The 121196-nt window shown below is 34.5% G+C and overlaps 2 protein-coding genes and 1 long non-coding RNA gene across 6 annotated transcripts; 1 reads left to right on the plus strand and 2 right to left on the minus strand.

The window, feature by feature from the left end:
* The first annotated feature begins 15624 nt into the window (after positions 1 to 15624).
* On the plus strand, positions 15625 to 24069 carry LOC138706309 (uncharacterized). Its single transcript, XR_011333955.1, has 3 exons — positions 15625 to 15915; positions 19775 to 20042; positions 23791 to 24069. It is a non-coding gene; the product is annotated as an uncharacterized lncRNA (long non-coding RNA).
* A 7299-nt stretch (positions 24070 to 31368) lies between these two features.
* LOC138706329 (protein D2-like) lies at positions 31369 to 65369 on the minus strand. Its single transcript, XM_069835468.1, has 6 exons — positions 65202 to 65369; positions 50140 to 50210; positions 44058 to 44178; positions 39481 to 39618; positions 33698 to 33773; positions 31369 to 31910 (listed from the first exon to the last, which is right to left on the minus strand). The coding sequence occupies exons 1-6, from the start codon at positions 65266 to 65268 to the stop codon at positions 31769 to 31771; spliced, it is 615 nt and encodes a 204-aa protein (XP_069691569.1). The 5' UTR covers positions 65269 to 65369; the 3' UTR covers positions 31369 to 31768.
* A 30063-nt stretch (positions 65370 to 95432) lies between these two features.
* LOC138706313 (uncharacterized) lies at positions 95433 to 119976 on the minus strand. Of its 4 annotated transcripts, none has more exons than XM_069835449.1 (4): positions 119903 to 119969; positions 119718 to 119802; positions 115049 to 115229; positions 95433 to 100010 (listed from the first exon to the last, which is right to left on the minus strand). In XM_069835449.1, the coding sequence occupies exon 4, from the start codon at positions 99835 to 99837 to the stop codon at positions 96904 to 96906; it is 2934 nt and encodes a 977-aa protein (XP_069691550.1). In that variant the 5' UTR covers positions 99838 to 100010; positions 115049 to 115229; positions 119718 to 119802; positions 119903 to 119969; the 3' UTR covers positions 95433 to 96903. The 4 variants fall into 4 exon arrangements, 2 of the variants coding, with proteins under 2 accessions (XP_069691550.1, XP_069691556.1); XR_011333962.1 differs by lacking the exon at positions 95433 to 100010 and adding an exon at positions 106681 to 109375; XR_011333964.1 differs by lacking the exon at positions 95433 to 100010 and adding an exon at positions 112880 to 114539.
* Positions 119977 to 121196: the final 1220 nt, after the last annotated feature.

Genomic DNA, 121196 nt, shown 5'->3' on the forward strand with positions numbered 1-121196 from the left:
AGATTTATACACATTATTGTGAAGAAAAAAAATTACACCAATTACAAATAATCGCAACTGCCATAAAAATAGGTCTACTCGACTCTGAAACTTATCTTCATGTTCATTTGTAAATAGAGGCGACTTTCACACTTAAGAATACTGCAATGTAGTATACAAAATGGCAAATTCAGGAAGAACGTATGGAGATCATGATTTAAGCAGACGCTGGGCAAAAGAAAATGCTTTCCAAAGGCGACTTCCTCCACTTGAATACGGGGAGAAGTGGCACATTATTGGAAACATTGTGCTTATTAGTATTGCGCTTATGTTAGAGTTAACATCAATAAGTGGTATAACCAATCTACAAAGTTCCATGCACAACACTGTGGGAAAAACTTCGCTGGGATGTATCTACGTAGCATTCATTTTCTCAAACCTCTTTCTGTCTACTCCATTATTAAGGTACGTATATAACATTAAGAATAATAATATTATGGTTCTTCTTTTGAGAAGATTAACTCCATATGTATATGAAATTATTGGGGATCATCAATGTGGTTTTAGGCGTAATAGATCAACTATTGACCAGATTTTTTGTATTCGACAGATAATGGAGAAAAAATGGGAGTATAAGGATACAGTGCATCAGTTATTCATAGATTTCGAAAAGGCATATGACTCGGTTAAGAGAGAAGTTTTATATGATATTTTTATTGAATTCGGTATTCCTAAGAAACTAGTTCGATTAATTAAAATGTGTCTCAGTGAATTGTACAGCAGAGTCCGTATAGGTCAGTTTCTGTCAGATGCGTTTCCAATTCACTGTGGGCTAAAGCAAGGAGATGCACTATCACCTTTACTTTTTAACTTTGCTCTAGAGTATGCCATTAGGAAAGTCCAGGATAACAGAGAGGGTTTGGAATTGAACGGGTTACATCAGCTGTTGTCTATGCGGAAAATCCACAAACGATTAGGGAAAACACGGGAATTTTACTGGAAGCAAGTAAAGAGATAGGTTTGGAAGTAAATCCCGAAAAGACAAAGTATATGATTATGTCTCGTGACCAGAATATTGTGCGAAATGGAAATATAAAAATTGGAAATTTATCTTTTGAAGAGGCGGAGAAGTTCAAATATCTGGGAGCAACAGTAACAAATATAAATGATACTCAGGAGGAAACTAAACACAGAATAAATATGGGAAATGCCTGTTATTATTCGGTTGAGAAATTTTATCATCCAGTCTGCTGTCGAAAAATCTGAAAGTAAGAATTTATAAAACAGTTATATTACCGGTTGTTCTGTATGGTTGTGAAACTTGGACTCTCACTTTGAGAGAGGAACAGAGATTACGGGTGTTTGAGAATAAGATTCTTAGGAAAATATTTGGGGTTAAGAGGGATGAAGTTACAGGAGAATGGAGAAAGTTACACAACACAGAACTACACGCATTGTATTCTTCACCTGACATAATTAGGAACATTAAATCCAGACGTTTGAGATGGGCAGGCATGTAGCACGTATGGGCGAATCCAGAAATGCATATAGAGTGTTAGTTGGGAGGCCGGAGGGAAAAAGACCTTTAGGGAGGCCGAGACGTAGATGGGAAGATAATATTAAAATGGATTTGAGGGAGGTGGGATATGATGATAGAGAATGGATTAATTTTGCTCAGGCTAGGGACCAATGGCGGGCTTATGTGAGGGCGGCAATGAGCCTCCGGGTTCCTTAAAAGCCAGTAAGTAAGTAAGTAATACTGTATTATGGTTCATGATTTTCGCACTATATAGTAGTAGTAGTAGTAGTAGTAGTAGTAGTAGTAGTAGTAGTAGTAGTAGTAGTAGCAGTAGTAGTAGTAGTAGTAGTAGTAGTATTTATTATATCATAGTCATTACTATTATTATTGATTTAGCAGATCCCGGTTCGATTCCCGATAGGACAATTAGGTACAGTACATTTCCTTTTCACAAGAACCGACTATTTGACACTCATCCTGTATTTGTTCTGCATTCCCTTAAAAGGTAGATTTGTGCCATATACTAACTAAAAAGAGGGTACAGATGCGTTATAGGGGCAAATCTCCTTATTGGTTGAATGGTATGAATGTTACTAACGATATGTATTGTTATGCAAATCTAGTCTTTCAGGTAAAGCTCCCTGTAAAGCAGATTTGAATAATTTCAAGGGAAGAATTGTTGCGGGGCCGGGTATCGATCCCGGGACCTCTGGTTGAACGTACCAGCGCTCTACCACTGAGCTACCCGGGAACTCCACCCGACACCGTCTCAACTTTTCCCTTTATATCCACACAACTCGCGTGGGCTGACGAAACGCCAGAGACCCACATCGAGTGCACACAAACTCTGTGTGACTTGGAATAGTGGTTTTCTGTTACCGTACACAGTGACGTATATAGGCCTATTATGCAAATCTAGTCTTTCAGGTAAAGCTTCCTGTAAAGCAGATTTGAATGATTTGAGTTGTGTGGATATAAAGGGAAAAGTTGAGACGGTGTCGGGTGGAGTTCCCGGGTAGCTCAGTTGGCAGAGCGCTGGTACGTTCAACCAGAGGTCCCGGGATCGATACCCGGCCCCGGAACAATGTTTCCCTTGAAATTATTGAGATATGTATTGTTGTTACAATCGATATAAAATATGTTGCCAACTTCTAAATTAACAGTCAGTTTTATATTGTTGACTTGTAGCCTACTTCAAAATGGAAATAACGGTATAACAGTAAAATATATTTTCCCTGGACCAAAAATATAATACAAACTGACTAAAATCACATCTAGTAATAAACTATTTAAATCATTGTTATTAATTTTTTTAATTTGGTAGCATTTAATGCTTATCGAATATCGAATACCAAAAACGATAATCGAACCATTATTTCCGCTGACCTTTTTTTGCGTATAATGTGTGATGGATGGCCCCTATAATGCATTTGTTCCCTAAAGAATCTTCCAGTAAGTGTGTCATAATTTTAAAATGAAACAAATTGTAAAAACAAAAGAGTTTATTTATTTATTATTTATTTATTTATTTATTTACTTATTTACTTACTTACCTATTTATTTATTTACTTACTTATTTACTTATTTGTTTATTTATTTATTTACCTACTTACCTACTTATTTACTTATTTACTTACTTATTTATTTATTTATCTATTTATTTATTTACTTATTTACTTACTTACCTATTTATTTATTTATTTACTTATTTACTTACTTACCTATTTATTTATTTATTTACTTACTTATTTATTTATTTACCTTTCTCTTATGACGTTTTAAACTAAAAATTAAGATACATTTAGTACCATACTATTAAGATATACATAATAATTGTAATACAACGTACAAATCAGATCTCCATACATCTTCTGTTAGACTGAGCTGTTACAAAAACGGAGTTTACTATTCATGTATAGTTTATTATAGTCTTCAATGCACTGTCTAAAGATATTAGGCCTAAAGCGTTGGACGGATATAGAAAATTCAGAACAGAATTAACATTTTCTCCATATTCATACTTCACTCAACTGATGAATTGTTTGTGTTTATAAATTGAATTAATCTACTCACTATGCATTAGATATTTTTGTAAAATTTGTTCCACATCTCAAAGTTATAAATGAAATTAAAATGGAATGAACATTTCAAAAGAATAGGTAACAATTGAAGGGCTCAGAAACATAGTGGGCCAAACGCCATTTACTAAAACGTAGAAAACGAGAGTTAAAATAAACTTATTACCATAATTCAATGGAAACATATAGTAAGTAATATAAAGTATACACATTAAAACTAAATGATATGTCAATCTTCATTAAACTATGGTATTCACTTAACTTTAACCCTTTCTTTCTCCGTTTTTAATAAATGGCACTTGGCCCACTATGGCTCTGAACCCTTCAATTTGAGGAATAATATACTAAAAAATGTGAACTTTGTGGTTATGATAATTCGTACGCTATACATGAAACATTGCAAATTTGTCAGTTTTTATTTATTATTTATTTATTATTTTGCTAATAATTGTAACATAAAATATAATATATACAGAAAAACTTTACTTCGCCCTTGAAAGAGTAGAACACGTGCTCAGGGGCGGATTCCTGAATTGATACAATACAATTTGTCTTGTGTCTACTGTGCAATTATAGTATATAAATTTAAATTTACAATTTTTCAATTTTAATAAAATCCATACATAACTTTTTAAATTTAATACTAGAACTATTAGAATTGACAAGATTAGGATATTTAAATATAAATTTCTTATATATTCTTGGGCCTAAATTACTACTATGATTAAATACTGTAACAGTGTTGCATTTTGATTCAAACAATCTTAAAGAATTCATACCTTTTGTTTCATAACTATGAGAATACAATTCAAAATTATTTCGATTTTTATGTAGGAATTTTATTAATGCAATATAATAAATTTGTCTTACGTTAAGTACATTAAATTCTAGAAACAAATTTTGAGATGGAAAATCAATAGGTTTATGAAGACATATTTCAATTATTTTCTTCTGTAATAAATAAAGTGGATTAAAATTGGATTTAAATGAGCTACCCCATCCTATAATTCCATACATAATTACCGATTGAAATAAAGTTAAATATATTGTACGTAATAATCTTATTGACAAGTAATTCCTCAATAAAACAAAATAATATGCTATTTTACGTAATTTATTACAAAGGTAATTAATGTGTTGGTTCCATTTTAAATGATTATCGAAAATTATGCCTAAATACTTAACTTCAGAGGACTCTTTAATAATCGGACATTTACTGTTAGAAGAGTAGTTATCACTGCTTAGGCCTTATTAGGCCTCTACTTATTATCTAAGCTATTTGAATTAAAAAAACTAAATAACTTGTTAACATATTCATTAGAACGAATGAAGATAGTTTTGCAAATGTTCTATTTCCAGAATTTTATTACAGGATATTTGGATGCAAGTGGACCATGGCACTATCAATCTCGATGACTATGCCATACATATTTACACAGTTCCACGCTTCCTACTACACCATTGTGCCAACTGCCATACTGCTAGGACTCGGCGCAGCACCACTGTTAGTCTCCATGAGCAAGTACCTCACTGTTTTATCTAAAGTCTACAGTGTTGTGACCGGAGACATCTTGCAAACAAGCCTTGTCAAACTCTTTGGAATTTTCTTCTTGATACTCCAAAGCGCACAAATAGTGGGAAATGTTATCTCTTCCAAAGGTAAAATTACCACTACGTTTGTCAGGAAGATTTTTGTGTCCAACCGGATCAGCGACAATCTCTACCCTTCTCACTGCGCATGCGCGGTCTTTTACAGGTTTGTTAGTGGGTTAGTTGAGGGGATATCTAAGTGACGTGAAGCCGAGAATCTTAAATCATTGAAATCTTTTCACACATTCCTCGGCCTCACGTCACTTAGGGCCGTATTCATAAATGAATCTTTGGATGAAGTCTTACCAAAATCGACTTTCGTAGTAAAGTTTAACTTTGTTAAAAGTTCCATTCATAGACAATACTTCTGAAACTTTGACTTCGACTTCGGTAAATCGAGATTTTACGATCTTGTTCTAATGTTGGCAACCACAATCACTGCCTTAAATTAATAGATAATTGAAATAGAGTAGGCATTGCCAAAATCAAAGCCATCTTTTAAGTCGCAAATCAATGAAACAATTGAACATTGGTACATGTTAAGCGATTGTTAGCTTTATACATACTAGGTTCAAAAAGTTCCCGGAATTTGCTAGCATCATAGAAACAACGTACCTTAAACACTATTCTACAGCATTCCCTTCAAAATAGTTGCCTTCCGCAACAACACACTTTTGCCAACGCGTGTAGAGTTCCTGGAAGCAGGCCTGGAAGCCATTTTGTGAAACCCGTCTTAGTGCTCTCGTCGCGTTTGCGATAACCTCTTCAGCATTGAATCTCCGTCCTTTCAGATGACTTTTCAGACGGGGAAACAGAAAGTAATCAGGTGGTGAGAGATCAGGAGAGTATGGTGAGTGATCCAAAGCAGTTATGTTGTGCCTGGCAAGAAAATTCTTTACAATAATTGCGCGATGAGCAGGTGCATTGTCATGCATAAGGAACCAGTTGTTTTCTACCCACTTTTCTGGACGTTTCATTCTCACTGCGTCCCAGAGGCGACGGAGGGTTTCTACGTACAATTCTTTCGTTACAGTACGACCTTCTGGAATGAACTCATGGTGCATGAGACCCTGAGAGTCGAAGAAAACTTCCAAAATAACTTTGCTTTAAGTGTGCTTAAATGCGACAGGCTCATGTCAGTAGATTTACTGGCATATGAAAGAACTCCTGCGTGACAAAATTCCGGCACATCCGGCAATGCTGATATAACCTCTGCAGTTGCGAGCGTCGTTAAATAAAACATAACATTTAAAATAACTTTGCCTTTGGAAGTGTCCCTAGGAAATTTTTGCTTCCGAGGAGATGTTTTCGATTTCCACTCAGATGACTGTCGTTTAGGGACTGGGTCGTACAAGTAGCACCAGTTTCATTTTGTTTAAGAAATCACCATCTTCATCAGCCATACTGATCATGTCCCCAGCAAAACACAGAACTTGATGTTTGTACTTTGCTCTGTGGACATAATTACAAAATGCGACGAACAAACAAAACACTATGATAAACAAATGCCTACAACTCAAAACCAATAATTGCCATTATCAACAAACTTTAAGGAAATGACATCATGAATGTTACCAACAAAACAAATGTATAATATCCCTTGTTATATATTAATACGAAAAATGGTAGTAAAATTCCGGGAACTTTTTGAACCTAGTAGTATAAGAATAATGTTTATTTCATCCTAAATTAATTTTATTCTGAAGGATTGGAAGATAAGAAGATGCCACCAATGACAGACTATGAAAGAGACATATTATCCTGGTGACATTTGGCAGAGTTGCTTCCTGCATGTCTGCAGAAACTACTTAAAACTTATCTGAAATCAATATGCAGAAAACATTATTATGACGACCACAGGATTATAAATTAACTTCATATCCAACTATATAACCTATCCTCCAGTGGCGGCTGGTGGTTTGAAAATATGGTGGTGCACAATGGATATCGGAGAGGAGTTAAACATACTTTACTTTAAAGTTTAAAACTGTGTATACCTGAGGGCTATACATATAAAGCTTATTTATATGCAATTAATAAGTAAAATGACTAACTACAAGCATACTTATTTATACAGAAAGTCCAAAAGTGGACGGGGTCGTGGATGGAGCTCTCTATATTACGATTTAACCTCATGAAAAACATTTGAGCGCAGAATCGTCATCAGAATGCTACCAAGTACCAAGTCCAACGTTTTCATTCATAAAATTCAAATTCAGCTTTCGTAGGCTATCGGGAGGTAGCAGCATTTATTGTCAGAACGACAACTCTTACAACTTTAAAGCAAAATACAAGCTCCTTTATGTATTGTGCCTTTTGTGTGCATGCAGATTGAGAAAGTAATGTGGGAAATATGCGACTGTTCGTTGCACAAGCTGAATGAATACATTTTTCATGCGTATTACTTCGGACAAATGTCTAGTTGAAACAGATACTTTCCCAGTGAATTTAGTTTCTTCTGCACTGACGTTGGTGTCCCATGCCAGGGAGCGCGACAAACCTTTCTCAATGAGAAAACAGTAGACCACGCCTCTAACCCCCTGTCCCCGCATTAGCCGAACATCTCTATAAACTACCTCCCATAGGTTTTCAACACCTTTGCAAACCAAGAGGCTCGAAGGTTCCTGCAGACGTACAAAACAAGACGCCAGCTGCAGATAGTCATGAATGAAAATTGTAAAAAAATATATATATATTTTTTTTTATAGTAACAAAGCCGGGAGATTAGGAACATTACTGGGGGGGTGTACAAACCTGCAACCCCCTTGAGAAGCCGCCACTGCTATCCTCTATAGAATTAAATAGTCAAAATCAATATTAAACTGTCAGTCCTTACTTGTGGCATAAAATCGCGATAAAATAAGAAATTGTATTAGTGGTGGAACAGGTAATTCTTTCTGATTATTATTCATCAATGAATGTTGAAACATGGCGAGGATATGTAATACGGTCTGTTTATCAAATCTGTATCTTCATTTGAATTTATTATCTATATCTAGGCCTAATAATACGCTAAGGAACACGAGCAGCTTTATTAATCTCCTAGATGCCCTCAATATCAACAATTTCCCTAATATCAGCCATTTTCCTTATGTCCACGAACGAAAGTCGAACTCGAAGTATAGATTTTCGGCGAGTTCGAAGTAAAGTCACGATTGAAGTTTACTGTCATCAAAGTGTCGACTGTGAATAGGAAAATGACGACTTTATACTTTCCAAAGTCAACTTTGGTCTAAAGTCTCGTCTATGAATACGACCCTTAGATATCCCCTCAACTAGCCTACTAACCTTGTCACATATCTTGTAAAAGACTGCGCATGCACAGTGAAAAAAACCGAGGGTAAGATATATCCACTCGTATGTCGCTCTTCGATAGGTAGGCTACTTCCGGTTGGACACAAAAGCTTCCTGCAACGTTAGTTCACTTAGTAATAGAGCAAAGATTGGTTAATTCGATATTCGATAAGTCGACCTATTGTGTAATTCGAATAAATGTTTATTCCTCTTGAAATTCCCATTTAAACCAATGTTAAAAATCCATATTTAATTCGAATTTTCGAAGCTTAGTTTTAAAATAATTCGAAGTCAAGGCTTCACTGGTTTTAACGAAAGCAAACCAATCTGGAATTGAGTCGGTTAGAGTCATAACTCACTTGCTCCAAAAATGAAAATTTTCACAAATGAGGGAAAACATATTTGTAATACTTGGAGTCCATTTTCTTCACAATGAAGGTTAATAAATGAAAGAGCAATAATTTAAAAAAAAAAACTATTCAGATTTGTAACCGCATTTATTTATACAGGAGTAACGGTTATTTAGCTTTGAATTATGGATCATACGAGTTTTGACAACGACCTTTGGATCGTGAGTGTTCTGAGAGTGCTCCGTTTGGAACATGTGAGTTTAGAAAGTGACCAGTTGGGATCATGTGGGATTTGACAGTAACAAATTAAAATATTACACAAGAACATTACCTCAAGCATATTTTAAAATTCAACGTAAAAAAATAGGTGTCCAATTAAATTCTTCGGATGAGTTCATTTTACAAAATAATATAATACAATATATATTGAGGAGTCCAGTCAGAAAAAAGGATAAGTCACAAATCCTGGAATAGGGAAATTAGTTATTCTCAGAACACTCGAGAATTTATGGTAGAAATTTAAATTCCAGTGGGCTAAGCTATTGCCAGAGTTATTGCAATTATGACACAACATTATAGAGACGAGAAAAAAACTAAGGTCAATTTTTATTACTCTACTGCCAATTCCAACGGACTCCTAACGAATATTCACACGTTTATCACTGGGATTGTGGCGCTGGAAATCAATTTAGAACACTTTTATCTCAGCCACGAAACATTTCAATTTTTATTGTACAATATAAATGCAATTATCAACAGTAATCTCACTAGACGTTTTGATTTATCTAGAGAAAATCAAAACTCGAGTGGGATTTAATTGACTATTACACGATTAGAAGAAAGTATATAAAGATTAGAAGTAACGAAGTACTCCAATACAATAAAATATTAATCGACTTACGAAAATACAACTGTCTTCAAATGTATTATTGTACCATCACAGTCTACTATATACAGTCGCGAAGCTTGAGGTGTTTTTTTTGCAAATCTCGTGCTAAAGCGCTCCAAGCGGTTAGCAACTAGAAACAATAGAATGTCCATGGTCGACTTTGGACTGTGTCGTATTTCTATCGACTGCTAGCTCGTTGCGTATTTCACATTGATGCTTGTGAAATGTTCGTTATTGGTTGTAATGAAAATGTTAATGGTCATAATTGGAATAATAATAATATGGGACAAGGAGGAGACGTTTGTAATGCTATAAATTGTAGCAACAGTAAGAGAAAGAGGCCAGAGTTATCCTTTTTCCGATTTCCGAAAGATTCAGAAAGGTTCCTGGGTTTCCACAAGAATGCTGTGCAGAAACAAAACTGTTAATTTTGAAGTTCTTTGTGACTGTTAGAATGCATTATATCCTTAAATTTCACAATGAAATGTTTCAGTCTAACCGAAAGGACATTAGATACCGGTTAAAGTTCTGTCACTTAGGCTGCTAAATTTCCAGAGAAATAAAGGTTAGGTCTACTTTTTTTTTCAGAGGATATATTTTTAATTGTAGCTATTAATTTTGTTATCATTTTTATGTGTTATTTTACTAAAGACGTAGAAAAATTAAGTTTGTTTTAATGAAATTTATTGATCACGTTTTATTTTCAATTCTGGTGGGATTATTATTGCTTAGGCCTACTTTTTTGCCAAAGGATATGTTTTTAATTATAGCTGTTAATTTTGTTGTTATTTTTATTTGTTGCTTTACTAGAGACGTAGAAAAAGTCTGTTACAATAAAATTTATTGATCACGTTTTATTTCCAATTCTGGTGTGATTATTATTGCTTAACCTAATCCCACTTTGTTAACTACGTAAGCCTACACTACAAGTACCAGTACACGTAAGTTACTCCATTAATTCATATTTCCATTATTATTGTTGTAAAGGGAAATGCAAATTAATATTTATTGGTTTCATAGTTAATTATCGCTATAATCTTGAATGAGTGAAGCTATTATAGTAAATTTCAGTTTGTTTTGCACAAACAAAAATTATATTAACTTATTTCTTGCAGTTATCTTCGAGTTTATGGTGGAATTTAATATACTTCATTAAAATAATAAATTAACTTTATGCATTTAATATTTCAATAATGGAAGGAAGGTGTTAATTTTTCCAATAGAACACGACAACGAAAGTGTAACATATTTGTCGTCTGCTAGGAGAGAGATCTGCGATGATGAGGCGATAGTAGCGATCCTAGTGGTGGGCAACTTCCCATGTTTGCATTTTTACTATATATTGAGCTTCGCGACTGTATATAGTAGACTGTGGTAATAGAGCAAAGATTGGTTAATTCGATATTCGATAAGTCGAACTATTGTGTAATTCGAATAAATGTTCATTCCTCTTGAAATTCCCATTTAAACCAATGTTAAAAATCCATATTTAATTCGAATTTTCGAAGCTTAGTTTTAAAATGATTCGAAGTCAAGGCTTCACTTGTTTTAACGAAAGCAAACCAATCTGGAATTGAGTCGGTTAGAGTCATAACTCACTTGCTCCAAAAATGAAAATGTTCACAAATGAGAGAAAACATATTTGTAATACTTAGAGTCCATTTTCTTCACAATGAAGGTTAATAAATAAAAGAGCAATGATTAAAAACTACTATTCAGATTTATTTATACAGGAGTAAAAGTTACTTAGCTTTGAATTATGGATCATACGAGTTTTGACAACGACCTTTGGATCGTGAGTGTTCTGAGAGTGCTCCGTTTGGAACATGTGAGTTTAGAAAGTGACCAGTTGGGATCATGTGGGATTTGACAGTAACAAATTAAAATATTACACAATTACATTACCTCAAGCATATTTTTAAATTCAATGTAAAAAAAATGTGTCCAATTAAATTCTTCAGATGAGTACATTTTACAAAATAATATAATACAATATATATTGAGAGGTCCAGTCGGAGAGAAGGATAAGTCACAAATCTCCTGGAATAGGGAAATTAGGTATTCTCAGAACAGTCGAGAATTTATGTAGGCCTACGAAAGAAATACTGATTACAAATTTTATCAAAACTAACATTTTCGTTACAGCGTTCATTTATATCACAAGATTAATGTCTGCTTCTATCAATTCGAACATATGTTCAATATTGTCCGATTGATTATTATTCACGGCACCATCAATGACATGCATATAGAACTTAAATATATTATAATTGCGGTAAAACACTCGGCCCTGCTTAACTTACCAATATATCAGTAGGAGCCAAGCAGAATCAGAAAACAACACTAACCTTTCTAATTTGGCCTGGTTTCTTTTCGTTATTTCTGGAGCTGCTATACATTTCCGTGGTCGTCTTCTCTCTCCAACCGGTGATACGTTCTCTTTCATAATATTACGCTTACAAAACGCTCAATTACAGGCGCTAAATTCACTGATATAAAAATAACACAGCACACGCAAGATATTCATCTACAACCCTATTCTACACAACAAGAAGTGGAGAAGCGGGAAGGAAATGCTGATCGGTGATTGGTCGAGAAGCGTTATACAACAGAACTCACAAGATCATATTGATCATGAGAATTTTTACAGAAACTGGGAAGTTTGTCGCCTGTTTACACAAGCATGAAATGAACTAGGTGTGTCTATATAATATATTTGAACATCCTGTATAATAATGACTCCATTAAAATATTAGCATAATTGATATCGGAGCCTCTTTTTATAAAGTACCTGTGTATTTAAATGCCAGTTTCAGAGCAGTCAATAATAATTGTGAATACTTCATTTCAACATTCCAATATTCTGATCAATCCTGTCTTTTTAGTGTTCTCAGTGAAAGAAAATACTGTACTCCAAAACACGTCTTCCATCTGTGGAAATAATTTCTGCCCTGAATACAGACGGCATGTGGCTGCCAGCTTTGAAGCGCCATCAGCTGATAATGTTTACATGCTGATTGGTACATATCTGACGTGTGTGACAGGATCATTTTTTACTATCACGTGTTTTGTTGATTCACTTTCAAGGTAAATAATTAAGCTTATAATTTTACAACTTCTTAATTAGGATGTGTAACACTTACTTACTTCTGTAGAAGGAACTAATTTCAAAGCTATAATAAAGAAAGAAAGAAAGAAAGAAAGAACATTTTTATCGACAGAACCCAGTAACGCGTTCTCAATACTTTAATGTTCCACATCACCAGTGTTTCTCACACGTTAAAATTTGATTGGTGCGGACAGTAACAGAAGATTTGTAACGTCACAATTTGGACTAGGCTACATTATACATATCGTAATAATAATAATCATGTGATTTATTTAAGAAATTTATTTATAAAAGATAAACAACATATAGCAGTAGTAGCGTAAAATGTCAATCTAGTTTATTACAATCCCTAAAATATAATAACTACACCCACATTGAAATTATCAAATTTGATGTAGTAGGCCTAACTCTGACGGAAACATAAAATGGCCGACCGTATTTTTGTATCAATCCCAAACGGTACAGTTATCAGTATAAACTCCACATGTACATAAAACACAATAATACAATAATTAAAACTAATCATCTTGTGATATGATAAGAACATACCGTACATCCTAATAAAGATTTAGAATTTATTTTTATTAAAAATAGATAGCCTACGTGATAATATTCATATATATGCCAAACAGAATTTTCGTTACGGAATGCGCGTTGGTTCGAGTCCTTAGAGAGGAATAAATTGTATCATGAAATTTTGTCCAGTGTATGGGACCGGTGCCCACCCACTATCGCGATGCACTTGGGGAGCTACTATAGGTAGCAAAATCCGATTACGAAAGCCAGCTGTAGCGGCTTGGAGTATCATAGTGCTAAACACACGATACCTTCATTCTAGTTGGATGATCGTCCACCTCTGCTTCAGCATATGGACGTGAGGCCAGCAGCTGGTTGGTCGGTCTGTATCGCCACGAATTATTATTATTATTATTATTATTATTATTATTATTATTATTATTATTATTATTATTATTATTATTATTATTATTATGCCTTTGCAATTTGAATCTGTATTACTCAGAATTGTATGTTTCTTGAATATATTTTGAGAAAATTATGTAGTCCATGATATGGCTGTTTTCAGATGTCCATTAGGCCTAAGTATGTACACCAATACCCCCTATTGTTAACGACATCTTATAATCGAGTGGGAGACACTAATTTTTAATACTTGTGGAAGAATATTGTAAAATTGAAACAATTATACTGACCAAAACAATAATTTGTAATTTCCATCTATAATAGGGTCTATATGACTAGCGTTATCACTATGTATTCTACTCTACAGGGGTACTATAGAGACAAACTTCAGGAACTGTATTATGGTCCACTGTAAGTTCACCATAAACTCCACTCAAAGCACTGTGGAAGTATGGATTTCTATGGTGGGGGAGGGGGTTCTAAATTTCTCTTGTGAAAGTTTCAATAAATTGATTTACCATAAATCTCGTTCTTCCCATAGAGTCTTCAAAGATATTTCAGATCTTTTTTTTTTATTGGGTTATTTTAGGATGCTGTATCAACATCTTGGTTATTTAGCGTCTGAATGAAATGAAGGTGATAATGCCGGTGAAATGAGTCCGGGGTCTAGCACCGAAATTTACCCAGCATTTGCTCGTATTGGGTTGAGGGAAAACCCCGGAAAAACCTCAACCAGGTAAATTGCCCTGACCGGGATTCGAACCCGGGCCACCTGGTTTCGCGTCCAGACGCACTGACCGTTACTCCACAGGTGTGGACTTTTCAGATCTTACTAAATGCCATTTCATGTATACGTTTTTCTCACTTGTGCCTTTTTTTTTACACTCCATAGAAAGGTACAAATTAATACATCATGATTACACAACTTTTAACACTGTATCACTTCGGGATATGTATGGTAAGACTTTCCTGTGTTAAATTTCAACGTACCTCATTTACATGTTTCGACCTATTTATGAGTCATCTTCAGAACTGGTCGTTGTTGATCTTGGCGCCACTTGTTCTGTTTCCTGTGAGGGTGTGTTCCTGTGGTATAGTGTAGAGTCAAAGAGTGTGTGTGTTTTGGAGTTGTGTGTTGAGAATTTCGTTGGGGTGTGTTTTTGTGTGTCTGTATATTTCATATTGTTCTAGTGTGTTTAGTTTCTGGCTTTTTGGTTGGATGTGTAGTATTTCCATGTTTGAGTTGATGTCTCTGTGGGTGTGGTTAGCATTTGTGATGTGTTCTGCATATGTGGAGGTGTTTTGTAATTTTGTTATGGCTGTGATGTGTTCTTTATAACGTGTTTGAAACGATCTGCCTGTCTGTCCTATGTAGAAGTTGTTGCAGGTGTTACATTTGAGTTTGTATACGCCTGTGTGGTTGTATTTGTTTGTTTGTGTTGTTTGTGTGTTGAGATGTTTTTGTAGAGTGTTATTTGTTCTGTATGCGATGTTGTAATTTAATTTCTTGAATGAGGTTGCAATTTTGTGTGTGTTTTTGTTTTCGTATGTTAGTGTGATGTATTTTTTGTGTTCTTGTGTTTGTGTTGTATTCTTATGTTTTTTGTGATTATGTTTTGTCTTACGTATTATGTTGTCTATTATGTTAGGGTTCATTGGTATGTTGAGTAGTCTGTGTACCAAAAACACACCCCAACGAAATTCTCAACACACAACTCAACTTCAAAACACTCACACTCTTTGACTCTACACTATACCACAGGAACACACCCTCACAGGAAACAGAACAAGTGGCGCCAAGACCAACAACGACCAGTTCTGAAGATGACCCGTAAATAGGTCGAAACATGTAAACGAGGTACGTTGAAATTTAACACAGGAAAGTCTTACCATACATATTCCAAAGTATAAATTAAGTTTTACTAAATATATATTTACATTTTTTTTTCATGAAAATCCCAACAAGTATTCTTGAGAAGCTGTATTTGGTTTTAGTTTTAATATGGATATAATTGGCATGTTCCAGGTACCATCATTATGTACACACTGGAATACATGAATTATCTGTTAAAGATATACTTGCTGCCACAGTGAAACTCTGTTTCAGAAGGAAACAACTTGTGATCATTCCTATAACATTATTCTACGGCTGTGCTCAGGCGTTCATTGTTGCAGACTACACTGAAGTAATAAGGCATGACAATTATGTAAATTAGATACCAGTACCGGTACTTTTATCAATTTGTTCACAAGTAGCGACACTTTCCAAATAATGGGTACCGGTATTGAAATACAGTACTCTGATGAAACAAATATTCTATTCTGTGAATCGGTAGTGGTCAATACTAATCCTTTCTATGATATATAGTAGTGATATTCAATCTTTTTTGCTAGAGTACCACACACAATAATTGAGGACATCGGTTTGAGAGAGTCCACTAGCATAAAAGCCTGACGGCCCCCTTGGTGCTATTCGACAGGAGTGGGCTACGCGCCAGCACCAGGTTTCCCCTTCTCCCATCATCATCATCATCATCATCATCTATACCCTACACTACACTTACACTAGTACACGAAATAACTCTTCACAGATACACATCATGTACAGCATGGCCTGCCAAAGTGGTGTACAAATTGAAAATGGGTCACAGTCCTACCATGTATCCGCAATATGCGGAACCCGAATCATATAAGTGAACTGGGTAGGCATTAGACACACACACATATACTGTATATAATATCTGTCGGTATAATAATAATAATAATTTATTTTTCATACATCAGTCATATTTTTTTTGTGCATTTTGATTGCACAACTTTTAACACTGTATCACTTCGGAATATGTATGGTAAGACTTTCCTGTTCTGAAGATGACCCATAAATAGGTCGAAACATGTAAACGAGGTACGTTGAAATTTAACACAGGAAAGTCTTACCATACATATTCCGAAGCCATATTTTTTTGTTATTTCTTATATAATTGCAATGCAGTTTGAGGGTACAAAGGCAAAAAAATATATGTTTTAGGGTACACTAGCAAAAAAGATTGAATACTACTGCTTTACACAACATTTAGGCAGTGAAAACAAATGACACCCGATGAAGAATCTTCTGCAAACTCTTCTTCTTTTTCTATTTCTGACATGCAACTAACTTAACAGAGATCAATGAAAAAAAAATACATGTAGCAATGAACAGGTCTGGAAAAGAAGAAGTAAAATTTTTGAAGTAAGGCGTTCTTTTTCTATTCAGTTATGGCTGTTTTCAATAAATTCGTTCATACTGTAAAGCAGTTTTTGATTAAAATATTATAAAGAACTTTCTTAAATTTTTGATGTGCAGATTTTTCTTTAAAATAATTTGGTAGGCACATACATAAGAAGATCAGCATGTTTGAAACTATTTTTTTATAGTGTTGTGTTAAAACTTTCAATAAAGATATTATTTTTATTTCTTGTAATGTGCTAGTGTGTGTGTTTGAATTTGTAGAAAAGCTATACAAATTATATTTGATAAAACTTAAGGTTTCATAAATATAAGTTGTTGTTTTCTAATGCCAGGCGTTTGACAATAAAGTCATTTGACCTCTTGCACTCCAATATTTTTCAAATATATTATCATGGCCAGCCACTGAAGCACAGATTTTGAGGTGTTCTGAATCCATTTCTTGGTTTGAGTTGCACAATGGGCAGTTAGGGGACTGATATATTCCAATTCTATGCAGGTGTTTGGCCAAACAATCATGGCCTGTTGCCAATCTAAATGCAGCTACAGACTATTTTCGTGGTAAATCGGGAATTAACTGTGGATTATGATGCAGGGAGTTCCATTTTTTCCCTTGAGACTGTGTTATCAAATTTTGTTTGTTGAAGTCTTAAGTATGTAGATTTAATAAATCTTTTCACAGAGTAATACGTAGATTTAGTAACAGATCTGTAAGTAGCGGTGCTGCCCTTCTTTGCTAGTGCATCTCGTTTCCCAGGATTCCACAATGGGATGGTAGCCATTGGAATACAATTCTTTTATTGAGTGATATTAATATTGAGAGAGCATTTTAGTTATTTCTGCTGTTTGAGATGAAGGTGTGTGTTTAGAAACTATTGATAGAATAGCTGCTTTGGAGTCTGACAATATAACTGCATTCTTAAATTTATTGATGTGGCATAGAAGATTCCTGAGACTTTCACTTACTGCAATGATTTCTCCATCAAAACTTGTTGTTCCATACCCAAGAGATCTATAAAGTGAGAAGAGACAGCACGTAACACCTGCACCGACACCTTGTTCTCTGGAGATCAAGGATCCGTCAGTGTATAAATGAAGCCAGTTTTGTGGAGGGTACCTAATATTAATTGTCTGTAAAGACAATTGTTTTAGTATTTCAGTGTTTACTTCTGATTTTAGTATTTCTTCTGTTAAATTTAGATTATATTCTATATTTAATAGAGTTAAAGGGTTTGGTTTAATTTGTAGGTTTTCTTTTAAATTCGGGATATTGATTTTCTGTTTTAATTCTTGAACAATGGATATGAAACTTTTTTGAGTTTTCAGTCCACAGAGAGGACTGTATGAATGCCAAATGTAAATACAGGGCAATGGCAAGATATGTAATTTTTTAAGAATGACCTACAGCTAGCAGTTTGAAACGCTTTATTTAAGTCAAATAATGAGAAACAACTCTAAATAATTAAATACAATATATATAGTGTAACAACGTACCTGTATGTTGCACAATGATTACACTGAACAACATGAATTTTCTTTCACCAAATTAGGAGTACCAGTACTACCTAATGAAGATTTTAATGCTGATTTTGATGCTGAAATCTACTCTAATACAGAGCATGCAGAAATTCTGCTATTGTTATATACTAAGTTCGAGTTCAGAATAGAGTGACACTGATTACCAGACATAAAGTCCAGGATTATAATGTCCATACGTCAAAATGTCCATGGAATAATGTCCACGTTGAAAATGTCCATGTTAAATTGTCCAGAGTGAAAATGTCCATAGTTCTATAATGTCCACTTCACTCTGATGTCCAGAGTCAAAACGTCCATAGTTCTATAATGTCCACTTCACTCTGACGTCCAGAGTCATAATGCCCATAGCTCTATAATGTACACTATATCCATTGTTCAAGGTAGTTATAGTAATCTATGTAAAAATTTTCAAGTACAGAACTAACCAGAACTGAAATTTTTGAAAATGGAACGAAGTTCTCAGTTAGTGCCATCACAGAAGGGTAAGCCACTTCTTTCTTTTCTTGGGTACCTGTACAAACATCATGATTTTAATAGAGATAGGACAAAAATATATTGGCGATGCAAGGAAAGAAAATTTGTAATGCTGCAATGATAACTAACACCAACCTGCATAACATTCGGGTTTTGCGGGATGGCACAGATAAGCATTTACATAGTGCCGATGAAGCAGGTATAGAAGTAAAGTGCATTTTGAACCATGTTAAGGCAAGAGGAAGAGCGTTGGCTGTACATCATCCATCCATTTGGCGATTTATACAGTGCCTAAAGCGAGAATGAAATGAAATTTGGAGACAAATATTGCAAGAAAAAGGGGGGCATACACAAATTGAAGAGCCGGTGAACAAAACGTATTTGCCGAATCAAAGACAAATTCTCCAGATTGTGAGAAACTACAATAAGTACAAAGAAAATGGAAAAATTCTCATATAGCTATCTTAAAAGTATTGGTTACCATCTTAAAAGTGGGGCTCTGGTTCCCAATGATTAATAATACTTATTTGTACGAGTTATGGGATAAAATTTATTGTGTTCTATTCAAGCAGAATTTTCCTTTGAACTTGGGCATTATGAAATTTTTGACACTATGGACATTTTCACCTTACGAACGTTTTATCATATGGCCTTTCTGTCGTATGGACATTTAGTATATGGACATTTTCACCGTATGGACATTTTGACAATATGGAGGTTTTATCATGTAGTATGGACTATATACGGTGGAAGCGTGACACTAACCATATCAGAAAATATTTCATTTTTGACTCACTTTATTGCAGGGATATGTAGCATGTTCACATGGAATTGAGAACATTGGCTATGTGATGGTAAGCTACGGGCTACTCAAAGGGATCATAGCCTTTGTTTTGGGATGGATACTGAATTCATTAGGAAGCCTTCTTGTGGTGTTAACAGCATTTCTTCTGCACGTATCGTTACTGGTGACACTGCTCGTATGGACACCTGAGCCGAAGGACAAAGTTGTATTCTTCGTTTTATCTGGATGGTGGGGATTCTGCGACGGAATATGGGAAATCAGCATAAGTAGTAAGTTAGTAGGTACTCTTTATTAAGTATAAGATTTTCCTCGATTTCTGTCATAAAAAAAACCTACAGTGGACGCATTTTATAAATAAGATATAATTATAGGAGGAAAAATACGGCGGAAATTACAGATCCTACTGTGAGGTTTGAGGTTTGGTCACATCAACCAACTGAGGTAGTCTCCGAAAAGAAGAAAATGTATGAAACTACCATCTCTTGTTTTAAAAATTCTTACAAAATTCATAATATTGAAATGATTGGCCTCTTTTTGGAAGCAAGTAGTACCATTTCTAAATCCTTTTAGCAGTATTGCTTCATAAAAGCTCCAAGATGATATAATAATAATAATAATAATAATAATAATTGTCCATAGAGTGACATAATTATAACAATACCGTAATTAAGTAGGTACTCTGTCATGACACATTTCGGGATAATTTATATTGGTAACATGAGTAGAAAAGTTATTTTCCATTTACATCAAACATAATACCGGTACTGTATTTATTTAATACTAGCCATACCAGTGTGCTCCTCTACACCTGTTAGAAATAAATATAAAGTAATTACATAATTAAAATAGGACGTTTGATCCTGGGAACATTCGTTTTTGATAGAAGGATAAATTGTTTAATATGTTACTTAATTTAAATTGTATTTAAATAATTAAAATGCGATCATTTGGTCCAGAGAGCACTCATTTGGTGCAATGACAATTCCTTTAACATGTTTCCTTTTTGTTATTACATGCAACCATAGTTAAATGAAGATTGACACATCATTTAGTTTTAATTTGTAAACTTTATATTACTTGCTATATGTTTCCATTGAATTATGGTAATACAGTAACTTAATTTTAACCATTGTTTTCTACGTCTTCAGTAAATGGCGCTTGGCCCACTATGGTTCTGAACCCTTCAAATAACTTAAATAGTGATACAGCATATATAGTGGTATGTAATTATATTTCTTTCTTTCGAAAATGTAAGAATACACGATCTCTTATGTACCGGTACCATTGCCATGGAATGAATAAATGTGTTTTTTTTCCTACTCAAAAATTTTAAATTTTGCACATAGGAGTTACTGCAAGAACAACAACGCTATAATCTGAGGCGGCATGAAAAAAAGTTTGTATTGTTATTTTAAAAGTCTTGTATATCCTTAAATATCAGTCCTATCAAAATTTTGCATACAATAAAAATTATCGGAAATCAATTTTAAAGAAACTTTTGTTATGTAACATTTTCACAAAAAGCAATAATAAGCGAGATATTTCGATTTATCTAATTCAGGCTCCCTTATAACCCCCCCCCCCCTTTTAAATAACGTATTTTGAATGCCATATAGCCTAAAATCTAAGTTACAACGAACTTAATTTATATTCCAATTTTCATCGAAATCCATTTGCCCATTATAGCGTGAAAAGGTAACAAACATACAAACAGACAGACAGACATACAAACAAAAATTTCAAAAAAGCGATTTTCGGTTTCAGGATGGTTAATTATAAATGTTAACACCAATTATTTTTGGAAAATCGAAAATTACCAGAAAAATTTTGCTACAGATTTATTAATGAATTTAAATACTATTATAGTCACAATCATGCCATGGTATGAAAGAAAAATTCCACAACCTCGAGCGGAAATCAATCCTGCGACTTCCTGTTCTCCGGTCAGGTGCTCTACCACTGAGCTATCGAGTTCGTCTCATGCCAAAGGCTCGGAATTATCCTTTCATACTGGCGACTCTGTTATAGAGTACTGTCCATAGCGTCTGATCTAGTCAGCACTGCTTATGGCTGGAAAGAAACTTTACAAATGTAATCTTCATCTTACGATGTTGGATGACGTATATACGTCCGTTGATGTGACATATTAATGAATTAAATACTATTATAGTCACAATCATGCCATGGTATGAAAGAAAAATTTCACAACCTCGAGCGGGAATCGAACCTGCGACTTCCTGTTCTCCGGTCATTAATATGTCATATCAATGGACGTATATACGTCAACCAAACATCGTAAGATGAAGATTACGTCGCCAGTACGAAAGGATAATTCCGAGCCTTTGGCGCGAGACGAACTCGATAGCTCAGTGGTAGAGCGCCTGACTGGAGAATAGGAAGTCGCAGGTTCGATTCCCGCTCGAGGTCATGAAATTTTTCTTTCATACCATGGCATGATTGTGACTATAATAGTATTTAATTCATTAATATGTGTCATCAACGGACGTATATACGTCATCCAAACATCGTAAGATGAAGATTACAGATTTATTATTAGGTCCACATCTATGGAGTAACGGTCAACGCGTCTGGCCGTGAAACCAGGTGGCCCGGGTTCGAATCCCGGTCTGGGCAAGTTACCTGGTTGAGGTTTTTTCCGGGGTTTTCCCTCAACCCAATACGAGCAAATGCTGGGTAACTTTCGGTGCTGGACCCCGGACTCATTTCACCGTCATCACCACCTTCATCTCATTCAGACGCTAAATAACCTTAGATGTTGATACAGCGCCGTAAAATAACCTAATAAAATAAAATAAATTTATTATTAGTATAGATTACCGGTACTTGTAAAATTAATTTTGAACCATTCCATGTCAATTGTCAACGTCATATATGGGGTCAGAGTTGGAATAAATAAATAATCTTATTAATTATTATATACCGTAAAATGGGGTGACTTATATGCTTCCCCCCCCCCCCCCCAGCATATCAAGTCGGGGGGGAGGGGGACTTGATACATTTTGTAGGTTGATGTATGGTTTCATCTGACACACATTGTCAGGTGAAATGTAGGCATACAGCCTAATAATAAATGTATGTATTAGCCAGAACTTCAATAAGATAGGAGACACAAGGTTTCAATCATTTAACTTTTCAAAATTTATGACTTTTCGATAATCAATTTTTTCAGACAAAACACCTCTCACCACGGCGAATAGACTTCACAATTCACATCATATAGCCTTCCAAGGCCAACAATTTTAAAAACTTTTTAAATGATTTTAATCCAATAATTTAAGCACACTTCATGTGCGTTAACATATTATATCACAATTATGATTAATGGAAGATTTTCTACTCTGTATGTTACTTTAAAACCATGTATGTTATTCCACTAATTTATGTAAAGCACACATGGTCAGATTAGTTATGAATGTTTCACTGTATTTAAATATTCACCTAGTCTTCAAATATTGTTTTGCCAAAATATCACCTGAAGATGACTTCCATGAAAGTCGAAAATATTCGTGATTTTTAACAATTGTACCTTTGATGTAACAGAATCTTTTCTGCCATTGATAAATGATAAGTGACTGACTGAAACAAAATAATGATTTATTCGATATAACTTCACAACACTTATCTGATATCCACCATGACTTTTAAATTTATGTACTATGTAATCCAATACTACATACTATGTGGATAATATATATATTATTATTTACATTTCTTCATAAATGAAAAAGTTGAGATGAAGGGAAGGTATCAAATATTGCTATATTCGAATATTTTAGATTATTAATTGTTTCTAAATATTTAAAACCTGAAGTCTACCAATAGTTATTATTACATTCATTCTTTAATGTGATGGGAATGTGTATGAATATTAAATAAAATTCATATCACTTGTCTCTTAGACATTCATAGTGTTTTTAGTGCAAAATCTATTTCTGATCTTACACCAAACGTTATATAGACGTTCGATATATGAGCATTCATTTATTTTCTTTGCAGCTTACTGTGGAACCTTGTTCCCAAACGACCTGACGGCAGCATACAGCAATTACAGACTCTGGGAAGCATGTGGATACATTATAGGATTTCTCTATAGTTCATATATATGTACGAGAACCAAGCTGACTATCCTTATAATAATGTTGGTGGTCGGTATTGCTGGTTATATTGATGCGGATATACTATTACGTAAAGAAAGGAAGGCACATAGAACTAGAGCAAGTCATAATATTCACCAAGACCACGAGCTTCCTGAAATTCAAATAAATCAGTTTTAAATAACATTTAACAAAGCTTTTATTTCAACGAAACATATAACATACCATACATATATAATGTTGTTGTTTTCTAATGCCAGGCATTTGACAATAAAGTCATTTGACTTCTTGTTCGCCAATATTTTTCAAAGATATTATCATGGTCAGCCACTGAAGCACAGATTTTGAGGTGTTCCGAATCCATTTCTTGGTTTGAGTTGCACAATGGGCAGTTAGAGGACTGATATATTCCAATTCTATGCAGGTGTTTGGCCAAACAATCATGGCCTGTTGCCAATCTAAATGCAACTACAGACGATTTTCGTCGTAAATCGGGAATTAACTGTGGATTATGATGCAGAGAGTTCCATTTTTTCCCTTGTGATTGTGCTATCAAATTTTATTTGTCGAAGTCTAAGTATGTAGATTTAATAAATCTTTTCACAGAGTAATATGCAGATTTAGTAACAGGTCTGTAAGTAGCAGTGCTGCCCTTCTTTGCTAGTGTATCCGCATTCTCGTTTCCCAGGATTCCACAATGGGATGGTATCCATTGGAATACAATTCTTTTATTGAGTGATATTAATTGAGAGAGCATTTTAATTATTTCTGCTGTTTGAGATGAAGGTGTGTGTTTAGAGACCATTGTTAGAATAGCTGCTTTGGAGTCTGACAATATAACTGCATTCTTAAATTTAAATTTATATATATATATATATTGTATTCTGATTTTTGCTGCTACCTAGCCGACTCAAACTGGAGTAGATTGTAGAGAAAGCTGCTAGATAGCTCTAGTCATAGTCTTATCTATTACAAAGTGTGAGTTCTGTGGACGAAACAATTTTTTTAGTACCAAAAGTAAATATTTCGTTCATGGTTATATGTTTTCTAACACAAAACCAAATTGTATTTGTAGCTATCAATCAAGTATGGTGTGTTCCCCATCATCTGGTGAGTAAATACATCTGTTAATTTCCATGATTTATTCTCATCTCTAGTTTAGGCAGCCAAATATGTTGTTTAAACGTGCACCCTCTTGTACCTTGGATCACTAAACATCTTGTACAAGGAACATAGTCCAAGGTACATGATGCTATCGGTTTTTGTTTTTCTTTTATTTTAAGATCATGCCATGAAGTAAGTCTGGAGTTAAGAGAACCCCAAGTGATCTGGTTGTCTTGAAGAAAGCTGTTGAAGCAGTTATAGTTCCTACATGAATTAAAATCTCAATTAGAGAAGCCTGCAAATGATGGAAAAAAAAAATTGTTTAATTATTGTGAGTTTTTAGTAGCTATATTTTCACCTATGTTCCCTGTATTGCAATGTTGCAAAGTACAAGAGGGTATAATCCTAGGTACCTACACGAACTTCTTGTACCATGGAACACTTTACATATCCCTTTATTTTATTTGTTTATCCTTAATAGATCTGTAAAACAGGAAAATACCTCTAGGAAGTTGTAAAAGAAACTTCAATAACTATTTCAAACATTTTTTCATTTAAAAAATTTCATTTCCCACAATTAAAAAAAAAATGAAATTTGAAAAGTCATTCAAGGTACTGCAGTCTCCTCTACATTATATATATATATATATATATATATATATATATATATATATGATTCTGTGAGATTCCTCACTTATATTAACAGAATCAAAATGACAATAGAAGAAAAAGCACTGATTCAATATGAAAAACTTATCAGATTACCAGGAAACAATTGGCATTCATACAGTCCTCTCTGTAGATTGAAAACTCAAAAAAGTTTCATATCAATGGTTCAAGAATTAAAACAGAAAATCAATATCCCGAATTTAAAAGAAAACTTACAAATTAAACCAAACCCTTTAACTCTATTAAATATAGAACATAATCTAAATTTAACAGAAGAAATACTGAAATCAGAAGTAAACACTGAAATAATGAAACAATTGTCTTTAGAGACAATTAATATTAGGTACCCTCCACAAAACTGGCTTCATTTATACACCGACGGATCCTTGATCTCCAGAGAACAAGTTGTCGGTGCAGGTGTTACATGCTGTCTCTTCTCACTTTATAGATCTCTTGGATATGGAACAACAAGTTTTGATGGAGAAATTGTTGCAATAAGTGAAAGTCTCAGGAATCTTCTATGCCACATCAATAAATTTAGGAATGCAGTTATATTGTCAGACTCCAAAGCAGCTATTCTATCAATAGTCTCTAAACACACACCTTCATCTCAAACAGCAGAAATAACTAAAATGCTCTCTCAATTAATATCACTCAATAAAAGAATTGTATTCCAATGGATACCATCCCATTGTGGAATCCTGGGAAACGAGAATGCGGATGCTTTAGCAAAGAAGGGCAGCACTGCTACTTACAGACCTGTTACTAAATCTACGTATTACTCTGTGAAAAGATTTATTACATCTACATACTTAGGCTTCAACAAACAAAATTTGATAACACAATCTCAAGGGAAAAAATGGAACTCTCTGCATCATAATCCACAGTTAATTCCCGATTTACCACGAAAATCGTCTGTAGCTGCATTTAGATTGGCAACAGGCCATGATTGTTTGGCCAAATACTTGCATAGAATTGGAATATATCAGTTCTCTAACTGCTCATTGTGCAAGCAACTCGAACCAAGAAATGGATTCGGAACACCTCAAAATCTGTGCTTCAGTGGCTGGTCATGATAATATCTTTGAAAAATATTGGAGTGCAAGAGGTCAAATGACTTATTGTCAAACGTCTGGCATTAGAAAACAACAACAACATTATATATATATATATATATATATATATATATATATATATATACACTCTGATTTTATCCGGCTATAATAATTATTATAACAATACTATGGAATAGAGAATGTTTAGGCATTGTATGGAATAGAGACTCTGTTCATGAAGGTAAAAGCAGTGGCAGACCATTGGTTTCCGAGGAGGTAGTTGAGGCAGTTCTAACTGCCTTCATCTGGTCACCACAGAAGTCAACCAAAAGAGCTTCACTAAAACTTCAAAAGCTAAGGAGTATAACTTACAGTTCACAAGTGGTATACAAAAGTTTTAAATTATTTGTGTATAAAGTCCAAATCAGTGCTGCTCATCGGAGTGACTACTACCGCGGAGGAATCGGAGATTACGAATAAAGCTCTCCACCGGTGATCTCCGGTACTACCGTAGATGGAACAGGGGACATATAGAGTGATGCGGGGGTTCAGAGCGAAGCGACAATTAGCTCAAAGACGACCAGCGCTTACGGACTGATGGTAGTTGTGAGTGGAATAAAATGGCACCAAATCGGATATCGGTCGCATGGAAATTCTTTAATTTAGTTGAAGGTAATAATAAAGTCCCACACTGTAAACTTCGTGGGCGAATTTACTCTAAGGGTGGTGGAACTTCGAATTTGTTACCATTTGAAGCGATCGCACAATCGCGAACTTGATGAAAACAATTATGCAAAACATTTGATACGATTTCTTTTTAAATTATTTTAGTGCTATTGTTCCCAAAGGCTCACAGTCTATGAAAAAGTCTTTAAATTTCTCTAAAACGTAACTTTCGAAGCAATAAAAAACATATGAAATATTTACAAGACAACTTGAGTTATATTTTACCGTTTAGACAACTTGAGTTATATTTTACTGTTTGGATTAAAATATTTCTGAATGAAACTAAAGAAACATCTGGTAATAATATAATTACAATTATCCTTAAGTTGATATCCACTTATATTTTTATTACAGAGCAAGAGTGGCGCGTTTTAGAAGAGGCAGTTCAAATACTGACACCCTTTAACACAATAATCACAATCCTGTCCGGTGAAGAATCTGAATGTTGGACAATAAACTTTATCCCATTGATAGCCCACGTTTCTTTTGTTACATTCTGAAGCTCCCTTAATATATTTTACGTTAACTAAACCGATTAGAATAATAATTGACAAACCCTGTTTGCGATTAAACGAGAGTTTCTAGGAGAATTAAAGTATAAATGTTTACATTAGCTACTGAAAAGCTTTACTTTTGCGTTAGTTTTGCAGTTAGATTGAATGTTATTAATTTGATCAATGACATAAAACTAATACGCCTTTCCACATATACTATGAATTTCAAAACTAGAAAAAAAAATCTGTCAGCTAACGTAGCACTTTAAGCAACACAAAAAAAGAGCCGAAGAAAGAGAGAGAGATTAACATAAAAGAGAGATTAAACAACAACAAATTAGAACTTATTTTAAAAGCTACGCGGACGTCAGCGGACTCGAATTACTACCTGATCCGATTAAAGGAATGCTAAGCGGAAAGTGTATGTATGCGCCACAGCACATATTCAACCTGCGCGGCATCAATCGGAGGTAACCGGAGGTCTCTGATTGAAAGCGTGAAAACAACCGCTCCGGAGAAAACCTAATCATAAGCAGCACTAGTCCAAATTATCCAGGAGATAGAGCCAGATGATCGTCCAAGGCAGTAGCGGCCAGTGATCGAAATCCTCGGTGAGGCCAGATGCAACTAGTTTAAGTGCCTCCAATAGGAAATGTTTATTTATGATATTAATTATTATTGTTATTATATTATTATCGTTATTACTGTATCATTATTATTATTATCATTATCATTATTATTATCATTATTATTATTATTATTATTATTATTATTATTATTCTATTATTATTGCTATTAATGAAAAATAATAATTTCTCTCACCAAATAAACTGTTATGCTTTGAGTTTCAGTCATTGTTTCAGTGTGATGAAGCAACCCATATTATGTGTTGAAATTCCCCTTTCTTTCTTTTCTTTTTATTTCTTTCCTTTGACAGCAACAAACAAGGACAACAGAGAAGTTTATTTTGCACCACATTACCACTTAACCATTTATGTTGCCCATACCAGGATGCAATAGAAACTCGCGTTTTAAGATTATCTGTCAGAAGAATTGTCAGTGACATCAATGTCGTAGGTATCTCGGTAGGCTCTCTCTTTATTTAAAATTTCCTTCCTTTGAATATTATTTCTTCTCAAAAAAGGACACTCTAACAATGAATTAACTACACCAGCATTATTTCTCGTATTTGTTTCTGTTTATATTTTCCTGAAATACATAACAACATTGGCCCAGATTCACTACTGTACTACGAAGCACAATAGTACAACACCCTCGCTTAAGTCATAAACTAAGACATAAGGGGAGAGAATAGTGTGGGTCTCTGCCTGCCAAAGAGCTGAAATTTTTGTTATTTATGGCCTATTTAGGAAGATAAGTCACCACTGCTATTCCCATCCCACTCTACCCTTGAGGCCGCCCATGGATGAGAGAGTGAAACCTGACCTGGCCACGAGGCTGGACGAATTGTGCCTCGGCTACAACAGTTTAAGTGCAAACTCAAAGCCCGCGAAAAGACACGGAATGCAGAAACCAGACCCAGCACAAGCGATCCTGACCTCAGGAACAAATTTTACTGCAAAACAGGTCTATATACAACACAAGCCAGACCCGGCACGAGCGATCCTGGCCTCAGGAACAAATTTTACTGCAAAACAGGTCTATATACATCACAAAGTTTTCTAATTCTTTTACAGCGATATATGCTTCATTCAAACAAGTAATACACTATATAAAAACACAAAATTTGGTTTCAGTTAAGCCAAGTGACTGAGGCCCGGCCTCACTTGCCTCAGTCAATCAGCCGCCATCGGTCCAAGGCATGAAGAATTTGCTAACCTCATTATGAACGGAACCTGTTTCTAAAAACTGTGTTTTCCATGACTTAATGAGCTTTACATCAGTTGGAATGGGCATAAAAACAACAATTGCTTGCAGAGACTAAAAAAATAACTAGTACAACGCTGAGAAATATATTAAGAGATGAGGAATGCAAAAAAATGATGCACACTCAAGCAGAAAGGCAGAGGTGTGGCATTATTTGAGGAATACACGCCAGCTAACCGTTGGATAAAAACAAGTGATGGTCTCTCTGTATCCGAGTGGAAGGAGGCAATTAAAATGATAGGACAAGTGTCTAACATGCGTGCCATGCCAGGTCGGTCTCAGGATGGCTCCCAGTGCAGACATTGCAGTGAGATAGAAACCTTACCCCACATCCTGGGATTCTGCCAACATGGAGCTTTCATCCGCAATACTAGACACCATGCAATACGAGAACTTATTGCTAAAAGTCTTCCTTCCTTCTACGAGGTTCACCAAGAAGTCCACTGCCTTGCAAAAGATGGAAGTTCTCGGCGAGTTGACATCACTGCCATTGATAGAGGAAATGACAGAGCAATTATCATCGATCCCACTGTGCGCTTTGAAACTGTAGTTGAACAACCCATAGCAGTACATGAAGAAAAGAAAACCATCTATGATCCTACGATTGAATACTTTAGGGATTATTATCATAAACAAGGACAGATTGAAGTATTTGGACTATTGTTCGGAGCAAGGGGAACAATTCCAAAATTCTCAGTTGAATGTTTTAAGTCTTTTGGAATTCCTTTAAAAATTTTGAAAGTTATTGCTATAGACGTAATGAAATATTCTGTTCAGATTTTAAGTAATCACCTGTACACCTAAATTTCTTTATATTCTATCTGATTATTATTAAAAATAAATCAAAACGGTAACATTCTCATAATCACCATAATAAAAATAATAATCATAATCATTATGATAATTAGCACACCTGTGGAGTAACAGCGCGTCTGGCCACGAAACCAAGTGGCCCGGGTTCGAATCCCAGTCGGAGCAAGTTACCTGGTTGAGGTTTTCTCCGGGGTTTTCCCTCAACCCAATTTGAGCAAGTGTTGGGCAACTTTCGGTGCTGGACCCCTGACTCATTTCACCGGCATTATCACCTTCATCTCATTCAGACACTAAATAACTTAAGATGTTGATACAGCGTCGTAAAATAACCTACTTAAAAATTATGATACCGGTAATTATAATAATGATATCAGTAATAATAATGACGATGATGATGATGATAATAGTAATAATAAGAAGAATACCTTACTTACTTACTTTGTAGTTTGTGTTTAAACATATTAAACACTATTTAATCTGTATTCACTCTCAATTTTAATGTCATTTTTGTCTGTATTGGAATCCCCTCCTCTCCTGAGCACGATTCTTACTCATTCAGGAGTGGGCTAGTTTATCTTTCATTATTGACTTGTATTCATTTCAAACTTACTAGCAATAAAATTAATTAATTAATTAATTAATAATAATAATAATAATAATAATAATAATAATAATAATAATTAAGCCATTAAGTATCAAGATCAGGTATGGGTTGCAGAAATGGTTGCAGAATTCTTAAAAAATAGTATACTTCTTCAAAGCAGTATAACAACAATGACAATATCATTACTTACAATAGTGCATAACAATATTATTTATTCAGTCCAGCTGCTTATTACATGTGAATAAAAAAATGACAACATGAAAAATATCGTGTGAATACAAGTACTGTTCCCAACAACTAACATTGAATTTACGTGCTTTAAATTCTTTCATGAAGTGAGTGTTCACAGAAATACAGTGTAATTTTGTAATCATCCACAACAAAAATATTCTTTATGGTGCTCAAAAATCTAGTTACTGTCAATAATACCTAAAAGATGTGACCAACAAAGCATAATATTTAATGTAACTCTAGCAATGATCAGAATAAATCAATAGATCTGTATGTGATACAGAGTTATAATATATATCAATTGCCTTTCAACTGAGCATAAAGTTTGGGGACATAATCGTCCCACTGTGCTTGATAGAAGTTACCAGCAACAGGACTTCCAAGGTTGTATTTTTCAGCAAACTTCTTGATTGAAAATTTTTCTCGGTTGTCTGCAGATCTATTAAACAGAAAACATTATTATACATAAGAATTTTTTTAATAATATAGAAACATACAACATTGAGTTCTGACTTCATCTATAAATAATTATATGGCTTAAGTGAAGGACATATGCAATTAATCTCCATACAGTAAAACCTCGTTAATCCAGACTATTTGGGGGGGATAAGTTGACCGGTTTAACGAAAATCCAGGTTAACTGAAATAACCTAAAAGAACAGTAAAAAGTGCATTAAAAGTCGTTTATAGCAACAAAACACGTTTATTATGGTGTATTTAAAGGACACAGGCAAATATTCTTAGCAGTTACGGAGCTGTATGACGAATGTGATTGTTGACTTCTAGCCACATTTAAAACCTTGCATTCTCGTTTTGCCTCTTACTGATACTTTAAACCTTTATTTGTGTAATCGATAATAATATTTTTTTTGTATAGTGTAATTACGTTAAAGCAAACTAGTGTAAGTAAACGTAATAAATTCATCTTTATAAATAAACTAGTGGCTTGTGCAGCAAATGCTGCAAACTAAGTTCATTAGACATTCAAATAAACATTTTTCAGATTTATTTTCAATGAAGAATACCAGACATTCTGAAAGTTATGTGCTTCCATAATAATGAAAGATACTCTCTCTCGAGCCAATACTGAAGAGAACCACGCATATAAATATCTACACCACACCGCCATTAAATATATGAAGAAGACCCAACCCCACTTGATTAATAACTATAAAAATATTTGATTTTTAATAATATTATTATCTTACGTAAGTTTTATAGCTTTCAGTAACATATACTATATATACTATATTATTATTATTTAATTATTATTAAATATCCGTGGAAAAGAACCCTAATTCACCAAGCGGTGCTATATATACTATATAGCCACCACTCAGTAAAATATAGAAATCAAAATCTAATTTAAGTTATTCTCTACATCTACTTACATATCACCAAAACGTTTCACTTTCATATCATAAATATAGCATTAATATGTATAATTAATAAAAAATAATCACATCATGGCATTAACTACAATAAATAATACTACAATAATACAATAACTACAATAATATTTCATTTATAATGGTAATAATGTATGTATGTATGTATGTATGTATGTATGTATGTATGTATGTATGTATGTATGTATGTATGTATGTATGTATGCATGTATGTATTTATTTATTAGCCGTCAGAATACAAGGATTCATGGCATCGTCAGATAACAATTACATCAAACCACCTCAAGTTTTGTAGTTTTTAATATCCAATACACAGCTGTACCCAGAAAATTACACACCACAGAATCGAACCTGTAAATTATTTTTAGTAAGTTAAGTTTTTAATAACCAATTTAATTTGAGCTCTAAATATGTCAGCATTCTTGCAGATCATGGCCTTCGTGTAATATTGTTTACTGTAGTGTGTGTTTTGTTTTATTCTGAAATGCAATTAGCTAGTTCTCAAAACTAATGACAGATGGATTTTGGAAAATAGGAAAATTATGTTGAAAAATTGACATTTCACTGAAAACTACCATTTTTCTGAAAAACGTTGAGTTCCAAGCTTCAAAATGAGGGGTCATTTATTAAAATCCATTCAGCCATTTTCCCGTAATTTCCATTACCAGTTCAAATTATATATATAGATGTGGACATATTATTAATATGTGCGCAACTTTTGGATTACTCTTTGTCTTAAAGTAGAGAAAGTCTTATATGCGAGAGATCAAATAAGCGAGTAAATACGGTAAATTAACTTATCTACACAGAACTTTACCTGTTAGATACACGAGGTTCGTCGAATGTGAGTTTACTTGGTTGTTTGTACACCAAGAAGACATAACGGTGTAGTCCTGAAATATATTTAAAAATCAATATATTATCATTTCATATGACAATAATACAACAGAGAAATATTTTATTAATCATTTCATATTTTATGAATAACTTTTCCCTTGTGTTGATAGCACCTATACCATTAAAATTCACTTCTTAAATTGCAACTTCTTTACCATGTTAATATTTAGTACTTACCTTGCTAGACTAGTTTCGAAGTCTTGTGCTTCACAGACTAGGCTTTGGACAATGAAGCACAAGACTTCGAAACTAGTCAAGCAAGGTAAATACTAAATAAATATTTATTTATTTACTTACTTACTTATTTACTTATTTACTTATTTACTTACTTATTTAATTTATTTATTTACTTACTTAATTATTTACTTATTTATTTATTTTATTTATTTACTTACTTATTTACTTATTTATTTATTTAACCTGGTAGAGATAAGGCCATCAAGCCTTCTCTTTACCTCTACCAGGGGAAAAGAAGTTTACAATTTAATCAGTGATATGTAAGTGTTAAAAGTGTATACAGAAAAATGAAGAACTATTAAAATTCATTCTGGAGTAATAAACTATCAACATGTACTGCTACGGAGAAAAAAATATCTATATCTATATATCAAAATCGGCGAGGTGCAAGTAATTTCAAATTGGATTAAGTACTAATACCGTATCTGTTTATTTTCTACCTAGCCATACCCGTCCATTTCGCTGCACTTATTAGAAATAAATACCAGTGTTGACTTAAATCTAAATACAATTTTGTAATTAGTGAATAATAGTTTTTTTGTATGTTGCAAGTCGTTTGCTACTGAACATTTTGAAAATTATATTTAAAACTATGAATTTAACTGTTATTATCAATCATGCAGTACTTTCTGGAGTTGTTCAGTCAATTCTACTTTTAAGATTGATACTATATTAGTCCTAATATGCTGTGACTGATGAATTACTTCAAACAAATGAAATAGCAATTCTTTGAGTTTCTCTTTCTTTTAATATCAATCTCATTTCATAATTCCGCATATTTTGTTAGCAATGATTAATTAAAATGTAGGCAGTTTGAAAGGGACGCGGTGTATTTTCATGATTAGAGAACAGCCAGATACTGCAAAATATACGGTTACGGTATTGTTAAAATATTCATGTTAGTTTCAGTGACGTTTTCTAAAATGGTAGAATGAAGGTAGTGAATCATAATTGAAAGAGGAGATTATACCATTTGAAATTCAAGGTTATTCCATATTTTTGTTTTTCTTAAATCTGCAGTGCTTGGGAAAAGTGACACAAGTCAGTTTCCACAAACCTTTTTTGATAATTTATTGACAACTTACGGAACATCTGCTCGCTTGGAAAAAAAATACATAGGTATTCCTCCCATTACAATAATTCATACAGAAAAAACCAAATCGACATAAACCAATGTAAGTTGTCAATAAATTATCAAAAAAGGTTTGTGAAAACTGACTTATGTCACTTTTCCCAAGCACTGCAGAAATAATAATGAAATTTAGGCTTCTGAGACAAATCCTTTATCAGTGGCTAAAACTGGAAGAAGACTAGTACTAACTACTCTGTACTCGGTTCAGAAAACCAAGGGTGTTGTTCATAGACATTTCGCTAGCCCGCGCTACGAGCGTGCTACACTAGTCCCGGCTATCGACTGATTACTTGCACAGGATTCATATCATATGATATCATATCATATATATCATTTCATATCATATCATATCATATATCATTCATATCATATCATATATATCATATCATATCATATCATATCATATCATATATCATTCATATCATATCATATATATCATTTCATATATATATCATATATCATATATCATTCATATCATATCATACATATCATTTCATATATATCATATCATATCATATCATATATCATTCATATCATATCATATCATATTATATCATTTCATATATATCATATCATATCATATATCATTCATATCATATATCATATATATCATTTCATATATATCATATCATATATCATTCATATCATATCATATCATACATATCATTTCATATATATCATATCATATATCATATATCATTCATATCATATCATATCATATATATCATTTCATATATATCATATCATATATCATTCATATCATATCATATATCATATATATCATTTCATATATATCATATCATATCATATATCATATATCATTCATATCATATCATATCATACATATCATTTCATATATATCATATCATATCATATATCATATATCATTCATATCATATATCATAATATATCATTTCATATATATCATATAATATCATATCATATCATATATCATTCATATCATATCATATATCATATCGCTGACACTGGTTTATGAATACGAAAAACGTTAGTTCGCTGATCATCCACCGGAAGCCCGCGCTAAGAATGTCTATGAATATGATCCCAAGGCTTTAGGAAGATGATACGATGTGATGGAGTAAAGCGATGGCTAAGAAGTGATACCTCGTATCTGTAAATTTGCAAGTGAACAAATTTTTTTAATTAATCTTCATTAAATGTTACGTATATATACTGGACTGAAAAGCGTCTGTATGGTGCATCAGTCTTATATATGTGTGTCCTCATTCTGTCGAATTCACATCTATTTTGCCGATTATTTTTCGGCACTCTGTTTTTCCCTTCATGTTTTCCTTTTTTATTGATTATTTCCTGGTTGATCTTTTGTAATTTTCTTTTCTTTCCTATCTAGTTTCTCTTTCCTTCTTATAGATAGCTCTGCGTTTTAGTTCTTATCTTCTCCGCTAGGTTTTTTTAATTAATTATTTTATATACCAGAAGACGAGTGTTGGAGGGCTCATTGTACATTGGTGGATTCATATTATTAACCGTACTTCGTCCAGGAAAGGAGTCTTGATTCTACCCACCTGGAAGCCACTTCGGAGCATGATGGAGCATGGAAACTGCAGGCTTCGTATTTCTCCATGCGGAGAAGGCAGAGTTGCTGCCATGTGTCAAGAGAGAGAGTGTATTCCCTGCTGATGCGGAAATTGGGTTATGTCTCAGCCTGGGTTGTAACAGGCATTTCAGGTTTGATGCTGGTTGGGTTAATAGGTTTTGGGGACCACTCTCGTTCACCATTTTGTGTGTATGTTTTATGGTTAGCTATTTTGTGACTCTCTTGCTACATGGTTATGCTTGATATCTGATGTGCCATGATGGACATGTTTTGTGTATCGTATATTTGGTGAGTTTTAGTAGACTGTTTTTAGTTTTTGTATTTTAAAGTCATTTTGTGGAGCTGATTCTCCTCTCAAGGCTTTATTCAAATAATATCTAGCTTGGTTGATTAACTTATTGTTATATGTATAATGGGTTACTTTCGTGTATAGTGAACAAGAGTGAGTCATTTAATTCCCCGTTTTCTCTTTCTCTCTTGCTTTGCGCCTTGGCCAAGTTGGTTATTTCCAGATTTATATTTATACTAGTGGCTTGTGCAGCAAATGCTGCAAACTAAGTCCATAAAAAGTTCAAATAAAAATTGTTCAGATATATTTTCAATGAAGAATACCAGACATTTTGATAGTTATTTGCTTCCATAATAGTGAAACATACTCCCTCTGAATGTTTTTTTTTTTTTTGCCAAATACTTTTTCTTGAACCTATCCGTCTTCAGTTCTTGAGTTTCAATGCGAAATCGCTACTAACAATGTCATCAGTGGGTTTTTTCATGGGAGTAATGCAGTAGCTATTTCAGGTCATTGCTGATTGTATGTGAAAGTTAAAAATGTAACGTTTGTCATGTTTTGAACAAAAGACTTAGGATCTTGGTATAGCTGCTGCATGTTTCGTGAACTACCCTGAAATGTAGAGGGCAGAATCACTTTTTCCCACTAAGAGATTTTGCTGAGGTGATCAAGAGACTACAAAATCTTGTAGGCCTCTTATTTTATCAATAAGTAATACCTTTTGGTCTTTTCTTATGAATTGTAATTTTTTGCGCTTCTTCCAGACAATACTGATCTGTCAAATACTGCTGGATTAATTTGTGTAACAATGAATGTTATTTCGTATAAATTTTCTGTAATATAGGCTGTTGTGAGGAATTTATTGCTGTGGAAAATGAGGCGAATGATATGTCAGAGTTGTAGAATTTTATATGCGCCCTAAATAAAATTGTCCATCGTAAATCGTTAGCAGCTTCAGTGTTTCATTTGTTGCTGGTTGCCGGAAATAAACTTACTCATCACGGTAGCAAGAAGTGAAATGGCATGCTATTTTCCCTACAACAAAATATGCTTGGCAGCGATCACAAATCTAATCAATTAAACCAAAGAAATATAAAATTAATTTTGATGTAGTTTAAAGACACAGCTAAAATAGGAAGCATGACTCAATTACTACCAAGGAAAGTTAGAGAATCAGACATATAAATATCTATATCATACTGCCATTACATATATGAAAAGGACCCACACCACTTGGTTAATAATTGTAAAAGTATTTCATTTCTAATAACAATATTGTTACCTTACATAAGTTTTATAGTTTTCAGTAACATAAGTTTATATAGGCCTATAGCCATTACTCAGTAAATTATAGAAATGAAGATATAATATAAAATATTCTTTCTCTGCGTCTACTTACATAAAGCCCCAAAAGGTTTCACTTTTATATATATCAGTATATTATTATGTGTTGCATTAACTATAATAATATTTCATTTTTAATAGTAATAATGTCATCAAACATTCTTAAGTTTTGTAGTTCTTAATATCCAATACACAGCTGTACTCGGAAAACTACAGACCAGAGAATCAGACCTGTAAATTATTTTTTATACGTTATCAAAAAATTGCACAAATGAAGATTGACATATTGGCATTGTGATGGGAAAGATTCTGAGCCGTCCGAACTCTAGTCACCAATCCTGTAGGTCGTGGCCTTCGTCTAATAGCCTATTGTTTATTGTAGTGTGTGTTTTGTTTTATTCTGAAATGCAACACGGCCGACTTGATGCTCGCTTCATTTAAGGAAGTGAACATCAAGTCAGCCGTGAATGCAATTAATTAGTTCTCAAAACTGACGAAAGATGGATTTTGGAAAAAAGGAAAATGCTGTAGGAAAATTGACATTTCCCTGAAAACTACTATTTTTCCGAAAAACTTTGCGTTCCAAGCTTCAAAATGAGGGGTCATTTATTAAAATCAGTTCAGCCATTTTCCCGTAATTTCCATTACCAATTCAAATTATATATATATATAGAAGATGTCAGTTTTAGTTTTGACCCCTGCGTGGGTCTGACAGTTATAATGGTAGAATAAGCTCCCATCATCTTATCCCATGATGGGGATGTTTACTGTGATATATGTATGTGTGGATACATTAAAGTGTTTGGTTTATATTCATTTCTTTTTTCATGATTTAAATCATTTAATTTATTTTTATATTAATAAATTGTTACTTGTTTAGGCGAAGAAATTTTCCTATTATTCACCTACTATCCAACAAGGTTATCCTGGCCATTATCCAAGGTTTATGGACCTTTACTGGGGAATGGGACTCCAATACGTCTCACTATAATTAATCTTGTGTTTTTAGACAAATAGCGAAGTTAGTTTTTATATCAGCATAAAAGCAAAGAAGGAAAATATGAAACACATAAGCTAATACTTTAAATACTATTTGGAAAAATACAGTTCCAACATTAATACCTGAACCCTTTGGAGGTCCTGATCCAACATAGGCAGACAAAGTTTCTCCTTGTTCTACCTTATTCCCTGGGATGTTACCAACCAACCAATGGCGCCACTCTCTATTTTTTGGTTCCGTACGACTTGGTGCATCAGGATCTGTAAAATACGTATAACACACATCACAAAATGTGTAACAAGCTTAATAGAGAAGTCTCATCTTAATATTATGGTGAATTTTTAGGGCAATCAGCAGCTATGGTGGCTTTTCAGGTCAAGTGAGTGAAAGGCCACTTACACATTTTAATCGTAATTTTGGATATGGAACAACAAGTTTTGATGGAGAAATCAATGCAGTAAGTGAAAATCTCAGGAATCTTCTATGCCACATCAATAAATTTAAGAATGCAGTTATATTGTCAGACTCCAAAGCAGCTATTCTATCAATAGTATCTAACACACACCTTCATCTCAAACAGCAGAAATAACTAAAATGCTCTCTCAATTAATATCACTCAATAAAAGAATTGCATTCCAATGGATACCATCCCATTCTGGAATCCTGGGAAACGAGAATGCGGATGCACTAGCAAAGATGGGCAGCACTGCTACTTACAGACCTGTTACTAAATCTACGTATTAGGGGAAAGGTCCCTATATTGAACCGTGTCTTAAATTGAAACATTCGGTTATTTCCCAAACTGTCCTACAGACTTCACCACAATCCAAACAGAAGTGTACTGTGTAGCGCAGTGAATGCTGGGTGCAGTTGACCTTGCGTTCGGAGCAATGGTTTCAGCTGTAAGAAGTGTTGTGTGATTATGGTGCTTCTGATATAATATTTGACTCTCCTAGCTAAGCTTGTACGACAAATCAGGTAAGATTGTGATAATCTTAATCTATTGCATGTTGTGAAGTAGTTACATAGCAACAATATCCATGCGTAAACTCTTTCAAGAAACACGTTTCCGTGTTTCACAGTTACTAAAGAATGTAAAATGGCTTTGCCCGTAATTTGAACCACCGTTTGAACCCTATATTGAACTGGTTCAATTTAAGAAACATTGTTATATTTTAGGAGCTTCCAACTGTGAATATCTCGTAGGCCTAACAATACTGAATACATTTCTACGTTCAATTCTCACTGTCCAGAAAAATCTCCAAACATAATTAGGCGTAGGCCTAACACTGTTGCTGAAATATCCCCTATTCCTGAACTTACCAGATCAAGAAAACAAAAAACCACGTCAGTTGCATTCGTCATAAGCAGTCCTTACAGGAATGAGTTGCAGGAAAAGCAAAGCAAGAAGGTAGCAGGTAGGCCTACATCGACACCAAGAAATAAACCGTTAAAGAGAAAGGTCCAATATGGTCAACCAGAAAATGAAGACAAGAAAAATTGTGAATTGTCGGAAATGATGGATATGATCCAGTGCATGAAATGTAGGATATGGCTTCACCAAAAATGTTCAAACGTTAGTGCTAAACAGAAAGTGTTTTACTGTGAAGACTGTGGATAATGGACAATTTTACATAACAATGAAAACCTTATATCTGTAATTCATGTTCTAAAAACAAGGTGTTTTTTATTATTATCTAAAAACTCCAGTTTTGAAGGAAATTGACATTATAATCACAAACTTATTTTGTACTTTTGTTGCTAATTAAATAATAGCTTTAAGTATAGGACAAAAATATTTATATTTTATGTTAATAAAGATGTTTCTGAATTTAAAATGATGTGGTTCATTTTAAGATAAGGCTGGTCCAATTTAAAGACCATGTTCCTAATTTGGACCATTTCGCACCTTCCCTGTTTTAATTTTTTATTTAAATAACGACAATATTAATTAGCAATTGTGTTCAGGCTATGTATAGCCAAAGAGTCTGCAAATGTAATGCATATTTTCCTGATAAATTTGATTTGAGATTATTGCCACAATTTAGTGTTGAAGGCGAAGTGGTTCAATATAGGGGCCTTTCCCCTACTCTGTGAAGAGATTTATTAAATCTACATACTTAGACTTCAACAAACAAAATTTGATAACACAATCCCAAGGGAAAAAATGGAACTCTCTGCATCATAATCCACAATTAATTCCGATTTACCACGAAAATCGTCTGTAGCTGCATTTAGATTGCCAACAGGCCATGACTGTTTGGCCAAACACCTGCATAGAATTGGAATATATCAGTCCCCTAACTGGCCATTGTGCAACTCAAACCAAGAAATGGATTCGGAACACCTCAAAATCTGTGCTTCATTGGCTGGCCATGATAATATCTTTGAAAAATATTGGAGTGCAAGAGGTCAAATGACTTTATTGTCAAATGCCTGGCATTAGAAAACAACAACAACATTTTAATCATCCACATCACTTATTTTTCATCGTTTATACTAAGTGTCACACAATCTTTTAAGATTCAATGTCGCATGCTTTCATTTTGTGCCACTGTGTTTCTATTGATTCCATACAATACAACACTGTCACTACTACTGAAGACGCAGTGAAATGCTAACGCCTAATGCAATACCCTGGTTACCATGACGACAGTGTCATAAATATATTAATCGATTCTTATTGGACGGTGCATTTTACGCAGGAAGTCGTCCTCGCTAGTATTGCAGTTACCATGTTGATCATTGGATCTGAAATTCGTGGGTTCAAATGCAGCAATTGGCGATTTTGTTTTGATGGGCGATAAAATAAGTAGCACGACTCACACTGGAAAGGAAACAGTAGCCTACTGTACAGCCTATATATCCAGTGTTGCAGATTTACGACATGTAAAAGAATTCTACGCCTGTTACAGGGCTCCGGGAAAAATTCGTCGGTAATTTCTCGTCCACGTTGAATTTCAACTGAATAATCTTAGCAGTTGGAAGAGACGTTAAATAAAATGTTAACCTTATGACGAAAACTTTCGAAGAGAAGAAAATGTCCCTTTCTTGCTCAAGTGCTTTAACTAGACAGTTGAAAGCGGATGAATAGATTGAAAACTCGAAATTGGTAATGATTAACAATTGAAGAGTCCACTGCAAGAATGATGGATGTCATTTGGAATACATTTTGCAGGAGAAGCAATTAAAAGTTTGAAATGCTTAGCGCTCAAAGCTTAACTATGATTTTCCGATCATTACTGGACAATGACTATCAGTGTTAATGCCATATAACTCTCTATGTACAGCTGTCAGAAAAAAAAGTGGCCGCACTCGTGAACAGCGAATATTTTCAAAGTCCACTTCGGGTCGCAGCGAAGTTACACGATGCATGTGCTTGTACAAGCAGTTCCCGAACTATGAAAGAGTTCCACGTTTGCGCCTCGTAGGCCAGCGGTAGAGTGCTTGTTTAATGATTCAAAGGTTGTGGGTTCGGGCCTTCTTCAAGTTTTGATTTTATTTTTTAATCGTTCTTTAGCGATGTAAATGCTATTCAAATTATCATTTATATTCAGTTATCGTTCTTTATGGATATCACGTTATTTATATTTTGTTATCGTTCTTTAGAGATATGAATAAAATTCAAGTCATCATTTGTATTCTGTTATCGTTTTATAACGATATGAATAACAATTATTATTATTGTATCTCCAATGGTGGTTAGCCTATTTTACATATGTATGTTAGGGCTATAGTTTCATACACAAAAAAGATATGCATAAAGAGAAATGGAAAAGAAAATTAAATTAGCTTACGCGATGTAAACAAAACATAAACAATCCGTAAATTAGGCATTGCGATTGCAAAACAAATATCAGGTATCAATTTGAAACATACAAAAACCATTAACAACACATATACGTAACACTTCTATAACACAAATACGCAGCTTTCCGTACCATACATCATAAATTAATACACAATAGTCACACAAACACAATCAAACTATAATTACGAAATTGCGACGACATCAAGCATCACATAACTGACTCACATACATAACAAATCAAGCAACCGTTACAACACATACACTTCAACATTGTAACCACACTTTTAAAAGTTACAAATTTGGCTCCAAGAAGAATAAATAGGAAACTGTTAACAATTACTATTCTTCTACAATTTCTTAAATACATCTGTAATAAATCTGTGAAATTCCGATATGAATAATATTTACGTTTTTTATATTGTTATCGTTCTTTAGCGATATAGATAATATTCAAGTTATCATTTATATTCTGTTTTCCTTCATTAGCATTATAAAATAATATTCAAGTTATTTATATTGTTATTGTTCATTTCTTCCGTCAGTTGCTCGGTTTCAATATTCGTTAAGCAACAATCATTCCCGGACCTTTCTTACAGCTTAATCCCCGGTCACACTTCTCAACAGCTAGAACTTAATAACGAGAAACAAATCAGCACTTTCAATTATGAAGGAAAACAGAATGGGTTCTTAGTTTACACTGAATTTTCATCTAGTTTGCGTCCTCAAAACTCTGCACGCAGAAAAACCCAGCCGCTATGTTACTTTGCAACACTACGTCGTCAGTACACATTATCGTCTCGCACAGTCAACCGATTATAACGACTGTTAAATTACTTATAATAGCGGATAATCTTTCTGTAATTACCATGCGAACTTTGAAGAACAAACCTGTCATGCAGAGCACATAATATGCTCCATCGTCCGCATCCCACTTGACCTCAGGAACATCTTTCACCTCTGTTGGTGTCAGCTCACTGCCAAGATTCACCTTTGCTGCTCCATATGTAATCTATTAACAGAAATGTACGTTAATTAATTTCTCTTTGACAATTTAACATAAGGAGAGTTGTATAAAATTAACGAATAGTTTTTCATTAAAATGGGTGAAATCCTACCATTACACGAAATTTCACGACTCAAGTTATGTATTGCCTCTCGTGGGCGTGATTTCAGAAAATGTTGGGGACACGAAGTTTGTAATGGTTATGCACATTATTGTCGTGCATTGTTCGAACATGAGAGGGGACATCAAGATAGGTCTACTACAAACTTCGCCCTACTCCACTGAATTAAGTGCCGCTCTACGTTTAGTAACAATGTTTCCTGTATCACTTAAAAAAAATCTGTCAAGCACTCCTCCACGATCGTTCAATTGAAATCCAAACGTTTTACCTAGTTTACCTCTCAAATTCTCATATGACAATGGAGTTTACACTTTTCACAAGCCACAGAAAACTGATTTTTTTTTATCAAACTAAACACACAACCTTCATACTGTATACAAACTCAGTAGGCTACAGAAACTGCAACAGTACAGCGGTCGAAATAGAAGACTGGCCCCTATTGTAATCGAATTACCAGATTTTAGAAAGAGAAGAAGGTAGTTAAGTTCTCACTTGCACACATTGTAGACATGGCTATTTTATAAGAGATGAGGGGGACGAATCCGAGAAAAGTATGTATTTCATATGCTAGGAAGATGAGCTGACAACATGGTGGAAGTTTCTTGGAAAACCATAAAACTTAATAAGGGTTTCGCATTGTGTTTCAACTTTCAATAGAGGTAGACTAAATCACTGCCTCATATCTCTATCTACTTTCTGAAATGTCTGTGCAAAGATTTTTCCTACAATATCTGGTTTACAGTTAGAAAATAACAGTACTATTGTGCTTTTAAGTAAGTAATTTCCGATAGAGAAATATTGTCGGAATTTTTAGTATGAGTTTGTATTAACAAAATAATAATTAATATCAACTACAACCGATTAATTTTAATCGACTCGATTATTCGATTAAATACTTTTGTTCGATTAATCTTACAACAGAAATTGATCGATTAATCGATTAAATCCCACAGCACTACCAAAAAGTCGATAAAATCTTCATTTTTTATTTTGAAAAATTGGCAACCCTACTTCCAAAATAGTGAGCGATTATTATTATTATTATTATTATTATTATTATTATTATTATTATTATTAATGTAAAATAATACAAGATCGAAATTTGAAATATAAAAAAGAAAGACATGTTAGTTACAGAAAAGTGAGAATCGATAATGTAACCATGTCCTGTAGTATCATAGAATTAACCTCCTGAGATATGACAAGATCCGAAAACTATTGCATTTGTAGTCTTCTTACAAGTATACAGACCTGTCCTATAAAGTTTTAAACGTTTCACTAACTTCGAATAATACTTTTCACATTAATAAACGTGTATATTCCAGCTCAAGCGTTGCCGGTATTCAGGGATTTTCCAAAGGAATTACGTAATGGCAGAATTATAGTTAGTTTTAATTCGCAAACGTACCATCATATTATGATAATAAAAGGAAACATATCAATTATATATACCAATTTACTGTACTTCAAATCGAGACATTTACCCATCAGAATATGTAATTTTTTGTTTCCGGAAGTTAAATTATTCCACGTAAGCAATAATACTGAAATTACATCAATTAGACTAATAACCTATAATAACATTATAACAATAGAATAAAAACTTATTGTACAGTGTATTTATGTAAATTCTTTCGTTACATAACGCTGCAATAATTGCATTCCGTCTCTCCCTCGACTGACTCACAATTTATTCAGTATGCAACCGAATGAGGTGACCCACGCTTTCAGCACGGGACTCGCATTCGAGATGTCTGCGATTCAAATCCCCGGGCCGACCAACCTGACTGTTGTTTTTCCGTGGTTTTCCACAGTTAGGCAAATTCCGGGTTAGAATTTTCATTTCCATGGTCCAATTCCCTTCCTCTTCCCTGTAGAAAAAGAATTTAGATTCATCTCATTCCACAGGCATATTCAGGTCATGACGCATGTCTTCATCCGCTTACGGGAGGGACGTCCTCTCTGAAATAGTCTCTGGCTTCCCAGCCTTCTGCAATATTATTATTATTATTATTATTATTATTATTATTATTATTATTATTATTATTATTATTATTATTATTACTACTATTTCTTACCAATGTTTATTATTGTCACACTAACATTACTTATCCAACTTTCATTATTTACTTTCATGTTGCTTTATGGTCTAGATATTAATGTAATAACTACATAAGCAATTGTATTCAATTAGAATTAGAGTCTGGCTGGGCGGAAGAGAAGGCCTACTGGCCTTAGCACTGCCAGATTAAATAAATAAATAAATTATTATTATTATTATTATTATTATTATTATTATTATTATTATTATTATTATTATTATTACCATTTCTTACCAATGTTTATTATTGTCACACTAACATTACTTATCCAACTTTCATTATTTACTTTCATGTTGCTTTATGGTCTAGATATTAATGTAATAACTATGTAAGCAATTGTATTCAATTAGAATTAGAGGCTGGCTGGGCGGAAGAGAAGGCCTACTGGCCTTAGCTGTGCCAGATTAAATAAATAAATATATTATTATTATTATTATATCTCTGCCAGGATTCATTCCTTGTGAGTAGAATAGAGAGCGGAATTTAGGCAAAAACCTATTTTTTTTTCCTTGAAACATACAGGCCTGAGATTTAATATTTCTATTTTTCATGCAAATATAGGTATAAATAAAGGCGTTTTATAGTGCATAAAAATGCCTATTTCGACGTTAGTGCCTATTTTTAAGGTTTTTAAAATTTTCGCATTATTTTTCGTAACTGTTTACTGTTTTTCTTAACATCCTGTACCGTTCACATTCCAAGACGGATAACAACTTCTTCCTAGCAGTGAACAACAAAATAGATAAGTACTTCCGGACCACCCATTCTCATTCTTACAATATTTCAATCCTAAAATTCCAACTTTCAATCGGCCTGAATGGCGTAGTTGGTTACGGGTTCAATGCCGTCCAGGTTAATGGCATTTAAGTGTGCTTAAATGAGACAGGCTCATGTCAGTAGATTTACTGGCATGTAAAAGAACTCCTGCGCGACAAATTATTATTATTATTATTATTATTATTATTATTATTATTATTATTATTATTATTATATTTTCCCCTGTCTGTCAGCAATTTAACACAAACTCGCTGGGTTGTACCCGAATAAGCATTCTCTTACATTCCAAGACACATAACAACCCCTTCCTTTTTTCTCACAATTACAGTAAGCGAAAAAATAGCCACAATAGGTGCCGATGCTGATCATCTACTGTGAAGCAAACTATTGAAATGTGATTGGTGAATGAAAAACACTTTTATATTAGTGACATTCTTTAACAAAAAAGCCTATTTTTTATTTTATAGAGCCTAAATAAAGGAGTTTAAGAGTCTATTTTAGGCGCCTAAAATGCCACTTTTTAGGGCCTAAAATTCCGCTCTCTACTTTTCGAGGGCCCTTTAACATCTTGGAAGGGCTGTCGGAATGGATTCTGTACTGCTTGGTTACCTTGGCGGCATGAATTTAGGGCAGGGGGTGTAGGAGGCCCATTGGGTGAGCGGGTGATGGGTCTTATGCGGCCGGTGGTCTGGTACACCTCATCCTCATTCATCCCATAATTCGTAGTGCACAATAGGCCTCAGTCTGGCCGACGCGCTGAAAGATCGTCCCTAACCCGCCCCTAGCCACCATTCCCTCATTCGGTACACTGTCATCCTACAGTATTTCACTTTTATTCCATTCGATATTGTTATCTACAGTTTTATCCACATTTCCTTTTTATACAACCAAGCATTTGGTTTCAATAAAGTAATTATCCAGGCATTCCGTTTTTAATTTTGGCATGTTTGTCATTATCACTCCGACAAAACTTATGCGTACTATATTGCATGAGTGACAAACAGAAAGGAGGTAACTCAGTGTGCCAACAAACAAAATAAAACACTGTAGCAATAATTTTAATTGACAATACACTGTGTCCAGCTCGCAACAGACAATCTTCGCGTACCCGGAGTACTTCTGTGGTCCTAATCAATGTACAAATTTCATTCAATAAGAGATTAATGCATTGCCTCGATCTTTCATGACGTAAATATTACACATAACACAAATAACTAATTTAACATTGACATTTACATTTTATCCTGTATTGTTCTGAAGTGACATTTGTAGTACACATTGCAACTACATATAGCATTCAACTTTTCCTAAAGCCTTTGTTGATTATCTATATTATATGGCCAGTTTAGACGGCCATGAAATCGTGATCGTGAATAGAACAGGGGCCTGTTTCATAAAGCTGACAATCTCACAAATATGACAATTCTACAAATTGTCACAATTTTTCCTGACAGGCGAAATGTTTTATGAAACAGAAATTTGTCAATTTGTGGAGTCGTCATTTGTTATTAGTCAAAATGATATATATATATATATATATATATATATATATATACACGAGGCCTGTCTAAAAAGTATCCGACCTTTAGCCAGAAAAAATATTTCAAATACCTGACGGGGTTGGGACCCTAATCCCCTTCAAAGTAGGCCCCTTGTGCTTGCACACAGTTAGCCCACCGATCCTTCCACTGCCGGAAACACCTCTGAAGTCTTCTTTTGGAATGGTGTTCAGCTCCGTCGTCGCGTTCCGCATTATCTCTTCTCTACTCTCAAAACGGGATCCTTTCAGTGGTGTCTTCAATTTTGGAAACAACCAGAAGTCGCAAGGAGCCAGGTCTGGAGAGTAGGGAGGTTGGCGAACGGTTGTAATTCCATGTTTGGCCAAGAAAGTGTGGATCAATTGGGATGAATGTGCGGGGGCGTTGTCGTGATGCAAGTGCCAGTTGTTCGCCGTCCACATGTCTGGTCTTTTGCGCCGAACTGCATCACGGAGTCGCCGGAGAACATCGTGATAGTACTCCTTTGTCACCGTTTGTCCTTCCGGTGCGTTCCACGGACATCAAAGAAAACAGTCAGCATCACCTTGATTTTGCTTCGCACCTGCCGCGCTTTCTTCGGCCTTGGAGACTCGGGATGCTTCCATTGCGACGACTGTCTTTTTGTTTCTGGGTCGTACCCGTACACCCATGACTCATCTCCAGTTATCACGGTGTTCAGAAACCCAGGATCAGTGTTGGCGGTGTCCAGAAGGTCCTATGCAACGTCACGACGGAGGTCTTTTTGTTCCGGGGACAACAACTAGGGCACGAATTTCGCAGCCACTCGGTTCATGTTCAAATCATCATGCAAAATTGCATGTGCAGAATCTTTACTCACTCCAACCTCTTCGGCAATCTCCCGCACGGTCAAACGACGATCGACGATCTGCCATCACCAAATTTCGCACCCTCTCAACAAAAGGTGCACTCCGAGCAGTTTGGGGCCTGCCACAACGCTGCTCACTCTCCGCTGATGTGCGGCCATCTTTGAATCGGTTGAACCAATCCTTAATTTGTGTTACACCCATCGCATCTTCCCCAAACACCTGCTGAATCTTACGAATTGTTTGACTTTGAGAATCACCAATATATATACACACAATTGTCAAGTTCTATGAAACAGGCCCCAGGCTGTAATTCCACGGGTACTTATTTCATAATGGTTCTGAGTTCAGACGGGCTTGAAATCGTGATCTTAAAACCTCTATAACTTGAAATATCTCTGTAATGTAAATTTGTGCTATCGTAGCACTTTACACTCGTGCCAAAAAGAGAATCTTTATGAACTTATATCATAGATAACTATTATGCCCCGAAGGGCGAATTGTACGAAATTAACTGTCTTCATGTAGAGGGTTGTGCTCGCAGTGATTGCTTACAAATCTGAAACACGCACGCCTCACCATAGATGTAAGTAGGCTATACATACCTCAAGAGCTTCTGGCGGTGCAGAAGGGATGACGTCGGGAACAACACCGTTCTTTTCCATTGCCTCTGCGACTGCAAACAGACCACATAAGATTTGTTACTATATTTATTTTATCTGTGGCGAGACAGCCCATGAAGGGCCAAGATCATAGGCTATATAACTACAACGTCTTTGGCCAAGACCGACCAGCCGACTACTGTCCTCTAGTCCACATATCTCCACAAAGATGAATGATCATCAAACCAGTATGAGGGTTACGTGTGGTCAGTTCTCATAGCCGTTTTCGAAACCGGATTTCGCTACCTAGAGGAGCTCTCCAAATTCATGCCAGTAACATCGTCGTTGTTCCTGCAATAACTCCTATGTGACATATTTATCAAATTTCAGATTTTTGCTCTATTAAATAACTTAAATAGCGATACAGCAAATAATAAAATCTCCTATATGTACTGTAATTATATTTCTTTGTTTCGAAAATGTAAGAATTCACAGTCTCTTATGTACGGCTGCCATAGGATGAATAATAGTAATATGCGTTACAAGAGCGGTATGTTGAAGTTTTCATGTACGAGGAAAAGTTTGAAAAAGCGAAACATAGTTGAGCTTTTTTAATTTCCGAGAATTGAAAGAAAACATACCGCTCTTGTATCGTACATTATTTTGTGCGAAGATCGTTTATTAAATACCTGAAAGAGGAATTTCTAATTCGTTGCAATGAAATCTCCATCTTGGTTTCTGTTCAATGACGGCAAATTTGCAAAACAAAAATATCTATCTTCAACATTGTTGCTTTAAAATGTTTTCTGTGTTTACTATACTCCAGCAGGCCGTGATATACGTCTGTCTTTTTCTTGTTGATTTTTTCACGGCTTCCTTAATGTTACTTGCATCACGAATGCAGTAACTTTAGTGGAGTTGTAGAGTTTACTTAATTTTTGCAAATATTTAAAAACAATAATTAACAGTGCAATTTAGGTGAAATTGCAGTGGTAAGTTTCCAATTTATAATTATTACTATATTGAACGTCTCTAAAAATAATATGTTAAAAGCCTAAAGCAGTAAAATCAATATGTCACTTAAGCGATAAAAAGAGGGAAATTGTTATGTGTGTTAGGTTGGGAATACTGAATGTGGAATTTTAGACTTTCCGCGGATTGGTTTTGTGCGGAAACCAAGCAAATACGCACGATCTCGCACAAATGTGTTTTTTTCTTCCTACTAAACAATTTTATATTTTGTACATAGGAGTTATTGCAGGAACAACGACGATATACAAACCACACTATGCAACATACGAGGCTCTGGCTGATACGTAAGCTTACTATCAGGCATCACATCTTACTTGACGATATGTGTCAGAGGAAGAACGATTGTTTGTATACACTTGAAGTCTGATTAGTGTAACATGTTACTAGTCAGCGATGTATGCAATGGAGGGGGAAAGAAACTGGCCACCTTACCTCATTATCTCCTGGCTTAGTGTCACATAAGTGATGTTTCATTGGTATCACTTATGAGGTTCCAACCTGTTTTTGGACAATTGACTAAACAACTACGGAACAATAGGAAGTACCAGCAACAATAATTTATTGCTTTGAGAATGTGATAACTAAGGCCCGGGGGTTTAGCCACAAAAACATTACAACAGGTTAGTGGTTACGGGGTTACACGCCACCTGTATATCATAAACAAGAGGGAAGGGGTTGACTCACTTTCAGTCGCTCAAACAAGTTTAAGATGATTTTCCCAATTTAACACATTATCGACTTTTAAGCCAATAAATTTGGTTCTTCTTGTTGTTGTTTCTAATAGGAACCTATTATTAATTATTGCGCTTGAAATTTGCGAGGTTGAATTTTGACAGGATTTAAATTGAATTATGTTAGTTTTGTTACAATTTAATACTAATTTACTGATTGAAAACCAATCACATAAGCATGTTCTATTCTCCCGCGTTCTAGTAAATGGAATCTCTGTTCATTCTGAATATGTTTATTTGAATTCTGATGTTTCTCCGCTTTTATAAAAAAGTTTTCTGAAACAGTTACCCCATGCCATGTTTTTTTTTCGGCACCAAATAAAACATAACAAAAAAAAGTTTGTTGGATATGTCACACTGTGATTGTGCAGAAAATTCATTTGACACAAATTCTGTTATTATATAAAATACGCGTATAATGAGAAATTATGTAAGCTACCTTTACAGTTTTACACGAAACTTGTATTTGGTTGGTGTCCATTTAGGGTGTTATTCATAGACATTTCGCTAGCCCGCGCTACGAGCGTGCTAAACTAGCCCTGGCTATCGACTGATTACTTGTACAGGATTCATATCATATCATATCATATCATATCGCTAACACTGGTTTATGAATACGAAAAACGTTAGTTCGCTTATCATCCACCGAAAGCCCGCGCTAAGAACGTCTATGAATACGGCCCTTAGAAACTACCTATTTAGTATTTTGTGGCGAATAGCAGCAATCCCCTCCTCTGTTAAATAAACGCGTCGCCCACAAAATTAGCCAGTAAAAGAATTTATGATGTGATGCCATTTCATATCGTATTACGTAAATTATTTTACTATCACTAATGACGTTCTGGTAGAGTTCATAAAAACAGTGATGTAATTTTATTGCCGACAAGGATTATGTTTAACTGTAAGAGTCTGTCTGCTTTAATGTTACATATAGAATGAATTCTGATGTACAATCTTGGCAGAGTACGATGAAGTAACATTGTATTCCGAAAATTAAAATGCGTCTGATGTTAAATGCAGGATGTAGTTTAATAATTGTTGAAACTTACAGAAATTATAAATCTAATTTTAGTAGTTCCATAATTTATTAGTCTCCCTTGGGGAAAAGAGGCCCCCGCGCTGGGGTCTGTCCTCGCATGTAGGTCTACACCACTTAGGTGGGTCATTTACTACCCCGAATGGAATGGTATGCGCCAAAATTGCAGAAGTCTTTCCACTTTTTTCATTTCTTGTCTCGTATATGAAGAGCTGAAATGCAAAACAAGTTGTATCCCCAGAAATGTTTTCTCAGAAATGAGCAAAATGTGCCACACAGTATATTTACAGTGCATTTTATAATTCTTTCCCAGCATCCAATTCCTTCTATAGTAACAAGATTTTAGAGCAAATATTGGCCTTCAATATTCTTCCTTCATCAAATTCTTTAAATTTAAAAAATGTACATGACTTGATTTGCACAGATCTGCGTGTAAGTTATAACTTGTTTTCACTTAATCGTGATGTGAGTAGATATTAATTTTGAACTTACTAGTACTGGAAAATATTGAACAAAGAATATGGTTATCAGTTAAAATTACACACATTATTATTTTCATAATAGGCCTATTTTACAAAATTACTGAAAAATATAACATTTTTTTAAGATTGTCTGCTGAAATTTTCATATGAATAACGACTTAATTTTATGATTACCAATGAAAATTATACACATAGTTGTTATTTTGATTTTATTTTAGTAGGTTATTTTACGACGCTTTTATCAACATCTTAGGTTATGCGTCTGAATGAAATGAAGGTGATAATGCCGGTGAAATGAGACCGGGGTCCAACACCGAAAGTTACCCAGCATTTGCTCATATTGGGTTGAGGGAAAACCCCGGAAAAAACCTCAACCAGATAACTTACCCCAACCGGGAATCGAACCCGGGCCACCTGGTGTCGCGGCTAGACGCGCTAACCATTACTCCACAGGTGTGGACCATAGTTGTTATCATTACAAATTATACACATTATTTTCATAAAATATAAAATTACTGAAAAATATAACATTCTTAAGACTGCCTGCTGAAATTTTCAGAAGAATACAGACCTAATTTTGGATACATTTTTAAAACGAGTAACGAAGAAAGTCCTTTCCAGACTTCAACCAATATTCTGTTCTTTTGGTTCAAAATCAACATAATTACAGTTCTCATTGGGTTCATCATGGTTTTCCCTAGCTGCTGGCGTTGACTGTAATTTTGAGTAAATGATCACAGAGTCAACATGATTACTGAAAATAGTGTGGTACTATTTAAAGAAGCAAATGGATCACTATATCTGTCTTTCTTTCTTGTTTGCCTGTCTGTTTCATTACGTTTCCTCTTCCTGCAACCCACGTTTCCTTCCCCAACTGTCACCACATCTTCCATATTGTCTATCCTCTAGCCAATCACATAAATACAACAAATTCAGTTTGCTCTCACTACATTGACTGTTACAACGATAGACGACAATTTAAATTATTTAAAGTAGCAAAATTAATAAAATCTGTTACATATTACGTTAATAAAACGAAAGAATGGATACAACTTGAACTGAAGCAAACAGCTTTTTGGATGTAACTTATTTTGAGTCAAACGCAGGTTTTTATCATCCTGTCAACTGGAGGATATAACTTTTTCTGCACAGAATATCACACGTATAGACGCAGGGGACCCCTAAAGTAGCAGCAAGAACTCGATTAAAATAAATGGATGTAATTTGTTTTGCATTTGAGCTTTTCATATGTAATTCGTTAGCAACATTTATCGCGTTTTCTTTTATGTGTAATTCATTCTTGTCTTCTCTGAAAATGTACACAACACATTCACGTTCTGTGTTGCCATATTTAGCGATAAGTCGCTAAATCTAGCGAATTCTGAATCAGTCTCAGCGACAATTTTTTTTAAAATACGATTAGCGACTTTTCTTCTGATTTTTATAGTCTCTCACTTTTTTCTTTCTTATAAGTTAAAACATTCAACTGAAGTCATGCACTTCTTAGTTTTAGAAGAGGCATGGGAGCATGACTGAGTAGTCTAATGATTCATACGTGAAAGCCCTGATCTCATATCTGTGATCAGTGATCAGGGGTGAAAGATGCTCACGGGTTAGGTCTCTCTCTCAATGCTACTGCTCCAACACCGATAAACGGTGGCAGCTTTGACTGACACGTGACTGACGAGTCGCGAGCTCCAGCTAATGTAATCTTGGTTTTTCCCCGCAACGCGGAGATTTTCCACTCCGAACCGACCCGAGGCAATTGAGTTTTGGAATTTTGTGCCGACAGTTCGTGTGAAGCAAATGAGACTGTAGTTTTTGCTGGTTTTAATATATTTTAATACATATTTAAAAAAGTGTTACATTTCACAAAAAAAAAATAAATAAATAAATTGTGATCAAACGCTTAGGTGAAAATTTCCACACTTACAATTTGGCAGAAAATGTAATGTCAGTGATTGGATCAAGTGCAGTGTATTCACATTCAGCTGTTCCCACATCTTCCACCTCAACATCACAGCCGTCAACAATACAACCAGACTCCGCAGAAGAGGGTGACGACGAGGAAATTATATTTTCTTCGCATGTGTATGTTTTTCATATTTTTATTTAGTGATATTTATTATTAATTTTTAGCGACAGTTCTGAGGATATTTTTAGCAAACTTTGGAGAGATTTAGCTACTTTTTGTTGAAAAGTTAGCTAGATTGTAGGGCGATATGTTGGCAGTGTTCACGTTAGCACTTTTTTGACATTAATGATGATAATAATAATAATAATAATAATAATAATAATAATAATAATGATTTATTTTAGCTGGCAGAGTTAAGGCCGTAAGGCCTTCTCTTCCACTCAACCAGCAAAAAGTGTATATATATATATGCATGAACTTACAAAGAATTCAACAATTTGATTTAGATGAGAGTTACATGTATACAAGAGTTATTTACGAATTAAACAACAAAATACTATGAACTATTAATTAAACACTGAAATAAACTGTGTAGCAGAATTAAACTAAAATACATAGAATGTTAATATATTTCAAATGATATTAGATAATAGAAAGAGATTATTATGAGACAATTTTGAAAATGCAGCACAATCAGGATGATGTCTAAAGAAAAAAGCAACAGTGTAGTCAGTAATATTTTAAATCAGTATGATTGGAGTGAAATGCTAATAAGGTTATCTTTTAAGCTGTTCTTAAAGGTGTTTATTGTCTTGCAGCCCCTAATACTTTGTGACAAGGAATTCCATTGACGCGAGGTGGATATTGTAAAAGATGAGGAATAACAAGATGTTCTATGAAGAGGTATATTTAGCGTGCCACAGATAAGTGATCTGGTATTTACGTCGTGGTTAGAGTATAGATAAGAGAAACGAGACGAAAGGTAATTTGGTGTTGAGGTGTGCAGAATTCGAAAGAGTAAAGACAAAGAGTGTAAAGTTCTGCGTTCTTTAAGTCGGAGCCACGAGAGACTTGCGAAGGACGGTGATATGTGATCATATCGTCGGATGTTGCACACGTATCTGACGCACATATTCTGAGCTCGCTGTAACTTGACTGACAGTTCAGAACTTAGATCACTTAACAAAACGTCACAATAATCGAAGTGCGGCATTACTAGGGTTTGTACTAGGGTAAGTTTTAGTTGGGGGGCAAGAAGTTTCTCAAGCGACTCAAAGAGTGAAAGGAGGAACAGATTTTTTTTTATCGTTTCTTTAACTTGAAAATTCCAACTTAGATTATTATCAAAAAAGAAGCCAAGATTTTTTACGACAGATGAATAAGGGTGAAAGGGTGAAAGAAAAAAAAATAACTTTTATGTTTGCACCATGAGAATGTTTGCTTGTGAGCTTTAGGCCCAATTGTATAAAACTCCCTGACTAAAGATCAACTTTGATCGAAGATCGAAAAGTAAACCGAGTTCAGACACTTCTTCTATTGTATAAAACTTTTCTGCGATCAAATTACCTTGGTTCAAATGCAATCTAAGTTCACGTGAAAAGGATTTGGCAACATCGCATAAACAGGTGAAATACGTGATGCGCGGACCATGTTATACAGGTTTGTTCAGTGTTGCCAATCTAGCGATTTTAACTCTTTTTCAACAACAATTTCTTTTAACTTTTATATTGCTTAAATAGGGATTTAGTGACCTTTTTAGCACCCCATAGTGACAAAATTTAATCTTTCTTTGTTGATAATGAGAAATCTAGCGGATTTACAACTACTTTTTCGCGACTTTCCGTATTACACTCTGTTGGAGACACTGGTTTTTTTTGCAATGTAAATAATGGCGGACAATAAGAAGAAGGTTGACTGTTCACCAAATTGTTATCATGTTATGGTGTTTGATACTGCTAAACATAATAAAGCTTTATAAAACGACAATTTTCGTTTAGTAATACAGTTAATTGAACATTTATGAATGTAGCTATCATATCAATTAATAATTAATGGTTGTTATAAACATAATATAATTATAGGTTATGTTATTTGATACTGCTGAACACGATAGAGCCTTATAAAATATAAGAATGTTTGTGTATTAAGGCAAGAAATTGAAAGAAATATATATAAATGTACCTAACATATCTATTAATATTAATAATACTGGATATTTTATTTGCACAATCTGTCACTCGTATATTTCAAACAGAAAAGAAATAACTGAACTTGGATCATCTAACTTAATCGGAGAAATTTCTTCAGTCAAAGTAGACTTTAGTTTGAGACAAATTAATCTCAGATTAGACTTTATACAACACAAAATTCCAAGTTCAGCTGAAACAAGGATCAATTTAACGTCTGATCTAAGATTAAATGGTTTATACAATCGGGCCTTAGACATTCAGATCTGGAGTCAGTACTGATCTTGACGAAGCGTGAAATGGACTGGGGGCACATCGGCCATGAATTATTAATGCAGGAACAGGAAGTAGGCGAAAAGTACTGATGCGTGTTGTCAGTCTCATAAAATTCATTGCGGATAGTGAGTGGGCTAGCATTTAGAAATGACAGTGAATTAGTCGGATCAGCGAGTAGTGGATAATTTATTGGAACTGTGGAACTGAACTATGATCCGCTCCATGTAATTCACATAAAAGAACATGCGAAAAAAAGGAAGTGAGCAAACCGATTATCACTCATACTCTATATATGAAGAAGCTGTGAACCTATTGGGGGAGCGTGTACAAAATGAGATACCCGTAACTGACAGGATTAAGAAATATAAACGCTGTGTTATACAAGGTGGGGCAGAATGAACTTATGATTCTGACATACGCAATACCCATCATGATCATCGATGTGGCAGTATTATCGCAGACTAATACGAATGGAAAAGTGGAAGAAATATTAAATGTTTTTATTCATTTTTGCTATTTCTTAGAGATGCTATTTAGACCTACTAAAGGAAAGTTCAAGAACAAATATGACGTTTCAAACTGTGGGAGGTCCACTCATATACCAGTTTAAAGAGACAATAAAAAAAACAGGAAATCGTAAATTTGAAAGTACTTGATTTGTTTTTTACTTTTCTTGATTGTGCAGTAGCCGAAACTTGCAATCATTATGTTGGCCTTGAAGACTTTTCAGCAATAAAAGCAACGTGTAGAATAAAGAAGCTTTAATTACTTTTTTAATATAACCTGTTCTCTTGATAAACATAATGATTATGCGAAACATTTAAAATGAAAAAATTATCACTGAATGCTTTCGAAAGAAAAACAGAAAGACTATAGGGTAGATGAGGGTAATTGTAAACAAAAGCTGTGAGAAATACAAAACTGTCAATATAAAAATTTTAATTCGGAGGAATATTTAAATTAACATGTTGGCTAACCTACAAAGCAGTTTGACGCCAAATAGGAGTAACTGCTTAGTTGTGAACGAATGTTTTGTAAGAGTCTACAAAAAAGTTGAGAAAGAATTGTGCTTCACCTTCATTTTTAGTATTGTAAGTAAACGTACAGTGATATTTTTTAAGAATATGTTGTTTTTATGAATAATGTATAGTAGTTAACATTTATTACAATGGTTTTGAGATCTCCCGTAACCTCAGTGCATTAAATTATTACGTGTTTAAATTTACCCCATAGTTTTAATTGCTTGGGGGTAATTGTAAACATGTTTTACTATGGTTACATTTCGTATTTTTCAGTAATCAAAATTACAAGAAATTATATTAGAAAGAGACTCCGACCCAACTACACTGTAGGTAGAGGATTTAGAGAGGGTTGTGACAAAATAATAACTGCAGTTATCGTGAAGCTCAGGAGAGGACTGAGTTCCTATATCGTCATATATCATAGGTTAAAGGGACGAAATGTACCAGTGACCAAAATTGGAGTTGGAAGAAGTGCAGCTCTTCTGAAACAGAACAAAAAAATGTTCAGTGTCTGATAGACCGTCCGAAAAATTGGTGTTTACAATTACCCCCTCTCAAAGGAGTAAATGTATACAAGTGGGGTAAATGTAAACTAGCAATTAAAAGATGAAAAAAAAAGTCAACCTTATTATTTTAAACCCATTTTCAGGGAAAAGAAAGATCTAAAAATAACACAATGTTTCTTTGTCATGCTTACCGTTACTGGGGATTGTGTAATGTTGAAATATATTTGAAATCAGTGAAAAGTGTTTACAATTACCCTGGTCTGCCTAGTTGACGCCCTACAAGAAAATAAGAATCTGTTTCAAGTGCTGTTTAACCCTACAGGCCCGTTCGCCGTACTCGTGTACGCAGATCTCTAGCTTAGTTCTGTAGTGGTTTTGCGTATACGTGTACGCATCACGCACGATTGCACAAAAACAGCCACAGTTCGTAAACTATTAGCGATATTTTCATGCGGCTTTTTCCGAGTGTATTGCAAAAAGTCTGTTTTTTACTTTCTTATGCTTGTATTTTGTTTAATTATTTCGAAAATAGAAATAAAAGTGACGTCATGTAAATTTCATTTTAGTAGGGGATTTAAATACCTCTTCAGGGTTTAGCACGGGGACATTTAAATACTGGGTTAAAGGGTTAATGGAAATTTACGATTCAATAGCTCGATGCAACATGTTATTTATGCAAACAAGAGCTGTGTTCAGGGCCCATAACGAAAGTGCGTCTTCGCTAGATAGGGGAATTTCAAGAAACTTGTTTCAATTAATATCGAGAAGTTCATTAGAAATATAGAACCAATATAACAAAATAAATTATTGAGTAACGATTCTAAAACTCTACAAAATGAACTCCGATGTATTTCAGATTGCTTACAAAAACATGTCAAAATTATTGAAATTCATAGGTCTACCTAATAATTGTTACTAACGAATGTTTCTTAAATAATTGTGAACGATGTATAATCTCATGAAAAACCGGTAAGATCAAGCGAGGTATTCCCTGGCCGGGCGGTGTCAGGGCACTTTTATGGTTTTATTATTATCGTCAAATTTTGCATACTTATAAAAAGTTCGCATTTTATTCACATTTATACAATTTCACAATGAACTCTATTCCACAGAACTAACAACCTCCATATCTACATCCGAACCCATGTATTTTATTTTCGTCTGACATTTCGAAGACGACGGCGACAACGACGAAGACAATCACTACCGGCAGGGCTGGGCAGTATTTGAAATACATTTGTATTTTGTATTTCGTAATATGTAAGGATTTTCGAAAGTATTTTGTATTTTGTATTTAAATACATAAAATTGATGTATTTTGTATTTCAAATACTTAAAATACTTTTTTTTTCTTCTTGTCCTTCATTTGGATTTGGATTTGAAGAATGAACTTTTGTCTTATTTGCCTATCCATTTCAGATCTGCCAGTTTTCTTGCCACAACTGATTCCCTTAACGCCATAAAAAAAATCTCCAACAACATCAAGGATCCATCACCCAACACTTGCTAAATGGTCAGCATTATGGAATGCGTCTAGGAGACCCAAATCCTCAGAAATTATATCAGTTGTCTTGAAATATTCATCAAAGTTTCCTTGCCCAACTCGATGGAATTCTCTTCATGACTCAGTCTCTCAAATATTGCAATTCAAACATGATATAAACAGGTGTAGCAGAGAACTGCTCATCTGGTTTCACACACATATTCTGTGTCCTCTTGTTATCATTTGGTGAGGCAGTGTCAGAGAGCCATCTCATCTCAATGGCAAAGGGACAACCCTGTGCACTCTAGAGAATTACCCAACAGTGAAACAAGCTTTTATAAAGTATAATACAAGTTTGTGTTCCTCTACACCTGTAGAGACACTGTTCTGTTTTGCAGGATTTATTCATTCACAAGCAAGGGGATCCTTATCTGATAAACTTCTTGAGAAACTGTTTTTTTTAAGGGAGCAGTAGTTATTCATATGTAGCATAATTTCATTGCTGACTGGGAAAAGGAAGAAGTTCAGTTACAGTGTTTATATAAAACTTCGAGGTAAAAATACTTTTAATGTTAATATAACATTTCAGATTTTCAGTAATATTCTTATTTCTTTAGGCCTATATATTGTATCGAGCATTTCAAATACAAATGTATTTTGAGTAGTTGAAATACAAATCAGGGGCGGTTCTACAATAAGAACTGCAGAGCTGCAGAACCGCCATTTAAATGGACCTGAAAAAATTAAAAATGTAAAACGTGCTTCTATGTAATCTAATTCATTGTTTCATTTATTTTTTTCAATTCATTCTTTTCGATTCGAGATTTTACTGTCTGTAGGAGCCTTGAACTGCTCGAGAATTTTAGCTGTAGTGTACTTTTCGGATCTGTGATCGGCAGTTCCTGAAGCTCAACGTAGTGTAGTCGGCGGCAGAAAACTGGTTTTCTTCACCATCCCATAAGACTGCATTAGAGCTGCAACCGAAGCAGCTCTCTCTGAATATACGAAAGAACCGTCAACACCCTCATCTCTTTATGACCTGCGTTAGAACACACAGGCTTCTGGACTACTGTATATCATTACAGTTCCATGTGTTATAGTACTGTGGGTGGTGTGATGTGATTAGTCAGTGTGTCTAAGGAAATATTTTATATTAAAAATGAATGAAATGAAAACTTAATCGACCAACCCTTTTCGAAGTTAAAAGAGAAATTGCATGTTAACTTAAGAAATTAGGACGCCCTACACAAAATTTAAATATTGAAATTTCTGGGAAAAGTAGAGGAAATCATGTAGCCTACTAGTCATTTTAATACCGAAATGTGTAATAGAAACGGTTGGTTTTTTGCTGCGCTCATGAAAACGCTTTCTGCCCCACCCGTGTATTCTGTTTAGAGGAGAAAATACATGGACAAACACCGGAGTGAAGGATTTAATTAATTTGACTTAAAAACTAGAAAACCTTGTGTGGCACATCTCCACTACGTGACAAGTTGTACCAGGTGGGAGAGGTGTAGCGCACGGATGGCTGGAGTACAATTTCGGGTGCACAGTCAACTTCGAGAAGGGACTGTAATTACACGCGTCATCCGATTTAGATGCAATAAACAGCATGCGTTTGCTAAATACACTATTTTTCATGCAGAACTGCCAAAGTTTGTAACCGTGGGCCGCTACTGATACAAATGTATTTTGGTTAATTTTTTTGAAGTATTTTGTATTTGTATTTCAAATACAATTTTTTGAAGTATTTTGTATTTGTATTTCAAATACTTGGATGTCAGTATTTTGCCCAGCCCAGACTACCGGTACTACCAAAATCTCAGAGAAATACACAGCTGCATATGGGCATGTCATGCGAAGAGAAACAGCAAATTACATAAATGGAGAAATCTTACATTGGATACCACCTGGAAGAAGGAAGCGTAGAAGGCCACAACCTACATGGAATGACGGAATGCGGAAAAGGGGCATTCAAGGTGAAGATTATTTAGATCGTGAAATTTGTAAAAAGAATACTGCATTTTTTTATTAAGGAAATCTGTGCATATCACAGAAAATAAATATTTCCATAATGCAAAAAAAAAAATAAAATAAAACTAATAATAATAATAATAATAATAATAATAATAATCATCATCATCATCATTCTTGCAGGTATTAGGCCTAGTGGCCTGTTACGGTCTCCGTCCATCTTTTCAGGAGGCGTCCCAAAGATCGTCTTCCATGTGATATATAGCGGAGAATTTGTCTTGGGAGTCTGGAACGGTCCATTCTATTGATATGGTTAAGCCATTTTTGTCTATAGTGGTTGAGATGTTCATAAATAGGTGTAATTTTCAATTCTTTTGTAATTAGTTCATTCCTTTTGTGGTCAAGCAAGCTGTAGTCGGCAGTCCTCCTTAGAAATCTCATTTCAGCAGTTGTTAGGCGTTGAACATCTGAGTTTCGGACAGTCCAGACCTCACTACCATACATGAGGACAGGTCTTGCTAGAACTTTATATGCTTTTAACCTGGTATGTTTTTGGGTTTTTGGGTTTTCGTGGTTGTGAAAACCTGATTGATGGTTCTTAAGGCTCCATTAAAATGTTGAATATTTTCAGATATATCAGTAACAGGTAAATATGTCAAATTATAACCTAAATATTTAAATGAGTTTACCTGTTCTAACGTATGGGTTCCAATGCAAATTTTACTCCTAACCTTGGAACGCCATATTTTTTGTTTTGTTTGGGGAAATTTTCTTATTGAAATTTTGTGCTATTATATTCAGGTGATGTATTGAGTATTGCAGCTCGTCTTCATTTGTAGCAAAAAGAACCTGATCGTCTGCATATAATAATGTATCTAGAGTACAATTTCGGAAGAGCGGGATGTTTCCATGAATTGTTAGTCGCCAATGTCTGATGATGGAGTTGATGTATATATTGAATAAAAGTGGTGAGTGGGGGCATCCTTGACGAACTCCACAGTTTATCGGTCTCCATTCGGTATGTTCTGATCCAATAGTAATTTTGATAATATTGTGGTTATATAATTCGTAAATTGTTCTTATAATTGCGTTTGGAACCGAGTCATCTGCCAAAATTTGAAAGAGCTTATTTCTGTCAACACGGTTCAAAGCGTTTTCGTAATCAATAAAAGCCAAGTGAATTTCTTTATTAAATTCCCTATGCTTTTCGATCAAAATTTATTTATTTAATAACTACCCGTACCCGTGCGCTCCGCTGCACCCGTTAGAAATTAATATAAAGTAATTACATAATTAAAATAGGACATTTGATCCAGGGAACATTCGTGTTTGATAGAAGGATAAATCGTTTATTATGTTACTTAATTTAAATTGTATTTATAAAATTAAAATGCGATCATTTTGATCAGAGACCACTCATTTGGTCATAAAATTTATTTTAGGAAATACAGGAAACGAATATACAGAATAGCCTATCAAGTTTTCTGTGCATAAGAATCTATTTTAATCTTACCTGCCCTCGATTCACTCAGAAGTTACTGTAATAACATTATAGCATTATGTCCATCTAGAGAAACTACACTTTCCAATGGTGAATTAATAATTAATTATACAAATCGGTTAATTTAGCTTCCGATATTATTTCATACAAACACAGAAACATTCTCTATAGCCTATGTTTCATAGTTTTGGATTGTTGTTGTTCAAGGCCCCTTATAGAGGAAGTCATTTGTTTTTTATTTCATTACACCGCCTTAGGTGGTGTTGTCATTGTAATATTGAAACTCATTTATCTCATTAAATATCAGTCCTATCAAAATTTTGCATAGAATAAAAATTATCGGAAATTATTTTTTAAAGAAACTTTTGTTGTGTAATATTTTTCATGAAAATTAATAATAAGAAAGATATTTCGATTTATTTAATTCAAGCTCCCTTATAACCCCCCTTTTAAATAAAATATTTTGAATGCCATATAGCCTCAATTCTAAATTACAACGAACTTAATTTATATTCCAATTTTCATATAAATCGGTTCAGCCATTATCGCGTGAAAAAGTAACAAACATCCAGACAGACAGACAGAGACAGACAGACAAACAAAAATGTCAAAAAAGCTATTTTCGGTTTCAGGGCGGTTAATTATACATGTTAGGACCAATTATTTTTGGAAAGTCGAAAATTACAAGAAAAATTACGGCTACAGATTTATTATCAGTATATATGATAATAATAATAATAATAATGATAATAATAATAATAATAATAATAATGTTGTGTATGTTTATATTAAAGTTCACGAGCTATTCATTTCAAGTACCGGTATTAAAAATCTATGCGCCTTCCCGCTTGTTTACAACACAAACATGCATTCCCTTAATACCAATAGAATAAGCAGGACCAGTATAATATTTGTACTCACCAGATTCCGCAGCAACGCATGTTGCTAGGATACAGATGGCAGCTGTCAGAACCACAAGCCGTGTCATTGTACTGCTTGATTCGACCTGCCTTGTTCACAGCCACCTTTCCACTGCCAACACCGAGCTCGCGAATCGACTCGAATAGCTGCCCTGACGTCAGTCAGCTAGACGTAGAAAAAGACGTTCGACGGTAATATACTGTTCGCTGTGGGCATGCGCAGCTCATTTCCTGTCCTCGGCCATCAAGACTTATCACCTGATACAAACAGACGAGGCTGAATTGACTGATACTAGAGTTGCATAAAAAAACATGTGTGGGTTAGTAATTTAACCGGACTCATAATTTATAGTAGGTATTTAGTCTATGCTTAAACTGACCAGATTTTTCATTGATCAAAGGAGGACACCCTTAGTTGTGCACATGAAATAAAATGTGTTGGCATAATTACGGCATTAGAAGTATCGTAAAATGGGGTAACTTTGCACCTGCTGGGGTAACTTTGCACCTGCAGGGGTAACTTTGCACCTGCAGGGGTAACTTTGCACCATCTATGAAATAGTAATATGCGTTACAAGAGCGGTATGTTGAAGTTTTCATGTTCGAGGAAAAGTTTGAAAAAGCGAAACGTAGTTGAGCTTTTTTTAATTTCCGAGAATTGAAAGAAAACATACCGCTCGTGTATCGTACATTATTTTGTGCGAAGATCGTTTATTACATACCTGAAAGACGAATTTCTAATTAGTTGCAATGAAATCTCCATCTTGGTTTCTGTTCAATGACGGCAAAGTAGCAAAACAAAAATATCTATCTTCAACAATGTTGTTTTAAAATGTTTTCTGTGTTTACTATACTCCAGCAGGCCGTGATATACGTCTGTCTTTGCCCCCCCCCCCAGTCTATAAATGCGAACTTAAAACAAACGGTAAGGTTGTGTAATGATTTATTTTTCATTTTAATATTTTAACAATATTATTTATATAACATATTGCAGCAATAACATCGGCATCTGGAATCTTGTTGATTTTTTCACGGCTTCCTTAATGTTACTTGCATCACGAATGCAATAACTTTAGTGGAGTTGTAGAGTTTACTTAATTTTTGCAAATATTTAAAAACAATAATTAAAAGTGCAATTTAGGTGAAATTGCAGTGGTAAGTTTCCAATTTATAATTATTACTATATTGAACGTCTCTAAAAATAATATGCTAAAAGCCTAAAGCAGTAAAATGAATATGTCACTTAAGCGGTAAGAAGAGGGAAATTATTATGTGTGTTAGGTTGGGAATACTGAATGTGGAATTTTACACTTTCCGCGGATTGGTTTTGTGCGGAAACCAAGCAAATACGCACGATCTCGCACAAAACTTTTTATATAGGTCTAGGGGTGTTTACATGAATCAAATTTATCTGTTCACCACTTCCCCCAATAGATGGCATATGTGTACAGTATTTTTCCACTGTTTGTGGTCACAGAATTTGTTTATGGTATTTGTATACCTTAACAACAGAACGTGTGCATAATTTTATTGAAATATACTGTAGATCAAATTAATTATCTTTCATCACAGACGGTGTGCACAATCTCAAGATAAGTTATACGTGTATCTGTTCCTTATCCATTTAGACTTTCTAGTTTCGTTTGTGCAGCTGTTTTGTCGGCAAATGGTGTTACAGAATAATTTTCTAATCAAGGTGAATTTGAGGCTAAATTGAAGTTACTTTGCACAATAACATAAACGAAGATTTTTTTAAAATTTTTATTACATTATTTTGATTTGAGGACCTTCCATGAAGTTTAAAATCGCTTACTGTCATTCACACTTTGTATTATATCTAAATTACTTGAATTTATTTTTCTTTTTATTACATATTAAAGTTATACATGGTCTCTCACTGCCAAACTTGGTAACAATCTCCAAATATACCCAAAGAAAATGCTGAGAAGGATACTAGGCTTATCACTGAGGGACAGAGTTCCAAACGAAGTTCTCCAAAAGATGTCAGCAATTGAAGATCCAGCACTGCAAGCCACCAACACCAAATGAAGTGGGGAGGCCACGTTGCAAGACTTAAGGCCCATTCACAACGAAAATTAAACATAATCGTAACATAAACATAGAAGTTTGCGCCCAGACTACCAAATGGGATCATTCACAATGATTCACATAAGCATTGACATAAATATTACCGTAAGACGTTAACATGAAAGTTTGCAAACTCCAAACTTTCATGCTTATGCTTACATGATTTGTAAACAGAACACAATCGTGGAGCGCTGAAGTAAACGACAGGATATGAGGAAATGGCGTCGTTGTTATGTTTCCATGGTTACCAAGTATGTTTGCTGTTATGTTTATGTTCCCATCGTGAATGATGGTATGACTTCTTGATTTTACCGTAACGTTTATATTCTTAAGTTAACGCTTACGTTATGTTTAATTTTCAGAAAGTCACACTATGTGACCCACGCATTGGCAAGAGATCACTCGGAAGACCAAGAAGAAGATGGGTCGACCTCTTCAGTGAACGTGTAGTAAGCCATTGGTCAAGCAGAGCAAGAAATAGGAAAGACTGGAAAAACTTAAGTAGACGAGTGAACGTGAATAAAAAGGGTGCGACAGAGACAAGTTAAGTGAACAATATCGAAACAGTGCAGAATGTGAACCAAGCGTACAATTCCAAGCATGCTAACATTTCTTATGCGGAGTAGCTCACCGCGTGAGACAAATAGAGCTCTCCCTCTATAGGAGGAGGCCTTTGCCCTCAACGGGACATTTTAGGGTAATCATTTCATTTCATTATTTCATTAAAGTCATGCCGAGAATATATAAATGCCCTCTTGGTGCCAGATCTGATGGAAACTACTCAGAAGATGAGTTGCAAGAGTATCTTCACGCAGTGAGAAGCGGAATAGTGCCTAGAGATCAGCAGAAGCACATTTCAAAATTCCCAGAAAAACCATAAACCAGTCTTGCGATGGTGACTAATTTTTGCGGGCGAGAGCTATTTCATGCCCGCTGCGCGCGCGGAACTCTTTTACCTGTAAACATTGCTGAAGGATGTACAGATCATGACGGAACAAAAGTACTTAAAGCTTTCAAGGAAGAGTGGAAGATACAATATTTATGCTTCGAACATGGTGATGAAGTCCAGTGTTTGTTGTGTAAAAAAATGCCATTTGCATAAAAAGCAACATAAAACGGCATTATGAGACGCAACATGAAAAAATATAGGCATTATTCAGGAGAAGAGAGAAATAAATTCATTTCGGAATTGACATCGAAGGTAAATTAATTTACATTTGTGTCAGTAGATTGTATCTAGATTCCTTCTATTTCTTTATTTTAAATGTATTATTGATGTTTTATTTGTTGCTTGTTTCTGGATATTTACTTTTATTAGACTACGTGTTTCTTTAATTTAGAAATAATATTTATCTTTGATTGCACTTTAACTTATACTATTACTAAACTCAAAATGCTAATTCACTTATATTCCAATAACTATTTTCAGGATTTTTATCAAATATGAACTAAACATTTTGAAAACTTTGATGCAAGGAGCTTTTTTAGTAACGTCAATATAAAATATACTTAAAAATATAATTTCAAAACTATTAGACCCAATTGTACAAAATTTTGTACAGATGATATTATTATAGATCTGTTTATATAGTTTAAATTTCACAAATTTTGGCCGAAATTGTGGAAGTTTTAAAAGTCATACATATCCCCTTAAATGATTGACCCCAAAAATTACGATGGCTCTCTCAATATCTTAATTTAATCAATTTGTTTTTCGTGTTACATGCATCTCACAATCACACAATCAATATACTCTATTTCAATCAATATTGTCATTATTATTTTTTCAACAAATACTCAAAAGTACTTAGAGATCACACACGTCGAGCAGGTAGACCCTAATAGTTTCTCCTAACCAATGAAGTGAAGTATTTACATAATAAATAATTGCTTTTAACAATAAAATGGTTTACATACAATTAACTTTTCCTATTTCTCTTTTTGTTCCTAAAAATCCTTCCCTTACCGTTTTTTTTATATATGTAGCATACATGTATATTAAATAATTGAGTAATTAGCCCTATTACATAGCCAGAAATTTAGTAACGCAAGTTATTGTAATAATTGCTGCCTTTATTCGCTGCATGTGCATGTACATCCCTGTTGTCTACGTTACAGTGAATGCGCTAAGCGCTCGTGATCAAGGTCGAGCTCTTCTACCATGATTGGGAGCTAATATCGTCTCATTCCTGCCATAAACTATTAATTGGAATACAAACACTCCAAGAAACCAGGTAGACGAACAGTTTATTTTGATGCATCAAGAAAATTCGTTTGTTGCCCGTACCATGCAAATGAGTAACTTCGGGTTCGCAATTGTTACATTCTAGGCCTACGTGACGTATATTGAAAAGCTTACCTGCAAGGCAGGAGGAGGACTGTTAAGCAGTTCAAGAAAAATTTATCGGGCAGTGATTGGGTAAAGTACTTTATGAAAAGGCATAGGACTCTGACAGTTCGCTTTGGCCCACATGTAATCCTGTGCTTCTACAACAAGATAACACTCTTGGAAGACTTACACCAAAGCTTAGCAACAAAAGCAATGAAAAACTTGAAATCAGAATTATTGCAAAATCACTGCTTACGTTCATGAAAGCGAGGGTTCTATTTCCTTAACATCTGCTTCGGCATTACCATCATCTTCAACATCAACTGTTCCTAGTAACAACACAAAACAAATGAAGAAAAAACAGTTGAACAGCCTGACCAGCGAATAGGGATTATAAAAAATGGACACTGAGCGAACTTTCCTGTGTTTTGTTTCTCTGTGCGCCAACAGGCACATTCCCACCAAAATGTGTATGTATCAAAACTAGGAACTTATAACCCTCAGTACTACACAAGACATCGTACACCTTTGTTCCTCTTCTCATAGTTATCTGTCAAATTTGTTTTCACGCTGTTCATCCTGGTTATGACGGGAGTGCAGCATCATAAATGAACTACCTCTCAGCAATAAGTAAAAGTAATTAGGAACAGTCGGGAGATCACCCAAGATTTCGATACTGTATCCAAAAGTTGACGAATTTAACAAAAAAAAAAAAAATGTGCGCCAGCGTTTAGTTCTACTTTCAAGCGCTAGAGGTTAGTGTAATCGAGCATACGCTAAGATAATAATAGAGTATAGAGTTGAGACACAGGATCCAAACATCGCCTACCTTATTACATAATCCAGTAACGCTTTGCTTCAAATAAATTCAAGTTAACAGCTTTTCCTTATTTCTCAATGACGAACTAGTAGTAATAATAATTTTTTATATTTATGTATAAATTGATTCGTTCGTTCATTCATTTATTTATTTGTTGATTAGTTCGTTCGTTTATTTATTTATTTACTTATTTATTTATTTATTTTCGTTCATTTATTTATTTATTTATTTACTTTCGTTCATTTATTTATTTATTTGTTGGTTCGTTCGTTTATTTACTTATTTATTTATTTACGTTTATTTATTTATTTACTTATTTTCGTTTATTTATTTATTTATTTATATTCGTTCATTTATTTATTTATTTATTTTCGTTCATTTCTTTATTTATTTGTTGGTTCGTTCGTTTATTTATTTATTTATTTTCGTTCATTTATTTATTTATTTGTTGGTTCGTTCGTTTATTTACTTATTTATTTATTTGTTTTCGTTTATTTATTTATTTATTTATTTTCGTTCATTTATTTATTTATTTGTTGGTTCGTTCATTTACTTATTTATTTATTTATTTTCGTTCATTTATTTATTTATTTATTTGTTGGTTCGTTCGTTTATTTACTTATTTATTTATTTATTTATTTACTTATTTATTTATTTATTTATTTATTTATTTATTTTCGTTTATTTATTTATTTTCGTTCATTTATTTATTTATTTATTTTCGTTCATTTATTTATTTATTTATTTTCATTTATTTATTTATTTATTTTCGTTTATTTATTTATTTGTTGGTTCGTTCGTTTATTTATTTATTTATTTATTTATTTTCGTTCATTTATTTATTTATTTATTTGTTGGTTCGTTCATTTACTTATTTATTTATTTATTTATTTATTTATTTATTTATTTATTTATTTTCGTTTATTTATTTATTTATTTTCGTTTATTTATTTATTTATTTTCGTTTATTTATTTATTTATTTATTTATTTATTTACGTTCATTTATTTATTTATTTATTTGTTGGTTCGTTCGTTTATTTATTTATTTATTTATTTATTTATTTATTTATTTACTTATTTATTTATTTATTTATTTAATGAAAAGCTACGAAGTACCATGGTTATGCAATTTGCCTACCCTCGAGTAGGCTAATGACTACTAGTAATACGACCTAGTAATACTGTAGAAATAAACTCAATATACTTATTTTGCCATTTTAGATAACAGGGACCTATTTTTACCGAAACCTTGTTCGATCGAACTTGTTAAACCTGACTCCTTTCCTGTCCCTTGGAATTCGAATTAATGAGGGTCTACTGTAGTTGAATTCCATGGCAAAGAGTTCATCAAAAATGCAGGAAACAAAATCATCTCGTCTATTGAAGCAATAATTATGCGTTTTATTGTGATGGAAAATAGATATCGTGGCACTCGAAAAAGATAATCGACTACTTATATACGAAAAACATTACCTATATTACTGAATAAAAGATCATAGTGGAACAAAAGATAGATCTAATGATATTACTTATTGATGGATGTATTCACATACACAGTGCGGCAAATAAAACGAGACTTATTGTAAAAGTTGATTCCATGTACTTACGAACAATTTGAATATTGTTTATTTAAATCAGTTTCCTAATGCAATTACACATTGCACGCAAAATTCATGAAGCAATTATTGGAAGCAATGGAGGGAAGGCCGTGTCTGTGATTCTGCCCACTGCTCTCGTTGCAGAATATCTGAGCTCGACAGCCAAGGCCAACCAGCCAACTGCTGGATTCACGTCTACATATCTCAGCAGAGGTGAACGATCATCTGATCAATACAGACGCATCGTGTGATTAGCACGTCCACCAGCCGTTCTATGTTCTAGCTCTACTCTGAATGAATTACATGCTCTAACCAATGATATTCTATCACAGATGGCTTTATGGTTTGAATCTAATGGTTTTTTTACTTAATCAAGAAAATACTATCAACATAACTTTTACCTTAAATCATGTAATAAAAAAGGACAGCATACAAAACTATACCAAATTTCTAGGACTTTTTATAGACTCCAGTTTAACATGGGAAAAACATATCGAATATATATGCACAAAATTATCAAGAGTTATATATTTATTAAAGAAATTAGTGACTTGCGTTTCTCAAAATTATTTAAGATCTGCCTACTTTTCGTTCTTTCAGTCGATAATTAGATATGCCTTAATTTTCTGGGGAAATGGTAGCAAAATTGGGAGTGTCTTGATTTTGCAAAAGAAAGCCATTAGAATTCTATGTCAATCAAACTATCTTGAACATTGTCGACCTCTTTTCAAACAATCACAGATATTAACTGTCATAAATTTATATATATACATATAATATATTATATATAACATATATATATTATATATTATATATATATTATATATATACGACCTAGTCATTTACACTCGACAAAATATAGACAATCACTCATTAATAACCAATATACATAATCATGAAATTAGAAATAGTGAACAAATTAATATTCCATGCTGTAGATTACATAAAACTAGTACAAATTTTTCTGTCATGGGGATGAAATTATATAATAAGCTTCCCAGTCAATATTATGAGTTACCAACCAATAGTTTCAAAGCTAGATTTTTATAATTGGCTTTTAATTAATCCTTTCTACTCTGTAGATGAGTTTCTTAACATAAATTCATACGAAATTGTTTTTTTAATAAATAAAGTTATTTACATTTAGTTACAATGATTACATCAAGAGTGAAGTGTTTTCATTAATTTTAGAGTTTCAAAATGTTTGTGTTTTCATTCTAATTAAACTTTACTCAATTATATGCGTATTTTCAAATGTTTGTTTTTTTCCCTCCCTTCTGTATTGTGACGAAGCCTATCACTGTATGTTTAATGGTTTAATAAATTGAATTGGAATTGGAGTTATAGCTGATTATCAGGACCAGGTGTTCGTTGCTTATCGTACTTACTTACTTACTTACTGGCGTTTAAGGAACCCGGAGGTCCATTGCCGCCCTCTTATAGGCCCGCAATTGGTCCCTATTCTGAGCAAGATTAATCCATTCCCTATCATCATATCCCACCTCCCTCAAATCCATTTTAATATTATCTTCCCATCTACATCTCGGCCTCCCTAAAGGTATTTTTCCCTCCGGCCTCCCAACTAACACTCTATATGCATTTCTGGATTCGCCCATGCCCTGCCCATCTCAAACGTCTGGATTTAATGTTCCTAATTATGTCAGGTGAAGAATACAATGAGTGCAGTTCTGTGTTGTGTAACTTTCTCCATTCTCCTGTAACTTCATCCCTCTTAGCCCCAAATATTTTCCTAAGCACCTTATTCTCAAATACCCTTAATCTCTGTTCCTCTCTCAAAGTGAGAGTCCAAGTTTCACAACCATACAGAACAACCGGTAATATAACTGTTTCATAAATTCTAACTTTCAGATTTTTCGACAGCAGACTGGGTGATAAAAGTTTCTCAACCGAATAATAACAGGCATTTCCCATATTTATTCTGTGTTTAATTTCCTCCCGAGTATCATTTATATTTGTTACTGTTGCTCCCAGATATTTGAACTTCTTCACCTCTTCAAAAGATAAATTTCCAATTTTTATATTTCCATTTCGTACAATATTCTCGTCACGAGACATAATCATATACTTTATCTTTTCGGGATTTACTTACAAACATATCTCTTTACTTGCTTCCAGTAAAATTCCCGTGTTTTCCCTAATCGTTTGTGGATTTTCTCCTAACATATTCACGTCATCCACATAGACAAGCAGCTGATGTAACCCGTTCAATTCCAAACCCTCTCTGTTATCCTGGAGTTTCCTAATGGCATACTCTAGAGCAAAGTTAAAAAGTAAAGGTGATAGTGCATCTCCTTGCTTTAGCCCACAGTGAATTGGAAACGCATCTGACAGAAACTGACCTATACGAACTCTGCTGTACGTTTCACTGAGACACATTTTAATTAATCGAACTAGTTTCTTGGGATTACCAAATTCAATCCGAATATCATATAAAACTTCTTTCTTAACCGAGTCATATGCCTTTTTGAAATCTATGAATAACTGATGCACTCTACCCTTATACTCCCATTTTTTTCTCCATTATCTGTCGAATACAAAATATCTGGTCAATAGTTGATCTATTACGCCTAAAACCACATTGATGATCCCCAATAATTTCATCTACGTATGGAGTTAATCTTCTCAAAAGTAATATTCCTCGAAAGTTACTACAGTTAGTCTTGTCCCCCTTCTTAAAGATAAGTTGCTTATCGTATTTCCCCAAATTCATACGATGATAGGTGAGCACTGGTCCCATACACTGGCTGGAATTTCATGAGAAAATTTCTTTCCCCCGTAAGGACTCGAACCGGAGCGCATTCCGTAACACGAGTCCAGGCATTATATCTTAGACCAGGATGCTACGGCGTGGTGTGGAACTTGAATGATGTCCACGTCATCAAAATACGAACAGTCCTTCAATGATGCTTTGAATTTTGGGAACAGGAAGAAATCACACGATGATAAGTACTGTGGATGCGACAGCAAATACTTTTTTGGCTATATCACGGCTTTGTGTGTTGCCATGCAACAGGAACCAATTGCCTTCGTTTACATACTGACAAATTGTCTGAAAAAAGTATTTAAAATGTCCAGACAACAGGCAGCAGTAAGTATCCGGTCGCTGCATACGAATTCTCTCTGCACAGTTTCCTCGCTATCACACAACATATAATTAGTGTTGCTTCAATTTGTTATCTTTCTTGACGTGAAGAGAATTTGCTCGCTTCCGTTTCACACTTCGTCGCTTTGTTTCGGGGTCATGCAGGAAACGCCATTTTTCTCGTTAGGCGTAACGATCGAGTTCAGGAAGTTAAGTTGTTTTCGAGGGTCTGCAGTGTTCAACATACTTGTTAGAGTTGATTATCACATATTAAGGCCCGTAACACACTTGCAGAGTTTTCGCCAGCGAGAAATATGTTGCGAGAAAATTAAAACATTGATAACATGGATTCAAATGGACGTCCACACACTGGAAGAGATTCTCGCTCAGCTCAGCGAATTTTCTTGATACATTTATCAAAGATGTTTGACATTTATACTCTTTATCACGATTGAATGTAGAAAAAGACATCACAGATGGCGATGAATTGTATTGTTTTTATTTGAAAATGAGGAAAGATGGCTGATTTATTGCAGTCAGAAACTTATCGAACTTGTACGATGTCACCCGTAGGCACGTATGATACAGGGATGAAAACTATAAAAACACGAAACTTAAAGAAGAAATCTGGAGACAAATATCTGATTATCTGAAAATAAATAGGGCTATATTTTATTTTGATGAGATTTAATAGTAGGCTATTAATTAAACATTTGAAATAATGTACCGTAACTATATGTCTTAACTGTTTACATAATTTTAATCAGAACATAGCAAAGAATCCTCTATCATATAATGAATGGCAAGAAAACTGTGGTCCATTCAACCTGAAATAATGCCTAAACCTATCATCATTCAAATCGAAACCAGTGTCCAAAGCTCGCCCCTATTTTAGTAAGATACAATGTGATTTTCAGATATTTCTGGCTTTAATTTTAGGCCTACTTTTTCCTTTCATTAAAAAAATATGTTCATGTAACTCCATTTCCTCATCATCTGAATACTCGGATTCAACATAGCGTTCGTACGTAATTTGTAAAGTACGGCAATATACTTACAGGTTATATATTTAAGTACGACAATATACGTAAATACATAACCTATAATATTTCCCTCAACGAGTCATTGCTATAATCAGAAAAATGATTTCTGCATGAAGGCAGTGCATAGATGATCATAGCGAGGTGTGATCTGTGATAGCGAGAACTCGCCAAGTGTGTGGAGGAAGGCTCTTCGCCTCTTTCTCGCAACACATTTCTCGCTGGCGAAAACTCTGCAAGTGTGTTACAGGCCTAATGAATGTGGAATAAACCACGCAGTGTTTGGCTTTCTCTAAGATAACAGAGAGGGTTTGGAATTGAACGGGTTACATCATCTCGTCTATGCGGATGATGCGAATATGTTAGGAGAAAATCCACAAATGATTCAGGAAAGCACGGCAATTTTACCTGACGCAAGTAAAGCGATAGGTTTGGAAGTAAATCCCGAAAAGACAAAGTATATGATTTTGTCTCGTGACAAGAATATTGTACGAAATGGAAATATAAAAATTGGAAATTTATCCTTCGAAGAAGTGAAAAAATTCAAATATCTTGGAGTAACAGTAACAAATATAAATGACACTTGGGAGGAAATTAAACACAGAATAAATATGGGAAATGCCTGTTATTATTCGGTTGAAAAGCTTTTGTCATCTAGTCTACTCTCAAAAAAATCTTAAAGTTAGAATTTATAAAACAGTTATATTACCGGTTGTTCTATATGGTTGTGAAACTTGGACTCTCACTTTGAGAGAGGAACAGAGATTAAGGGTATTTGAGAAGAAAGTGCTTATGAAAATACTCGTATTTAGGGCTAAGAGGGATGAAGTTACAAGAGAATGGAGAAAGTTACACAACGCAGAACTGCACGCATTGTTTTATTCACCTGACATAATTAGGAATAATAAATCCAGACGTTTGAGATGGGCAGGACATGTAGCACGCATGGGCGAACCCAGAAATACATATATACTGTAGTAATAGTTGGGAGGCCAGAGGGAAAAATACCTTTGGGGAGGCCGAGACGTAGATGAGAGGATAATATTAAAATGGATTTGAGAGAGATGGGATATGATGGTAGAGACTGGATTAATCTTGCAAGGATAAAGACCGATAGCGAGCTTATGTGAGGGCGGCAATGAACCTCTGGGTTCCATAAAAGCCATAAGTAAGTTACGTTAAGTAAGTGTTTACCTTTTTTTTATTAGCCCACAGATCCTCTAAAACAATGCGGAACGCTACACAACGATCGTTGACTTATCCCCCGCACCTTTTCAATGAAGTCTGCAATCGAATCGTTTTTTTCTGGGCAACGATGTTCATCAAACTAAGGCTGATTCACAATAAACCGGGAACGGAAACGACGAGAACGGGAACGGAAATATTGTTAAATGTATTTAAATGTGAGCATTCACGATTAACGAGAAGCTTACCTGATCCCGGAAACGGGAACGTGAAAATTAATTGTGAATGCTCACATTTAAATACATTTATTTTAACATTATTTCCGTTCTCGTTTCCGTTCCCGGTTTATTGTGAACCAGCCTTTATTCTCTTTCGTCGTGTAAAGTATTATGCCAGTAAAACACGTATGCGAGACAATAATTACAGTATCCCCGTAAACTTTCTTTATTGTTCGAAACTTTTCCGTGGAAATTTTGCGCAGTCGAACCCAGCATTTTATTTTCAATTTGACTGGTCAACAAAGTATAACTTTTTTTCTTTCACAAGAACTAAATTAACTGAATCTAAGTGTCTTTGCCAGTGGCGGCTCGTGCCTTTCTTGGATGGGTGTTCACAAAAAAAAAATGAGTAATGAACACACTGATATATTCTCGTATAGCTGAGTCACACGTCAGAGATAAACCAGTTCTAATATGCATGTACCAAATCTATGCATATAAACCAAAATTAAAACCATTAAACAAGAGTAGAGTAAAATTAATTCATAGGACTCGCCTTCACTGCTGTTGTAGATGGTGTTGAAGATCTGGATTTATTTGTAGAGAAACTCCATGCGCCTAGTTTTGAGAGATGCAAACTTATCAATAACTTTATTATTGAAGTCTCTAATGTCGTTAACAAGTTTTTTTTTTTTTCCCCCACTGCCAACATAGCCAATGTACCTACTTAATCGAGCTTCTGTCATGGTGCGGAGGAATGTTTTAATCCTCTTTTAATTTAACACACAATTTCACACACGTCCGTCTCCAAACTTCAAGTGTTACTGTTTCAACTTTCAATACGCACCAATGCAGCTTGTATTTTCCTTACTTTGCTGAACAAAAGACAACAGAATCAGCTCCCGCGCGTAACGGTATTTTGAAAAGAAAGTGTAAAGAGAGAAAACGAGGAAAGAGAGACAAAAGGAACACGATGCCAGACCCAAGAGAGATGGAGCATCTCTGTTTCTCTGTCACTAGCACGTTAAGACCTGTGCGAGCAGAGCTATTGTAACCATTGTAACAAACCAGAAAATATTCTCGCCTCGGGCCATTTCATCCTGCTAGAGAAAAATTGTGCGAGCTGTTGTCAACCTGTCCAATGGAGATTTAAAGACACACGAACGGGACATTCTCTCGAGACGAAAAATGTAGGAACGTCATTACACATTGGAAAGTAATAGATGTAATAATATTAATACAGTAATATGTATGATTAATTATTGTTGGTTTTTAAGGTGTTCACGTGCTCCTGTGCTCATATAGAGGAACCGCCGCTGGTCTTTGCCATGCTGAGTTCAAATATGTTTTCAGAATTTTTTTCACCATGCAGGGTTTTTTTGTGACACACGTTTTAAGTCTTCATAGAATTAGTACTTACATAATGTTAAATGATAAATATACACCTCATTCTGGCTTACAAAAAAGTTTTATATGATGAATTTAGGGCATTTTTTGCCTTTGGGATGTCTCTCTTCATGGTCCAGCAGTAGTCGGCCAGCAAACTGGGACTTTAGTTGCCTTGGCATCTCCATTTCATCGTAGAAATGTACTAATGAAAATGCTCTCCATGTTTACACTGTAAGCACAGTTTAGTATATACAGTCACGAAGCTCAATACGTAGTAAATATGCATGCATCGATAGTTGCTAACCACTAGGATCGCTACTATCGCCTCATCACAGACAATGAGAAATAGTATATGCACAGTCTATTGTTCCTAGTGCCCTCATAACTCGAGCTTCGTGACTATATACTAGAGAACTAGACTGTGCTATAAGCCCCAAAATTTTCCGGAAGAAGCCTAGGTAGGAGTCCAAGAACTGAATTTTTAAAGACATGTTGCTTTGTATGAATTCACAAGATCACTATTTCATAGTAGTTCCTTTTTGTGACTTCTGAGAAAACCACAACAGATATAGCAAACTTACTAGGCGTTTGGTCAGTACCTGAGACTCGTTCGTTCTGTTAATCTATCACAAAATATTTCAATATCCGGTAATTTCATCAATAGGCCTATACAATTTTGTTATTCTAGATTTAATTTGTAATTCAGTAAATACAAAAAAAAAATTATTTGTTCTTAACTCCCATAATGAATTGCCTAGCTTTCATTAATCAGGTAATCTTTTCGTGCCGCTACTTTGATTTTTAATGTAATTTTAAATTTAATATTAATTGTAATTTTATTCTTCATATTGTAGTTATAATCTCCTGATAGAGAGGCAGAAAAGGTGTAATGGCCTTAACTCTACCAGGTTAAAAAAAAATCTAAATTATGGTTTATTTAGCGACGCTCGCAACTGCCGAGGTTATATCAGCGTCGCCGGTGTGCCGGAATTTTGTCTCGCAGGAGTTCTTTAAGTACACTTAAATGCCATCGACCTGGGTCAGGATCGAACCCGCAATATCGAGCACAGAAAGCCAGCGCTATACCGACTGCGCTACCAGGCCGACACCAGGTTAAATAAAAAAATACTAAACAAAGGAGCTTCGGTTCTTCAGAAAGATACTCGGCAAACATAATCCGAACATAAGGCCTCTTAGCGATTTTCAATGGACTCGGTTATTTTAGTTTACATGCTTCACTTCTATGTATTGTTGGATGCCTATGGAGTAGGGCGAAGTTTGCAGTAACTTGATATCCCCTCTAATGTTCGAACAATAGCACAACACTAATTCCGACTAACAAATGCTTTACGAAATGAAGCGTAATTTGGAGTGTGAAATGATCGACGAAGACATGTTTGAAGTACAATCCAATCTTAAAACAGTTAACTTACTGAAACAGCGTTACAGCTTTTCTTGTTTAAGTTTGTGTGGAAAAGATATGCCACGTCCTATCCTTCACTAGCAACATTAAGTATCAATTGTGTTTATACAGAGTGATTCACGAGGAAAGGTAAGAAATTTAGGATGCGATATCTTCGGACATTTTGAGTGAAAAAGTTCATATGAACATAGGTCCGTTTTCGAACGATGGCGGAGCTAGATGCATTTTTTTGGTAAAACGTCTCGCCCCAATGTGAATCAGACGTTACCATATGCTGTTGACGTGAGGAAGCGTGAGACAAGGTCAAGGTCGCAATGAATGACGTAACATTGGAATCTGCATTGTGAACGATGTAGATAAGAGGAAGAAACCGGGTGGTGGGGCATTACAAATGTCCAATCGCCTGCCCTTGTCTCATGTAATGACACAGAACCCGCAGATAACACAAATAGCCTGCACTATCATCAATTCACAGCAGTCCAGTCAGCTACCTACAGTACAGTAGTTATACAGGTACAGTTATCGGAAATGTTAAGTTGTTTTTCAAGATGCCTTATAAATTTTCGACTACAGAATACGCCGATATTGTGTATGTTTATGGTTTGTGCGATGGAAGTTCCTTGCGTGCCGTCGCTGAATATGAACGACGCTTTCCGAACAGAAGGGTACCATATCGAAGAGTACTGAGTACTTAGTACTTACTGTCTATGGATGGGGTTGGATGAAAGACTTGATATAGCAAAGGAAGGGGGAAACGAGAGAGGCGCGTTACCTGGTTGTGGAGTGTGAGATGGTCTCTCTCTCTCTCTCTCTCGTAACATTAGTTTCCTCCGCTCTATCCATCTTCTTCTTGTATTGTAATAGAAACTGTTCTGTGATAATACAATTCAAACTGACTGCTTAAATTAAATGATTTAAGTGTTGTATACTGCTGACTCTGAGTTGATCTGATAATTACAGGAGCAGAAATAGATCCAACAAAAGCCCATAAAAAACGCCAGTATTTATTTATTTTTATCTAGTACAGATATAATTTCAGCCTCTTATTGCATTTACGAACTTCTGTGAATTGAACAAGAATCAAGAAAATAAAGGTATGATAAAATTGTAGCTCATTTTAATAATGTATTGTCTCTATTCTATGTTTCATGAAGAACTACTACAGTAGAATTCCTCGTATCTGGCAACTGTGGGACAAAGCAGTGCCGGATAACTGATTTTGCCAGATAATTGGAAAATACGTTTATGGGTTATATAAAGACACATTGTATTGCACAAACCTTTTTTTCCATGTTGAAATTTAGTAATTTTCATATAGATATTTAAAAATTTTGTTTTGAAATACGTGCAATGTTTATTTTCAGTACTGAATACAGTAATGTACATTCATCAGTTCATAATTATTGTAATACATAATAGCGTAAAAAAATACTAAGTTTTCGTAACCTTATGACAATTTTAAATAGCAGTCATGTGACTCATGTGACGTGAAAAGCAGTGTAGCCAACGTCGCAAATATGAAGACGAAGAAGTAGTGCTCGATTATTTGAGTGTAAGAACATTTCGTGGAATCCACTGTGTAACAGCAGTGCTTTGCCATGATACTATCCATCACTTAAATGAAATTTTTGTGAGCTATAGGAACAGAGAAAATCACACTTTCCTATTTAGACTCATCCAAAACCCCTTTTAAATGGGTGAGTTCAAGTAATAAATTTAAAGATATCGTCTCTATCCATTGTTTGCAAGGTTCAAGTGCTAGCTTACTGATGCTACCCAATATACTCCAGGGACAAAACAGGTTTTTTTTTTTGTCTATGTTTTCACGCATGAACAATGTAACGAGTAAACACAATATGTGGCATGTGCCATCCATGAAAACCACTCACATCTTTGTCCGACTCTTCCCTTTTGCATGAAAGAATTTTTTTTTTTGCCTAGCCAAAAATGCCGTTGTTTTGGTATTGCCGGTTATTTGGGTGCCGGATACGAGGGATTTTACTGTAGCAGCAAACATGTAATGTTCTTTTAATGATAAAGTTTCCATACGGATTGTTATTTTGTAAGTGTTTACATATAATTCAAAGTTCACTTAGTTATGTAAGCACTCTATCCATTGCAACACAATAAAAATGCAAATACTCTATGTTAAAATTGTCATTAATGCTGAAACAAATTGAAGTCATTTTCAAATACCTTTTACCATTAAGGAGAATACCTACGAGATATTTTTGTCAGTTATAGAAATATCAATAGTTTTTTTAATTACATTTATTTTGAAAATCATCTTAAAATTTCATCACAAAATGGTACAGAAACTAAATATACTGTACATATCTAAATATATGGAATAATATATCGCTATTTATTACAAAATCAGGTCACGGTGCAAAGGCCACTGCATAATTGCAATCAGTATTACAAGAGTCGTAATATTTGTCTCCATAAATTGTACATCACATTTTTAATACAACAGAAGTAATGCACCTTAAAAACATAAGTCGGCGGGAAACTGGCTTATGGTACATTCCTGGTTTCTTGACGAAAATGCCTACGAGCCTGATTTCTTGACGAAACTGTACATCTAAGAGAAGTTATGAAAGGAAACAAGAACACCAGGCTCAAAACATAATGCAGAGACCTTGTAAGTTAAAAGTATATACATTACAGGGTGAAGTGTTGCAACAGTTAATGGTAAACACTCAACACACATCAAGTGCTACAACTAATCTTACTTCTTAATTTCATTTTGTTGAAGTTTTGACCGATAAGCAAAGTACAATAGGTTAGGATTAAATGGGTCCGTCTAATGCTTATCCATTAATATTGCATTGATATATTACAATTTATTGATCATGAACGTTTTCGGCACATGTATGTGCCATCTTCAGATGTTAAAAGTTAGTCTAAATACATACTTGATAATGTCATAATGGTAAAACATAAGTAACAGCGACATAACCGTTATATACTATTCAAATGACCTTATGATTACAATGCTCACACCGTTATTAATTACACACTATCCCTTCATACTGAATTAAGCACACATACTAAATAAACACAATTAAAACATAGGTTAAAACCATTAGCTTTGGCAATAGCAGGTAATGCTTGATAGATTAAAATGAATGTCTTAATGTCACTCACTTAACTGCATTGTGAATACCACGTTAAGATAATTAAATCTGATCAGAATAACTTACAACGTTCCAATATTTCACGTGTTCACAGTATGCTTGGCTATTCTGAAACTCGAGAAGTGACAACATGAAATTGTTAAAACTCAACATTGTAAGCTGATACCAGACAATAACATCACTGCATTCAAACTGCTAACAATGGAGGAAACCACACTACGTAAGCACCACATACGCTGAGATTAATTGTTTCATATGTAAATAAGTGATTAATATTATGACATTTATTTGTCAATTTTATCGAACACCACCAGCCAGTATGTCAAAGCTCATAGTTTTAACCAGTTTTAGTTATTCTGATCAGATTTAATTACCTTAACGTGGTATTCACAATGCAATTAAGTGATTGACATTAAGACATTCATTTTAATCCATCAAGCATTACCTGCTATTCCCAAAGCTAATGGTTTTAACCTATGTTTTAATTCTGTTTATTTAGTATGTGTGCTTAATTCAGTATGAAAGGATAGTGTGTAATTAATAACGGTGTGAGCATTGTAATCATAAAGTCATTTGAATAGTATATAACGGTTATGTCGCTGTTACTTATGTTTTACCATTATGACATTATCAAGTATGTATTTAGACTAACTTTTAACATCTGAAGATGGCGCATACATGTGCCGAAAACGTTCATGATCAATAAATTGTAATATATCAATGCAATATTAATGGATAAGCATTAGACGGGCCCATTTAATCCTAACCTATTAATCTTACTTCTTATTTCCTTATTCAATAATGATACCTCGACTGTAAGTTTTAAAGTTAATCATACAAATTTACAGAAATATTATTAATGCATTTCCTGTTACATGGCATGTGTTCAGTACATACGATATGTTATCAATATAACTTTAAAACATGAGATTGAAACAAATCTAATCTATTGCAAGTATTACATAATTTTACTGAAAATGTTTAATACAATATTCCAGCATCAGTGTTCAGTTTGGTGATGATGGTAACACCAGTAACAGTAGTCTGCATGAAACATGTATGTTGTATACATGCAAAGCCCTGCCACAGCTTGCCCTATAATAGTACTCAAAATAATCCAGTTTCAATAATTGAAACCTTTCCACAACTTATATTTGGCCTCTTCAAAGAAGATATACTGTTTAAGGGGAGAGGATGGTATTTTTTGGTGAAAAATGAGTAAATTTTCAAAAAAAAATCTTTAAAATACTCTGTGATATGTGTGGAATGCATAGTATAACATTTTGTGGGTATTTATGCCCTTATCGGATGTTGAGTCGCCATTTTTAAACTTCCTCCGTTACGGGTTTTTAAATCACTCGCCCACTTTTATTGTTGTTTCCGGTAAATTAAATTTTCAAATTAATTTTTTTTTTCTTTAAAATACCCTTTGATATGTGTGGAATGCATTGCATAACATTTTGTGGGTATTTGTGCCCTTATCGGATGTTGAGTCCACATTTTTAAACTTCCTCTGCTATGGATTTTTAAATCACACGCCCACTTTCATCAGTTTCCAGTTACTTCATTTTTTTTGCTACATTGCCAGACAAAAATTGATATAATTTCTGAACTATTAAAGATACATGCATGAAATTTAGAACACACATTCTTTAGACTATTAGGAAACTTTTCTCTGTAACAGAATTTTGTTAATTGATTTCATTTTAAGAATAAGTCCATGTGTTTGCAAGACAGGAAATCAGAAAATTGTTGTTATACTTTAATTGTTTATTTTACAAACGTAATAATAATAATTTATTTATTTAATCTGGCAGAGCTAAGGCCAGTAGGCCTTCTCTTCCGCCCAGCCAGAATCTAATTCTAATTAAATACATCTGCTTACATAGTTATTACATTAATATCTAGACCATAAAACAACATGAAAATAAATAATGAAAATTGGATAACTGTTAGTGTTAGGGACTAATATCAAAATTCTGTTACAGAGAGTTTGTAGAACATGCTTTTGCAAATACATTGCAAAAAACTGTTTGAATCTATCTTTAAAAACGGTTTAGATACATCGGTTTTAGTACAATCCTGCATTGGCTATATTTTTTTTAAATTTGGGCCCGCAAATAATTTTTTTTTTCAAAATATTTTTATTTGGTTGAGTTGCCACAGCTATGAGCTCTCTACATACAAAAAAATTAATATTTTACACCAAATAGGAAAAAAGTTTAAAAAAAATACCATCCTCTTCCCTTAACTCAAAGAAAATTATCAATCAACTTTGGAAGCAACAAACTTTATGGGGATGATTTAATGAGGTCGAATGGAAAAAAAAAAACAATAACATTACTTTACCAAAACTATGGCTGTAACTACCAAAGCTAACCAATATGACTTCATCGCAAGTCTTTGCTCCTTGAAATGAATTTATATTCACTTACTATCTCTATATATATATATATATATATACACACACACTACACTAGTGATGATAATTTTGTGCAGCCCACGACTATGATGAAAAGCAGTGGCATACACAAAATCTTATCGGGGGGGGGGGGGGGCATTATTAAGATTGTTTAGTCCACACCTGTGGAGTAACGGTCAGCGTGTCTGGCCGCAAAACCAGGTGGCCCGGGTTCGAATCCCGGTCGGGGCAAGTTACCTGGTTGAGGTTTTTTCCGGGGTTTTCCCTCAACCCAATACGAGCAAATGCTGGGTAACTTTCGGTGCTGGACCCCGGACTCATTTCACCGGCATTACCACCTTCATATCATTCAGACGCTAAATAACCTAGATGTTGATACAGCGTCGTAAAATAACCCAATAAAATAAAAAAAAAAGATTGTTTAGAAATTACATTATTGATATTTTAAATTGTGTATTATTATTATTTATTATTATTATTATTATTTATTATCAGGTGAGTTGTCACAGAGGAATGTGAAACTGGTTCTGGGAAGAACATTTGTGACATCATCATCACACTGGAACTGCAAAGAAACATTTGCCAATGTGAAATTTTCACTAACCTCACAAGAAGCACTGTGCGACTTTTTGCTAAAAACCTGTAAAATTTAGCTTTGCGGTTGCTTAGACATATCAAAGAACCTCGAATAATAATGTGAAGTTTATATTAAAAATATGAATTATCAAATGCATAAAACATTAAACGAACGTTTCTCAATAAAGAGCCTAAACTCAAACAAAGGAACAGGTGAACACAGTTCTTACAATGGTTTAAAATCGACAATGCACACTATTTAATTGATCTAAATGAAGGGGGGTGGTAAGTCAGTCAGATAGGCTAGCTGTCTCATTGATTTGTTTTATTCATCCTGTGTGATTTTCTTTCTTTTCTTGTTAATTTCTTTCTACTACTATAGATGGTTTTGTATTTTAGTTTTGATTCTTTTCGCTAATTGTGCTTTCTTTATTATTTCATATACTGGTAGACGAGTGTATCCCTGTGTTTGAGGTTTCATTTCCAATTGGAGGATTTGTATTTTGACTGTTGTCATGCTTTCCTGGATCGAGTGTGGCATCAGGATGAGAAATCTGCAGTCGATCATTCGACAGGAAGGATCTGGAGTCGACCATCCGAGAGGGAACTTCGCAGCTGCAATGCGTATCTGATGCGGCATGCTGGGCATCCGTGTATTATGTTTCTTTGTGCAGAAAGCGCCAAGCTGAGGAGAGAATCTAGTTATTCACCGAGACGTATGCTTTATTACATCTTTATCTGGTTTGTAATGGGAGTTGCAGGTTAGATATTTATTATATTTTGAATGAATTTTGTGATCACCTCGTTCACTATTTTTCTATACATTGTATTTTCAGACGTCTTTGTGACGTCATTGAATCATTTACTATTGTCTGTTAAATCTGATTTGTCATGGCAGGCACGTTTAGCGAACGATATGCTTGCTGGGTTATTAGGGATAGTGACTGTAATGGACATATTATACATATGCAGCATATAGAGTGCACTTGGGTTTTAGTGATGTTCTGCAATGTGTGTTCTAGACATGATTTTTAATCAGATAATTTCTATTTCGTCTTGGTGAATTAATTATTGTATATATTAGGGGTCACTTTGGTACCCATAGTGAACGAGAGTGAACAAATTTTTATTCATCGTTCTGTCTCTCTCACTCTTATTCTTTCCCCTCTCTGGCAGTTTGGTTTTCCAGATTAAATTTTGATATTAAGTGTGTTTTCCCCTGCGTGGGTTTGACTCTTTTAGGATGGTATTAGATTTTCTATTTCCCGTGTCAGGATCTTAATGGTTATAATTATTTACATATATAGTTTATTAAATTTTAATGTGTTATTTCATAATTTGCTATTCTTCCTTGGTTATCTTTATTATTTATATGACTTTGTGCTCGACCATGCCGAAACGTAGTAATTATACACCTGGTAGCAGACCTTTAATGCATGTCATTAAAGTACACCTACTCATTAAAGTACAGGTCTTTCAGCCAATGACGACTCAGGTTACAACTGTTCAGCCAATGACAGGTCAGCTTTCTACCGTTATAAAACCGCAAGTATCGATTATTCTCGGATATGCAATCGAAAGAGAATTAGCGAAAAGTCACGGAGGCTGGAAATCCAATACTGTCGCAGAAGGTTATGTTCTGTTACTATAATAATTAGCGTTAATTGTAAATAATATTCAAATAAATTCAATTTGTCATCTCGTTTTTCAATGTCTAATTTAATTTCAATGTTATCTCTGTAGGTTCTTATGGCCTAGCAAGGTCAATGTGGATATCTGTTCCTCGGAAAAAATCAATACTTTCGCGTCTGCCCACATCTCACAACATACGGAACATTGCTGAAGGTCAGATACAATTAAAATTAATAATATCAAGTTAGAAATATGGTCGAGCATAAAAAGTCATATGAAACTCGCCTATAATGGTAATTAAGAAGCTCGTATGAAAATTATGAAACAAGCACAACCATACTCACTTCTTAATTACCTTCATTATAGGCTCGTTGCATAATGTACTATTATTTATTCAATTTTTGATGTTAATAAATTGTTATTGGTTGAGATGAAAGATTTTTTTTTTTTTTATTATTATTATTTACTCAAAATCCAACAAGGTTTTCCATACTTTATCCAAGATTTATGGATTCTTAGTGGGTAATGGGACCCTTACAGTTCAAGTGGACACACTGACACTCAATTCCCACTGCAAATCTAATTTCTATTCTCATGAATTTATCAAGAATTTGAAAAATATCTTTTTCATTTTATGTTCTGGTAATTGTTTTTTTTACTTGGATATTTAATGACGCTGTATCAACTACTGGTTATTTAGTGTCGATGGAATTGGTGACATAACGCGAGATGAGGCCGCGAATTCGCCATAGATTACCTAACATTCGTCTTATGGTTGGGGAAAACCTCGGAAAGAATCCAACCAGTAATCAGCCCAAGCAGAATCGAACCCATGCCCGAGTGCAACTCTGGATCAGTAGGCAAACATACTACTGTCCGAGCTACGTCAGTGGCAGTAACTGTTTTACATGGTGGCATGGTGAAAATAACACTTGCATTTGTCCAAAGATATTGTTTACCAGATGAAAAACTGCAACCAGGCTTTCTTAGTTTCTATGTTCACAACATCAACAAGTTCAAGCAGACAACAATACTGGCAGTGATGATGGTGATGGGTGGCAGTGTTTTTGATAATAATAGTAGGAACAGTAATAGTAACAATAATAATAATAATAATAATAATAATAATAATAATAATAATAATAATAATAACAACAATAACAAACACAAACTTCATAATAGGCACACAATGAAATCCCAGCAAGTCTGCTTTCTTAATAATGGTACAAATTATGTACAACTCCGAAATTAAAACACAATATGAGATCAATGTATTTAATTCTTTTCTTTAAATTTGTACTCAGATAAATTTCTGTAAACATTTATGCAGTTTACTTTATTTTATTCTTCAATTCACAAGTAGAGCACCCTATCCTTCCCGGCACTCTCTCAAAATGATCCAGGGAAGATATCTTGTTACAACAAGCAGTGTCAGATTTAATCTTGCTTCTACTATTCCTATCTACTATATCTGTCATGGTGATAATGGGTGATAGTAGTGGTAATGATCACAAGCAGAAAACGAATTTTCGGTCCCTACAGAGATTCGGTCTTATGTCTCAAAGAGGGCATTCTTACCCTTCAAAACATAAAGTTTCTGTGTAAAACAATTAAAAAAAAAAGACTTTAAAATGAATGCAATGGAATCAAGGAATAAATTGTTGGACACTTTAGAGAACTGTGCAGTAAAAGTAAAAAACTAAAACAGTTAACACTGAAAAACAAACTACTGTACCATACATACATAAAATAAACTCCACAATGTAAAATGCACCTCAAAATCTGTGCTTCAGTGACTGACTATGACAATATCTTTGAAAAATATTGGAGTGCAAGTGGTCAAATGACTTTATTGTCAAACGCCTGGCGTTAGAAAACAACAACAACAATGCAGAATGAGTGAATGTACGAGGGGGATCCAGGAAATAACGACCGTTCGCGCATAACCGCCGCGCAGCTGACTCCTCTTCCTTGTTTGAAGGTCAACTGGCTTCCTTAACATGTGTTCTCATAATGTTGTGAGTACTGGTTGCAACAAGTCGCCATTGTGCATTTTGTGTTACTTCAAAATGATTGATAATCCCGCCGAGTGCGAGGTGAGGAGTGTGATTCGATTTTTGAATGCCTGACATTTGAAACCTGCAGAAATTTACCGGCAATTGAAAGAAGTGTATGGTGATACTGTAATGAATGAAAGAAATGTGAGAAAATGGTGCGAAATGTTCAACAATGGGCGAACAAATGTCCACGATGAAACTCGACCCGGACGCCCATCACTCATCACAGAAGACCTGAAGACTAAAGTGAACGACAGAATCTTGCAAGACAGGTGCACATCACTCGAAGAATTGCATATTGCCTTTCCTGACATTTCTCGTTCTTTGCTTGGTGAAATTGTGTCGCTACATCTTGGCTACCACAAAATCTGTGCCCGCCCGCACACTGCTGCTTCAACTCGAGAATTGCTGGATCAATTCGGTTGGGAAATCTTTGATCATCCGCCCTATAGTCCAGACCTTGCTCCTAGCGATTTTCACCTTTTCACTAAGCTGAAAGACTTTCTGGGTGGTACGCGTTTTGGAAGTGATGAAGAGTTGAAGACAGTGAACACCTGGCTTAATGAACTGGCGGCAGAGGAGTATAACATGGGAATTCTAAAGCTAGTGAACAGATACGACAAATGTTTAAATGTAGGTGGTGATTATGTAGAGAAGTAAAGGAAGCTTCAGTTATGTAACAGACTTTGTTTTTTCAAATAAATATTTTTTTTATTAATTATTACAACAAAACAGTCGCTATTTCCTGGATCCCCCTCGTAATACTATACACTGTAACTGTAGGCATATTGTATTTGGTATTAACAACATAAACTCAATTACTATGCACTATTGTAGTACTCGTACAGTACTTAATCAAATTTAGTATTTTCGTGCTGATTCATGTAACACCTTAACCTCAATCAAGCGGCAGCGTATGAAATAGCCATTTGACAGGATAACTTCAGATGACCGCTTTGAACAGGTTCCACTATAATATTAGTACTACTACTACTACTACTACTACTACTACTACTACTAACAACAATAATAATAATAATAATAATAATAATAATAATAATAATAATAATAAGGGCTGCCGAACTTTAATTTCCTTTAAATGTAAATTAGAAAAATATCTTATGATGAGTTGCCAGACCTAACGCATTGCAAAAATTTAATGGAATGTGTTCCACTGTATTTATTTTTATATTTTTTTTGTTTCTTATTTTTATTATATAAATCGTGTTTATTTATCACTTAACAACAATATGTATCCCACTGTGTTGTTTTTTTTATTATTAATTTATTTTTTGTGTACATTTTATTCAATTGTCGGTTTCTGGTTTAATTATGTAAATCCCACTCAATTGTAATCTAATACTAATATGTATAGGCCCGGTTGCAGAAACGCAAATCTAATCAGTCCCTGATCGCCAATCAGTTGATGTCTGATTTATTTGATTGTTCATTGCGTTGCGCAAACGTGAATCTCCAATCAACTTGTCTCAATTTACTAATTGCTGATTTGAGAAAGAAATACATTTGACAACAGTGCTATTTAGCAACTACAGCCAATTTGATGTTATTTAAAAGTCGCGAAACGAATGCATCAAGTGGGCGGTGACTAGGAAAACAAGTGAATGTTCAAGTGAATGTTTTGTTGCTTTTTGTAGAAAGGAAAGAGGTGGATTCTATTTGTATATAGACTACAATATAGTGAAAAAAAAATGAAGCCAACAAAAAAAACGTGAGGGGGCTTCTGTTGTGGGATTTGCTAGGGGAGTCGACAAGAAATTGGAATATGCATAGTCTCCATAACCCAAAATAATTCCATTTCCCATCTCTCTGTTTACAAATGGAGCTCGTAACCTACTCATTAAAAATATTGTATTGTCATGTGTAGAACCCTGCCAACGGGCTACAACATTCCAGAATTTCAATGATGGCGTAGACTACATATTGCCTGTATATTCACAGAAAATAAACCTTTTCTATTTCGATAAAGTTCGGCATCATTTCAACCAGGTGATTGGATGGGGATGTGAACAGTCTATACAACCAATATTAGGCTACTCTTGGAAATCCTGACATGACTGAAAATTCTCTCTGGATTTCAAATCGTTCCCTGTTTGAAGTTTGGGGATTTATGAGACCCTGCCATTACAAAGCAATTTCATGCGTAACATTCCTAACTACTCGACAAATAGTTGATTTGTGGACCCTAACAAGATAACCCAAGACCGCCTGAAAAATTCCAACAACATAAAATCTCAGCATTATTAGAACTTGGTTCATAGTAGAAAGTGGAAGGTTTCGATTTGTCTGTCTGCATATATTTGTTTCAATGTCTGAAAGTAACAAAACATACGAATCCTTCCTACTCATATTTTCTGCCATTATACATAAAAACAATTCATGTCCATCACGGAAACGCCTTCTTCTTAATAATATTTTTTTTTCATTCCAAAATTTCTTCATCAGAAGAATCCATTATGTCGAAAACAATATTGTTACGCTATAACTATTTACTATATACATTACAGTAACTGCATTGCAACAGAACAACATAAATAGCCTACTTAATCGATGATCAGTGACTTAACCAGCAAAAATCTGTTGATCAAATCTGATGGAAGATTGATCTCCGATCAAACACTGATTGTTCTTTCTGCAACAGAAATAGAACTGATGGCCAAACAAACCCTCCTTGATTGCTAATCATATTTTGATCGGTGTTTCTGCAACCGGGCCATACTAATGTGTTTATTTTTATTTTTACTGTGTACATTTTTTTTATTGAATTATCGGCTTCTGTTTTTATGTGATTCGTATTTGATTCTAACAACATTAATATGTATTTCACTATGTTTATTTTTATGTAACTACCTCTTTTGATCTCATTATGTACCTAAATTGTATCAGTATGTAATTCCGATCCAGTTTTATGTTCAACTGTGTAAGCTAGTTTTAATCCTGGTTGAGTGTAAGAGAAGGCCTTATGGCCTTAACTCTGCCAGGTTAAATAAAGCCATTATTATTATTATTATTATTATTATTATTTACAGCAACTGAAATGAAGTTCATGAGAAAAACTTCGCAATATATTTTGTTAGATCACAAGACTAATGAAGCAATTTTAAATGAACTAAAAGTTACATCAGTGCTGAATAAAATACAAAAATAACTGGTATGAATACATTTAACGGATACCAGGAGATCATCTCCCAGGATTACTGTAATGAATTACTAATTTTGGCAAACAACTGGACAACTGAGACTGAAGCAGATCAACCATTTGGTCCAAATGCATGAAAAGTGTGGTGGTGGTGGTGGTGATAATATAATACCTCTGATTGAGGTTCTGGCTGATACATATATCTATTATCAGGCAGTACATCTCACTTGATGATAAGAGGAAGAACAATTGTTTGTATACATCTGAAGTCTGATTAGTGTAATGTGTAACTGTTGGCGATGTATGCAATAGAGGGGGGAAAGGAACTAGCCAACCTACTTCATTATCTCCTGGTTTAGTTGCCTCATAAGTGGTGTCTTGTTGGTAAAAAAAATAATAATAAAATAATAATCCATGGCGCCACAGCCATTGTAGGGCCCAGACCGACCACCGGTTGCTGGCCTCACGTCCACATGCCGAAGCAGAGGTAGACGATCATCCAACCAGAATGGAGGTATCGTGTGGTTAGCACGATGATCCCCCAAGCCGTTATAGCTGGCTTTCGCAATCGGATTTCACTACCTATTGTAGTTCCCCAAGTGCATCACGATGCTGGGTGAGCACCAGTCCCATACACTGGCCGAAATTTATGAGAAAATGTCTTCCCCCATGAGGACTCAAACCAGCGAGCATTCCGTAATGCGAGTCCTAGGCAAATCCATTTTAATAGTATCCTCCCATCTACGTCTCGGCCTCCCCAACGGTCTTTTTCCCTCCGGCCTCCCAACTAACACTCTATATGCGTTTCTCGATTCGCCCATATGTGCTACATGCCCTGCCCATCTCAAACGTCTGGATTTAATGTTACCAATTATGTCAGGTGAAGAAAACAATGTGTGCAGTTCTGCGTTGTGTAAATTTCTCCATAGTAATAATAATAACAATAATAATTAGAGCTAGGATTTATATGCAGTATGAGTTAATAATGATGCAGAGTATAGTTGAGTTGATGTGATGCCGGTCAAGAAGGTTTTAAGCCCGGTTGACAAGACTCGAAATGCAAGAAAAGTCACAAGGACTAGACAATGCAGCTTTTAAACCCCCCCGCTATTTTGTAAGAGGTGGCTAAGAGGATTAAAGACCCTTAGCACTAACTAATGGAAGTACTGAATGACAAGAATGGCAAGTATGAGGAGTGGGGGGGGGGGGATGGCTTGCATGTTTATAAACTATACTGACTAAAAATATTAGCTATTACTACATACGAATCCTAGCCCTAATAATAATAATAATAATAATAATAATAATAATAATAATAATAATAATAATAATAATAATAATAATAGTCTTCCTATCAGGGGATTTAGATCAAGTGTCCTGTTCCACTCTCATACCATCTTATTAATAGTAACTTGCAAAAATAATACACTGTTTCTATATATCGTATTTTCAATAGTTTTAGAAAACATGATGTAAAATCCATAGTAAAGAAACAGAACTGAAATAACCTAACTCTCCAATCTAGGTTGAGCCATGGATAGTGTCAACTCATCCACACACCAGTACTCTCTCTCTCATCAATAAAATTTTAAAATGGAATAACAAATAGGCACAAGTCTTAATTGATAATTGAATCGCACTTTTTAGAAAGAAACTACGTAAGTCAAAATTTGCGATTTTTATTTTAACTGATGAAATGATTAGTACTTTCAATACGCACTAATTGGCGGAGAAAAACACTTAGTCAAACCTCTCCCTGTATTTTTAACATCAAGTTGATATTTATATGCGGCACTGGTAAACTGGTATTTATTCATAAAATAAGTTTCTTTTGCTCTTCAGAAAAATAGCATATATTGACTTAGTTCCTTTCTAAAAAGTGCGATTCAATTATTCATCTATATAATAATAATAATAATAATAATAATAATAATAATAATAATAGTAATAATAATAATAATAATAATAATAATAACAATAATAACAACAACAACGATATGCAATTATTAACCTAAAGTTTGTTTTAAAAAGCACGATTATCAGTAGCCTACTGTACTTAAATTAAGTCACTTTTCATATCACTAGAAAATAATATTTACTGTATAGTTAATATTATCAATAAATAATTAAATGGCAATCTTACTCGTGTTAATTGTGTAAGACTGTGCGGCTTACAGCTGTTTTGGTGCTTCTTCACACCATCCTCAGAGCCTACTAGATCTCAGCGTCATCTCGAACTTCGCTGCCTGTTGTGTGGGTGTGTTCGATTGTTGAAAAATGTTGAAATGTGGTGTCCAATAGTGTGTATGTTCTGAAATTGATCTGTGTGTTGAGAATTTGATCAGGGTGTGTTTTGGTGTGTATGTATATTTCATATTGTTCTAGTGTGTTGAGTGTGCAGCGAAGTTCGAGATGACGCCGAGATCTAGTAGGCTCTGAGGATGGTGTGAAGAAACACCGAAACAGCTGTAAGCCGCACAGTCTTACACAATTAACACGAGTAAGATCGCCATTTAATCAATTACTTATATTCAAGTGTTAAAAGTAGTGTACGAAAGATTCAACATGAATTAATATTATCCTTCAAATCAATTTGTTTGCTAAACAAGAAGCTTGATTTGGTCATAAAATAACTTACCAATTAAATTCTCAATGTAAGTAATTAGGAGTAAAATTTCACTTTACTGACAAGACTTATAATTAATACTGTTCATAATGTAGCCTAAAAAACGTCTGAATTTCATTCCATCCCAAAGCCTTTCTCATGTTACAGTATTACAAAAAATAAAAAATCTACCACTGCCCAGCACTTTCCTATTTTCACAGACTAGCCATGGCCGAAAGAAACTGAACAGTTTAACCACAGACACACAGATAAGACTCTCTGCAGACCTGAAGACACAACAAAAACCACCGATCTACTGTATTTCCAGCATAACAGAAAATCAGTCCTCAGTAAGACAGAAAATTGTAAACACCGAACATTGAGGAATTCTCTTGCAGCATCTTTGTTTATCCTTTCACTAATTAGGATTTCAGTTCAATTTATGACTTTCTGAATTCAAAACGTCTCTACTTGTGAAGTGAAGAAAATACCGTACGAGGTTATCTTTGAATTTGTACAAGAACTTTTTCTTATTTTCCCTTTTTCATACTCGTATATAACATTTATGTTAGATTTGTTTATGAATTGAAAATAAAGGGATTTCTTTGTATTCCCAAAATGAAAAAAATATTTCCATGATGATAGAAAGATTTCCAACTTTTCAATATACCAAACTATGTACGAAAATTGTTACATAGCAAAACATTATATGACATTACTACAAATGCTAAACACATTTCTTTCGTTAATAAGAAAAGGCATGCTTAAGACTGATTATATCTTAAAAGCTATTATACTTCCACATCTGTAAAATTTATGTATTTACAACAGTAAATGCCTTATTAAACGTTTTTACATATACTCTGACTTATGGTACATGTGTATTTCAATTTTCTAAAAACATCTCAACTTGCGCCATATTATTCTCCATTATCTTTTGTCTCTACTTCAATCTTAAGAAGTTTTGTTTCATTAACCCTATGTTCTTCATTTTCCAAATTTTCTGAAATGAAATCAGCGTTGTTAAAACAACTTCTATATGGTATATATCTTGAATCTGTTGAATCACTGGATTCTTCCTCTATCTTAATATGCTTTGAATCAATTGGAGCTATTTTACTGTCCACTTGAAATCCCATACAGTTCTGAAATTCTGAATTACTTTTTGTATGTTCTACTTTATGTTTTAAACCTGACGGCATTTCAGTTCCTTGGAACAATTCCATCGAAGTCTTGGAATCATTTACCATGCACGAATCTGTTGAATATCCTTTATTTTTCTGACATAATTCCAAATTACCTGTAGTATCTACTTCAGAATTACTTTTCCCTACAATCATATTTAAGTTAGCTTTGGAATCTTCTATTACATCACCATCCTCAGCTGATAAATTTTCAAAATTCCTCATATATCTGGCATTAAACTGCCAATACTCACTAGTTGCAGGTTGTGATTCTTCTTTCAATATTTCAGCACAAGGCATTCTGTAATTCTTGTTTCTTGTCTTTGGTACTGCACAAGTATTACAAGTTTCTCTATAACTATCACCTGTCTTATTGCATACGGGGAAGAATCTATCATTTTCTGTTTTCCTATCACACATAGAATGATTCCTACACAAATATCCTATACTAACATCTCTAGGATAAATTGAAGCATCACATATGTCATGTTCATTATAACGAGGCAATATGGACGTCGCAGAAGAAGATGAATCAAGGCTAGCTGCAGAAGAAGACTCGAGGCTATTAAACATCTGGTGTGCTTCTAATTCTGCAATACCAAACACTGGACGTGCCATTAATTCTGCAATACTAATCATTGGTCGTGATGGGAAAGATGGAAAACTCTCCGGTTGTGTATTGTCTGTCTCTAATTTCAAGCTCCTATTTTCATCATACGTCTTTAATCGTTTTCGTTTCTTTAACGGTAATGTGTAGTCTAAGTCCGGTTTGTATTTTGATTCAAATTCTATATTACAATTTACATCTTCTATCCTCTTCAAAATTTCATCTTGAGACTTCGCTGTTTCTGTATGGGCCAAAGATACCTCAATCCTCCTTAAAAGTTCTTCTTCTCGGGATTTGAGAGATTCTGCCTTCGTTAGAGATCTCTCTATTTTCTTCAGTAATTCTTCTTCTCGACACTTGAGCGATTCTGTTTCTGACAGAGATCGTTCAATTCTTTTCAAAAGTTCTTCTTCCTGATACTTCAAAGTTTCTGTTTCTGCTAAAGATTCTTCAATTCTTCTAAGCAGTTCTTCCTCCTGGCATTTTAAATTCTCCGACCCTGGTCTTGTTCCCTGTGATGTTCTATTTCCAGAACTTGTGGAGACTGATGGATATGGAACTGAAATCGAAGACCGAAGAATACGAAAATCTTCATACAGTTTTCCTGCATATAAACCAGAAAAACTGTCCGTAACATCATCACGTGATTTCAGAGATGAATTTCGTGTTGTACAATCCAAGACATCACTGGAGGTATCTTGCTTGCACCGGGTAATGATACCAACATCTGAATTTAGATTACTGATATTTCTTATGCCATTATGTACTGGGAACATTTCTGGAGACTGTGCTGATGTACTACAAATCTGCGATTTCATATCTGAGAATGTTATGGAATCTGGCAACATATTCGATCCTGACTTTAAAGAATAAGGAAAACTTCTCACTAACCTTAGATCTGATACTCCCTCACAAGAAAACCTATGCATGTCATTACTTATCATGTCTTCATTCAAGTGAATCCTTTTAGAAGTTTCATATGGTTCGTTACTGGACAGAGAATTATCTGACACATCCTCCATCAAACTATGTGTACCACGTTTCCTTTTGCCCATTCTGAATTGGAGATCAGGTGGTGTAAACTGTCTCTCCCTACAGTACTTTCCTGAATCCTCCTCTGTCAAATAATCAATCCCACTGTACTTTACATTGTCAAAAACTTTTACACTTATAGCAGTCAAAACAGAATTCTTCGACAGACAACCTTTTCTTAAATAATAACCATCAGTATTGCCGTGATTATTGCTTATATACTGGTTTTGATACTTGCAACTATGCTCCAACCTTGAAACATCATGTACCGCAATCTTCTTGTAACTATTTGAATCACACATATAATCATCTGTGAGGCTTTCATCTCTTACAATAGCACAAGAAGAAGAAGAACAATCAGTTTTTATAGTAGTAGTATTAATATTTTGATCAGATTTATCACTGTTTGTCAAGTAGTCCATCATACGAGTTCTGCAACTAATAGTTGTATTTACAATATTATTAATACACACATCAATATCTTTAATACCAATTCCTTTTTCTCTTGCAACATTTTTTTCTAAACTTACAGGTTTTTCTTCATCTATATTGGCATCTCCGCTTCCAATCTTATTACATTTAATCCATTTCTTAGGTATCTCGTTATCTTTTGCGTAATTGTGCAATTCTAACTTTCTTGAATCAGGAAGATTATAGTTAGCTTTATTTTCATTGTCTCCAACACATGGTGTAATTTTTATTTCTTTCACTACTATGTTATCTGTTGATAATGGACACTCACCAACATTAACTCTATCTTCAACATAATCTAAATTAAGGTTAGAGGTGTGACTTACAGTGTCTTCATTAATATCTGATTGCTGTTGTTTTTTTGTACTTACAGCTAGTACAGCCTTACAAAGTTCTTGGAGTTTCTTCACCACATGTACTATTGGCTGTGATTCCCTGCTACTTATTCCTGTATCTAAATCTTGCAGTGATTTTCCTCTATCTGTAACGAGTGTTTCATTTTGAGTCAACCTCGTTTCCTCTGTTCTATGTTTTCTTTGTAAACTTTTTTCACGTGCCATTAAGTTGCTGGATTATTTGAAATTATATGAATGTATTACAATTTACTAAAATATTCTACACATTCCGTGTCTATGTCTCTTCTAAATAACTGAGTGCATTCTCGTTCCTGTTCAATGTCTTTTCTTCAAATGGCTCCAAATCTCATGACAGCATCGTTAACCTCCAGAAGAACCTGAAAAAATAATGCGAAATTATAATTTTTAGTAAAATGGATTTAAACTGATTACTCAGAAAACTGACAGAAATTTTATTACAAACATGTAGCAACATAAGATAAAGTATTACATGATAAGGAGTCCCCAACACCAAAGAAAAGCATCATTAGTGTTTAGCACTTCAATAGGGGTTACACATTACGTAATTATATTCTATTTCTGTTCCTCAAACTGCAATTTGTTGGATATTTTGATTCGTGAGGATAATTCTGCAGTGCTTGGGAAAAGTGACACAAGTCAGTTTCCACAAACTTTTTTTGATAATTTATTGACAACTTATGGAACATCTGCTCGCTTGGAAAAAAATACATAAGTATTTCTCCCATTACAATAATTCATACAGAAAAAAATCAAATCGACATAAATCAGTGTAAGTTGTCAATAAATTATCAAAAAAGGTTTGTGGAAACTGACTTGTGTCACTTTTCCCAAGCACTGCAGAATTCATCAAGAAATATTCTTGATTTGGTAACAAATCTTACGAAAATTGAAAATAAGAATTAAAATTTGTAAACAATTATAAGATAATATTTGAGGAGAAAAATTCACTCTGGCACCAGGGACTGAACCCGGGTCCTTGGTTCTACGTACCAAGCGCTCTGACCACAGCACCAGATCGAACTCTCCTCCTTCAATGTTTTCCTTTTGGCCTGACTCCAAGTAAGGCATATATGTCGACTTTTATGTCCAAGACAACTGCCATTATACAAGGGGTGCACTCAGTTGAGTGACTTATTTGGCCGGGATTCTGCAGTTAAATGCACAGTAATCTGTACAGAATATGCACTGCTAGCTATGAGAATATTAAAGATTTATTAATTTGTCCTACAGAATAATATCTGTAATATTGACAATTAATATTTGAGGAGAAAAATTCGCTCCGGTCCTGGGGATCGAACCCGGGTCCTTGGTTCTATGTACCAAGAGCTCTGACCACTGAGCTACGCCGAATTCAATCCACAGCACCGGATCGAACTCTCCTCCTTCAATGTTTTCCTTTTGGCCTGACTCCAAGTAAGGCATATATGTCGACTTTTATGTCCAAGACAACTGCCATTATACAAGGAGCGCACTCAGTTGAGTGACTTATTTGGCCGGGATTCCGCAGTTAAATGCACAGTAATCTGTACAGAATATGCACTGCTAGCTATGAGAATCTTAAAGATTTATTAATTTGTCCTACAGAATAATAACTGTAATATTGACAATTAATATTTGAGGAGAAAAATTCGCTCCGGTGCCGGGGATCGAGCCCGGGTCCTTGGTTCTACGTACCAAGCACTCTGACCACTGAGCTACGCCGAATTCAATCCACTGCACCGAATCGAACTCTCCTTCAATGTTTCCCTTTTCGAAATATTATTATAATGTGAAATTAAAGATCTCAGTAGGCGTGAAATCTGTACTTTGTGCTCTCAAAAGCAGCACATGTCATTGGCATTTTGTGATAACATCACACTTAGCATGTGTACTGCATCTATATAGCATATAAGACAAATCTGCAAATGAACACAGCTTTCAGCCTGACTTCCTGATGTGAAGTTAGTGATCTAGACAGCTGTTTTTTGTCCTTGTGAGCATATCGTCTGGCAGCAATACGATCAGGCACCTCATTAAAAATATAGATCGCTACTTCAGTTAGTAACTACAGTATTTACTTGTACTGATTCGATCTCGATATTTTCATTTTTATTTTTCTTATCCAAAAGTGCCACTGTTTTCAAATTGTCAGTTATTTTCGAATGTTATTCTTGCCTTCCTTATTTGCAGATGATCATCTCCTAATAGGAAGAGATTATTAAGATTTACAATACATGACTAGAATATTGATGGATGAATATGAAAAATGGGCACTTGAAAATCAATTTGGAAAAGTCAAATTATATGGTGATTAGAGAACCATCTGAAGGTTTGAATTTGGAAGAAGGAAGAGGATGTATTAAAAATTGTAAATAAATATGTGAGATTTAAAATTCGTAGGAGTAGAACTCTTGAAAAATAAATTATAGAAAGAAGAACTGAAGGATGGCCAAATACTGCGTGTTCAGTTCAAAGTGTGTCATGCCGTCATGTGGCTAGTCGTTGAGCCTAGAGAATTCAATCTTCCTACACTTCCACAGAGGCGTATTACGTATGTGCCAGAGAAGTTGCCTAGCAAGTACGGCATTCATTCTGAAGAGTACTTACCGATACGTACAATAACACCTGTAGTGGCAGGAATGTGAACTGTTTGGAAACATGTACTGAGGTGAGTTTTTTTTCTTACTGTCGGGATATGTGGAGAGGGTTAAGATGATTACTTACGTATTTGCTGACATTAACTTCGACGGTCAACATGGACATGGAGCATTTGATTTGTGTTGTGGAATGTTGCCGTACGCAACCGATGATAACAAATACCCTGCGTACGACTTGCCCGCGCAAAACACAGTTCGAAAGAGATTATGGTAGCACACGCACCGTATATAGGCCGCCATCTGTTGCTACAACATTCAAGTTATACCGTACACATTCTCAAGTTCAGATTGAACGCCTTGATTAATAGGCAACTTCTCTGACATAAAAACTGAAACTCACTTCAAATCGCTGACTCACAACAGTGACGTAATGACACACTTTGAAATGAACACCCAGTATAACAATGTTAGATGAAATATTAATAATTTATAATTCAATAGTTAGCAGTGTACTTACTCAAGGAGCAAAAACATCGCATTTAAAAACGAAAACAAAAGTTACATTATTATTTATTATATAGAGAAATGAATTTTTGAAGACCTGCTAGAATTTCAAAATTAGACATAATTAGAAGTAGTATTCTCAATTTTGTAAAACTAACGCAATTAAAAACGGTACAGTCATATGGTATTATATTGGAAGAAAGAGAGTGAGGCCAACCACAACACAGACTGAAGGAGTTAGGACTTCAATTAGGAAAAGAGTAGTAGAAGGCAGGGATAGACAGTGGGGTTTAAAAAGGGCGCATCCGCTACTATGGCTATTTACACCCTTAAGGGTATATATACCTGAACGATCACAAATATTATCAGAAAATGCAGGCTCTAAATTTCTGAAGTTTTATAAGGAAATGAACTCACACTTGGACAAAAATTACAAGGTACCACAACAAGATTTATTAGAAGTTAAATATCTGATAAAAGTATAAAAAAAAGGTTCCTAATAATATTTTTTTATAATTCACTTTCTACTTTAAATTAAATTTTCCAGAATTTGAAAATTTTACACATATTATTTCATAACTCCACTACCATTAGTGACAGAATTCTGAAATATTGTACACTGATTTAACATGCATTTATGCAAAAGGTAGACTACAATAATGCCCATTTCTTTGAAAATGGAAAAATTAGGACACAAAACATTATGTAAATTTTAATATATTTTATATATGACAAATAAAAAATTAATTGTATTAAAATAAACAACTCTACATGTCTGAGAGTAGTCTACTTTTCAGAAATAAGTGTTTATTACATGCAGGAAAAATATTAAAATGTCAGAGAGACCATAACAATGTTATGGTTACCAAATGATGTAACTGCAGAATTTTTTTGTCTTTTTCATACTTTGATAAAACTGGTTTGAGAAATATTATTAGTAACCTTTTTTTTATACTTTTATCAGATATTTAAGTTCTAATAAATCTTGTTGTGGTACTTCGTAATTTTTGTCCAATTGTGAGTCCATTTTGTTATAAAATTTTAGAAATTTAGGTTCTGCATTTTCTGACAATATTTGTGGTCGTTCACGTACATATACCCTTAAGACGGGGATTTTTGTAAGATAACAAATGGAGAATGGAAGTTAAATTAATGCAATACTTAACCTTTTATTTGATTTTATATCATATTTTATGAGTTCTGTCATTTCTATTTCTTCTTTAGTTGTAAGAGATAATATTGATGTATTGGTCACAGGAAGGCATCATATACATTACAAAACTGGCTTAAAATATAAAAAAGTCCTGCTTTCTCCAAAGTAATGTCAGGAAATTTATCAATTCTTAATCACATATTTATAATGTTTAACATATGACCAGAAGTGCTGCCAGTGAATAGTTATTCCACCTGAATCTCCTTTCTTCTTTTCTACCATTGCCACCATTTCATCTTTCACGTCTTCTGGCAAAAACATTCAAAATATAAGTCCTCAGAATTCCACCAAACATACAATTATTTTGTGCTCAACCTGGCACTTCTAGCAATAATTCTAGGGACTGATGAGGATTTAGCCATTGTTTTTCAGTATTAAGATACGAAAATATACTCATCAAATGTAGGTCTATGGACTATAATTCTACCTTCTTCTTCTCCTTCTTCTTCTCCTTTTTGTTTTTTTGGGTCAAGGGTTTTGAAGTACCATAGTGGCATAGTACTTGATGACAGATTTTCATCCAAAACACTGTACATATTCTCGATGTTTCACAAAGAAGGCAATGCAGAAAATGGTAATCTTCAATGCTTGCACTCCCAGTACTAAAATGCTGAAGTTACTTATGTGTTACACGTTTATTCACCATACCTTCACTCTCTACTTAACAATTTTCTCAAGACACAGTAATTGCTCTATATTATTGCTTCCAGTAATGATGAAAAGTACGCATTTCAAACTTTGTTGTAGACTTTATTCATTTAAAATAACATTAACAAAACAAACACTGCCATGAAAACAATTATTAATGTGATATTAGACACAGGTTATTAGCCTATCCAGCCATTCTCCCACGGAGTCATATCATATGTCAAATCATCAAAACTAATATTACAATTCATAATTATTTCATTCATTACAAAAAAAAATTATAAGATTTCACTGATGCCTATTTATTTTTCAACATAATTCCTTTTAACTTGCTACACTTATTGATATCATCATCATCTTCTTTTTTTTATGATTTGGTTCCATTTTGAAACCATTTCACTCAATAAGCAACATCAATCATCTTCTCATCTCTGCTTAGGGTAACTCACTTCTTGTAAACTGTTGGTTGGTACTGTAAAACAAGTTTAGGTATTCAAATTTCTGTCATGTTTGTAATAGTTTTTATATCATTGTTGTTTCCTTTGCACTATCCAGAAGCTTTTTCATCCTCATCATAATCAACATCACAGTATGGACCAGTCAACTCATTCCACTCTCCATAGGACTTTGTAATAACTTATGTGGTTCTAGTCTTGATCGATCCATTGAGTCTCGGCCTTCCCATGTTTCTTCGTCTTATTGGTTTATATTTTAACATTATTTTTGGAATTTGATTGTCTTCCATACTTTCTAGATGTTGTGACCAGTTATTTTTAATTTTTTCTATTTTTTCAGATTAAATATTTGTAGGTCGTTCTGATGTCTTGACTTCTTCTCTGCTCTTCCAGGGAGACTTGGACCACCGATCTCAGAAAAAGCATCCTCCTCAAAGAAAATTCATAGGCCATCTTCATCACAGACTGCAAGGTCTGTTCCGACTTCACAAAATAATTAAATCTGCTCTCTCCAGTGCTTCTTTGGTCCGCCTACATCTATAAGTTTTTTTTTTTAATAATTTATTGATCGATCAGCACATTTAACGCTATACAGATCATTTCTAAATAAAATATAAATATAATACATGACACTGAATTGAGGGCAGCCTAGATTGGGCTCCTCAATGAACAAAAATAATTGTTAATAAATAATTATTTACATAGGTTGGTGTGATGATAAATTTTGATTATAATATGAGGTCCATTGGAAGTCGGCTCTTGATTCTGGTGGGAAATGTAGACTTCCTTATAAGAGAGTAGTGGATGGCGCATGGAACATTTCCTAGGTTGTTATAGAACTTCTTAGCTTGTGAATGAATAAACTGTTTGATTGTGTCAATACCAGTTTCTCTGTGTAGTTGGCTGTTACGGACAAACCAAGGAGAATTGAGTGAAATTCGTAGGACTTTATTTTGAAATGGCTGGATGTGTTTAATTTCACTTCTTGCAGCTCTTCCCCAGACAGGACAGGCATAAAGCAGCAGAGGTCGTAATAGAGATATGTGAAGTACGCTACAGTAGTTTTCCATTCTCTGTAAATGTTCATGTCACTTGGATCTGTATTGTTCTGCTTGTTGTATTACATTTGTAATATTTAGTTCTTTACTCATTTCATTTATTTGGTGGTCTAATAAAGAGTAGTCAGCCAAAGATGGCAACAATCTCATTTTTGTTGCGTCAATTCTACTTTCTTGACTTTAGTCAGGGTCCAAGTTTCGAGCTGTATAGGTATAGAAGCATTGGGACTGACATTACCTTATAAAATTGTAAGATTATATCTTTACGTACTTTAGTGAGCCATATTCTTTTTTATAGTTCCAAAATTGATTGAAACAGTCCGATTATATACTCTGTGAAGCTTAGAAGTTGCTGGTTTTTATGTGGGAGATAGCTGGCTTGCTGCACAACACTCAACCTGAAGGACCAGAATTTCATTTCAGGATCTTTTTCCGTTAGAAGAATTGTCTTCACTACAGCTGATGAGACTCTTCTTCCCAGCTAGTTTTGGTGCAGTCTGGGTATTTTATTTCCCCAGTACCCTTCATTTCTGGCAAGTAGCCTCCTATTCACCACAGGAGAAGTCGCCCACGTTTTTTTTTTACTGAACTCGGTAATTTACTCTTCCAATACATTATCCCAATCGAAATTCTTTCCTTTCAAGTACTGCTTGTGGTATAGGCCACAGAAAATTGTGTGATGAAGCCAAATTTGGTGAATATGGTGAAGAGCACAATTATGTTTAATGCAATGTCATTTGAGTTGCAAATACTCTATTGAAAGATGGCCCATTTGCTCAGCTTCCCTCGTCTCTCGAGTTACAGTTCTTATCACAGTTGTCTTAGAAGGTAAGAACATAACCATAAATAAATCAAGATTTGGAATGTCTAATGTTGAGTATACTAAGACTACAGTCCTTATCACAGTCATCTTAGAAGGCTAGAACATGGCCATAGATATAAATCTGGAGTGGGAGAGTCTAATGTCGACTACTCTAGGGTTACTGATATTTAATTACTCTTTTATGAATGAAAACATGCATTTATTAAATCAGTTCTGTAATCTACAACCACATTTTGATTAAGATTTATATTATGATAGGCCTATTATTAGAAAATATAAATGCTTCCACTTTTAACATTGAGCTTCTTTCTTCTCTATATAATATTAATTTTTGATCTTAAAGAATTCTCTCTTTCTTCTCGTTGTAAAGCTGAAAATCTCGTTATTAGTTTTGATTTTAATGTTTCATTGAAGACTTATGAAATTGCAGAGCTGTGATTTCAATCTCTTCAATGCAAAAAACATTTCTTCAGATGTATTGATTGAAACTACCAGAGTGGTTATGATAACTAACAATCTGCGTATATTTTGGTAATGTTCTACTGCTTCTAATACAGTTCCTGGACTCTCGTCTTTAGAAACTGTTCAATACTTATTTTTCCACAGTTGCAATTCTGCTTCAAAATGAAGAAAAATTTCTACCAATCTATTACGCAGTTTAAAATATCATTCCAAGGACTAAGACTTAGCACTATAACATTTCTTTGAAAAGTTGTACATATTGTAATTTGAAAATCGAGAGTTCAAATCTGTTATGACGTGATCCAAGAACGAGAAATAAAGAATTATTTCATAGAGCTCACTGAGCTCTCTGCAGAGGCATTTTTATATCCTGCTTGACGAATTCTTCTCAGCTTCTTTATTTCTCCTGCAAAGTCACCAACTAGTTTCTCTGCTACGCAGTACATTTCATCAAAGTGTTCAGGATTCTCTCTTATTTCTTGTAATGTTTGAATTATAATTTTAACATGTTCACAGCAGTGAACAAGATCAGAATCCATCTTCTAAAGTGCATGACATAGTAAGACAATAAAATAGCAGCTTATTATTGCCAGTAGTATTACAAACAGTGCTGAAATTATACAATATAAAATTTGATAAGCTTGCTATGATATTTCTGTTCATTTGAATTCTGCAAAAATTTAAATAGTACTCATGAATCGAATTAATGCCTGATGATTTTCCGTCCATTTTATATTATGCTATTCAAGAAAATTGTGGTGACTTACATTCTGACTTTCTTATATTACATTTTTGAAGGCTGTATCTCCTTGAGAAGAGAGGAGGAAAAACTTGATAACTGATTTCATAGCTCCAAGGTAATTTTGTATTATGGAGATTCCACAAGAATTAGTGACCAATATATAACTTACTGCACAATGAGCATACTGTGGTTTGAGATATTTCTCTGAAATTACTATTGAGACACATTTGAATCTTCTTTTCATTAAGGCAGCACTATTGTATCCTTAACCAATAATTCTTTTAATCTATACGCAACTCTGACAGAATTGTGATAGTTGATGCAAACATAGACACAGCTTCAATTGGTACAAATTCAAGAATATCTCGTGCAATTTGTTTACTATCACTTATTTCCATATAATGAGCACAAGTTGTGACATCTTGTCAGCTAATGTGGAAGAACATTCTGCTACATTCATTTCAGAAGCATCACTTGTTTCGATAATTCCTCACACAATCCAACGACGCCAATCTGTACAATGAAGGGGGTAAACATAATTCTGGTACCAGCAGACTCTATTCCAGTACTACAGCATTAAGATTGTCAGTAGTTTTTAAGATACTGTCCACAAAAGCATGTGAATAGATAGTACAATAGATATTACTTTTTCGTGGCTCTCAAAAACTTCTCTAACCTCAATTGTTAAATAACATCAACCTCCTTTTCTCTTTGATCTTAAGAAAGTTTTAAGTAGAAATATTAGCATCAATATGATATTTTGCTTTTCTGTGCCTTTCAGAATTCTTTTAGTGTGTTTCTAAATTGTATGCCTTTGTGATCAAAGCTCGTAATTTTTGGTCACTTCTTCCTCCAACTGAATGACTGAAAGAAATGCATATTATACACAATGAACTGCTCCATATTCTGATTAAGGTAGTCACCAATGACAGATCTTTAGATGTTGATGCTTAAATAACAGTTTTCTTCCTTCAGACACAGAAAACTTATAAATTTTCAGGTTATATCCAGAGTTGCTTTAAATGGTTTCTCTTTTACTGAGCCATCAGGTAATACATTTACATATAAATCTATGTCATATTTATCAGCATCTTCAGAAGGTTCAGTTGAAACACTTTCATAGCTACTTTCATTATTTTCTAATTCAATATTCTCTTCTGAGTTATCCATCGCTTCTTTCAACTTCTTAACTGCAAATGCAAGTACTGACGATTGTTTTGACTTCTCCATAATTTATTTTCTGAAAGAAACACAAAAAATAATTAAACGAAATGTTTAAAACTATTTTCATTGCTATTAATCAACGTGCTGTCTTTTTCTTTTTTTTTTGGTCAGTGATTTAAAACTAACTCAGTAAATATCTTAGTCTAATACATATAAAACCAATTTCTCGCAAATACAGTGAACACCACTTATTGTAAACACGGATTATGTTATCAATCAGTTTATGTTATCATTTCTATGAATAATTCCCATATGGACTTAATACTAAAGCACTGGAAAAATTCTGTTTACTATGATCATAGATTTGGTTGAAATTATCACTTTTTTGCTTTCATAGCTTTTGTTTCCAAGTACTATAATGCGCAGTTTTGATTTCATAGCTTTTATTTCCAAGCATTATATTGTTTTGGAACATAAAGTAATGAACATCTTATAACAAACTCTTTTCTTTGAAGTCGAACATCCTACTCACCCCGAACTGAGCTGTTGAGACTCAACGCTGGCAATACAAGAGCTATGCAGCGGTTGAAAGCAATGGTACATTCCTCCCCAATTACAAAATTGAAGGAAGACCAGTCAGCATAAGTAGTACCCCTCCCACACTTTCTCTTTTAGTCGACAAAAGATATTTAATCTCTTATGTTAGTATTGTAATTTAGTTTCTGCTTTTGCATTATGAAGTTCATGGCGTTGTACTATGATGGCTAGTATGGAGAGCGAACGTAAAGATTTAAGCATTAATGGAAATAGAAGAGTTAGGAGCAGAAGAAGATGACGACAGTGCCGGCAAAATGTCTCAACTGTAAACGAATGCTGAAATATGGCAGGCGTTAAATGTTTTGCAACATGGTGTTCAGTACAAGTCAGTGGACTTTCAAAAATATTATGAGTATGAAAGATTCATTAATGAAATCCTCTGGGAGTTAGTTATATTTATGACTGTAGTGTAATTATAGGTTATGAATATGTAGTAAATACAGCAACTTTCAATATGAATTATTTGGATACTGTTATCAATCGGTTAATGTTATCAGGTTATCAGGATCCCAGAGTTATCATAACAAGCAGTGTTCACTGTACTTTAAATTGATCCACAAACTCAGCTATAATTGTAAAGATAGACAGAGACAATGACCACTCTAAGGAGCTTGTTTATATGAACTCCTTAATAAAATAGGACATTATCTTACCTGCAATATTAACATCACACGGTACAACAATACATGGACAGAAGATTTTCACCCTATGGTCCCATCCAATATAAAGGCCGAATCATTCTTTAAACAATTGTTATATGGTCTCAAACTCCAAACATAAATTTATATTAGTTTTATTTTAAGGTTACAGCGAAAATGCACAGAGATAATAATTTATCTCTGGTTGGATGAGGAAATAAAGACTAATAGGCTCTTAAAAATCTCATGTTCCAACATCAGAATTAAAAAGAGGACAATTTTTTCAAAGTTAAACCACTGGCGAGAGGAATAAGTGTCTGAACAACTTGAAACCTCTCCCCTATTGTACACAGCAATGGGTTAGAATACTACTCAGCACTGTAATGGATAAGAAGTGATACCCTGTAACTACAAAAATAGTAATTTAGTTTAACTACATTATTATTATTATGTTCACAAAATTGGACAGTTAACTAATATTTCTTCCTTGAGTAGAAGAACTTATAAAACAGAAACATACATAAAAATGTTGCCTATTTTGAGAAAAAACCATTTTTAAAGCTATCGTTTGATTCACCTGAAAATTTACAGATACAAGCTATCACTTCTTAGCCATCGACTGATAGCAACACCCGAAAATCAACCAAGATACTTCCTTCTGCAACCCAAAAAGTGAAGTCATAACTTTTTCAGATTATTTCTGGATCAACCCATGTATCTGGGTCAACCCATGTTTTGCTAATATTACATATCTCCTCAAAAACACTGGAAAATAATAATGGCTACACTTCAGGCTTTCCCACTTGTCATCAATATTCCATGCTACAAGGAAACAATAAAGCTACAGACTTAAAATATATAACAACAGTAGGAAAAGATAACATAAAAAGACTGAAAATAAAGTTAATCACGAAATCCATTGCCAATTTTGGTGAGCTAAAAATTTATCAAAATGCCTTGTACATTAAAAAAAACCTCGCTTACAGAACTTGTCACAGTTAATGAATATTATGATCCTATTAACTTAAAAAAAAAAATAATAATTTCTTTTATTTTCAAAATCACAGGGGAGAGAACATTTAAGAATGAATTTATAAAAATGTTATTTAAAAAATGTCCTGCTAGTGATACTTTAACTCAAGTCATTTCATTTTAAAAATCTTTCACAGAAGTTTCACATATTTCTTTACCAAAATCCCAACTGAACATTTCAAAATCTGTTTTCTAAAAACGGATATTCTTCACATTTTGAAGAATATGTCTAAACTGCTCACACTTAATGGTAACTACATAATATGGAACAGTATTATGGAATCGTAAAATGCAGTCCACACCTGTGGAGTAATGATTGGCGCATCTGGCTGCAAAACCAGGTGGCCCGGGTTCGATTCCCGGTTGGGGCAAGTTGTCTGGTTGAGGTTTTATCCGGAGTTTTCCCTCAACCCAATATGAGCAAATGCTGGGTAACTTTCAGTGCTGGACCCCGGATTCATTTCACCGGCATTATCACCTTCATCTCATTCAGATGCTAAATAATCTAAGATGTTGATAAAGTGTCGTAAAATAACCTACTAAAATAAATAAATAAAAAATCGTAAAATACAGATAAGAGAAACAACATAAATATAGGTTATATGAGCAAGGTAAATGTGATCCATATTTGCGGTTTAGTAGAGTGAGAATCTTTTAAAGCTATCAGTTAGCAAGTCAACCGCTTACCGGTGCAACACCTTTGAACTGCCGACATATCCTTCTGTGAATTCATGGCACCACAACACTTCACTGGCATTCCTCTCCATAAAGTTATTCATTCATTCATTTATTTTATTCCATAGATCTTACATGAGCAATGAAGCTTTAAGATGTGGAACAAGTCAAAATTTTACAATATTTTGGCGAGATGTAGTGAGATGAGGTGAGGTCCGAGGATTCGCCAAAATATTACCCAGCATTTGCCTTTTGGTTGGGGAAACCTCGGAAAACCCCAACCAGGTAATCAAATCAAAGGGGGGTAATCAATTATGAGATAATAGCTTTTTCCTACGAAATATTTACTGAAAATTATTGTATGTATAAATTTATTTGCTTTTCTAGGAATTATCTTCAGCATAACATGTGGCCCATGACAGTTACTAGCTCTTCAAATAAAAATTTTGGGCACCCTTGCTCTATATCAGTCTTGTCAGACTTCAGTGCACATCTAGGAAGTTGTGAGCACTGCTATGCTACTGGGGGTACTTGGTCTGACATAGGAGAGGAGGATTCAACGCAAAGGGAAGGAAAGGGTTTTACATAATGTAAACAGGACTACAAAATATGTACAAATAACTGCATAATGCTTGGACTAAGGACACTAATGTTTATATTTTCATGTAACTTGTAACATTACATCTGAAAAAAAAAAACCAAGGTAGCCTATTCACCAATAACAATGTAAACACTTTTTGATCTTGAAGTATTAGTTAGGCCTATAGAAGTAAATCATATTAGGTCTATCTTCCCTTCTGAACAATGAAATGTTGTAATAAAATTGATAACATAAATTGCCCTTTTTATAGGACTAGTCATTACACAACTTACAGCAGAACCTCTATTATCCATGGTAATTAAGGGGGTGGAGTGAACGCTTAATCGAAAAAATCGTATAAACCGTACCATAAATTTTTTTTAATTAAACTGTACACAGTTGTAATTTAAATCTCGTATTCTGATACGAAATGAACCACAGTTTTTCTTTTCCCGAACCGCTCACTTACTTGCACTTTTTGTAGTACAACACACTTTTTTTTTATACCAGTGGAAGGCATTTTGCATAGAAGTTAGACAGTACGGCCACTCGAAGAGTAGACCATACTGTGTAAGGGCAAAAGTTTGTAAAAGAACACTCTGTAGAAAAAAATTCGTACTAGTACACTGTACAGTACTTCATATTTTTTCTGTAGCAAAAAAAAAAAAAAAGGAGGGGGCGAGAGAAAGTCGGATAATCCACGAATCGGTTAATAGGGTGACGGATAATCGGGGTTCCACTGTATATTAAATTAAGATGTTAATTCTTATGATCTACTAGACAGCTTTTCCTGTGGAAAGGTCTTGAACCGGATTTGTGAACTGAGGGATCACGTGACTCTCTTAGTTGACTAAACTAAAGATGACCTAAGGTTGATCCTGATGTAAACAAAAGAAACTGTGTTCATCCGCAGACGAAGATGGTGCTTGGTGCTTATTTGGCACTACTTGCAGCAAGTTGTTGTCGAGATCTGACTCATTCTCAGATTGTATTGTGCAATAGACATTCCTCTGCAGTGACAGTCTGCTGATGATCATAATTAAATCCTTTCGAGGTTTCCCTATAACAATACGTATTCAACTTCCCGTCGTAAATCACTTACATGTAAACAAAAATTAAATATAGCCTACTACACTCAAAAGATTGTTTCTAATCCGGGGTCCACACCTGCGGAGTAATGGTTAGCATGTCTGGCCGCGAAACCAGGTGGCCCGGGTTCAAATCCCAGTCAGGGAAAGTTACCTTGTTGAGGTTTTTTTCCAGGGTTTATCCTCAACCCAATAAGAGCAAATGCTGGGTAACTATCAATGCTGAACCCCAGACTCATTTCACCGGCATTATCACCTTCATTTCATTCAGACGCTACATAATCTGAGATGTTGATACAGCATTGTAAAATAACCTACTAAAAAAAATTATATTTCGGGACTATATTTCAAAGTGCATTGCTACAGAGTCGTTCCAAGGAATCAGTTGCCATGTTTACATCAGGATCAACCTAACAGCATATTTCAAATCTAGCACTGAGCAATCTGATGGCATCACAGTGTTCCGAATTTCACCGATGGAGTCATTGATGCTCCACCGGTGCCATCAGCTTGCAGAGGTGGTGGCAGCCTCCATCAGCTGCCATCAGTGAATCTGATTGGTTCTTGTATAGGGCGGGAATTAGCAGACGAATGGCATCGTGCACTGTTGTGTCATGGCGGTGTGTTCAGCTGTATTGTTTGTAATGAGCACAACGTAAAAACAATATGTTAATGGCTTATGAGCGAACATGTCAACGGACCAGTTATTACTGCTGGTTCAAGAAATAAATTGTTTATGCTCTCTTTTCTTTGAACGAGATGGCAGTACGGAAATTTCGCAAAATTTTGCTAGTGTAGCACAGACAACAACTTATACAGTCGCCATGACAGCCATAGTTGTGTTCCTACTTCGCTGCAGCGTGACGTCATTGTTGTCCACCGATCCGGTGAGATTCGGAATACGCTGTACGGCTGGCAATAGCATTGAAGTTTTAAATGGACTGGATTTTGAAGTTATTCATATAATACCGAGATGACACATTCAGTCACGTAATATGAACTGAATTTAAGCATGTAAAACCAGGTGTACCTATTTTCCAGATTAGGGATAGAATGGCAAGCTGATTAAAAAAAATGTTCTCTACCGTAATAAATTTATTCTAAACATCTGAAGAAGAAAGGCCAGGTTAAGTACTCACTCTTGTGAAAGCTCACTTGGAAGAACTGCAGTTACAACTCAGGAATTATATCCCCATCCAGGATGCAGATAAAATTATCACCTAAGCAAGCAGATCTTCCAACTGATCAATTCTTAACTGCAGTTTACACAGGTGGAATTACCGGACTTCTGGATTCAAGTAAGGAGTGAATACCTGGACACTGCAAACAAGAGTAGGCTAATTAAATTAAATACTTAACAAAATTCCCGACAACCTAGTTGTGCAAAAACAATTGGAAAAAAACACACATACACAAAGAGAGAGAGAGAGAGAGAGAGAGAGAGAGAGTCACTCTGTCTCTCTCTTGCACTCTGCTTATCCCCCCCCCCATCCTCTTTTCTTTCCTCTCTCCCCCCTCCCTTTGACATATGTTCACGCATGCATAGACACACTGCATTTAACGAAAAGCACTTTTTTCTGGTACCAACAATACTAATTATGCATGAAACTCTAAAAATAGATAGTACAGTATTTTGCAGTATCACAATAATTGAGGGGTTGGATGGAAGAACAGCGTAAGTCAGGTTACACTCGTTTTCTAGAAATCTGTTATTTGTACTCCCTATTGGCATATTTATATAACATGGAATGTAGTTCCTTCATTCACTCATACGTGGCTTGTGATGATCTAATTGTATGTTGCGTCTTTCTTCCAAATATCACTCAAGCTGCAGTATGTCTATGTAGAGAACATGGCGGACACAGCTATAGTGGTTGACAATGATTCGTCTAATGAAAATAGTCATGTATCATCTGAGATTGAAGCAAGATTACAGATTTACCATACAGATATATGTTGTACTAACCTATACACAAGATGCCAGTGTTCAGATATCACAAATTTACTCTAGTTTGGTACAAGATGTCTCTATTATGGAAGAAAAATGTCTATGTTGCTAGTAATCTTTCAAGAGAGTCACGAGTTGGCTAAAGTGAAAGATGTCACTGATTTGCTAAAATATGTAAATAGTGATGACTGTGAATGCTATAGCCTATGGGTATTTTCAGGGAAGCACAGTCTACCGAGACATCAGAAGGTGAAACAGACTTCGAAGAGGACTGATATTATCTATTCATTTTCTTCGTTTCATTTTTTTTTTTTTTGTATGAGAAGGTCATAATGTTATCACAGTCTAGTATATGCAGTCACGAAGCTCAATACGTAGTAAATATACAAACATTAGACACCGGTAGTTGCTCACCACTAGGATCGCTAATATCGCCTCATTACAGACAATGCGAAATAGTACCGGCACAGTCTATTGTTTCTAGCATCCTCAAAACTCTAGCTTCGTGACTGTATATAGTAGACTGTGCTGTTATTATGTTAATATTTGTCTGTACTAGAATTTATTTTTTTATTTTCAGTTATAATTTATATAACATAGCTTCAACTGTCATTGGTATTCTGGTATTGAACCATAAATGTATAAATATGATATTTAAATAAAGATAAAAATATTCCTTATTTAAATAATCTTCTTCATAAACCTTGAATAGGCCTATTTGGAATAAGAGCGTTAACTTCAATTTAAAAAAAAAAATTTAAGCGTAAAACCAGGTACACATAAGACCCATGTATTATATAGGTACTTAAGTTGTCAATGTACCAATATACAAATTTATTTCAGTTATAGTACAACATTGTGGTTTATAGATAGTTCTTCTTCTTTATCTCAAAACAAACCTTTTTGAATTGCGCCCTTCTTCCATCCACCCCCTCAATTTCTCTTTATCCTTTTTAAACCAGTTATTTAATGACGCTGCTTCAACTGAGAGGTTATTTTATGTCAGTGGTATTGGTGACAGCGAGAATGAATGGGGTGTTCAAAAATTAAATATCAATTTTGTTGAAATAGTGATTGTAACGGTACAGTAAGGTTTATAAGGGATATATATATATATATATATATATATATATAACAACAACTTCTGTAATGCGATTTCGGAGCTTCACCAGTGTGGTAATGGATCGGGTGGGCACACGTTCTTTAAGCTCATCAGACACTCTACGTGATAGGAGAGTGTTGTGTCGAATACACATTTCATGTGGGTGGGGATAACTTCCCCTACTGGCGTTCCCTATATTTCAATTTATCCGTTGAAAGTTAATGAGTGAAATATTTATAGCTAAGTTATTTTCAAAGCCTAGTTGTCTCATAAGTGGTGCCGGTTATTTCCAAGAAGTCGTCGCTGAACGATTCACATCGTTTATAGTTCACTTCTATTGTTACACAACAAGATGGATGCACTGAACGATTCACATCATTTATAGTTCACTTCTGTGAACGATTCCATTGTCTATTGTTACACAACATTTTCAAGATGGATGCTAATGCTAATGTTGCGCTATAAACCAATTTTCGGCAATCTAATGTAAAAGACTGCCTACAAATATTTGGAAAGTTTGAGAGAAAATACACAAATTCAATCTTCTAACACAATTTTTTTGTTTTTAAATTAAGTAATTTGCTGGGAGGCATCGTCAGATATATAGGCCACTCTTACACTAAACCTGGAGTAATTTAACCTTATTAATCAAATAAATGATTCTACTTACTGTTTTTTATATGCTCACTTGTATGTAATTTCTATTTTATACATATTTCATTGTTATTTTCCATCCAAAGATCATTAAGAACGATGAATATTACTTAATATGTCTATCTTTCTTCAAATAGTGTTTATATGCCATGTTAATTTTCATTTGTTTTCATAAGTTAACAATGATGCACATTGGAAGCAACATATAAGAAATTATTTTCCTACACAATCCACGCTATATTCACGTTGTTTTGGAATTATTAATCGAAGATGGTTTGCTTATTGTTTATTACACGCACATTTGTATGTAATTTCTATTCCATACGTTTTTTTCTATCCCCCGATCATTAAGAATGGTGAATATTGTTCATGCTTGTTTCCTGTGTTTCTTAAAATAATGTTATGTGCATTTTAGTTTTTATTTGTCGTTATTTACGTAAAAATGATGCGCCAAAAAATAAAAAATAATAATAATTCCGTACTCACTCCACATCCTATGTATTCACGTTTGTTTTTCAGTGATTTATTAATGTACCGGTATTTAAAAGACTAATAATTTAGAAACATGTTACATAAATCATCCTTGTGCCAAAATAGAATGCTCCCTGGACCAAATTGTCGTATTTTGCAGTGGTCGTCAGTACTCGCTGAAATGGGTAATAATAATATAATAAAATTATGTTGTACGTAGCATTTAGAATCATGTTACATAAATCATCCTTGTGCCAAAAGAGAATGCTCCCTGGACCAAATTATCGTATTTTGCAGTGGTCGTCAGTACTCGCTGAAATGGGTAATAATATAATATAATTGTGTTGCACGTAGCAAGCGGGGTATCGGGGCTTTATGATGATCCGACGTGTAGCACATGATGTAAAAAGCGGGGTATCGGGGCTGCAAGCCCCGATGATGATCCGACGTGTAGCACATGATGAAAAAAGGCGGGGTATCGGGGCTAGCCGATGATGATCCGACGTGTAGCACATGATGTAATAAGCGGGGTATTGGGGCTGCAAGCCCCGAAGATAATCCGACGTGTAGCACATGATGAAAAAAAGCGGGGTATCGGGGCTGCAAGCCCCGATGATGATCCGACATGTAGCACATGATGAAAAAAGCGGGGTATCGGGGCTGCAAGCCCCGATGATGAGCTGACTTGTAGCACATGATGAAAAAAAGCGGGGTGTCGGGCACTTAAAAGTGCCTTTTCGAAAGCATGGTGATGCGCATTTGACAAACGCAGTGTACGTACTTTCTAATAATCCCTTTTTATTTTTCGTTACTTACGTAAAAATGATGCGCCAAAAAATAATAATAATTTCGTACTCACTCCACTTCCTATATTCACATTTGTTTTTCAGTGATTTATTAAAGAATGTACCGGTATTTAAAAGACTAATAATTTAGAAACATTTTACATAAATCATCCTTGTGCCAAAAGACGATGATGCTTCCTGGACCAAATTATCGTATTTTGCAGTGGTAGTCAGTGCTCGCTGAAATGGGTAATAATATAATATAATTATGTTGTACGTATCAAGATCGATTATTCAATTGATAGGATATTTTATGAAGTTGTCATGACTGAGATATCTATTGTCAATTGCTTTTATTTGTCAGAAGGCCTTGACTGACTGGTATATAAGGACCGGCGCTCTTAAGGGTGGAGGTCGGGGTTTGGGATGGCTCACAAGTAACAAGAGAAGGGAGAGAGATACCTAGTATTTTAAAGATTTATATCGTTCACTAGATGAATTGATTCAACTAACCTGGAAATAATGTGAATCGTTCAGCGACGACTTCTTGTAAATAACCGTGGTGCCTTATTGGTATCACTTGTGAGGTCCAGACCTATCATCGGTCAGCTGATTAAACAACAACATATCATACATAAATGTGCGTTCAATTCTGTGAGCAACTGCACACACAGAAATATACTAGGAATGTATCAGATAGCCTAGATTCAAAATTAGCCTATACGCAGCATTTTCAGCTCGCTTCATTTTGCAATGAAATTTGAAACGTTTAAAGAAAATTCTAATTTATCAAAACTACGCCTAAATAACTGCACTGTAACATATTATATATTAACACTACAAATTACCTCTGCCTTTGACGGAGTATGTTAACCACAATTACTTAATAATGGCCTTGATCCTCATTAATTCAAACAAACAAATAGTGTCCACCTGCAACCAAAGTTTCGCAACACCGTAATTCGAAGCAAAACAACACACGAAAAGATACGACACATTTGTAAACAATGAAGATTGGAAAGAAAAAACTCACCATACACACATTACAACACCAGTTACATAAACGACATGAACACATTCATCAACCTCATCAACTCTCGATCACAGGCAACAATCGACTTTTAAATCTGCTGTTCCAATAATAGGGTCACCTGTTGAGAACTAGCGGAACTATTTCAAGGATTGTCAATTTGTTATATCATCTTTGGTTCTGACTTCACAGACGAAGATAGCTCAGTGTTGCCACACGTATGACTTTTTCGAGTAGACGTAATTCCTGATTATATGAAGTACATACATCAATGACGAGATATGACCGCAGTCTATGTCGTATGCAATTTTGTAAGGCTGTTTTACTGAAGGGACAAAATTATTGTGAAACTTTTAATATTCGTTTATAATTAAATTAAAAGTCCTTGACTAATATGAAAGAAAGAAACATGCTTTAAGTTGTCGTATAGACTGATATCAGTCCACCGCTGTGGAGTAATGGTTAGCACGTCTGACAGTGGAATGAGCGGACATGGATTCAAATCCTGGTTGGGGTTTTCCCTCAAGCAATTGAGGCAAAAGTGCTCGGTAACTTTCGGCGTTGGACCTCGGACCCATATCCCCATCATAATTACACTTCTCTTTCATCATCTCTGTTTCTTTCGGCTTGCTCCGATGTAGAGTCAGCTGCAGGGCGCCATCAAACTTTTGACGCCGTGGTATACTGTCATTAGTTGCTAGTGGTAGTGTTATGTACCATAGGATCTCCCCTGAACTCATGTACTCTTGGGACTGGAGTTGAAAGATCGTGGTGATACCTACGTGGAAAGGTAAAGGAATTCTGCAGGCTGTAGGGGAGTTCGGAGGTGGCATGCAGGGGAATTTGTAGTGTGTGGGACTTTAAGGCGTATACACCATTCCACTCCTGTTAGTAAAATAGGCCCACCCAAGTGGCCTATGTGCGAAGGCAGTCCTCAGCCTGTGTTGAATGCGATGTGATCCTCCCCTCAAGGGGGGTCTAATATAATAGACCTGTGATACATCTCTATTTTCTAGCATGAAGTTTGGATTTTATAATAGTTATAATAATGGTCACTAAAGTTGACTAAGTTGATCAGATTTTTTGTATTCGACAGATAGTGGAGAAAAATGGGACTATAAGGGTACAGTACATCAGTTATTCATAGATTTCAAAAAGGCGTATGACTCAGTTAAGAGAGAAGTTTTATATGATATTCTTATTGAAACTTACAGCAGAGTCCATATAGGCCAGTTTCTATCTGATGCTTTTCCAATTCACTGTGGGCTAAAGCAGGGAGATGCATTGTCACCTCTAC

Source organism: Periplaneta americana, chromosome 1 (assembly GCF_040183065.1).
Source record: "Periplaneta americana isolate PAMFEO1 chromosome 1, P.americana_PAMFEO1_priV1, whole genome shotgun sequence".
Lineage (NCBI taxonomy): Eukaryota > Metazoa > Arthropoda > Insecta > Blattodea > Blattidae > Periplaneta > Periplaneta americana.

What these genes read in the sequence shown, in the direction of transcription:
- LOC138706329 (XM_069835468.1), bottom strand. Translation starts at nt 65,268, where the DNA reads ATGACACGGCTTGTGGTTCTGACAGCTGCCATCTGTATCCTAGCAACA. An exon ending in ATGCGTTGCTGCGGAATCTG is followed by an intron (nt 50,211 to 65,201) that starts GTGAGTACAAAT and finishes GTCTGTTTGCAG; the next exon opens with TCGCAGAGGCAATGGAAAAG. An exon ending in CACCGCCAGAAGCTCTTGAG is followed by an intron (nt 44,179 to 50,139) that starts GTATGTATAGCC and finishes TTCTGTTAATAG; the next exon opens with ATTACATATGGAGCAGCAAA.
- LOC138706313 (XM_069835455.1), bottom strand. Translation starts at nt 99,837, where the DNA reads ATGGCACGTGAAAAAAGTTTACAAAGAAAACATAGAACAGAGGAAACG.